This window comes from Rhinopithecus roxellana, chromosome 1 (genome assembly GCF_007565055.1).
Source record: "Rhinopithecus roxellana isolate Shanxi Qingling chromosome 1, ASM756505v1, whole genome shotgun sequence".
In the NCBI taxonomy this organism is placed as follows: Eukaryota; Metazoa; Chordata; class Mammalia; order Primates; family Cercopithecidae; genus Rhinopithecus; species Rhinopithecus roxellana.
This window is the reverse complement of record NC_044549.1, coordinates 100,862,717-100,984,612: the sequence shown is the minus strand read 5'-3', so window position 1 is coordinate 100,984,612 and position 121,896 is coordinate 100,862,717. Positions and strand designations below refer to the sequence as shown.

The 121,896-nt window shown below is 40.1% G+C and overlaps 1 protein-coding gene across 1 annotated transcript; it reads left to right on the top strand.

The window, feature by feature from the left end:
* The first annotated feature begins 2,355 nt into the window (after nucleotides 1–2,355).
* Nucleotides 2,356–79,080, top strand: GMPS (guanine monophosphate synthase). The gene is made up of 16 exons (XM_010365895.2): nucleotides 2,356–2,718; nucleotides 29,068–29,249; nucleotides 33,768–33,882; nucleotides 39,706–39,803; nucleotides 42,293–42,396; nucleotides 46,824–47,017; nucleotides 47,247–47,412; nucleotides 50,876–51,027; nucleotides 52,442–52,615; nucleotides 56,306–56,411; nucleotides 59,541–59,656; nucleotides 62,486–62,611; nucleotides 67,024–67,139; nucleotides 70,845–70,975; nucleotides 72,289–72,461; nucleotides 73,551–79,080. Exons 1-16 carry the CDS (start codon nucleotides 2,692–2,694, stop codon nucleotides 73,650–73,652), a joined length of 2,082 nt encoding a protein of 693 aa, XP_010364197.1. The 5' UTR covers nucleotides 2,356–2,691; the 3' UTR covers nucleotides 73,653–79,080.
* Nucleotides 79,081–121,896: the final 42,816 nt, after the last annotated feature.

The following is a 121,896-nucleotide window of genomic DNA, read 5'->3' as shown; positions in this document are numbered from 1 at the left end:
TACAGGCACGCACCACCACGCCTGACTAATTTTTGTATTTTTAGTAGAGAAGGGGTTTCATGATGTTGGCCAGGCTGGTCTGGAACTCTGACCTCAGGTAATCCACCCGCCTCGGCCTCCCATAAAGTGCTGGGATTACAGGTGTGAGCCACCATGCCCAGCCTAGAATATATTTAAACTAAGCATTGTTTAAAATAGATGGGATTCGGCCGGGCGCGGTGGCTCAAGCCTGTAATCCCAGCACTTTGGGAGGCCGAGACGGGCGGATCACGAGGTCAGGAGATCGAGACCATCCTGGCTAACACGGTGAAACCCCGTCTCTACTAAAAATACAAAAAACTAGCCGGGCGAGGTGGCGGCTCCTGTAGTCCCAGCTCCTCGGGAGGCTGAGGCAGGAGAATGGCGTGAACCCAGGAGGCGGAGCCTGCAGTGAGCTGAGATCTGGCCACTGCACTCCAGCCTGGGTGACAGAGCGAGACTCCATCTCAAAAAAAAAAAAAAAAAAAAAAAAAAAAAAAAAAAAAATAGATGGGATTTAGCCAATCCTTAATGCCAGTATATCACATCACATTCCATTCCATTGGAGGTGGATGTTTATGTAAGTTGAGGCTCTCCTATTGGTTACTACACTCTTCTTTAGATTGTGCATGCAGACCTACCCAGAGAAGCCAGTATCCATAGCTTTGGAGAGTTCAAATATTCAATTTTCCGTTCATAAAAAGGTAAGCGAAATACTTGAGTCTCAGTTCCACTAGGACCTTGGACCTTTCGTTTTTGTAAATATTTCACTAATAAACTTGTCTACTCTTTCCCAGATTAGTGAGCCCTTACATTCTATCCTGAGAGGCACATTTTCTCACTACCCCTCAATTTCCTCATTTGTTAAAAGGATAAGAACATCAATCCTACCTTACTACTTTCACAGGACTGGTTAAAGTTAGTTTTCAAAGTGTTTTCTCACTCTGGCTCCTTAATACCCGAACTAGAGTCTGACACAAGAATGACTGCAGCAGAATGTTGGCTGTATTATAATAACAATATTTGTGGAAAGGCTTTGTTAGCTGGAAGCTATCTCAAGTATTATTCTATTTTTTTTTTTTTTTTTTTAGACGGAGTCTCGCTCTTTCCCCCAGGCTGGAGTGCAGTGGCCGGATCTCAGCTCACTGCAAACTCCGCCTCCCAGGTTCACGCCCTTCTCCTGCCTCAGCCTCCCGAGTAGCTGGGACTACAGGCGCCCGCCACCTCGCCCGGCTAGTTTTTTGTATTTTATTTTATTTTTTTTTTGAGACGCCATTGCCTCAGCCTCCCGAGTAGCTGGGACTACAGGCGCCCGCCACCTCGCCTGGCTAGTTTTTTGTATTTTTTTTTTTTTTTTTTTTTGAGACGGAGTCTTCCCTCTGTCGTCCGGGCTGGAGTGCAGTGGCCGGATCTCAACTCACTGCAAGCTCCGCCTCCCGGGTTTACGCCATTCTCCTGCCTCAGCCTCCCGAGTAGCTGGGACTACAGGCGCCCGCCACCTCGCCCGGCTAGCTTTTTGTATTTTTTAGTAGAGACGGGGTTTCACCGTGTTAGCCAGGATGGTCTCGATCTCCTGACCTCGTGATCCGCCCGTCTGGGCCTCCCAAAGTGCTGGGATTACAAGCTTGAGCCACCGCGCCCGGCCAAGTATTATTCTTTATACCCCAATCTCGATTTAGGCCTCTAGGTAACCAAATTCAAGGTAACACCTCATCTTGATGGTCGCCAAGGGATAGGTGGAGGGACTGCAGCCCCTTCCCCACAAACAATTCCAATAAAAACATTGTTGTGCAAACAGAGCTTCATGACCAGTTCCCTGGGCCAGCTGCTCACCAGATTACCACTCCCAAACTCCCTTTTCTTCGGAAATACTGCGCCTGCTGTATAACTTTTTGTAGGGCGCTGTATAACTTTTGAAGTATCTAAGTGATCAGTTCCTACAATGACGTCCTTGGGATATGGTCACGGAACTTTCCAAAGCAGCCTTGGCCTCCATCATGTCCGACAACCTGAGATAAGGCCACGCTACCGGCTAAGAGTTCCGCCAGAGGCCCAGCTCTCAGGAGGCCTCCTTGGTGCCGCCAGTCTCCCGCAGTCGTCCAAGGTAGCAGGCAAATCGGGTAGAAGCAAACTGGCTCGGATTCCGCTTCGGTTTTTCTCCCGGCCGGCGCCACAGGCCCCTCCTCCCGGGGCGGGCTCCTCGGTGCGAGGGCGGGAGGGGCGGAGCCGGTGGGTGCTGCGGGCTCCTCTTCCCAAGGGCGGGCCGCCTAGACCCGGCCGGCTTTGCTGGCGGGGACGGGGCTGGGGGCGGAGCCGGACGCCGCGAGCCCCTCCTCTCGAGGGCCGGCCGGTTTGGCGGCGGCTGCGGAGGGTATCTGAGGCTCGGCTGCCAAGCCGAACGGGCTCTGGCTCCTCCCAGTGGCCGGCCGGGGCGGAAGCAGGAGGCGGGGGCAGCGTGCGCGCTGCTGGTCTCCTCTCCCGCGGCGCTGGGGCCCGCGCTCTGCTGCTGTTGCTCCATTCGGCGCTTCTCTGGCGGCTGGCTCGTCTCCGCTGCCGGCTGCTCCTCGACCAGGCCTCCTTCTCAGCCTTGGCCCGCGGCGCCGACCCTTCCGGCACCCTCCCGCCCCGTCTCGTACTGTCGCCGTCACCGCCGCGGCCCCGGCCCTGGCCCCGATGGCTCTGTGCAACGGAGACTCCAAGGTCAGCGTGGGGGTCCCTGCAGCACCGCATCCCGGCGGAGGCGAGACTCCCGGACCCGGGAGCCACCCCGCGGGGCCCTTCCCCACCCCTTCCCGCAGCCGGTCCGCGCAGCCCTGCGGCCCGGGCAGCCATGTGTCGGAGAGTCCCTGGTCGGGGCCTGTGGCATTTTTTTTCTTGGGAGCGGCGATGCTTTGCTTTGTTGATTCTGTCTGCGTGTCGAGGTCCGGGCGTCGGGGAGGGCATCAGCTCCCGCGGCCGCGCCGATGGCCCCCGCCTCCCCCGCGCCGCTGTGGGGCGCAGAGCCCGCGAGCGCGGCCCGAGGGTGGGGGTAGGGAGGTGAGCAGGCTTATGTGTCTGCGTGTCGTGATGGGGGCTTCCTTGGCTCTCACCCCATCCCTTTGGGAGGCTGGGGGCCTGTTGTGGCGATCCCGTGGCCCGCCGAAGGCAGGGCAGGGTCGAGGCCTCCTGTGCGGCGTTGGAGCTGGGCCGGCCTCTGGTCTTCCCGCCACCCGGTTTCCCGCCTGCCCTCGGCGAGGCCCGCTCCATTTCCCCCGCCGGCCTTGGACTCCGTAGCGGTTAGGTCGGTTCTGGACGAACCCCGCGGGGCTGCACCGTCTTCCCCCTTCCCCCCCCACCGGCCCGCGTGAGGGCTGGTGGCCCCGGGGTCGCGCACTCCGTTCCCCCTCCCCGCTTCCTTCTCAGAGAGGAAAGGGTGTGTGTCCAGGTCCCGCCCCCGTCCAGCTTACTCCCTGTCTAGCTTGCTGGTTTGCGGGGTAACCGGCTTTCCCGCCTTTGGGGTCGCTCCCCGGGATGCGAGTCGTGCCAGCTCGCCCGAGGGCTGGACAGTCGGGAGGTCCGGAGTGCTGGAAAAGTTGCCACCTTGACGTACCCGGCGGGGAGAGCACGTTTGACCGCTGCTGCGCATCTCCTCGCCTCCAACTCACTTTTTTCTTAGACCCTTTCTCGTACTTTCGCCCGCTTCTGAATTGGGCACCTTCGCTTTCACCTCTGTATTAACATTTTCATTGGCCTGGAGTTCTTTCCGACCTTCACTAAGTCAGTTTTGCCTGCGGGAAACCGCGCAGTTTTGAACTGCGATTTACTTGAGTAAGATATATATACCTCCTCCTGTACGCTGTTGAGGGCCTAGCTTTAGGAAAAAACTTAATTAAATTTCATTCGGGAGGTGGGATTATATACTTCGAGTGGGATTTGGTGCTCTACGTCAGATAGTAGTGCCTTATACAGGCAGAATTTTAACATTCTCTTTAAAAGGTGGTGCTCAAGGGTCACATCTTAGGAGGTACTCTTGAATGGTTGCTTAGCACCTGGTAGTAATTCAAAAAGTATTTGTTGAACAAATGAATAAAGATTATAAGGTAGCTGATTTTAACTCTTTTAACCAAGGCACCAGTGGTGCTTGGGTCCGGGGAGCTCTTTCTGAGGGTTGTAAAACTGATGAAGACACACAAAACCTTTAGTTTCTGACCGCAGGAGCAAATGTAAACCTCATTGTTCAGCTCTTTTCCTGCATACTAGTTGACTTGCAAAGCATTTTTCTGTCTAGTTTTGAGCCTGACAACTCATTGGAAAGATTCATCTTTATGCTGATAGATGAAATAACTGGTGTTAGAAGGACTGAAAATTTATGGGCTCTGAAAGATACATAGTGAGTTTTAGAGGAGTATTTTCACAAAACTAAGTGACAGGAAAGTGTTAAGATCTCTTTCCAGAGGATATAGGAGGATTTTTCTTTTTCCTAACTGGTATTTTTTGTTTTGCTCGACTTAGAATTACAAAGATAATCTTATCCGTTTGCTATATTTGAGCCTAAGGTGAATTAATTTTATTTCAAGGTTCTTTATGTTTTATAGCATAATTAAACGTTTTAAAAACTCTGTGAACGATTAGTTGTGGACTGAATTGGAAGCATTTTCAAGAGGAACATCTGGAGAATTAACATATTTCATCAAATCTATGATTATTGTATGTACCCCTGAGGATAAAAAAAGTCCTGACAAACCATAACATGCCATTGATCATAAACATTTTAAGTAAAGAGATATTAAATATGGGAAATACCTTGTATCACCTACTTTATTATGCATATTTCTGAGAGGCCCACCTGGAAATAAGTAGAAGTCTTATTTTGCATAGCCTACCATTGAACCACCTTTCCCTTGGGAGGAAGGGCTTGCTTTGTACATTGATTGGGCCTTTGTGTATCTTAGTTCATAAATTAAAAGTTGGGCAAGAGCTGGTTTTAATTCCTGTTTCTGGTACATTTCAGTTATCAGGATTTTCTGAAACGGCATTTTTGCATGATAGAAACTAGAGAGGGACCTAAAAGCTCTAAAAGCATTTGGGATATTTTAATTATTTTTTATACACAGTACTTTATTTAATTTTTAATTTATATTATTTTTTTGAGACAGGATCTTGCTCTGTCACCCAAGCTGGAGTGCAGTGGTGTGATCACAGCTCACTGCTGCCTTGACCTCCGTAGCCTCATGAGTAGCTGGGAGTACAGGCGTGGGTCACCCCACCCTGCTAATTGTTATTTTTTGTAGAGACAGGTCTCGCTATGTTGCTCAGGCTGGTCTGGAACTCCGGGGCTCAAGCGATCCTCCCACTTCAGCGTTGCGAAGTGCAGGGACTACAGTAGTGAGCCACTGTGCCTGGCCAGCATTTTATTTATTTAAATTTTTTATTTCCGTATGTTATTGGGGAACAGGTGTCATTTAGTTACATGAGTAAGTTCTTTTTTTTTTTTTTTTTTTTTTTTGAGATGGAGTCTCGCTTTGTCGCCCAGGCTGGAGTGCAGTGGCAAGATCTCGGCTCACTGCAAGCTCCACCTCCCAGGTTCACGCCATTCTCCTGCCTCAGCCTCCCAAGTAGCTGGGACTACAGTTGCCTGCCACCTGTAGCTAATTTTTTTGTATTTCTAGTAGAGACGGGGTTTCACTGTGTTAGCCAGGATGGTCTCGATCTCCTGACCTCGTGATCCGCCCGCCTCGGCCTCCCAAAGTGCTGGGATTTACAGGCGTGAGCCACTGTGCCCAGCCATGAGTAAGTTATTTTGTGGTAATTTGTGAGATTTTGGTGCACCCATCACCCGAGCAGCATACACAGCACCCAATTTGTAGTCTTTTATCCCTCACTTGCTTCCCACGCTTTCCTCCTCAGTCTCCAAAGTCCATTGTGTCATTCTTACACCTTTGCATCCTCCCAGCATAGGTGATCAGCTTTTCTTTAAAAACTTTTTATTATGGCAAGGGTGTATTTGACATGGTAACTTTCTTGAGTTTTATTAAGGCAGCAGCATTATCAGAGTAGTGCTTTGGGTGACTTGTCAAGTTTCCTTCTCCTTTCCCCCATCTAAGGGTGAGACTCTTGTTTGGAGTAAAGGTGGTACCTGTCCTATCACCTTCATTGAGAGGTTATGACTAGGTCGTATCATACTTGGATGAAAGATGTTTTATAAACACTCCCTTAGTGATTGCATGTGATACAGAATCTTTAATGGCATTTAATAATATTAATTTTGGCTGGGCGCGGTGGCTCACACTTGTAATCCCAGCACTTTGGGAGGCTGAGGCAGGTGGATCACCTGAGGTCGGGAGTTCAATACCAGCCTGACCAACATGGAGAAACCCCATCTCTACTAAAAATACAAAATTAGCCGGGGTGGTGGTGCATGCCTGTAATCCCAGCTACTCGGGAGACTGAGGCAGGAGAATTGCTTGAACCTGGGAGGCGGAGGTTGCGGTGAGCCGAGATTGCGCCATTGCACTCCAGCCTAGGTAAAAAGCGAAACTCTGTCTCAAAAAAAGTAAAATAAAATAATAATGTTAATTTTAAGTTTGGAATTTCCAAATTTAAGATTTTGAATGGAATGGGAATATAACCTGGGATTTTTATCCAGGATGCACTGAGAATTGAACAACTGTATCAACTTTTGTCACAACTTAGTAAATTGTTTTCTTAGATAAAAGTTAGATTTTTCAGATTTTATTCTGTTAGGATATTCATTTAGAATGGAAGAACTGCTGCAGACAAAAGGAATGGTTTTTAGTGTAGTATGTTCTTAGACTTGAAAGGTTTTGAAATTCCTCCAGGAATCTCAGATGACATTGCCTTTAGCATGGGCCAACTCGTCACTTAAGGAAAACAATTCAGTCTTTTAAGAATTTTTACGAAAAGTATAGACTTGTCCTATACTTGTACAAATGTATTTGATACTTTTTTAAGGTTAATGAATTACACTCCAAAGGATGTTGTTTGAAGTAACGAATAATTATTTGCTACCCAGAATAATCAGATTTTACTGTTGTGAGACATTCTTAAACTTTGTTTTCTTTTTCTTTTTTTTTTTTCTTTTGAGACGGAGTCTGGCTCTGTTGCCCAGGCTGGAGTACAGTGGCATGATCTTGGCTCCCTGCAACCTTCACCTCCCTGGTTCAAGTGATTCTTGTGTGATCCTTGTGCCTCAGCTACCCGAGTAGCTGGGATTACAGGCATGTGCCACCACGTCCGGCTAATTTTATATTTTTAGTAGAGACAGGGTTTCACCCTGTTGGCCAGGCTGGTCTCAGAACCCCTGATCTCAGGTGAGTCTCCCGCCTTAGCCTCCCAGAGTCCTGGGATTACAGGTGTGAGCCACTATGCCTAGCCTTAAACTTTGTGTTTTCTTTTGTTTTGTTTGTTTTTGAGACAAAGTCTTGCTTTGTCACCCAGGCTGGAGTATGGTGGCATGATCTCCCCTTATTGCAACCTCCGCCTCCCAGGCTCAAGCAATTCTCCCGACTCAGCCTCCCGAGTAGCTGGGACTAAATACGCATGCCGCCATGCCTGGCTAACTTTTGTACTTTTTTAGTAGAGATGGGGCTTCACCATGTTGCTCAGGCTGGTCTCGAACTCCTGGGCTCAGGTGATCCGCCTGCCTTGCCTCCCAAACTGCTAAGATTATAGGCATGAGCCACCATGTCCGGCCCTGGCCTTAAACTTTGTTTTTATGCCTCTTTCTAACCTAAAGCATGTTTAGATGCTGAAAATGAATGAAGGTGTCAGGGTTAATGCATAATTCTGAAGCACTTTGTGAATCAACAGAAAAGTAATTGTTTCATAGAATTTTAAATCTCTGTATGGCATATACAATTCTGGGTTGTGTAGAATATTATTCTTTTCATGCTTATTGTGGAATAGAGATGTTTCTGTATTTGCTCAAGAATGATGGTGGTTAAAAAATCGCTTTATTATAGTAAAAACATAACAGTCAATTGGTTTTCTTGTTGGTGGACCCTTGCTATGGCTTCAGGTTCATGGTTTTGAGGACCTAGGAGATTATATAGTTAAGTTTATACACTCATTAAGATTGTTATAGTGTGAAAGGGAGTAAGATCTCTAAACTGGGGCACATGAGCATAAAAAAGAAGGTGTGGAAAATTTAAATTTATAATAATTGCTGTAAAATAAAATAGTAGATTTGCACAATAAAATTGTAGATTTGCACAATACGATTAGTAAGTAAATGGCAAAACTCCTGTAGCAAGAGTGTTCAGATTACTGTCTTCTGTACATTATACACAGGGACGTATAACATCTCTTTCCTGCATGTGTTACACAAATACCCCATATTTCCCAGTGACCCAGCTTATAATGGCCTTGAGGCTCCTGTGCATCTTGCAAGGTGAGGAGTGGCTGTAACACAACTGGGAGGTACACTGAGTAGCTGGCAGGAACAGCAACTTCAGATATTTCTCCTATCATCACCCAAGACTAGATAGAGTTAGCTATCCTTAATTGCCTGTGTCCAGGTGTACTTGATTTTATCAGAAAAGAGTCAGGAAAGATGTGTTATCAGTATTTGGCATTCAGACTGAACGAGAAGTTAAAAGTGAGAACTCTGTTTACTATGCTTAAAACCCACACGACACTAGACAAAGCCATAGCTGAAGGTGGTATTAAATATAAGGTGAAAGTTTAACAAACCCGTCCTATTTTACTTTAATGCAGTTATTCATAGTATGTTGTTAAAAAGAAAAATCTGAGACAAATGTTAAGCTGGGTAGGATACCGGAATAACAGATGTACATCAGGAGAGTCCTGGGCAGACTGGACCATATGGTCACTCCAGTTATAGAGCACGTATTGTTCTGAGTTTGGCTCTGATTTCTCCCAGTGATGTGTATTTAAAATTTGGCTAAAATGTAAGTCTAATGTGTATACATTAGCATTATTTTTCTGAGTTAATTATATAATAAGAGTATTACCCTAAAATTCTTAAAAATTGAGTGTCACTAATTACTTGTTTTTTAAAAGTGGTGAGCCAGCAATACTGAACCTGACTGAGAGGTAAAATAATCTTCTCTAATCTGCCATAACACTTGCAAGGGATGTTTCCCAAACCTTTAAAGCTGCCTGGGCATGTGAAGTTTTCTGTTTAGTTACTCCTGTTTGTCACTGGAAAAACAGTAGCCTTTTACTCTCAAAACTCACAGCAGTCCATGTAAATTTAATTTACTTCTGCCTCATTTGCAATTTGGAGAACGAGTCCCAGTAATTCTCCTGCATCCTATTATGAATGTAAATTTAGGACTCCAGATTTCTAAAATTCTGCTTTGGACAAATTTTGGATCAACGATCTCTGATTAATTTGGGAAATTTTAGATGAACAAAAGTACTTGTAGATACATCATTATTTTGATGTTACTGGTAGTAGTAGAACTTTATTATGCTTTATTATTTCGCAAGCAAATTAAAATAAATTTTAGTCAACATCCACGTCCCCAATCTGGATTCTACCATTTACTTTTCTTTAAAAAGCATTTTTTTATAATGGCATTATTGAGATATAATTCACAGACCATGTACTTTGCTTATTTAAAGTGTCCAACCCCATAGTTCTTAGTGTATTCATAGATTTATATAACCATCACCCCCCATTTGTACAGTTAATTTTAAAACATTCTCATCTCCCCTCCCCCCAAAAATCCTCTGCCCTTTAGCAAGGGCCCCATTTTCCTGCAACCACTCCTCCCTCCCAATCCTAGTCAACCACAAATTCATTTACTGTCAGTAGATTTGCCAGTTGTCTTAGTCTATTGGGGCCGCTAAAACAAAATACCGGAAACTGAGTGGCTTATGAACAACAAAAATTTCTGACAATTCTGAATGCTGAGAAGTTCAAAATCAAGAGACCTGCAGATTCAGTGCCTGGTGAGGGCCCACTTCCTGGTTCATAGAAGTGCTTCCTGCACTTCTATGTGCAAGGTGAGGGGCCCCCCCTTTTTTTTTTTTGAGAGTCTCACTAGTACAGTGGTGCCACCATGCCCAGCTAATTTTTGTATTTTTAGTAGCGACGGGGTTTTGCCATGTTGACCAGGCTGATCATGAACTCCTGACCTCAGGCGGTCCACCCACCTTGGCCTCCCAAAGTGTTAGAATTACAGGCGTGAGCCACTGTGCCTGGCCCCTAGGGCCTCTTTTATAAGGGTACTAATCCTATCCGTGTGGGCTCTGCCCTCATGCTCTAACCACCTCCCAAAGACCTCACCTCCTAATATCACATTGGTGATTAGGTTTCAACATACAAATTTTAAGGGGACACAAACATTCAGACCATAGCACCTATTTTGGACATTTTGTGACTAGAATCTTAAAATATATGGTGTTTTGTGGCTTTCACTTAGCATAATGCTTTCGAGGTTCATCTTGTAGCATGTGTAAGTACTTTATTCCTTTTTATTACCTGCTAATATTCCATTATATGTATACCACCTTATATTTATCTACTCATCAGTTGGTGAACATTGGGTTGTTTTCACTCTGGATATTGTGAATAATGCTGTCATGGACATTTCTGCATAAGTTTTTATCTAGACAAAAGTTTTCATGCTCTTGAGTATATACCTAGGAGTGGAATTTCTGGGTCATATGGTGACTCCGTTTAACGTTTTAGTGAACTGTCAGACTGTTTTCCAAAGCAGCTGCAACATTTTATATTTCTGTCTACTGTGTAGCAGTATATGTTAGGATTCTCCAGAAAAACAGTAGGCTATAGACAGAGAAATAGATAATAGATATGTATATATAGAGAAATATGAGAGGAAATTTGTTAGGGGAATTGGCTGACACGATTATGGAGGCTGAGAAGTCCCACGATAGACTGTCTGCAGGCTGGAGAACCCACCAAGCTGGTAGCATTACTTCGTGTAAGTCCGAAGACCTGAGAACCAGGGGAGTCCATGGTGTAACTCTCAGTCTGAAGGCCTGAGAACCTTGGTGGAAGAGGGTTGGTGAGAGGACGATGGGAGAGTGGCTGCTGGTGCAAGTCCTGGAATCCGAAGCCTATTGGATAATGCCTGCCCACATTGGATGAGGGTCGATCTTCCTTTCTCAGTCTACTGATTCAAATGCCAGTCTCCCCTGGAAACACCCTCAGAGACATACCCAGAAATAATCCTTTACCAGCTGTCTGGGTATTATTAGTCTAGTCAAGTTTATACCTGAAATTAGCCAGCACTATTTCTCCACATCCTTTTTTTTTTTTTTTCCGAGACAGAGTCTCTCTCTCGCCCAGGCTGGAGTGCAGTGGTGCTCTCTCGGCTCACTGCAACCTCCACTTCCCCAGTTCAAACGATTCTCCCACCTCAGCCTCCCAAGTAGCTGGGATTACAGGCGTGCGCCACCACACTGGCTAATTTTTGTACTTTTATTAGAGTCGAGGTTTTCCCACGTTGGTCAGGCTGGCCTCGAGCTCCTGACCTCAGGTGATCCGCCTGCCTCGGCCTCCCAAAATCTGGGATTACAGGCATGAGCTACCACACCTGACCTACTTGACTTTTCGATTATAGCCATCAGAGTAGCTGTGAAGTGGGATCTCATTCTGGCTTTGATTTGCATTTCCCTAATGACTGATTATGTGCATTTTTTCCTGTGCTTGTTGGCCATTTATGTATTTTCTTTGGAGAAATGCCTGTTCAGGTCTTTTGCCCATTTGTTTTTTTTTGTTTTTTTTTTTTTTTTTTTTTGAGGCAGAGTCTCACGGTGTAACCCAGGCTGGAGTGCAGTGGCACAATCTTGGCTCACTGCAACCTCCACCTTCTGGGTTCAAGCAGTTCTCCTGCCTCAGCCTCCCAAGTAGCTGGGATTTCAGGGACCTGCCACCATGCCTGGCTAACTCTTTTGCCCATTTTTAAATTGGATTATTTTTCTTTTTTATTGAGTTTTAAGAGTTTTTTGTTTTGTTTTTTAAGTCTAGAGATGTTTTTTTTTTTTTTTTTTTTTTTTTTTGAGACGGAGTCTTGCTGTCTCCCAGGCGGGAGTGCAGTGGCCGGATCTCAGCTCACTGCAAGCTCCGCCTCCCGGGTTCACGCCATTCTCCTGCCTCAGCCTCCCGAGTAGCTGGGACTACAGACGCCCGCCAGGTCGCCCGGCTAGTTTTTTGTATTTTTTTTTTTTTTAGTAGAGACGGGGTTTCACCGTGTTAGCCAGGATGGTCTTGATCTGACCTCGTGATCCGCCCGTCTCGGCCTCCCAAAGTGCTGGGATTACAGGCTTGAGCCACCGCGCCCGGCCGAGATGTTTCTTATCAATATGATTTGTGATTATTTTCTGCCATTCTGTGAATTATCTTTTTACACTTTCTTTTTTTTTTTGAGACGGAGTCTCGCTCTGTCACCCAGGCTGGAGTGCAGTGGCACGATCTCGGCTCACCGCAAGCTCCACCTCCCGGGTTCACGCCATTCTCCTGCCTCAGCCTCCCGAGCAGCTGGGACTGCAGGCGCCCGCCACCGCACCCAGCTAATTTTTTTGTATTTTTAGTAGAGACGGGGTTTCACCGTGTTTGCTAGGATGGTCTCCATCTCCTGACCTCGTGATCCGCCCGCCTCGGCCTCCCAAAGTACTGGGATTACAGGCGTGAGCCACTGTGCCTGGCCTTTTTACACTTTCTTAATGGTGTTCTTTGAAGCACCAAAACCTTTAATTTTGAGGCTTAATTTATTTCTTTTGTCACTTTCGTTTTTGGTGTCATCTAAAAAACTGTTGTCTAATTCAATGCATATCACAAAGATTTGTGTAATTACCTATGTTTTCTTATAAAAGTTTTATAGTTTTTGCTCTTATTTATGTCTTTGTTTCATTTTGAGATCATTTGTGTATCTTTTCTAAGGTGGATTTAATCTGACTTACGGTTTTTTAACAGACTGGCTCTTAGATTTGGAGACTGTTGGCCTTGTTATTGACACGCTGGCAGAGCTTGACCGTCAGTGCCCCAGAAGGCTGAGGGTAACAGTTGCTCATTGTGGTAGCATCTTTTTATATCAGTTTTGTATCTTCAGTATAAGTTTGTAGAGAGAGGTGGTAGTTTAAAAAACTCACTAATAGGTGTTTTGTTTTGCTTGTTTTTATTGTGGTAAAATGTACATGCAGTGAAGTGTATAGATCTTTAAGTATGTAGTTTGAGTTTTTACATATATGTGTACTCAGGTAACCATCACCCCAATCGATAAAGAACATTTCTGTCACTCACAACATTCCCTTGAACAACAAATAGAATCAGAAGCACTCTGGATTTAACAAAGTGATGTTTTTAAAAAATGCAAACTTGGTATTGGTGCAGTATTTTTAAGTAAAAACTTTTTTCAGTTATTAAAATCTCTATCAGTTTGTCTGTTAGGCATATTACCTTGTCTAATGTGGTATATCTTGGGTTAACCAGGTCTGTATCTCTAGAGGTTAATAGTGCTTCTCAGTGGTTTTTTTTCTCTGATGTCTTTCCTTCATTAGTTACTCCCTTATTAAAAGAAAAAGATAAGTGTGCATTTGTATTTTAATGTCTAAAGCTAAAGAATCAGTGTAATGTTTATCATAAAGACAAAGTCACAGAGATGACCATAATTATAGACATTTTGTACAATTTTGACTTACACTCTTTGTATTTCTGTTGTATATAGCCAGCGAAGGCAGAATCAAAACATGTTATTAATATTTATTTGTTGTATATATTTATGGCGTACAATGTGATGTTTTGACAAAGTATGTTATTAATTCAGAGCCTGCTATGGATGCTTTGATATTAGTTTCTTGGGTTGTTTTTGAGATGGAGTTTTGCTCTTGTTGCCCAGGCTGGAGTGCAATGGCGTGATCTCGGCTCACCGCAACCTCTGCCTCCTGGGTTCAAGCGATCCTCCTGCCTCAGCCTCCCAAGTAGCTGGGATTACAGGCATGTGCCATCACACCTGGCTAATTTTGTATTTTTAGTAGAGAAGGGGTTTCTCCATGTTGGTCAGGCTGGTCTCAAACTCCCAACCTCCAGTGATCCACCTGCTTTGGCTTCCCAAAGTGCTGGGATTACAGGCGTGAGCCACTGTGCCCAGCTTGATATTAGTTTTTTAAATGTTACTTAAGCTGGTGGTAGAAACATCTTCACAAAGGCATGTGATGATACTAATTTTTAAAATTGTACTGTGGCATTTCAGTTAGCTATTGTCACAATAATGCTGATTAACAATCATAAAATGTAAATGGTGTACAAACATAAGCATTTATTTTTTGCTCATGAGTTTGTGGGTCAGCTGACATTGCTCAGCTCCACTTGATCTTGTCCTTTTCCTGAGACTGGTACACTCATGATGTTATGGTGGCAGAAGCCCAAGAGGCAAGTGGAAACACTAAGACTGCTTAAGGCAGCAGGGCCTGGTGGCTCACACCTGTAATCCCAGCAGTTTGGGAGGCTGAGGTGGGCCTTATCACTTGAGCTCAGGAGTTTCGACCAGCCTGGGCAACATGACAAAACCCTGTCTCTACTAAAAATACAGAACATTAGTCAGGCGTGGTGTGCACGCATGGGGGGTCCCAGCCACCTGGGAGACTGAGCTGGGAGGATTGCTTGAGCCTGGGAAGCGGAGGTTGCAGTGAGCTGAGGTCGTGCCACTGCACTCTAACCTGGGTGACAGAGTGAGACCCTGTCTCAAAAAAATAAAATAAAATAAATAAAGACTGCTTAAGGCTTGGCGTACTACGACTTTTGCCCTCGTTATATTGGCCAAAGCAAGTCTTGTGCTTGAGCCCAGTGACAAAGGTGAGGGAAGTATATTCTATCTATAATAGGACAAGCTGTAGACTCAAGTGATAAAATCATAGATACAGGAAATGGTGAAGAATTAGGGCCAATGATGCAGACTGTCATATATGGAAAATTGAAAACATTTGCATAAGTACAGTGAAGAGTATAATGATCCCTCATGTCCCTATCCAGTTCAGCAGTTATCAACATGTGACCAGTCTTTCATTTATATTTATGTAGTGCATCACAGTACATCTGTCTGGTTGTCTGTTTTTGTATGTTAAGCTGCATTGGTTGATTCAGATGTTAAAAACTTATCCATCATTATCAGGTTTCTCATTAACCTTTTACCTAATGGTTTTAATAGCCACTGTTTTTCAGTGCTTCTCAAACATCTGTAGTGAAGACCATTTTAAAAAAATTTCCAGTACTGAGGACTGCTACTTTTGTAAAATACAATATATTTCTAGACAAATGAAAATATAAAATCTAATATATTTTAAAAGCCCCCGATATTTATTATAGATGCAACAGAAATAAAATTACTTTGTCAACTTGTTATGCAAATTTATGGATGCTTATATAAAACTTATGTATTCTTTTTTTGTCATGAACTGGTAACAGTTTGCTTAAAAATGTTCCTTCGCTAACTATGTGGTTACTCTGGTAGAGTCAGAATACATGCTTGATTCATTCTCATTATCAGTATTATTTTACCAATTTTGTAAATAGTTTTTTCAGGTTTTATTCATTATTTCCAATGGTGCAATTAATGTATGCTGTATAATAGAAAGGGTCACATGTGGAAAAGAAACTGGGTTTATGAAGTACAAAATAGTAACATCTTGAAAAATGGACCACATACTACCTACATACTAAATACTTGTGAAATTGTGACACTCTATTACTTAAAGTTTATTTTTTTTCTTTTTGTTTTTGAGACAGAGTCTCACTTTGTCGCCTAGGCTGGAGTGCAGTGGCACTATCTCAGCTCATTGCAACTTCAGCCTCCTGGGTTCAAGCCATTCTCATGCCTCAGGCTCCCAAGTAGCTAAAACTGTAGGCGCAGGCCACCACGCCTAGCTAATTTTTGTATTTTTAGTAGAGATGGGGTTTCACCATGTTGCCCAGGCTGGTCTCAAACTCCTGAGCTCAAGTGATCCACTCGCCTCAGCTTTCCAAAGTGCTGGGATTACAGGCATGAGCCACTGCGCCTGGCCTAATTTATTTCTTAAGGAAAAAAATTTATAAATGTCTTAAAAATTTATAAATGTCTTAAAAATACTTTAGGAATAGTGATCATATGATAATCAAAATTAAAAGTGTTCACAAATTCAGTATATTTAAAAAAATATAGCCCTTTGATAATCTTTCATCTCTTCATAAAAACTGTCTTGTATTTTAAGGTCAACTTTAGTACACTGATAGTATGGGAAGATGAACTGAAGAGAACGAGTCAGAGTTTGGGTATACATCTGTACTGTTTTCATTTCTTCGCTTCTTTGCAAGATACCTTTGTTTCTTCATGCAAACAGGCTACACATGTGCACACACTCAAAATCACCTTCAAAAGTAATTTTTGTTAAAATAGTAGATCTCAGTCACCACAGGAATGCAGAGTGAGTCAGGACAACTAAAGGTGAATATAAGAAAAAACCCAAAGAGTTGAACAGAACAGAATTGATCAGACTGAACACAGTTCAGAACTTTTCGTTCTAATATTTTAATAGTTTGACAACGGTTTTTACTGAATGTTTACCCTTTTCAAAATTGTGTACATTGCCAACTTTAGGACACAAACAGATTGATTTGGGCTGATTGATACTGGTTTAAACCTACCCAAAGATAACCTTGTTCCTTAGTTGGCTAATGCTTGTTATTGAATAGAAAAACTAGCTATAATAAAGATTTTAGGGATTTAAATATCACGAGGCAGGCCGGGCATGGTGGTTAACACCTGTAATCCCAGGACTTTGGGAGGCTAAGGCGGGTGGATCACCTGAGATCAGGAGTTCAAGATCAGCCTGGCCAACATGGTGAAACCCCGTCTCTACTAAAAATACAAAAATTAACTGGGCATGGTGGTACACTCCTGTAATCCCAAGTACTCAGGAGGTTGAGACAGGAGAATCACTTGAACCTGGGAAGGGGAGGTTGCAGTGAGCTGAGATTCCACCACTGCACTTCAGTCTGGGCAAAAGAGTGAGACTCTGCCTCAAAAAAAAAAAAAAAAAAAAAAAAAATCACGGGGCAAAGAACAGTATACTTTCATTTAGTCAACAGTGCCAACTTTTCTTAGTTATCTGAGAACTGGTCACATACGTATATTGTGTCAACAAAATCATATTGCCTTAACTTTCTGGAAAGACAAGTCTTAGGATAATTGAAACTCGAGGGGAAAATAGGCATTGATTTCAAAGGTTAAAAAATCAGATTAGAAATTGTGGCCCTGAACCAACTTTAAATTTCCCCTCAAATTAGAAGAAAAAGATAATAGAGAATTGTTCTATTTTCTTTCTTCTAGTGTTCATAATGTACAGATTACATACAGTAGAACTGTATTCATTTTACCTGAGAAGATAGAATTCGTCAACCCAATTCCATGGTTTGGGTATGTGTATGGGGTTCTGGCTGTCTTTAGGTGGGTGCTAGAACTGGTATCTAAGTTAAAGCTAAATTGCTTTTTAGTTCATTGATTTAGATAGTATATTCAGCTGTTCATTATATTCTGGGATGGTGCCCACATGAACTTGAAAGGAGCTATTGGCCCCTTGTGATAGGGTAGAAGAGAGTCTGGATTACTTTGAAAAACCAAGAGATGTGTTTGGTTAGCAAAAGAAGATGAAACTGCAGTCAGAGGTACAAACTGGTTCAGTTAAGGAGGAAAAATAATTGAATTTGAAACAATATACATAACACGTAGAAACTAAGTAGTCTTTAATGAATACCTACTAGTTTCAAATCTCATTAGGGAAAAAAGAGTTTTCTCAGTGTATGAAGTTATTAACCAAGAGCGGTGAAAAGCTGAGATAACGTATGTCAGTAGAGACTTGTATTTCCCAAACCTATCAAACATTGAAAACTTAAACATAGTAATTTATTGAAGGCATTCCCATAGAATCCTATGTGTTGTGTACTCAGATTAAAGGAGGGAGTGAAAATGAACTCAGATGAATTAAGTGATTGAAATTTTTGTTTATATTGTTTAATATCTACACATTTGTTAGTATAAGACCAATGGAACAACAGTGGTCATAATTTAGGCAACATGAAACAGTTGGTAATTGGTAAGCATTATTTATATGACCAAATGTAGATCTAATACTGTGCATTATTGCATCAGGGTATGTCTTGTGACTTCCAGATTTTTTCTCAGGCATAAATACAGTTTTCTAAAGGCATTTTATACATTTGTTACCTAAAATGAACAACTGTGTAACTGTCATCTATACCTAGAATTTTTTATCAGAAGTATTTAAGATTTTGGATTTCAGAGTATTTGTATTATACTTACTGTTTGAGTGCCACTAATCCAAAAATCCAAAATGCACCAATGAACATTTCATTTGAGCATCATATCAGTGCTCAAAATTTTTCAGGGTTTTGGATTAAGGATGTTTAACCTGTACATAGAAAGAGACTTATTTAGACAAACTTGAAAGACTCATGGTCTACTTACACGTGGGTTTTCGTTTCGTTTTGTTTTTTGTTTTGAGACAGAGTCTCGCTCTGTTACAGGCCAGGCTGGAGTGCAGTGGCACGATCTTGGCTCACCGCAGCCTCCGCCTCATAGGTTCAAGTGATTCTAGTGCCTCAGCCTCCAGTGTAGCTCGGATTACAGACATGGCTGTTCTATGGGAAATTCCTTGAGACACACTGGGAATCCCTTTCCCTTAAGGAAAAGCTTTTCTGCAACTTTATGTAACTCAATATGAATAACAATTAACAATGGCAATAATAGTTGTGTCATTGGACTAGTGGAATTTTAAGATATATTGTAATTTCAGAGATGCCTGGCTGCTTTCACTTGGCGAGTTTGAAATGATTCTTTCCTGTTTTGGAGATTTTTCAGCCAGAAAAGACAGCATACCACTCTGGAGCTATAGAGAATTTTAAAAGAGCAGTTTTGGCTAAAGGGTAGGCCAGGTTCTTATAGGTCTTGGGAAATATGTTGAGCTTTATTGAACATTGTAAGAGGAAGTCACTGTAAGGTTTTGAGCAGAGGGAAGATTTGAATCTGATTTTTTTTTCTTTCTTTTAAGCACGCTGGCATGTTATCCAAACTCAGTATCACCAGTAATGGAACAAAATGACATTTGTCTTTGCCATTGTATCACATCAAGAGGAGGCATGATAACATTACCAATGTAAATTTCTTGTTAAATGTTGATCTAGAATCTGATCATGATACAACAAAGAGATCCAGTGTGGGACATTCTACAAAAAGCTGGTCTGATCTTTAAAAAAGGTCAGTGCCATAAAAGACCATACAAAGGTGAGGAGTGAATAGTTGAAGGAGACAGTGAATGAAAATGTTTGTGCTGTGTGTGTGGTCCTTGATAGATTTTTTAAAAAACCATGGATTTTTAAAAAAACCATAAACACCTTGTTTTCAACAATTGGGGAAACTTATATGTAGATAATTATCAGTTTTAACTTTCTTGGATGTGATAATGATATTGTAGTTACATAGGAGATTGTCCCTGTTTGTAGGAGATGCATACTGAAAAGGTTTTGGGGGAGTGAAAGGTATACAGTTTATTTTTAAGTCGTTCAGGTGGAAAAAGTATATGTAGATGGAAATAAAGCAAATATAGCAAAATGTTACTGATCATTGATATAGATGAAGAGTGGTGTTTATTATACCAAACTTTCAACTTTTCTTTAGGTTAAAATTTTTAAAAATAAAAAGGGATAGGGTAGAGTAAGTACATGGTAAGATAACAGAACTACAGAGTCTTAAACTTTTTGATTTAACACTTTAGTTTAGGTTCCAGCTTCATTCAGTGTTATATGTGAGATGACGGCCTCTTATGAAAAACCTCAGTAAAGTTGATCAACATTCCTTTTTTTTAATTATTAATTTTTTTTTAAGAGATAGGATCTTGCTGTATTGCCCAGACTAGTCTACAATTCCTGGGCTCAAGTAATCCCCCCACCTTAGCCTAAAAAATTATGTGTGCTTTTAATCTAAAATACCCAAAGGTTTTTTTTTTTTTTAAATCCAGCAATTTTGTTGGAGTATGTCTTAGGGTTGGTCGTTCTGAGTTCATAGACTAATGTTGATTCATGTTCTCTCTTGCCTTGTGTAATTTTTGAAGTATCTTTTAGCTTCTATAGAAATAGTACATTCTAGTTTTGATCTGAGGATGTCTTTCTGGCTTACTGTCATAGAGACATCATTCTGTTCTTTTTTTTTTTTTTTTTTTTTTTTTTTTTTTTTTTTTTTTTTTTTTTTTTTTTTTTTTTTTGAGACGGAGTCTCGCTGTGTCGCCCAGGTTGGAGTGCAGTGGCCGGATCTCAGCTCACTGCAAGCTCCGCCTCCCGGGTTCACGCCATTCTCCTGCCTCAGCCTCCCGAGTAGCTGGGACTACAGGCGCCGCCACCTCGCCCGGCTAGATTTTTGTGTTTTTTTTAGTAGAGATGGGGTTTCACTGTGTTAGCCAGGATGGTCTCGATCTCCTGACCTCGTGATCCGCCCGTCTCGGCCTCCCAAAGTGCTGGGATTACAGGCTTGAGCCACCGCGCCCGGCCATCATTCTGTTCTTTATTCCCTCTATTTTTTATTTTTATTTTTTCTGAGACAGGGTCTTGCTCTGTCACCCAGGCTGTAGTGCAGTGGCATGATTATGACTCACTGTGGCCTCAACCTCCTGGGCTCCTCTCACCTCTGCCTCCCGAGTAGCTAGGACCACAGGCATGTGCCACTACTCCCAGCTACTTTTTTTTTTTTTTTAAAGACAGAGTTTTGCTCTTGTTAAGGCGGGAGTGCAATGGCGTGATCTCAGCTCACTGCAACCTTCACCTCCAAGATTCGAGCGATTCTCCTGCCTCAGCCTCCCAAGTAGCTGGGATCACAGGCATGCGCCCCCACACCCAGATAATTTTGTATTTTTAGTAGAAATGGGATTTTACCATGTTGGCCAGGCTAGTCTTGAACTCCTGACCTCACCTGCCTTAGCCTCACAAAGTGCTGGGATTACAGTGTGAGCCACGGCACCTGGCCTAATTTTTGTAGAGACAAGATTTCTCTATGTTACCCAGGCTGGTCTTGAACTCATGGGGCTCAAGCGATCTGCCCACCTCCACCTCCACCTCCCAGAGTGCTGGTATTACAGGCTTTAGTCACAGGGACCTGGCCTCCCTTCTTCTTACTTTTAGTAATTTTGTATGGGATTTAACTTCTATACTTTGTTTCCTTTTTATGTGAATTTAGTTTTCCTCAACTTTTAGAAGGAAGCTAGTCAAGATAATGTTTCTAACTTTATATAACTCCCTCTTCTGTTAAAAAATTATGGCACTTGTTTTCTAAGGATTCCTGGCTCTGTCCCTGTGCCCCATGTTAGTCTGTTCCTTCTCCCTTTTTCCTGTCCTGTTAATTTTGATTCATCTCCCAGCAGTGGCTCTTCATAGCAGGCCCTCTCCTGGAAAGGATCTCTGACTAGTTAGTGTCAAAGGTTCATGGGGGTTAAACTCCTCTGGCCCCTTTATGCCTTACCTTGGGTTCCCTGTTACTTGTGTATTATTGGTGTGGACAAACCTCCTCCTAGTGCGCTGCAGTTCTCTAATTGGCTGCTGTGCCTTCTGGGTCATACCTCTTGGGTGTTGAGAACTCTCCTGTTTTCAGGTCCTTTAATAAGTCTGGATTACTTCCCATGTAGGTGCTATTGCACTAGGGTTTGTGACTGTGGTAGTCTGTCACCACCAACTTGTATTTTGGGGTTCTTGTAAAGGTCATTGCTATCTAGTTGTTCAGTAGTTATGTGGGATCCAGGAAAATCCCAAAACTTTTCCGTCTCTACTTTTCCAGAATCTGCTAGATCTTCTTGTCCTATTCTTAAAGAGTTTGCTGTATATGGTTTAGTTTTTTCCTTAATATTTTTTTCTTGATATCTTAAAATATATCTTTTTGAATATTGCCTACTTTATTGTGATGCACTCAGGGCAGTTGAGGGATAGTCACCTTAAGTCTTTAGGCATTTGTCTTTTTAATAACTTTATGTAAATAGATGTGGTAGATTTTTCTGTCTTGTGATGCTGAATTTTATTTGTCTCTGCACTGATGTGACTAAGTTTCTTTTTTCTCATTAGGGTGGTTTTTCTAATCTCTTGAAGTCCAATTATCAAACTTTTCAACTGTGTGTGAAGTGGGAGTAAATAAATTCCAGGTTTTGAGGGAGAGGAACTTTGCCTTTACTAGCGGAGCCTTTTTGCTTTCTCCTGAATTGTCAAAGCTGTGACAGTTGCTGCATAGGCAAGGTCATACCCAAGGTAGAAGGAAATAGGGCAAGAATTCAGTTTCTTCAGTAACCTCTTCTGGCACAGAATTGAATATTTATTGCTAAGAAAACAGGAATATTCTTTTAAAATACCTTTTTTGAGTAAAGATTAGTTTACTTAAATACAGGCAGTCCTTGCTATGCAGGATAAGTAAAATGACTAAAAATAATAATGCAAGCTGAAACCGTGCAAAGCAATTTTAATAGTCAGTGGGAAAATTACAGTTGTTTTGTGATCTTTAAAAATTTTTATTAAAACACTAAAATCTTTTGTCAATTACAAAAGTATAGGGGAACAAAAAATAGTAAAACTACTGTTTACTACAGTGTAACTTAAAATACTAAGAACATTGAGAATTAAAGTATTTTATTTCTTTGTAAAAAGCTTGTCAGTATTAGTTTCAATAGTAGTTTAAAGAGCACTTCTCTGTGTCTTTTCTGTGCCTTGGTTGCTTCCAACATTTTATCCTTTGCACTTTTAATGTCATAAAATGTCCTAGAGTTTCTTTAATGTGAACTATTTTCCTGGAGTCACTTCCTCTGGGACGTTGCCATTCTTTCCATCACAACCAGTTTCCTCACTGATGTTGATAAGTTCTCTGGCTGTATATCTAGAGGCCCTGAAACCTTGTCAGCCTTGCTATAGTCAGCATTTTCTTCTATAACTCCATATATTCAAATTTCACTCCAGTATTATCACTTTTCATTTCTTTGCTGCACTTTCATCTTTGTTGGCCAGCCCTGTTGGGATTATCTGTATTTTTGTTTTGTTTTGTTTTGTTTTGAGATGGTTTTTTGAGACGGAGTCTCGCTCTGTTGCCCAGGCTGGAGTGCAGTGGTGCGATCTTGGCTCACTGCAACCTCTGCCTCCCAGGTTCACACCGTTCTCCTGCCTCAGCCTCCCGAGTAGCTGGGACTACAGGCACCCGCCACTACACCTGGCTAATTTTTTGTATTTTTAGTAGAAACGGGGTTTCACTGTGCTAGCCAGGGTGGTCTTGATCTCCTGACCTCGTGATCCGCCCACATCGGCCTCCTCAAAGTGCTGGGATTACAGGCGTGAGCCACCGCACCCGACCAGATTATCTGTATTTATAAAAAGTCCTTTGGGGTTTATCACTGTGAGACAGGCAACACACTGCACTCTTGGCTGTTTGTTGTCCAGTGACCAATCACCAATAGAATGAAAGAAGGGAGGTGATTGGTCACTGATCCTGATGTTCATCTGTTATTTACATGGTGGTTTGTAGACTGAAGAGCTGGCAATGAAGTTTGTCCTTTATGTAATTACTTACAGTAATGTATGATAACTGAAATTTGAGCCATGTTGGGGACTGGTAATTAACTAAACATTGATATAAACCATAGTAATTGAAATTTCTGCATATTAGGATTATGCAAGTCAAGAACTCCACCTGTAATGTAAAAAAGCATACTTAGATTTGGTAAAAATGGTGAAGATAGTAATGGGACTGAGTCTGAGAAATTTATGCAATAATGTAGTGCTTAAAAATATTTTTTAAAAAGTTAAGATTATTTTGAGATACGTTCCATCGATACCGAATTTATTGAGAGTTTTTAGCATGAAGGACTGTTGAATTTTGTCAAAGGCCTTTTCTGCATCTGTTGAGATAATCATGTGGTTTTTGTCTTTGGTTCTGTTTATATGCTGGATTACGTTTATTGATTTGCATATGTTGAACCAGCCTTGCATCCCAGGGATGAAGCCCACTTGATCATGGTGGATAAGCTTTTTGATGTGCTGCTGGATTCCGTTTGCCAGTATTTTATTGAGGATTTTTGCATTGATGTTCATCAGGGATATTGGTCTAAAATTCTCTTTTTTTGTTGTGTCTCTGCCAGGCTTTGGTATCAGGATGATGTTGGCCTCATAAAATGAGTTAGGGAGGATTCCCTCTTTTTCTATTGATTGGAATAGTTTCAGAAGGAATGGTACCAGCTCCTCCTTGTACCTCTGGTAGAATTCAGCTGTGAATCCATCTGGTCCTGGACTTTTTTTGGTTGATAGGCTATTAATTATTGCCTCAATTTCAGAGCCTGTTATTGGTCTATTCAGGGATTCAACTTCTTCCTGGTTCAGTCTTGGGAGAGTGTAAGTGTCCAGGAAATTATGCATTTCTTGTAGGTTTTCTAGTTTGTTTGCGTAGAGGTGTTTATAGTATTCTCTGATGGTAGTTTGTATTTCTGTGGGGTTGGTGGTGATATCCCCTTTATCATTTTTTATTGTGTCTATTTGATTCTTCTCTCTTTTCTTCTTTATTAGTCTTGCTAGCGGTCTATCAATTTTGTTGATCTTTTCAAAAAATCAGCTCCTGGATTCATTGATTTTTTGGAGGTTTTTTTGTGTCTCTATCTCCTTCAGTTCTGCTCTGATCTTAGTTATTTCTTGCCTTCTGCTAGCTTTTGAATGTGTTTGCTCGAGCTATTATGACAAACCCACAGCCAATATCATACTGAATGGCAAAAACTGGAAAAATTCCCTTTGAAAACTGGCACAAGACAGGGATGCCCTCTCTCACCACTCCTATTCAACATAGTGTTGGAAGTTCTGGCTAGGGCAATCAGGCAAGAGAAAGAAATAAAGGGTATTCAGTAAGGAAAAGAAGAAGTCAAATTGTCCCTGTTTGCAGATGACATGATTATATATTTAGAAAACCCCATCATCTCAGCCCAAAATCTCCTTAAGCTGATAAGCAACTTCAGCAAAGTCTCAGGATACAAAATTAATGTGCAAAAATCACAAGCATTCTTATACACCAGTAACAGACAAACAGAGAGCCAAATCATGAATGAACTTCCATTCACAATTGCTTCAAAGATAATAAAATACCTAGGAATCCAACTTACAAGGGATGTAAAAGGACCTCTTCAAGGAGAACTACAAACCACTGCTCAGTGAAATAAAAGAGGACACAAATGGAAGAACATTCCATGCTCATGGATAGGAAGAATCAATATCGTGAAAATGGCCATACTGCCCAAGGTAATCTATAGATTCAATGCCGTTCCCATTAAGCTACCAATGAGTTTCTTCACAGAATTGGAAAAAACTGCTTTAAAGTTCATATGGAGCCAAAAAAAGAGCCCGCATTGCCGAGACAATCCTAAGTCAAAAGAACAAAGCTGGAGGCATCACGCTACCTGACTTCAAACTATACTACAAGGCTACAGTAACCAAAACAGCATGGTACTGATACTAAAACAGAGATATAGACCAACGGAACAGAACAGAGCCCTCAGAAATAATACCACACATCTACAACCATTTGATCTTTGACAAACCTGACAAAAACAAGAAATGGGGAAAGGATTCCCTATTTAATAAGTGGTGCTGGGAAAACTAGCTAGCCATATGTAGAAAGCTGAAACTGGATCCCTTCCTTACACCTTATATGAAAACTAATTCAAGATGGATTAAAGACTTAAATGTTAGACCTAAAACCATAAAAGCCCTAGAAGAAAACCTAGGCAATACCATTCAGGACTTAGGCATGGGCAAGGACTTCATGTCTAAAACACCAAAAGCAATGGCAACAAAGGCCAAAATTGACAAATGGGATCTAATTAAACTAAAGAGCTTCTGCACAGCAAAAGAAACTACCATCAGAGTGAACAGGCAACCTACAGAATGGGAGAAAATTTTTGCAATCTACTCATCTGACAAAGGGCTAATAATATCCAGAACCTACAAAGAACTCACACAAATTTACGAGAAAAAAACAACCCCATCAAAAAGTGGGCAAAGGATATGAATAGACATTTCTCAAAAGAAGACATGCATACAGCCAACAGGCACATGAAAAAATGCTCATCATCACTGGCCATCAGAGAAATGCAAATCAAAACCACAATGAGATACCATCTCACAGCAGTTAGAATGGCAATCATTCAAAAGTCAGGAAACAACAGGTGCTGGAGAGGATGTGGAGAAATAGGAACACTTTTACATTGTTGGTGGGATTGTAAACTGGTTCAACCATTGTGGAAAACAGTATGACGATTCCTCAAGGATCTAGAACTAGAAATACCATATGACGCAGCCATCCCATTACTGGGTATATACCCAAAGGATTATAAATCATGCTGCTATAAAACACATGCACACATATGTTTATTGTGGCACTATTCACAATAGCAAAGACTTGGAATCAACCCAAATGTCCATCTGTGACAGACTGGATTAAGAAAATGTGGCACATATACACCATGGAATACTATGCAACCATAAAAAAGGATGAGTTCGTGTCCTTTGTAGGGACATGGATGCAGCTGGAAAACATCATTCTCAGCAAACTATTGCAAGAACAGAAAACCAAACACCGCATGTTCTTACTCGTAGGTGGGAATTGAACAATGAGATCACTTGGACTGCGAAAGGGGAACATCACACACCAGGGCTTATTATGGGGAGGTGGGAGAGGGGAGGGATGGCATTGGGAGTTATACTTGATGTAAATGACGAATTGATGGGTGCTGACGAGTTGATGGGTGCAGCACACCAACATGGCACAAGTATACATATGTAACAAACCTGCACGTTGTGCACATGCACCCTAGAACTTAAAGTATAATTAAAAAAAAAAAGAAGTTAAGATTAAGGAATTATAGAGAAGATCCACGAGGGGGTGTGTGTGTGTGTGTATACAGTAACACTAAGGGTAAAGGTCTGAAAGGACAAAGTTGTAGTTTGTTCTATGATCATACTTTTCTACATTATTGGATATTCATATGACCAAAACCTTCATTTCTATGACCTGAGTAATTTCTTCTGGCACCGGATTGGGTCCCTCTCACAAATCCTCCTCTGTAGATGACTGACTTGCTTGTTCCTTTTTTTTTTTTTTTTTTTGAGACGGAGTTTCACTTTTGTTGCCCAGGCTGAAGTGCAATGGTGTGATCTTGGCTTATGGCAACTTCCACGTCCTGGGTTCAAGTGATTCTCCTGCCTCAGCCTCCCGAGTAGCTGGGATTATAGGCGCCCACCACAATGCCTGGCTAATTTTGTATTTTAAGTAGAGGCAGGGTTTCTCCGTATTGGTCACGCTGGTCTTGAACTCCTGACCTCAGGTGATCCGCTTGCCTCGGCTTCCCAAAGTGCTGGGATTACAGGTGTGAGCTACCATGCCTGAACACTTGTTCCTTTTTTGCAGCAGAAGGAATAATGGTGTTGTAGGTGAGGCCTGCATTTATTTTTTGCAGACAAATGGAGAAGGGATGAAGGGTGGAAAAGATTACACAAGTGGCTAACAGATTGACTTAAGGTTTTTATGTGCAAATTTTACAACTAGAGGGAGAAGACCTCCCTTAATATGTTTATTGTAAACATTTAGGACATATTGAAGAGTGTAAGGAAATAAAAATATAAAATCACGTATAGTTCCATTACTTAGATGAACTACTTCATCACTCTGTTAATATTTTGGTGTATGTCCAGCCATATTCTTCCTTTTTTATGCATGGATACAGACTTTTACACTTTCATACAAGCCATATTTAAGTGGCATTATACTGTATATGCTTCCTGTAAGTGGATTTCCAGGGTACACAGAAACTTTTAAAGAGTTTCTTTATGTAAAATTTAAAATATACCAAAAAAAAAAAAAAAAAAAAGAAAAACAGGCAAACAAACAAAAAACCCAGGATAGAGACCAGATTAGTACAATGAACTTAATGTACCTATCCCCCAACTTCAGTGATTTTAGTACCTGAGCAATCTTGTTTCATCCATAGCCACCTACTTTTGCATTATTTTGAAACATCTTCCAGGTAAGTATTTCAGTATATTTCAGTTAACAACTTGACATTTTGCCAAATTAACCTTCCAGAAAAGTGTTATCCATGTATACCTGACAGCGATTAGAATTAAAAAGTCTTTTTATTTTTATTTATTTTTGATACAGAATTTCGCTTGTTGCCCAGGCTGGAGTGCAGTGGCATGATCTCAGCTCGCTGCAACCTCCGCCTCCTGGGTTCAAGCGATTCTCCTGCCTCAGCCTCCCCAGTAGCTGGGATTACAGTGCCCACCACCACGCCCAACTAATTTTTTATATTTTTAGTAGAGACAGAGTTTCACCATGTTGGCCAGGCTGGTCTTGAACTCCTCACCTCAGGTAATCCACCTGCCTTGGCCTCCCAAATTGCTGGGATTACAGGCGTGAGCCACTGCACCCGGCCTAAAAGGCCTTTTACAAATCTTAGTGTTATGAGTTAAATGCATATATCATTTTCCTCAGATAATACAAAAAAATCCTAACAGTGAATTTGGCCATGCTTATACTCTGGCATCAAACTTTTAGTTTCCCTATCAGTATATATCCCTCATAAAAATGTTGTGACTATTGATAGGGCGACCAAATAACTTATTGTCCAAACTGGGACACTTTGAGATCGAAAGGATGTACTGTTAATAATAATGTCCATATAAGGAACATAAACCAGGACTATATTTTGGCACAGCTGGATTGTATGCTCATCCTACCATTAGGTCATATATATAAGGTATATGTACACACGATCACTATATTACATAGTCAATAAATGGTAGCATTTATTAAGTTTAAGTGTTTAACATATGCCCATGCATGGATATATATTAAAATCTTCCCTTTAAAAGGGGTCTTTTGAATTGGTAACTCAGAAAGTCCTAAGTTTTCATTCCTGTGTTTTTTTGGAGCTGACAGTGATCATTAATTTTTTTTTTTAAGTACTGTAACTTTAATTTTCATAATTAAGACTTTGTATTTGTATTGATATTGGCAGCTGGAGAATGCTGGAGGAGACCTTAAGGATGGCCACCACCACTATGAAGGAGCTGTTGTCATTCTGGATGCTGGTGCTCAGTACGGGAAAGTCATAGACCGAAGAGTGAGGGAACTGTTCGTGCAGTCTGAAATTTTCCCCTTGGAAACACCAGCATTTGCTATAAAAGAACAAGGATTCCGGTAGGCTTTTCACTAATCTTTTTATGAGGAGACTGAACTTAGATTGTGGAATATTTTATTATTAATTTGCTTGAGCACTGAATTTTTCTACGAAAATAAGATATGGAATGGTTTTATGAGAAATTTCCCATGGCTCTGATTTGGGGAGAAAAAGGAAAAATTTAAGCTTCCAGTTTAAAAGGATTAATTTTAATTGCACAGTTGAAAGAACTTATTATCTTTTGAGTATTTTATGTTTTATAGGATTTGTGGGTCAGAGTTAGATGTAGCTGTTGTGGTCATTCATTCATTTACCCAAAAGCATTTTATCAAAGGAAAGTAGGAGGTTGGCTAGAATACTCCAAAGAGAAGAAATCTGTGTACAATAAGTGTTTTTGCTTCCTGTCCCAATAGACTAGTTTCTAAAGTATGGAGAAGATTTCTTAAATCTAATATACAGGCTAATTTTGACAGCTTGTACCCTTAGAACTAGTCAAAATAACAGCCAGCTTATATCGTTTCTTCCTTTAGCAGCTATTTTGGTTAATGTCATGCTTTCTTTTTCTTGAGACGGAGTCTCACTTTGTTACCCAGGCTGAAGTGCAGTGGCACGATTTTGGCTCACTGCAACCTCCACCTGCTGGGTTCAGGCGATGCTCCTGCCTCAGCCTCTGGAGTAGCTGGAACTACAGGCACATGCCACCACACCTGGCTAATTTTTGTATTTTTAGTACAGAATGGGTTTCAGCATGTTGTCCAGGCTAGTCTCGAACCCCTGACTTCAGGTGATCCGCCTGCTTAGTCTCCCAAAGTGCTGGGATTGCCAGCGTGAGCTACCGTGCCCGGCCAATGTCATGCTTTTTAATTTTTTTTTAATTGTTGTTTTTTCTTAAATTAAGACTGTTACGTAGAAGCAAGCAACTGTAGTTTATGTCCTTAATTGGCTTTTAAACTTTAATATTAGATGTACTATGCTTCTCCCAAAATTTAAAATTTTATTTTTCTTAAAAGAATTATCTTTCTAGTGTGAAAGTGGTTAAAAGAACTTTTAAAGACTTCACAGACATGTGTGCATTATCCTGTGATTTTTTGGCTCTGAAGTAGAGTGAATTAGAAATTAGAAAAGGTGTGTTTATATTTAATTCTGCTCTAGTGTTAGGATACAGATAAAAAATGACTCTCTCTTTTAAACTATAGAATTTTAGAGTAATAAGGGACCCTTGAGTTTATCTAATTCAGCTGACTATTTACCAGTAAGAACTAGTTTTTTAGAGGGATCAAAAAACTTTGTGATAAATCTGAATGGCTCTCTGTCAGATCAGAGCTCCGTCATTCCCTTTACCCAAAACAAATGAAAAATCCCCAGCAAAGTAACAGACTAAATAGATACTAGAATAGGATAGCTGAATACTTGGCGAGAGAAATCTAATGAGTTTCATGTCACTTGGTCATAAACAGTGTCTAGGTTCAGCTTGTACCTCAAATTTCCCTTATGTAGCAGGAGAATAGGAACTATATCACTGTGGCTTTTATTACTATAATCCTTTCTGCAGAAATAACTATCTGACCACCCCTTTTCTAGAACATCTTGTGACATGAGAGACATCTCAATCTACTTATTTTTGTTATTATTATTACTTTTTTGAGATGGAGTCTCATACTCTGTTGCTCAGGCTGGAATGCAGTGGTGTAATCTCGGCTCACTGCAGCCTCTGCCTCCCAGGTTCAACCTGGCAGATTCTACTGCCTCAGCCTCCCGAGTAGCTGGGATTACAGGCAGGTGCTGCCACGCCTGGTTAATTTTTTCATTTTGTTTTTTTTTTTTTTTTTTTGTTTTTTTGAGACGGAGTCTCGCTCTGTCGCCCAGGCTGGAGTGCAGTGGCCGGATCTCAGCTCACTGCAAGCTCTGCCTCCCGGGTTTATGCCATTCTCCTGCCTCAGCCTCCCGAGTAGCTGGGACTACAGGCGCCCGCCACCTCGCCTGGCTAGTTTTTTGTATTTTTTAGTAGAGACGGGGTTTCACCGTGTTAGCCAGGATGGTCTCGAACTCCTGACCTCGTGATCCGCCCGTCTTGGCCTCCCAAAGTGCTGGGATTACAGGCTTGAGCCACCGCGCCCGGCCTAATTTTTTCATTTTTAAGTGAGATGGAGTTTTGCCATGTTGGCCAGGCTGGTCTCGAACTCCTGACCTAAGGTAATCTGCCTGCCTCAAGCCTCCCAAACTGCTGGGATTATAGGCGTGAGCCACCCCACGTGGCCCATCTATTTTTAGAAGCTTGATCTGCCTGATACATAAAATTGGTATTTGGAATGAATTATGGCTTATTGGGCCTTGTAATTGCAAGTTAGTTTCAAAATAGCAGGGTAGAAATGGAAGGCTCAAAGAGTGATTAGCTTTTAAAGATTTGTTGAAATAAGACGTTCATAATTGGTTTAAGTACTGCTTGAGTTTTATCCTTAACTAAGTCCATGACTTTTTTGTTTTTTTAATAGCACTAAGAATCTCATATCCTTGAGTTATTTAGCAGATTAAGGAGTACTAGGCAGTCCCATGGTGGTTATCCTTTGTGAAACTAAGTATAATATAATAGAATCTAGAGGTCTTGGTTATTATGTTTTATAGAATTTCAGCTTCTGTTTTTGTTTTTTTTTTTTGAGACGGAGTCTCACTCTGTTGCCCAGGCTGGATGGAGTGCAGTGGCACGATCTCAGCTCACTGCAAGGCTCCGCCTGCTGGGTTCACCCCAATCTGCTGTCTCAGCCTCCCAAGTAGCTGGGACTACAGGCGCCCGCCACCACGCCCGGCTAATTTTTTGTATTTTTAGTAAGAGACAGGGTTTCACCATGTTTGCCAGGATGGTCTCGATCTTCTGACCTCGTGATCCGCCCGCCTCGACTTCCCAAAGTGCTGGGATTACAGGTGTGAGCCACTGCACCTGACCTTAGCTTCTGTATTTTTAAGGAGTTAGGTTATAGATCTACCCTTAGGGGTAACCCCATCTCCATTTAGAATTGTTATCTTAAAGATCTCATATTTATCATCTGAGTAGGTTGTCATCCATCTCTCTTTTGCAGTACACATGCTGGCAAATGTTTACCACGTCTCAGGTTGCCCATACAAAGTTCAAAAGGTGCTTTTGAGCTCATTGAAATTGCTGTTTTTTAAAAAAATGACCTAGCTTGCTGAATATTTTTTTTTTCTCTCACTGTTTTGTTTTTTATTTTTTAAAATTTTTTGTAGACATGGAGTTTTGCCATATTGCCCAGGCTGGTCTTGAACTCCTGGGCTCAAGCAGTCTGCTCATCTTTGTCTCCCAAAGTGCTATGATTACAGGTGTGAGCCTCCATGCCCAGCCTTACTGAGATTTTTTTAAAAAATAAATTTGACTTACGTCATATTATTCTTCTGGATGTATTATAAATCTAGCAATATACTTTGTATATTTTTATATTACAGGGAACCACTAATTAAAAAGTGTGTTGCAATCCAAATTTGTAAGTAAATTTTGATTAGATTTTACAATGCCTTTTTCTTTGAAATACAGATGAAACCGATTTATCTGCAAACTCGAAATGAGTTAGAGAGTACCTTAAATTGAATAAAAGGACTAAGTATACCTTTATTGTGTGAGTGGGCATGTGTGGCAAACTGGAGAGCATATACAGCTTGAAGGTGCAAGCCTCTTTATGATTCCAGTTGATTGTAGTTATACCGGAGTGAAGGCCCAGTGTTTCCAGATTCTTTTTTCCCTAAAGAAAGATCCAGAAATGTGAATTTTTGTGAAATTCCTGATATTAAAATGTTTAAATTTTTTGAGTGAATACTGATGGCCAGTGTAGATGTATTAATGGCCAGGAGAGGAACATAGGCCTCAGTTTGGAGTTTTCCCTTAGTGTAGTAGTTTGACTCCCAAGTTAACCCATGCTCTGCAAATTGTAAGGTAGCTAAATTATACTACTGGCCTGATTTCTGAGAGCAGGGCATGTGGGGTGGAATTGTTATTAGCTCCCTTTCCTGGGCTCAGGGAAAATTGCTGGGGATGGTGGATGCTGTAAACAGGCAAAGTTAGGTAATTTATACTTTCTATTCTGCCGTCTTTTGTTGTAGAGTATTTTGCTCTGAGCCACCCAGGGCTTTCATAATACCTTCAGTTGTTCTGTGACCTGCTAGGCTCTGAGAAGACCCGTGTTTTCACCATCTCCAGAATTCTTATGTACTTCTTCCACTGATAAGGAAAGAAGTAAAACAAATCCATGCTAAGTATCACAGATAGAAACATTGGTATTATCTATTTGGAAGTTTGTGCTTATTAACAAGTAAATGCTTGATAGACTTCTAAACATTGCAGTAAAGTACAGTAAAAATAATTAAACCATGTAGGATGGTAATTCGCTGTGATATAATTAGAATTTGCTACATTCTACCAAAAACAACAAAATTTCTGAATCTTGTTTCCCTCAGTGGCCCAAGGGAGAGAGGGCATAGACCTTGTGTAAAAATTAACAGAGATTCTTCACTGATTGTTCCTTAAATCACAGTGCTATTATCATCTCTGGAGGACCTAATTCTGTGTATGCCGAAGATGCTCCTTGGTTTGATCCAGCAATATTCACTATTGGCAAGCCTGTTCTTGGAATTTGCTATGGCATGCAGGTATGTCAGCAAATTTGTTTTGAAAGCTTACTTATATTTTATTCTGCTTGTGACTCATACTGTGTTAGTATTTTCTCTCTTTAGGATATTTAAGATTAGTTGGATGAGATCACTTGCGCAAATATTACAAATATGTGAATTGCCAGACTAGTATGGCAGAACTGGCCTGATAGGGAATCTATTTCCAGAATAGTAAGTATACTATTTCATGTAACAAAACACTATCCATTTAAAAAAAACCTTGGACATGCAAATTTACATAAAATTTTCAGAAATAGTACACAGAGCTCCTGTATACCTTTACCTAATACTCCAGTTGCTGACATTTTTGAACCGTTTGAAAGTTGCACACGTGATGCCCTGTTACTTATATTTCCTAAATATTAGGACACTCTCACTGCCTAACCACAGTACAACTATCCAGGTCAGAAAAGTTAACATTGACTTATTGTTAGAATCTAATCCACAGACTCCTTCACATTTCACAGTTTGTCTCATTAATATCCCTTATAGGGCCACAGATCAGTCAGGACTATGTGTTGTTTTTAGTTGTTGTTTCTTTAGACTCTTTCAGTCTGAAACTTCTTCAGTGTTTCCTTCTCTTTCATGACCATGAAAGTATTTTTAAAAAGTATGTGTTAGTTATTTTGTAGAACATTTCCCGACTTTGGTTTCTGTGATGATTCCTCATTGTTAGATTCAGGTTATGAACTTTTGGCAGGAATATCACAGAATTGGTGTTGTGCTTCTCAGAGCATCTTATCAGGAGGCACACGGTGTGGATTTGTGGCATGATGGGTGATGTTAACTTGGATTATTTGATCAAGATGGTATCTGTCAGGTGTCTCCACTGTAACATTAATTAATAAGTATATGTACATTGGTTTTATATCAAAAGTAAGAATAGGCCAGGCGTGGTGGCTCACGCCTGTAATCCTAGCACTTTGGGAGGCTGAGGCGGGCGGATCACCTGAAGTCAGGAGTTCGAGACCAGCCTGACCAACATGGGGAAACCCCATCTCTATTAAAAATAGAAAAATTTGGCCAGGCGCAGTGGCTCACGCCTGTAGTCCCAGCACTTTGGGAGGCCGTGGCAGGTGGATCACCTGGGGTCGGGAGATCGAGACCAGCCTGACCAACATGGAGAAACCCCCATCTCTACTAAAAATACAAAATTAGCTGGGTGTGGTGGCACATGCCTGTAATCCCAGCTCCTTGGGAGGCTGAGTCAGGAGAATCGCTTAAACCCGGGAGGTGGAGGTTGCGTTGAGCGGAGATCGTGCCATTGCACTCCAGCCTGAATGACAAGAGGGAAACTCCTCAAAAAAAAAAAAAAAGTAAGAATAAGTAGGGACTTACTGAGGTCTTGAGATAAGGTACTCTTCTTCTTTTCTTTCTTTTTTTTTTCAAATACTTTGTTTTTAGAGTGGTTTTACATTCACAGCAAAATTAAGAAGGTACAGAAATATCTTAAATACCTCCAACCTCTACACATGCATAGGTTCTCCCATTATCAATATCCCACACCAGTGTTACATTTGATATAACTGATGAACCTACATCAACACATCATTATTCCCAAAGTCCTTATTTATATTAGGGTTCATTCTTGATTTTTGTATATTCTATTGTTTTGGACAAATGTATAATGACATGTATCTACCATTGTAGTATTATGCATAGTATTTTGACTGCCCAATCCTTTACCTATTCATCCCCCAACTCCTGGCAACCACTCAAATTTTTTTATCATCTTTATAGTTTTGCCTTTTTCAGAATGTCATATAGTTGGAATCATACAGTATGTAGCCTTTTCAGATTGGCTTCTTTCACTTAGTAATGTCCATTTAAAGTTCTTCCATGTCTTTTCAGTCTGGGTAGCTAATTTCTTTTTAGCACTGAATAATACTCCTTTGTATGGATGTATCACAGTTCATTCACTCACTTACCTATTCAGGAAGCGACAGTTTACTTACTCATCTACTAACGTCTTGGTGACTTCCAAGTTTGGTAATTATGAATAAAGCTGCTGTGAACATCCATGTACAGGTTTTTGTGTGGACATAAATGTTCGGCTTTTTCAGTAAATTCTAAGGACAATGATTACTAACTCGTTTTTTAAGAGTATGTTTAGTTTTGTAAGAAATTGCCAAAACTATGTTCCAAAGTAGGTGTACAATTTTCCATTTTATAGTAAAAGCCTCTTTTTTCCTTTCAGTGTTCTTTGAAAAGTGATTATGAATTTGACTTGGCAAAAAGAAAGATTTTTCCATCTAGTAGTCTTAGAAGAGCCTGCACCCTGATTGAGTTGAATGTTGGATATTGGCTGACTTCTTTTTTTTTGTCCCAGGGTGTCGTATATTTATGTAATTTACTGATTTTCTTTGTCGAGTACTCATTGTTAATCATATAGCACAACTTAAAATTATATTAAATGGTTGTTAGTATATTGAGAGGCATTGTAACTTCTCCTAAGGAAGAATCTCACAAGATATATTTTTAGGGCCTACTTAGAGTGAAATATGTCTGAAAAATGCTCCTTTAATTTAAGAGATAATGGCTTAGTGTTTCCCCATTATGTCAGTTTCCTGATATAATTATAAGGCCAAATTGTTCTGTCATTCGATAGGATATCTTACAGCCAAAGCCAGACCTGCTGATGTTAAATGCATAACAATTTTTGCCTTTATTATCATCTGAACTTTTGTAGTAAGATAATGGGATATGCCGATCTTGGTTATTTGGGCAGAATTTGTCCTTCCATAAAATAAGGATATAGATGATGCCGTCTAGCTAATGTATGGTTTGTAAAGGGCTGCTACTTAGTAACTAGGTTGGGTAATTTTAGTACCTAAGTGTATACCTTTGCCCCCCATGACATTCTGAAATTTGAGCAATTTCAGTGTCTTATATACCATCTTTTCCCATTAACTGGACTCTCCTGACAGTCTTTCTAATTGCTTCCTCGTGATTCTTTGCTTTAGAAGAAAAATATCTATACTGCTCCCTTTTATATCTCTTACTGATTTACACCCCACAGCATAAAAAACAGAATATCGGTAGAGCTTTTGAAACTTTCTTTGTATGTCTCCATTCACATTCTTCTCTTCCTATCAGTGGCTACCAACTTTCCTGAATTTTATTATTCATTCCCTTTCTTTTTTTTTATAGTTTTATAGTATGTATGTTTATATTCCTAAATAATATATTCGTTTTGTTTATTGACCTATATATAAGTGAAGTCATACTACCTGTATTATTTTCAACTTTGGTTTTGAGATTCGTTCGTGTTAGTACATTTTACTGTAAATTATTCATTTTCACTATTGAATTTGTTTGAATATAGCATGTTACTTTTACATTCCAGTGTTCATACTGTTGGCTTTCTAGTTTTTTTCTATTATAGACAATATTGCCATGAATATTTTTGTATTTGTTTTCTAGTGTTATACATACACAAAATTTTCTCCAGGGTAACTGGCAGTAGGAATACTGGGTCATAATGTACATTTTCAGCTTCACTAGGTAAATGATAATTTTTTCCCTCAATAAATGTTCCCACAACAATATATAAAAACATCTTCTGCTCTATATCCCTGCCAACCCTTGACATGATTAGATTTCTTTTTGTATTTTCTTATCTGCAAAGGTATTAAATGGGGGTCACATTGTAGTCTCAAAGTTAATTTTCCTTGTTATTGTAAGATTCATGTTTATTTGCCATTTGTGTCTGCTTTACTATAGATACTTGTTCATTTTTATATTAAATTGTCTTTGTTATTGTGTTGTGGGAGCCTTTATATATTCTGGATACTAAACTTTTCCCAACTATATATTATTGCAGATACCTTCTGGATTGTGACTTGTCTCTTCACTCTTTATGGTTTTACTTGGCTTCTTTATATACTCCCACAAGATTTTGTCCAATTATTTTTATTGGGCAGAATTTCCTTCTCTTTCTGCCTTCCCATTCTAAAACTTAGAAAACTTTGATATATAAGAAAGATAAGAGGATCTGATCTGATTGGGTGGTGGACCTGGAGTACTATATGGGTTTCCTTGAGGCAGTTAGAACCTTGGGGTTTATCAGGAATCCATACTGGCCATATACTTTGCTATGGCCCTTGGGCTGTAAAGAGACCTGAAGACAGGGAGGAAAGAACATAGTCTATTTTGGTAATCACTCTAGTTTGAATGGACTGGAGTAGAAAATGGGGGGAAGGTGAAACCAAAAATTAGACAAGGGTCAGGTAAGGAAGTCTTGTGTTTAATATAAGGAACTTGGATTTTATCCTGTAGACCAGGCGTCAGTAAACTATGGCCTATAGACCAAATCTGGCCTGCCACCTGTTTTTGCATGACCTGCAAGCAAAGAATGATTTTTTTACATTGTTAAATGATTGGGAAATTGAAAAATAATTATATTTTGTAATGTGTGAAAATAAAATTCAAGTCTGTGTCCATAAATAAGGTTTTATTGGAACAGTCACACGCATTTCTTTATAAGTATTGTCTGTGGATGCTTTTGAGCTACAGTGGCAAGAACTGAATAGTTGGTACAGACACAGGGCCTGCAGAGGCTAATACTTTTCTCTGGCCCTTTACAGAAAGTTTACCAACCCTTGCTGTAGATGCTAGAGGGCTAATGAAGAATTTAATCATAGACTAACATAATCATCTTTATACTGTAGTAGCTAACATTGGTAGGTCTCTAGAACATTGCTGGAAGATGGGCAAGACTAGAGTCAAGGGAACTGATTAGACCATAGCAATGTTTCTTAAACTGCATGTTAGTTAATGTGCTACAGTAAAGAGTTTTGTTTCTGAGTCTTTAGTTTGACAAATACTGTGTTAAACAAGTGCTAGCAGGTGTCTTTACTGCTAGAGCGAATGCAAACCTTTATTGTGGGACAGTGTATTGTGAATACCTAAAAGGAGAATGTAGAGGGCACCATTTGGTAATGGTTTTGAAGAATATGCTACTCTGAGTTAAAAGAATGAACATTTATTTAAGTCGTCTGTCTTATTTTCTGTCAGGGGCTGGGTCAACCTGCATTACACATTATTAAGGCAGATATCTTCTGATACCTGTTGTGGAACAGATGCACTAAGATGAGTGGGAGTGTTTATATCACTGCAGATTTAATGTTTGCAAAAATCTTGTGTATATTTATCTGAGGTGGGAAGTTTGGGACATGTAAATGATAAATAAGAAAAGATTGATTAACAGAGGAGGTGCTGAATTGAAGAGACCATTTGAAATCAGTCTATAAGCTTATGGGACTTGAACAGATGAGCTTAACTGAAAGGCCAGATTTTCCTGCTTATCCCATCTCTACAGCACAGCCTTCGGCAGGCTTTCATACTGTTCCTTTGGAGCCAAAGATTTAAATAGCTTGGAGAAATTTATTGTCTAATTCTTGTTCTGGTATAACGTTCTTGTTGTTTGCTGTAGCTTTTTCCAAACTCAGAATACCTTTTAAAATGCTTTGAAATCAAACTCAAATGTAAGTAATTAAGATATCTATTTTTAAGCAGATGAATTCATTAAAGTACACTAAGTGGAAAATCTGCCAGTGTTTAACAAAACTTAACCACAGGTAAAATTTTGAATCCAATTTTGTTTTATAACAATGCCTGTTAATAACTGTATAGTTATATATAACAATACCAAATGATCTACATTTATTAAACTCCTTTTATTTTGGGGATACAGATACATCAGGTGTTCTGAAAAGAAATAATATAAATTATTAAATCAGTATAGCAAAATGGATATTTTTCTTTTGATTTCTATTAACATTAATTTTTTTCTTTGAACAGATGATGAATAAGGTATTTGGAGGTACTGTGCACAAAAAAAGTGTTAGAGAAGATGGAGTTTTCAACATTAGTGTGGATAATACATGTTCATTATTCAGGTATTACATTTTTAGATGAATAAGAACAGTAGTAATTAATTTAAAGTTGATACTGTTATTTTTCACAATTGGAGATTCTATAATTCATAAACAAAATTAAGGGTATAGTAGTGACCACAAGTGTAATTGTCATGTTTGCCTTCCAGTTGAGTGTCAAGACAACATGGGATGGTGGTGATGTTAATAGGGAGTAAGGAAGGTATTTAAGAAATTTGAAAACACCTGTGCAGTTGTGGAACCCTATTTGGAATCATATATAGTGATATCAACATTTGTATTTTCCCTTTTCACTCTTTGATCTGTTTTTAAAGATTAGTATTTTTCTTTTTCTTTTTTTTCTTTTTTTGTTTTGTTTTCAAGACGGAGTCTTGCTCTGCCACCCGGGCTGGAGTGCAGTGGCACCATCTCAGCTCACTGCAACCTGCGCCTCCTGGGTTCAAGCGATTCTTCTGCCTCAGCCTCCCGAGTAGCTGGGACTACAGGTGTGAGCCACCACACCCGGCTAATTTTTGTATTTTTAGTGGAGACAGGGTGTCATCATATTGGCCAGGCTGGTCTCAAACTCCTAGACCTTGTGATCCGTCCACCTCGGCCCCCCAAAGTGCTGGGATTACAGGCATGAGCCACCGTGCCCTGCCGGAGATTATTATTTTTCAAAGGAAGATTAATAAAAAAGCCAAGGTTGCTCAAAAGAATTTTTTAAACTGAAGTTACTCATTGCCAAAATGAGTTTGAAAGGCAGTGCTTGTTCAGCTTCATAATGGAGAGGTATTGACACATATACTCATCCCTATTTCATGTGACTAATTTTGAGAACCATTTCAGGAATTTTGTTTGTGATATACCAGAAGAAGCTTTAAGCATAAAGATTTGGTTAAGATTTGACATTTTTCTGTCTTTCTAGTTCTAAAATTCTGAGACTCTATCACAACCTATACTATTCCTAAACAATGATGACAACAACAAACCCCAAAATATCTTTTTGGCATTAATGTACTTTATCTTCTTGCTTTATTTTTAATTTACATTTTTATTCCTTAATATTATTTATTATTTATTTTGTAATTTAATTTAATTTATTTTTGAGATGGAGTCTCGCTCTGTTGCATGCCCAGGCTGGAGTGCAGTGGCACGATCTCAGCTCACTGAAACCTCCACCTCCCAGGTTCAAGTGATTCTCCCACCTCCGTCTCCCGAGTAGCTGGGATTACAGGCGATTTTTTTTTGTATTTTTAGTAGGGACTGAGTTTCACCATATTGGCCAGGCTGGTCTTGAACTCCTGACCTCAGGTGATCTGCCTCGGCCTCCCAAAGTGCTGGGATTACAGGCATGAGCCACCACACCTGGCCGTGCCTTAATATTATTTAATATTGAGTTCTTAGTCAGATTTTCCATAACGTAAACAGTATATTTTTATGGTTGATTTGTTTGAATCAGGGTCCAGAGAAAGTCTACACATTACATTTGATTAATGTTACTTAAATCTCTTAAGTAACACTTTCTTAACTAAGTATCATTAATTTGTTTGGCACTAGAGGTCCACATTGGTACAACAGAGTTGGGCAGTACCTAGTCTTTTAGAATTAGAAAACAGAGGCCGGGCACGGTGGCTCAAGCCTGTAATCCCAGCACTTTGGGAGGCCGAGATGGGCGGATCACGAGGTCAGGAGATCGAGACCATCCTGGCTAACATACGGTGAAACCCCGTCTCTACTAAAAAATACAAAAAAACTAGCCGGGCGAGGTGGCGGGCGCCTGTAGTCCCAGCTACTCGGGAGGCTGAGGCAGGAGAATGGCGTAAACCTGGGAGGCGGAGCTTGCAGTGAGCAGAGATCCGGCCACTGTACTCCAGCCTGGGTGACAGAGCAAGACTCCATCTCAAAAAAAAAAAGGAATTAGAAAACAGAATCATTAGTGTATACTTATTTCCAGTTAAAATGAAAGATTATAGGGTTTTTACCTAACTCTTTTGATTTTGTATCTCCTTACTCTTAAGCTGAAAATGTTGACTGCTAATTATATTATTTGTTTTAACCTACCATATGCCTGTATCTATACTGTACTTACAGTTACAGGATAATAGTTTTAGTACTGAGTCCTATTACCACTTACATAAGACTACCGAATGAAGTGTTAAGGTCTTTGAAATACGTCTGTTCTTAACATAAATCTCAACAGATATATAATGTTGAAATTATTGTTCTATACTCTCTTGAAATTATTCCTGTGTGTCTGGTTATACTACCAACTGCATATATTTATTTGTTCTAGTTTCCTTCCAGTTTTTATGGATTGCCTTTTTTAAGATTTATCGTTTTTTATTGGCTTTATTTGTAATGGACATAATATTTGAATGCTAGCAGTGTTCCATTGTCACTTTTTTTTTTCTGTTTTTCTAATCATGTATGGCAAGCTTGTATTTCTAAAACAAAAGAACCCAGGAATCATGTTTTTAATTAAGATATTTGTGTATTTTTTGTATGTTTAGGGGCCTTCAGAAGGAAGAAGTTGTTTTGCTTACACATGGAGATAGTGTAGACAAAGTAGCTGATGGATTCAAGGTTGTGGCACGTTCTGGAAACATAGTAGCAGGTGAAAATTCTAAAAGTTTTGCAGAGTTCATTTTAAAAACTTTATCTGAAGAGTAAGCATATGCTTCTGTATGAGGTACTCTGATTTTTCCTTTTTCTTCTGATTTTTCTTCTCTTTTTTAAAAGATAATGAATGTAGGATTAACTGTTACGAAGGGAATTTAATAATAAGAGGATTATCCAGAAGTCTCTCACTTACTGGTGTACTGGTTTGCTTTGAAATACTTTGAAAAATGTTCATCCTAATATAAGCTTCTCAAACATAAAACACTATACTTCTATGACTCAGGAAAAATTTGAGAACTTGCTGTCTTCCTACTATACTATATTCGGAGTTACTTGTCTTTATTCCTTTCTTAGGTATACATAGCCCATAGCACCCAAATAAGTACTCAAGAGATTTCCCTGAATTCACCAGGGTTGGCAAACTGTGACTTGTGGGTCAAATCTCGTCTTTTGCCTTTTTTTAATGTCCAGGAGCTAAGAATGATTTTTACATTATTAAAGGGTTATAATAAAATACAGGGACTGTATATGTTGCACAGAGCCTAAACTATTTACTCTCTAGTCCTTTGCAGAAAGTTTGCTGACCCATGCTCTTAAACCGTTTTGTTTTCTACTTTTTTGAGGAAGGGAAATTGACTTTCTGGCTGTTTGGGGTTTTGACTTGCTTACCTGAATAATGTAAATGGTCACTAATAGTCCTGGAAGTCAGTGAAAGAAAAAGGTGGGTTTATCAATAAAGTTCTCTTTGAGATGCCACAGCTAAATAATAAGTTGAAAAAAAGATTTGTCATGGATATGCTGAATTTAGTAATCTGCCTGCAGTTACTTAACCGACATTAGCATAGGAATGCTCAAGAATGGTTTTTATACTAAAAGTTTTTCATAAAAAAAGATCAACCATGGTAGATAGGCTTGTGTATTTTTATTCATCCAACAAACATTTGAGTACTTATTATGTGTCATGCACAGTTCTAGGTGTCAAGGATTTAGCAATGAATAAAACAGGCCAGGTGTGGTGACTCTCACTTGAGGGTCTGTGACTCAGCACTTTGAGAGACTGTGGAAGGTGGAGCTTGAGGCCAGGAGTTCGAAACCAGCCTGGGCACCATAGTGAGACTCCATCTCTACATAAAAATAATAAAAAAAAATTAACCAGGTATAGTGATGGACATTTGCAGTCCTAGCTACTCAGGAGGCTGAGGGAGAAGAATCATTTGATCCTAAGAGATCACGGCTGTGTTGAGCTGTGGTTGCCCCCCTACACTCCATCCTGGGCAACAGAGTAAGACCCTCTCTCTTAAAAAGAAAACAAAACCTAAAACCAATATAGCAAAAATTCTTGTTTAACACTGGAAAAAAGGGAAAGTAAACAATAAAGAAATACGGAATATGTCAGAGTCAGATAGTGTTTACATTGAAAAACTAAGGGGGAAGAGGGTATTCTGGAATATGTATGATTAGGGTTGTTGCAATTTTATAGGCTATTAGGGAAGGCATTCCTATAAGATGACATTGGACACGAAGAAAATAAATGCTAACCTTTTTGGATATTTGGGGAAAGAGGAAACAGCAGTAGAGATCCTGGGTGGGTACCGTATTTGAGGAGCAGCAAGGAATCCATGTGGTTGGAGCAGCGTAAGCATGACGGGGAGAGTGAAAGAAGGTATAGAGAGGTAGTTGGATGCCAGAACACAGGACCTTTTGGCCACTCCTATACTTTGGCTTTACTCATGGTGAGGTGGGGTTTTAAATGAAGGAGAGATGTGATCTAATTTCAGGATTAAGCTGTGATGAGGAGAAAATACACAGGGTGAAAGAGAAGCAAGAAGACGAGCTAGGAATTTATTGTAGTGACCAGGAGAGAGACAGTGTTGTCAGGATCAAGATAGTAGTGTTAGTAGTGATAGATGCAGGAAGAAGATAAAAGGGGAGGGTACCTGGAGAATCTCCCACCAGCCTGCCTACTGGGAGAACAGGGTGGAGCCACAGGAAGTTCTCACCCTTTGCAGGAGGGAGGAACCTGGCCTTTCCGTTCCTGTGTGGTGACCTGGGATTCAATCTGTGAGATGGGGGCCTGTTAACAGGAAGCCTTCTCACTTTGCTGAGAGATTTTTCCTTTTTTCTCAATAAATTCCATTACTCCTTACCTTTCAAAGTGTCTGCATGCCTAACTTTTCCTGGTTATGTGAAAACAACCCAGTTTTTTTTATAACAGTAGAAGAGGAAGTTGTTAGGACCAGGTTGGCAGAGGTGGAAGTTGTCAGGACTAGGGTAATAGAGGTAGACATTGTTAGGAGTGATTGGATTCCACTGTTTTGAAGGGAGAGACACAAGATTTGCTGTTAGATTGAATATGGAGTGAGGAAGAAAAAGTAGAATCAAGTTTTAACTCCCAAGTTTTTTGGCCTGAGGAACCAAAAGGAAAATGTTTCTAATTACCTGATTGGAAAGACCTCAGGAGTTTGAGTTTGCAATATTAAATTCAAGGTGCTGTATTAAACATCAAAACAAAGGTGCTGAATAGGCAATTGTATATGTGAGCCTGGACTTCAGAAGAGAAAACTGGACTGGAGGTATAAATTTGGGGGTTTACCAGCATACAGACAGAATTTTAAGGTGATGAGAGTATGAGATCTCTCAGAATGTTTAGAAAAGAGATTTAAGGGCTGAGGACTGAGTAACTTCCATATATAGAGATGGGCAAGATGGAGAGGAACCAGCAAAGGAGATTGAGAAGGAATAGACAGTAAAATAAGTAAACCAAGAGAGTGGTATCCTGAGAGCCAAATAAGGTGTGAAGTACTGTGGTATAGTAGAATGAGTATGAGTTAGGGAGCCTGTCAGGCCTGATTTAGTTACTTAATTACCTGAGAGTTCATGCAAGTTTCTCGATATCTCAGAGCTATGAAATAGGGGTAACACATGCACATGTAAAATACCTAGCCTAACATCTATTGCCCCGTAGGTAATATTTGCTGGAAACACATTAGTCAAATAGGTGAATATATATTTGTGGTTAATAGTAGTCAAGAAAGAAACAGTATATTCTGACAAGTCTGATATGTGAGATTCTTTTAATATGAGAACTTGGTAGCTGTACAATGCATTTGAAAGCCATGTGCAACATGAGAACCAAAATTGAATTATCAATGCACTAGATAGACAAGGCAACTGAAGTAACTTGGGTGGAGAGGTGAGAATACTGTTAAATAATCTCTGTGTGGGACTTAATGTACTGTCCTATAGCTCATTAATTGCTGTGTCAAGAAAGACCTTTATAAAGAAAGGTTATAGCAATGTAGTTTTTGTCTTTGTTATGTATTTATTTTTCCTGTAGCTAAAATCCAGTGAGATAGATCAGTTTAAAAATTTATAGAGGAAGAAGGCTGTGTGCAGTGGCCCACACCCATAATCCCAGCACTTTGGGAGGCCAAGGCAGGAGGATTACTTGAGCCCAGGAGTTCAGCAGGCAACAGGATAAAACCCCGTCTCTTCAAAATATTTAGAAATTAGCTGAGTGTGGTGGCACGCACCTGTATTCCAGCTAACTTAGGAGGCTGAGGTGAAAGGATCACTTGAGCCCAGGAGATCGAGACTGTAGTGAGCTATGATTACGCCACTGCACTCCAGTCTGGGTGACAGAGCAGTAAATACCCTGTCTAAAAAATAAAATAGGCCAGGCTCGGTGGCTCACGCCTATAATCCCAGCCCTTTGGGAGGCCGAGACGGATCACAAGGTCAGGAGATCAAGACCAGCCTGGCCAATATGGTGAAACTCCGTTTCTACTAAAAATATTTAAAAAATTAGCTGAGCGTGGTGGCAGGCACCTGTAGTCCCAGCTACTCGGGAGACTGAGGCAGAAGAATCGCTTGGACATGGGAGGCAGAGGTGGCAGTGAGCCGAGATCGCACCACTGCACTCCAGCCTGGGCGACAGAGTGAGACTCCGTCTCAAAACAAAACAAAACACGTGAAAAAAACAAATAAAATAAAATAAATAAAATAAAATTGGCTGGGAGCAGTGGCTCATGCCTGTAATCCTAGCACTTTGGGAGGCTGAGGCAGGTGGATCACTTGAGGCCAGGAGTTTGAGGCCACCTGGCCAACATATTGAAACCCCATCTGTACTAGAAATACAAAAAATTAGCTGGGCGTGGTGGCACACATCTGTAATCCAGCTGCTTGGGAGCCTGCGGCATGAGAATTGTTTGAACCCAGGAGGCGGAGGTTGCAGTGAGCCGAGATCATGCCATTGCACTCCAGCCTGGGTGACACAGAGACTCTGTCTCAAAAAAAAAAAAAAAAAAAAAAAAAAGAAAATTTAAACCATAGAGGCAGAGATTGTGAGAAATTAATTGTGGTTATTGCTTGAGTCTTTTCAGCATGAAAAAATTTTAATTTGTGACTATTTTCTCTATAAAGGCATAGCAAATGAATCTAAAAAATTATATGGAGCACAGTTCCACCCTGAAGTTGGCCTTACAGAAAATGGAAAAGTAATACTGAAGAATTTCCTTTATGATATAGCTGGGTGCAGTGGAACCTTCACGGTGCAGAACAGAGAACTTGAGTGCATTCGAGAGATCAAAGAGAGAGTAGGCACGTCAAAAGTTTTGGTAAGCAATTTATTATCTAGAAGTCTACAAATTTATATCAATAATGTTGGAATCCAGGAGCTAGAGTCCTCAACACAGCCCTTAAATGTTCTATAATTTTAGAGTGTTTTTCCAGTTACCATACATATCTTTGATATAAATAGCACTTTTAGGTAACTATTTAAGCTGATAGTGTTTATTTTCTTTTTTACTTGTTTTGCTTAGTTTGATTTTTCATTTTACCCCGTAGGTTTTACTCAGTGGTGGAGTAGACTCAACAGTTTGTACAGCTTTGCTAAATCGTGCTTTGAACCAAGATCAAGTCATTGCTGTACACATTGATAATGGCTTTATGAGAAAACGAGAAAGCCAGTCTGTTGAAGAGGCCCTCAAAAAGCTTGGAATTCAGGTCAAAGGTATTGAAGAACCCCGGAAAAGTTAACTTACATGTTAGGACTTGTGTAATCAAATCTAGTCTTATGGCTTAAGTGAGCACAATTACAGTTTTCTCAGTATGCTCAAGGTTGAAAATGCTTTTCATTTTTACAATTACCTCTGGTGTAAGGGAGGTCTCAGTATAAATTTTTAAACTATTGATTCTGCTAATTTTATACATAGATTGATAAGTTAACATTTTCCAGCTACTGTTCAGTTCTCTTCTAGTCATTCGCTGTTAAAATTACCTTTTCCTGGCCAGGCGCGGTGGCTCACGCCTGTAATCCCAGCACTTAGGGAGATTGATCTGAGGTCAGGAGTTTGAGACCAGCCTGGCCAACATGATGAAACCCCATCTCTACTAAAAATATAAGGAATTAGCCAGGCTTGGTGGTGGGCGCCTGTGATCCCAGCTACTCGAGAGACTGAGGCAGGAGAATCCCTTGAACATGGGAGGTGGAGGATGCAGTGAGCAGAGATCATGCTGCTGCACTCCAGCCTGGGCAACAAGAGCGAAATTCCATCTCAAAAAAAAGAAAAAGAAATTATCTTTTCCCACTCTATTTCACGATATTTATATAGCATGAGGCTACCCAAACCCTCCTCAGGTATGGATATACAGATTATTTTGCAAACAGAAAAGCTTATTGTCGGAGAGGTGAAGATTCTATAGTTACTTGTTTTTTAAAGGGCCACTAATAAATTTCTTAGTCCTTAATAACATTTACTTTTGTAGATACCTTTTATACTTTTTAAAAACAAGGTGCAGGCTGGGCACGGTGGCTCAAGCCTGTAATCCCAGCACTTTGGGAGGCTGAGACGGGCGGATCACAAGGTCAGGAGATCGAGACCATCCTGGCTAACATGGTGAAACCCCATCTCTACTAAAAAATACAAAAAACTAGCCGGGCGAGGTGGCGGGCGCCTATAGTCCCATCTACTCGGGAGGCTGAGGCAGGAGAATGGCGTGAAACCAGGAGGCGGAGCTTGCAGTGAGCTGAGATCCGGCCACTGCACTCCAGCCCGGGCGACAGAGCGAGACTCTCTCAAAAAAAAAAAAAAAAAAAAAAAGGTGCAATTGATAGATTAATAGTTATAATGAAATGAGGTCAGTGGTTTAATGATACAAGTTATTGTACATATTATTGAATTAATTGGAATTGATACCAAAAGGCTGAATAAAATGAAGACTTGTAGGTAAGCATGATGTGAACATGAGTCTATTTCTTTGAAACTTCTCTAAAATAACAGTAAAAGCATAAAACAGTGTAATACCATAAGGATGAGGGATAGAGGAGATGATAGCAGACAGATGCTTTCAATAAAATATTGGGAAGTGGAAAGCAGATGGGTAGAGGTGGATTTTCTCTGTTTAAGCTAGGGAGGTCTCTCTCAACATCCTGGGAGGGTCCCCAGTGGTATCTTCACATGGTCATATGTTTTTGTGAAATTTGCAAGTAAGATATTTTGATAATTTGTAGTTGTTTATTTTCTTTCAACTCTAACTTGTTCTCTGTTAGGTGGTGCTGGAATGGCCGTGGGCATTTTGAGATCAGGCTAAGACAAAGATGAGCTGGGGATGTGCTTAGTATGGGTTTAGAGGTATATATGTGATTTGCAATTATTTGTGTGTATAGTTAAGTACTTGGTAGCCATCCTAGTATAACTTAAGATTTTTAATATCTTATTTGTTCTGTTTCTTGAAGGAGGCCTTCAAAACTTGGATGTGTCCCTGGTAACTGACATAGCAGAATGGAGGAATTCACAACCTTGGGGTGGGGTGGGAAGGAAGCCAACAAAAAGCAAGCTGATTTGTGCTGTAGACTTCTGAGGAGGCTCAGGAATTTGAAGCATTGGGTTCTTTTTGGGGCATTGGTCTCTGGGTTAGCCTAAAATGGATTAAATATCTGAGAAGCAGATCCTTTTCCTTAGCACAGGAGCAAACTGCACTCTCCTTCCCCATCAGAACACTGTGGATATATTCTCTAGAGGGGCTAAACAAGAGAGGTTCTGGACTTGAGCCTACTAATACCAGGCATAGTTAAGCAAGGTGGAGGTAAGACTCTACATTAAGAACAGGATTAAGTAAAAGTCTCTATGCTGAATGGCAACTCCCTCTTGCTACCACTTCTTCTGTTCAACTGCCAGAATGCCAATAGACAGGAGAGTAGATGTCTTCTCTGGGTAGTTGACCAGGTTCAGGAAAGACCTACAAATTCACTGGCTTTTCCACAGTGAAATAGCTGCCTTGTTGTCTTACAGTGAAGGCCTCCAGTAGCTAAGTTTTATTAGCAAATAGAGATCTTAGTCAGTTTTTAGTTTCCTGTCGTTAAATAAAAAGCCAAGGATTGCTAAACGTGTGTTCATAAATATCAGTTTTACAAGACACTAGTGTGTGATTCCAAACGACTTTGTTTAGGAATCAGTGCTTTTGACTCCTTTGGGGCTATGCTTCTTGCTGTGGCTTTTGGTTGTTGCTCTGATGAAGCACTGAACAGAGGGAAAACAATCAGCATAATTTTATTTTATTTTTTTTGCGGAGTCTTGTTCTGTTGCCCAGGCCAGAATGCAGTGGCGCGACTTCGGCTCACTGCAACCTCTGCCTCCCAGGTTTAAGCAATTCTCTTGCCTCAGCCTCTGAGTAGTTGGGATTATAGACATGTGCGACTATGCCCAGCTAGTTTTTGTGTTTTTAATAGAGATGTGGTTTTGCCATTTTGGCCAGGCTGGTCTCACATTCCTGACCTCAAGTGATCCACCCAACTTGGCCTCCCAAAGTGCTGGTATTACAGGCGTGAGCCACCGTGCCAGTCCTAATCAGCATAATTTGTGATGTCATGGCCCTAGATCTAAATGCCAGGAGATTCTCACAGAAACAACATTTAATGAGTGCCTGTATCTGAATTCTTTTACTCAGGATGTATTGATAGTTCTTTTTTATTTATTTATTTGTTTTTATTATTTATTTATTTATTTTTTTGAGATGGAGTCTTGCTCTGTCGCCCAGGCTGGATTACGGTGGCACGATCTCGGCTCACTGCAAGCTCCGCCTCCTGGGTTCACGCCATTCTCCTGCCTCAGCCTCCTCAGTAGCTGGGACTACAGGTGCCCACCACCACACCCGGTTAATTTTTTTGTATTTTTAGTAGAGATGGGATTTCACCATGTTAGCCAGGATGGTCTCGATCTCCTGAGCTCATGATCTGCCTGCCTCGGCCTCCCAAAGTGCTAGGATTACAGGTGTGAGCCATTGGGCCTGGCCAGTAATTCTTGAATATTGATAGTTCATTGAAATTCGTAGGCAGATTTAGGGGAGATCAAAGGAACCATGGACTCTTCTTCAGCCTGGAAAATAAGTAACTTTTCTTTCTGTAGTTTGACTTGTTATTTTTGATTAAAAAAACATGTTATACCAATTTAAACTGCTTCTCCCCTTTCCTCTAGTGATAAATGCTGCTCATTCTTTCTACAATGGAACAACAACCCTACCGATATCAGATGAAGATAGAACCCCACGGAAAAGAATTAGCAAAACGTTAAATATGACCACAAGTCCTGAAGAGAAAAGAAAAATCATTGGGGATACTTTTGTTAAGGTACCTTTGTTTTTAATGTCCTCAACATGTACTGTTTTTGATGTGAATCTTTGTATTTGTTTTTCCTTGTCACTATATCAAATAACGAAATTTGCTAATTTTTTCCTTTTTCTTATGTGGCTGAGAGTTTTACTGTATATTGTCATTATATTGATCAGTAGAAACTGTTTTTTGTTTGTTTGTTTGTTAGTTTTATGAGACAGAGTCTCACCAAACACGGAGTGTCACCAGGCTGGGCTGGAGTGCAGTGGCACGATCTTGGCTCACTGCACCCTCTTCCTCCTGGGTTCAAGTGATTCTCCTGCCTCAGCCTCCTGAGTAGCTGGGACTACAGGTGTGCACCATCATGCCCAGCTAATTTTTGTACTTTTAGTAGAGACGGGGTTTCACCATGGTGACCAGGATGGTCTTGATCTCCTGACCTCATGATCCGCCTGCCTCAGCCTCCCAAACTTCTGGGATTACAGGTGTGAGCCACCACGCCCAGCTAACTGTTTTATGTTTTAATAAACACGTTTGCTTACATTGCCAGACTGTTATTTTAACTTTTTAAGAATAGATGTCTTCAGCTGATCATAGACTTTAATTCATTGGTTATCTCAATGGCTAATTTCAAGCTCTTGAATGGAATGTTCACATACCTTTGTTTTGTTTTTTGGAGGCGGAGTTTTGCTCTTGTCACCTAGGCTGGAGTACAATGGTTCACTGCAACCTCTGCCTCCTGGGTTCAGCCGATTCTCCTGCCTCAGCCTCCCGAGTAGCTGGGATTACAGGCATGCACCACTATGTCCAGCTATTTTTTTTTTTTTTTTTTGAGATGGAATCTCGCTCTGCCTCCCAGGCTGGAGTGCAGTGGCACAATCTCGGTTCACTGCAAATTTCGCCTCCAGGGTTCAAGTGATTCTCCTACCTCAACCTCCTGAGTAGCTGAGATTATAGGCATGTGCCACCATGCCTGGCTAATTTTTGTATTTTTAGTAGAGACGGGGTTTCACCATGTTGGTCAGGCTGATCTCAAACTCCTGACCTCATGGTCTGCCTGCCTTGTCCTCCCAAAGTGCTGGGATTACAGGTGTGAGCCACCATGCCTGGCTGCTAATTTTGTGTATTTAGTAGAGATGGGGTTTCATCATGTTGGCCAGGCTGGTCTCGAACTCCTGGCCTCAAGTGATGCACTCCACTCAGCCTCCCAAAGTGCTGGGATTACAGGCATGAGCCACTGTGCTTGGCCTCACGTACCTTTTTGAATCATGTTAAAGGACACGTTCATAAAGGACTTTATTTTGGGGGTTGGTGGATTTTATTTTCTGGTCAATATTTCTAAAGGACTCTAGGAGATTTAGCTGAAAGTATAAACTTTTGCTTTTAAAAAATTTTTTCTCTTACAAGGCTGTTTTACTCCTGTTGATTATAGATTGCCAATGAAGTAATTGGAGAAATGAACTTGAAACCAGAGGAGGTTTTCCTTGCCCAAGGTACTTTACGGCCTGATCTAATTGAAAGTGCATCCCTTGTTGCAAGTGGCAAAGCTGAACTCATCAAAACCCATCACAATGACACAGAGCTCATCAGAAAGTTGAGAGAGGAGGTAAAAGTTTATGAGAACTTTTTCATACAGTAGATACATGGAAGGTCTCCCTTTCTTCCCTCCTCTTCCCTCCTAATATTTACAGAGTTGCACAGCCATCACCACATCTAATTTTAGAACATTTTCATTACCCTAGAAAGGAACCTTATACCCATTAGCAGTCACTCCTCGTTCTGCCTGTTGTCATTGTCATCCTGCCCCCACTCCCCAGCTCTTCCTTTCCTCCTTTCTTGCCAGCCCTAGGCAATTACCAACTAATAATTTATTTTCTGTCTCTATAGATTTGCTTATTTTGGACATTTTATATAAATGGAATTGTACAATATGTGGTCTTTTGTTTTTTTTTTTTGAGACGGAGTCTCACCCTGTTACCCAGGCTGGAGTGCAGTGGCGCGATTTGGGCTCACTGCAAGCTCTGCCTCCTGGTTTCACGCCATTCTCCTGCCTCAGCCTTCCGAGTAGCTGGGACTACAGGCACCCGCTGCCACGCCCGACTAATTTTTTTGTATTTTTAATACAGGCGGGGTTTCACTGTGTTAGTCATGATGGTCTCGATCTCCTGACCTCATGATCTGCCCGCCTCGGCCTCCCAAAGTGCTGGAATTACAGGCGTGACCCACCGCGCCCAGCCAATATGTGGTCTTTTATGACTGGCTTCTTTTACTTACCGTAATGTTTTCAAGGTTCATCCATGTTGCTGAATGTATCAGAACTTTATTCCTATTTATTGCCAGATAATATTCCATCTTATGGGTATAATGCATTGTATTTATCCATTGATCAGTTGGTAGGCTTTTGGGTTATTTCCACTTTTTGGCTGTTGTAAGTAATGCTGCTATGAATATTGGTCATAAGTTTTTGTGGATATGTGTTTTTATTTCTTTTGGTATATGCCTGGGAGTAGAATTGTTAGGTCTTAAGGTTTAACATTTTGATTAATTGCCAAACTTATTTGAAATGACGATACAGTTTTACATGCCCACTAGCAGTGTATGAGATTCCAGTTTTTCCACATCCTCACCAAGACTTGTTGTTATCTCTTTTCTTATTGTAAAAAACACAAAATCACATAACATAAAGTTTACCATCTTAACCCTGTTTTTTTTTTTTTTTTTTTTTTTTAAGACAGAGTCTCACTCTATTGCCCAGGCTGGAGAGCAGTCATGTGACTGGCTCACAGCAACCTCTGCCTCCTGGTTCAAGCAATTCTCCTGCCTCATCCTCCCAAGTAGCTGGGATTACAGGCATGTGCCACCAGGCCTGGCTAATTTTGTATTTTTAGTAGAGATGGGGTTTCACTATGTTGGCCAGGCTGGTCTTGAACTCCTGGCCTCAGGTGATCCACCCACCTCTGCCTCCCAAAGTACTGGGATTACAGGTGCGAGCCACTGCGTCCAGCCTCATCTTAACTATTTTAAAGTATAAAGTTCAGTAGTGTTAGGTGTATTCACATTGTTGTAAAACAGATCTTCAGAACTTTTCATCTTGCAAAACAAACTCTATACCGTTAAAAAACAACTCTCCCTTTTTTCTGGCCCCCACCCTCTGGTAACCACCATTCTGCTTTCTGTTTCTATGTTTCACTACTTTAAATACCTTATATAGGTGGAATCATACAGTATTGCATTTTTGTGACTTGCTTATTTCACTTAGCATAATGTCCTTAAGGTTCATTCATGTTGTAGCATGTGACAGAATTTCCTTCTTTTTTAAGACTGAATAATGGGCCATGCGCAGTGGCTCATGCCTAGTGCTTTGGGAGGCTGAGGCGGGAGGATCAGCTGAGGTCAGGAGTTTGAGACCAGCTGGTCAACACGGTGAAACCCTGTCTTTACTAAGAATGCAAAAATTAGCCAGGCGTGGTGGTGGGCATCTGTAATGCCAGCTACTTGGGAGGCTGAGGCAGGAGAATCGCTTGAACCCTGGAGGCGGAGGTTGCAATGAGCCAAGATTGCCATTGCACTCTAGCCTGGGCATTAAGAGTGAAACTCCATCTCGAAAACAAAAAACAGACTGAGTAATATACTACTATAGCTATAGACCATGTTTTGCTTATCCATTTTTGTTTATCTTTTGGATATATGCCCAGAATTGGGATTGCTGGATCATATGGTAGTTCTGTTTTTAATTTTTTTGAGGAACCTGTTGTCCATAGCAATTGCACCATTTTACAATCCAACCAAAAGTACATAAGGACTCCAGTTTTTCCAAATGCTTACAATTTGTTATTTTCTATTTTTTTATGGATGTGTTATCTGACTTTAAAAAATTTTAGTCATCTGGCCCAGCACAGTGGCTCACATCTGTGATCCCAGCACTTTGGGAGGCCAAGGCAGATGGATCACTTGAAGCCAGGAATTCAAGACCAGTCTGGCCAACATGGTGAAACCCTGTCTCTACTAAAAATACAAAAAAATTAGCCAGGTTTGGTGGTGCATGCCTCTGTAGTTCCAGCTACTCTGGAGGCTGAGGCAGGAGAATTGCTTGAACCTGGGAGGCAGAGGTTGCAGTGAGCCGAGATTGTGCCACTGCACTCCCACCTGAGCAACGGAGTGAGACTCCGTCTTAAAAAAAAGTAAATAAAAATGTTAGTCATCCTAGTGTATATGAAGTGGTGTTTTGATTTGCATTTCCCTGATAGCTAATGATGTTGAACATTTTTTCATGTTCTTGCTTATTGGTCATTTGTGTATCTTGGAGAAATGTCTATTCATATCCTTTGCTCCCTTTTCTAAAAAAAAAATTTAAGTTCAAGGGTATAAGTATAGTTACATAGGTAACTGTAACTTGTTATTTAGGTAAACTTGTATCATAGGGGTTTGTTATACAGATTATTTCATCACCCAGGTATTAAGCCTAGTACCCATTAGCTTTGCTTATTTTTTAATTGACTTATTTATCTTTTTATTATTGAGTTGTAAATGTTCTTTATATATTCTGGTTACAAATCTTTTATCAGATATATGATTTGCAAATGTTTTCTCTAGTTCTGTGAGTTATCTTTTCATTTTCTCAGTGATAACATTTGGAGAATTTTAATTTTGGAACACTAGTATATTTTCTTTTTCTTTTCTTTTCTTTTTTTTTTTTGAGACGGAGTCTCGCTCTGTCGCCCAGGCTTGAGTGCAGTGGCCGGATCTCAGCTCACTGCAAGCTCCGCCTCCCAGGTTTACGCCATTCTCCTGCCTCAGCCTCCCAAGTAGCTGGGACCACAGGCGCCCACCACCTCGCCCGGCGAGTTTTTTGTATTTTTTAGTAGAGACGGGGTTTCACTGTGTTAGCCAGGATGGTCTCGATCTCCCGACCTCGTGATTCGCCCGTCTCGGCCTCCCAAAGTGCTGGGATTACAGGCTTGAGCCACCGCGCCCGGCCGGAACACTAGTATATTTTCTAATTGCTTTGTGTTCTAATGAGAACTAGATCAGAGATGATGGATTGGTTTACCCTGATTTACTTGTATTTAAAAAGTTTATGTTTAAAATGTGCTTCGAAGAGAAATATTAGCACTAAAATATTCATCTAATTCCTTATAGGCATTTAGGAGTAAATACTTTAAAAGATGCATTTTTAATAATAATCTGTTAGTGTTAAGAGAAATGGTAACAGGAAAAGCCAATAATTTATTACCCTTTGTTTGTCATGTCATCTTGGTTACTAATTTGTATTGGTTGGCTTCTTTCCTCCCTGTAGGGAAAAGTAATAGAACCTCTGAAAGATTTTCATAAAGATGAAGTGAGAATTTTGGGCAGAGAACTTGGACTTCCAGAAGAGTTAGTTTCCAGGCATCCATTTCCAGGTAAAAATTAGAATTGAATTTTGTTTGATTCATCTTTTTTTTTTTTTTGAGATGGAGTCTCACTCTGTCGCCCAGGATGGAGTGCAGTGGCGCGATCTCGGCTCACTGCAAGCTCTGCCTCCCGGGTTCACGCCATTCTCCTGCCTCAGCCTCCCAAGTAGCTGGAACTACAGGTGCCCACCACCACGCCTGGCTAATTTTTTTTTTGTATTTTAGTAGAGACGGGGTTTCACCGTGTTAGCCAGGATGGTCTCGATCTCCTGACTTCGTGATCAGCCCACCTCGGCCTCCCAAAGTGCTGGGATTACAGGCGTGAGCCACTGTGCCCGGCCTGATTCATCTTTAGACCTTCACGTTGAAGAAAAATCAATTCAGACAATTCTGAAATAATCTGTCATCTCAGGGAATATGTAACATGAGAGAAAGGAAAGGATGGTTAGGGAATAATTGAAATCTTTTGAGTATCTACTGTATTTACTTCATTTTATTAAATACTCATTTTCCATTGTCTTTGCATTTCAGTGTTACATTATCCTTGGGAGTCTGGCATCTGATGTTGCCATCGGATGAGAAAACCAAGACATAAAGATATTTTAATAACATTGCCACACAGTCCTAGTAGTAGAGCTAGGATTTGTTATATTCTTTGTACCATACCATAGTCCTTTCCATGGAAGATGTGAGGGTTTAAACTTAGCTCTTTAAAATCCTTGTCCTATGTCTGACTTGTTTGAATGGATGAACCACTTCTTCTTGGCACAATGTAACTAATTCCTGAACAAATAATACTCCATTTGCTGTCATATAGAAAAAAATTAGAGGTGATACTTGTTTAAAGTTAGGACTGCAAGTCTTAACCTGTTTTTGTTACTATTTCTTGAGAGGTTGGGAAAGTCTGTACCTCAGGTTCTAGCTCACTGTAATAGTGATTAGGGGATGATTTGGGAGAATGACCTCATTGAATTGAAAAACAGAATACAGAATAATAGCCAACATTTCTTGGGTACTCTGTATGTGCTAGGCACTCTGCTAAATACTTTTTATTGTCTTATTTAATCTTCACAATGGAAACTAGTATTATCCTGTTTTACAGATGAAGAAACTTAGAGAAAGCAACTGATTTGCCAAAAGTTATGCAGATTGAAAGGAGTGGAGCCAGAATTATATCCCCAATAATTTTTAGCTCTGAGTTTATACTCTTAATGATCATATTGGCTCCATAAACAGCTTTACAAATGTGTAACCTATGTGGTGATTAGCACTTGTTCTCAAATCTAGTAATCAGATTGAGATCTTTAGTCCCTAACCTGCATGCTGGCAAAGAATGGTCTGTGGACTGGTGTGTGGCTCATGCCTGTACCCCTGAGTCTACTAAAAATACAAAAGTTAGCCAGGTGTGGTGGCAGGCACCTGTAATTCCAGCTACTCGGGAGACTAAGGCAGGAGAATCGCTTGAACCCAGGAGGCGGAGGTTGCTGTGAGCCGAGATTATACCATGGCACTCCAACCTGGGCAACAGAGCATGACTCCATCTTGGAAAAAGAAAAAGAATGGTCTGTGAATGTAATGGAGGGAAGCCAAGTGTTCTGTGTCCTTGGTCATTATTTCATCTAGACTCACTTGATGTTTTAAAAATCTATTTTGTATGTTGAGTTTTCTGTTATGTAAGATTTCATTGGCAAAAATTGTTTTGCTGCTTTAAAACCTATCTTAAATATGCTGTTTATTCTAAAGGTAAAGAATGGACTAGGAAATTAATGGACATAGCTGAGGTTTTGCCTACAACTAGGCATCTCAAGTGATGTCTCTTCTGTTATAGTAAAGCAGCAGAATCCAGTTTTTCATACATCAACGCACACCTTGTGTTTTTACGAACTTTTGAGTATTTGGTAAAATGGAGGTCGGGTGCAGTGACTCATGCCTGTAATTCCAGCACTTCAGGAAGCCTAGGTGGGCGGATCACTTGAGGTCAGGAGTTCCAGACCAGCCTGGCCAACGCAGTGAAACCCAGTCTCTACTAAAAATACAAGAAATTAGCTGGGCATGGTGGTGCATGCCTGTACTAGGTACTACTGGTGGCTGCTAGGGGAGGGTAAGGCAGGAGAATCTCTTGAACCTGGGAGGTGGAAGTTGCAGTGAGCTGAGATCGTGCCACTGCCCTTCAGCCTGGGTGATAGAATGAGAGTCTGTCAAAATAAAATAAAATAGAAATACCAGTTCACATTTTTTGGTATTAAAAACTCACATTATTTATTTGATTATGTATATATTTTAACAGTATAATACCATTCCTAAAATCATATTGATAGTTGAAGCTGGATGATGAGTAAGGTGGTTAATTATACTGTCCTCTTTATGTATATGTTGGAAAATTCCCTTATTAAAAACTTTGAATAGATTGGCACATATGTTATAAACTAAAAATATTAACTGGATAATTTTGTGATACTTAATACATGGACTGTAAAAATAGGATAGGCCAAGTGCAGTCAGTGGCTCACGCCTATAATTCCAGCATTTCCAGAAGCTGAGCTTCTGGAGTTCAAGACCAGTCTGAACAGCATAGTGAAACCCCTGTCTTTACTGAAAAAATTAGCCAGGCATGGCTGTGTGTGCTTGTAATCCCAGCTATTTAGGAGGCTGAGGTGGGAGGACTGCTTGAGCTCAGGAATTTGACGCTGCAGTGAGCAATAATTGCACCACTGCACTCCAGCCTTGGTGACAGAGCAAGACTCTATCTCTTAAAAAGAGAGGAATGATAGGGAGAGAATTAAACGTGTTGTCTTATTTGAGCCTCACAATGGAAACTATGATAGTATTATCCTGTGTTATAGATGAAGAAACTTAGGGACAGAGACTAACATGCTGAAAAGTTAAGCAGACTAAAAAGTGTACATAACTTAAATGTTGCAGCATTCTAAATGTTACAACATTTTTAGAATGTTGAAGTATTCTAAAAAATGCTGAGTTGAATGGGAAACTAATAGCTACATTTGGATACTTATGATGGCAGATAGATTTTAATTTTGGAAAGGTTTTATATTTTGAAAATAGTTGCATTTTTATATTAGATTTTTATATTGGAAATATAACATTAATGTTAAATACTATTGTTACTCTTACCTTTAGGTCCTGGCCTGGCAATCAGAGTTATATGTGCTGAAGAACCTTATATTTGTAAGGACTTTCCTGAAACCAACAATATTTTGAAAATAGTAGCTGATTTTTCTGCAAGTGTTAAAAAGGTGATATTTGATACAGCTAATCATTATAAGAAATTGAATGGATTCTTATTATATACCAGCATTTATAATGAATTTTTTAGGGTTTTATTATTTGAATATTTGGAGTAATGTAACCTTTGAAATGACTGTGGAGAAAGTATTCCATGGATATTCTTATATACACATTTTTCCTTCCAGCGAAACAAGACTGGATATCCTGAGTCTCTAAAAATGTCAGATAAAGTATTTTAAAGCACTCTTTTATGTGTATTGCAAGAAAGTAAGGGAAATCCTTTAAGTCAGGAATTTATTGGGAGCATCATTGCAAGAAACTAAAGCTGTCTGCTCCTCTGAGGACAGCTTCTAATCCTGTGTGGTCTAGGATTTGGGTTTTAACAATTTCATTCGTGTACAGGTGTCTGAGTATGAGACTGGGTCCAAGAAGGGCCAGAGATTGGATCAGATATCTTCACACTATGCAACATTTTAGCTCCAAATTGAAGATTAATGGAAAAGTTCCCCAGTCTACTTTATTCTACAGATGTGGGGTTTTAATTTATGTAATGTGCGTGGTCTGAAAATTGCAATGTAAGAATTTTAAAGTGGATCTCAATTGATAGTGCTTATGGGAGTTAGGCAAGGAGCAATGCAGATTCTCTTTAGAATAGCTTCACCTAAGTCCCAAAGGATTCTCATAGATAGAATTCCAACAAATATGAGGTTATAATAAAAAATATAAATCACCTATAGAAGTATGGCACCATGAATGAGAAGGGAAAAAACTGTCAGAACAAGACCCTCAGGACTTTACTGGAATTAACAAGCAATATATAAAGTAAATAGAAATAAGCTATTGATAATAAGAATAATGTATAAGAGACTACTAAAAATAACTGGGCAGATTTGAAAATAAGTCCTGGGAATGAAAATAATAACTGAAAAACAGCTTAAAGACAGAATTAATGAGCTAAAAGAAAGTTGTTTAGAGATTATCCAGAAATTAGTACAAATCATCATAAAGAAAATTTAGGTACAGAAGGTTAAGATAGAAGGATAAGGCAAGTGCTAACATATGTCCAGAAGGAAATAATAGACAAAAATGTATTAATTCCTCCACACTGGTAAAAGACATGATGGCTCAGATTCAGGAAACATAACACATCTCAAGCAGAATAAAGGGAAATAATTTGACACCTAGTAAGCATATCTTAGAGAAATTAAAGACTGCCAAAGACAGAGCAGCTGCAGAGAACAGATCAATTACCTACCCAGGAAATTATACTGAAACAGTAAAGGTAAGACTTCAAAATGCTAAGAGAAAATAATTAACTGTAGTGAACAGCTGAACTGTCTTTTAAAAACAAGGGCAAAATAAAGTTATTTTGAGATTAAATAGAATTTACTACTAATAGTCCCTCGCTTTTGAAGTATACTATTCTTGATATATAGCCCTAGAATTTAATTGGTCTGAGATGGGACCTGAGCATCCCAAGTAATTTGTGCAGTTAGGGTTGAGAACCTTTTTTTTTTTTTTGAGATGGAGTTTTGCTCTTGTTGCCCAGACTGGGGTGCAATAGCACGATCTCGGCTCGCTGCAACCTCCATCTCCCAGGTTCAAGCCATTCTCCTGCCTCAGCCTCCCGAGTAGCTGGGGTTAGAGTCATGTGCCATCACGCCCGGCTACTTTTGTATTTTCAGTAGAGGTGGGGTTTCTCCATGTTGGTCAGGCTGGTCTCGAACTCCCGACCTCAGGTGATCCACCCACCTCGGCCTCCCAAAGTGCTGGGATTACAGGCGTGAGCCACTGCGCCCGGCTGAGAACCATTGTTTTAAAGAACTGACTTGAGGAGAAGCAGCAGGATACCAGGAGAAAGTCGTGAGTACAAGAAGGAATGCTAAGCAAAGAAAATGGTAAATGAGTAAAACTGAAACAAACATGGACTGTATAAAATGATAAAAATAATTATAAAATTGAGAGTAGAGGTAAAAATGATACCTACTTATTCTTGTTCATTAGAAAATATGTAACAATGTTTAGCGGAAGTAGCATGTAAGCCACAAAGGGACTGATTTGAGCTAAGGAATTCAAAGATGCCTGTATTATTTGCCAGAAGGACAGAAGATTGATTATCTTTTAAATATCCTTGTTAACACTTAAGGGCAACTACTGCAAGAATAGAAATAGAGGATTTAACTTCAAAATCGGTAAAGAGGAAATAAATGAGTTGGGAGAAATCACCAGTTCAAAAGACAACAAAAAGGAGTAAGAGTAAAAAGTGGGATAAATAGATAATTACAGAATAAGATTGTAGAATGAAATTCAACTATATTGATAACTCATTAAAAGGACTAATATCCCTAGTTAAGACATAGACTGTTAAACTAGATTGAAAACTAAAATCTGTTTAGTATAGAATAGTAGGTATGAAAAGTATAGTCTGTTCACAACAGGCATTACTAATACCTAGGGATAGGAGGAGTGAAAATTAAAGAATGGAAAAACATATACCAGGTAAATAAAGAAATGGCTAGAGCTATATTAATTTCAAACAAAACTGACTTTATGGTGAAAAGCATTAGAGATAATATTTGACTCAGATAAGGTGCATCACTTACTGGTGACAGGGTACTAAAGCCTGCATAATCTGCATTTCTTATCCTAAGACTTCTTTGTAGTTCTAGCCCTCAGCTGTGAATTTCTGGCTTAGTGCATAGCACACACAACTCAAGGAGATACCAAATACAATCCACTGCTAAAAACCAGTAAAATACATAAGATAGTAGTAGATAATAAAAGAGTGAATACCTTATTTCTTAAAACTGAAAAAATGCCTCTTTGGTTTTTCTCAGCCACATACCCTATTACAGAGAGTCAAAGCCTGCACAACAGAAGAGGATCAGGAGAAGCTGATGCAAATTACCAGTCTGCATTCACTGAATGCCTTCTTGCTGCCAATTAAAACTGTAGGTGTGCAGGTGAGTTGTGTGAATTCATTCGCCAGTGATACACTTTTTTTTTTTTTTTTCTGGAGACGGAGTCTCACTCTGTTGCCCAGGCTGGAGTGCAGTGGCATGATCTCAGCTCATTGCAACCTCCGCCTCCTGGGTTCAAGCACTCTTTCTACTAATATTAAAATAAGGATTACTTAGAAAAATGAAATACGTAAGTATATATACCAAGTTTAGAGAAATAAGAAGGTAATTTTTTATAGAATGTGTAGGGAGTGAATAGTTACAGGAACTAAATAGTCAGGTTGAGATTTTGTAGTTTTGGAACATCTGTGAACTCTAACCAAAGGCAACCCTTTCCTACAGGGTTGGCATGCTTATTTCTGCCATGTAGGGCAGGGATCAAGAGGTCATTTATCCTTCTAGATGTGAAATACACTGTGGTTTTAGAAGTCTTTAACTGCAGGAAGGCCTCCAGATGAATTAAGTTACACCATTTAGGTGTTGTTCTCAGCTTGTGTATTCCCTATACTAGGGAACATGTTCTGCTGATGTTTTTTGTGTTTATTCTGCCTTTCTAGTTGTAAAAGAACATGAGAATAATATAGTTCTCAATTATAAAATCCTACTTGCAAAATGACTAATAACGTAATTTCAGACAAAACTTACTTTATGGCAAAAAGCATTAGAGATAATATTTGACTCAGATAAGGTGCATCACTTGCTGGTGACAGGGTACTAAAGCCTGAATGTATGTAAATATAATCTGCATTTCTTATCCTAAGACTTCTTCATAGTCCTAGCCCTCAGCTGTGAATTTCTGGCATAGTGCATAGCACACACAACTCAAGGAAATACCAAATACAATCCCCTGCTAAAAACCAGTAAAATACATAAGATAGTATGTTACTTTCTCCTCTTTTTCTGGAGACAGGGTCTTGCCCTGTCACCCAGGCTGGAGTGCAGTGATGTGATCATGGTGTACTATAGCCCTGAATTCCTGGGCTCAAGCGACCCTCCTATCTCAGCTTCCCAAGTAGCTGGGACTACAGGCATGCACCATCATGCCTGGCTAATTTTTAAATTTTTTTGTGGAGATAGGGTCTCACTGCATTGCTCAGGCTGGCTTTGAAATTCTGGCCTCAAGTGATCCTTCACTTTGGCCTCCCAAAGTGTTAGGATTGGAAGCGTGAGCCACTGTGCCCGGCCTTCTTTATATGATCCTTAAATGAGTTTTTGGGGAACAAAAGTGTGGGAGGGTAGAGAAGAGGAAGGTTATTTTATTTCGAGTGTGTGGTTAAATGGAAACTAGAAGAGGTATCAGTAGTTCAACTCAAAAATGGTATAAGTGCCAGTTATTGGGTTAATGTGTTTATAATGTCCTCTTACAGTAAAATTATGTGTAGAAAGAAGTTCTACTGTTTTAGAGATTATTCATCTAAAACCTAAAAAGCATTTTTTCTAAATATATGAATCTGTCAGTTAAATTCCTTTTTGCTCTGAATACATGCAGTTCTGCTTGTAAATAAAACAAGATAAAAATTGGTTGTTGCCGGGTACAGTGGCTCATGCCTGTAATCCCAGCACTTTGGGAGACCGAGGTGAGCGGATCACCGGAGGTCGGGAGTTTGAGACCAGCCTGACCAACATGGAGACACCCCATCTCTACTAAAAATACAAAATAAGCCGGGTGTGGTGGCGCATGCCTGTAATCCCAGCTGCTCGGGAGGCTGAGGCAGGAGAATTGCTTGAACCCAGGAGGCAGAAGTTGCAGTGGGCCAAGATCGCGCCATTGCACTCCAGCCTGGGCAACAACAGCAAAACTGTGTCTTAAAAAAGAAAAAATTGATTGTTATTTTTAAAGTAAACTAAAATATTTTATTTCATGAAAGTGATAGAGCCAGCTATTTGGGTTAAGGAACTCTTGCCTTCCTTTTAAAGGCAAAATGTTGTAAGCTGCTTATGTTGTTTTAAAATCACTATTGAAATAACCTTACTTGGAGTTATTGATGTTTTCTTTCAGTGGTTTATGGATTATCTCATTCACATACAAATTTATTTTGAAATTTGCAATGACACTTACAGGCAGTATTACCCTAATATATAAAAATAGAATTGTGGACAGGTTATTTAATTCTTAAAAGTTTCTCAGTTTTAAGTAGATTTGTTACAGAGAACTTCCACGTCTGTATGCTAACTCACGCTACACAGGGAGTTGAGTTGAAATGGTTCCCTACTCTTCTTTTTAGAGAAATGTTACAAAAAATAGATATTTGAGGTAATTTGGTGAATAGGTGATTTCTTTTTTGAAAATGAAACTTATTCAGGCTCTACTACTTTTCCCACCAAAATAAAATTTTCTTTTGTTATTGGATAACTGACTTTAGTCTCTTAGCCTTTGAAGCTTAGACCCTTGCAAGCCCAGATAAAAATGATGGTTCATGGTTAGTATAAGAACGCATTTTATTTTCTAAATACCAAAGTAAACCATATTTGTAAAAAATCAAAAATACATTAAAAAAATTCTTTGTATTTCTACTTTCCAGTTAAGTTTTGTATGTGTCTTTCTAGAAACACTTTAAAAAGAAAATAGGGGATTTGGGGTACACATTGTCAACTTTTTTCTTTTAACTGAGCATCATGAACTTACCTTTCTGTGCCTTTCCAAGTAGATTGTTCTTAATTGTTCCCTCATATTCTATGCATACCATCATTTATTTAACTATTCTTCTAACCAGTGGGCATTTAAACTGTTCTCAGTTTTTTATTATATAGGCATCCCATCAGTTATCCATGTATTTATGTAGGATCATTTTCTGTGTTAAATGTGCATTTTACACTTTTTTTTTTTTGAGATGGAGTCTTGCTCTGTTGCCCAGGCTGGAGCCCAGTGGCATGATCTCAGCTCACTGCAACCTCCGCCTCCCAGGTTCAAGCGATTCTCCTGTCTAAGCCTCCTGAGTAGCTGGGGTTACAGGCACACACTGCCATGCCTGGATAATTTTTTGTATTTTAGTAGAGACGGGGTTTCACCATGTTGCCTAGGCTGGTCTCGAACTCCTGAGCTCAGGCAATCCACCCGCTTTGGCCTCCCAAAGTGCTAGGATTACAGGCATGAGCCACCGCACCCGGCCCATTTTACACTTTTATAGATGCTATCACATTAGCGTTCACATACGTTGAATTTTCACGTTCTTGGTACCTGCCACTCTGGTACTTCTCTAATCTGTTACTTTTTAAAATGCTTTTCATAAAAAAAGCAAATTACTTGGATTAAACAGGACACAGGAAAAGAGAATAAATTATAATCAGTTTTATTTTTATTTATTTTAAAATTAGCTTTTAAGCTGATACTTAAACACATTGATAAGTAAATGTTTATGAATTGTTTTTGTTTCCCACTTAAGAATTCTTTATCTACTCAGAACACATGGGCAGATGTTGTTTGCCAAATGACAATTTTTCATAATTTTATTTATTTGTTTTTGAAATGGGGTCTTACTCTGTTGCCCAGGCTAGAGTACAGTGGTATGATCACTGCTCACTATAGCCTCGACCTCCCTGGGCTCAGGTGATCCTCCCACTTCAGCTTCCTGAGTAGCGGGAACTACAGGTACATGCCACCACACTGCCCAGCTAATTTTTGTGTATTTTGTAGAGACAGGGTGTTGCCATGTTGTCTAGGCTGATCTCAAACTTCTGGGCTCCACTGACCCACCCACCTCGCCCTCCCAAAGTGCGAGAATTATAGGTGTGAGCTTCTGTACCTGGCCTTGTCTGCCAAGTTATCCACAGTTAGCAGGTAATGGGAATGTTGAATAAATTCCTTTTTTTTTTTTTTTTTTTTTTTTGAGACAGAGTTTCGCTCTGTCACCCAGGCTGAAGTGCAGTGACATGATCTCTCAACTCACTGCAACCTCCGCCTCCCAGAATCAAGCGATTATCCTGCCTCAGCCTCCCAAGTAGCTGGGACTATAGGTTCATGCCACCATGCCCAGCTAATTTTTATATTTTTAGTAGAGACGGGGTTTCATCATGTTGGCCAGGCTGGTCTTGAGCTCCTGATCTCAGGTGATCTGCCCACCTCGGCCTCCCAAAATGCTGGGATTACAGGCATGAGCCATTGTGCTCAGCCTAAATTCTTGATATTACCATGATATCTTATGTATGTCTTAACTGATTCAGGTAGGATTTAATATGGGATTTTAATTTGGAATTTATTCATACCATTAAAGAACCATCTAGTATAGACTTTCATTCAGATTTCAAAAAAACTATTAATAGTATCACCATGCATAAGATATTTTTCAATGCATCTTTTCTTTTTTTAAAAAAAACAGTGTTGTCAAGTTAAACCGAGTTTAAGTTTAAAGTCAGGTTGACTTGACTTTAAAAATTATTTGACTGTTAAAAATTATTGATTATCTTTTTATTTTCAGGGTGACTGTCGTTCCTACAGTTACGTGTGTGGAATCTCCAGTAAAGATGAACCTGACTGGGAATCACTTATTTTTCTGGCTAGGCTTATACCTCGCATGTGTCACAACGTTAACAGGTGTGTTTCACAGGAGCTAGGGTGGGGGCATGTGTAATGGAAGGATGTGCTTCTTAAGGGCTTTCCATTAATGAAAGACCAAAAGGCTCAAATGTAGATATAGGTAGGTCATGTAGATAAGAGTAAATGGCTGTGTTTGCAATTCAAATATGCACATAGGTCGCAGTTCAGTAGATATGTAATATTATCTTGTGTTTTGACTCTATCACAGTGTAATCATCTGTTAAAATTATTTAAAGGAGAAAGATTTTTTATTTTAGTGTAAAATATTAAAGGCAGCTGTAAAACATATCTTCTAAATTAGTGGCTTATATTAGCTATTGGTTTTATGGTGACATGTTTTATTCCAGAAGGATTGAAAAAAAGTATGTCCAGGTTACAGAATTACAAATAAAGGAACACACACACACACCCACCCAACCCCTACAAAACAACCAACCACCCGCCCCGCAAACAAAAATGGAGACTTGGTTAATTTAGTAGTAACCCCAAGGAAAAAAATTGAAGAAATGGGCATGTGCCAGATAGCATTAAAATAGTTACATTTAAATATATAATTTACATTTTAGATTAATTTTCCTTTAATTTGCATAGTAATTTCTTACAGTGGATATATCAACAGCTGATTTATGATCTATTTCTAATACTCAATTTCATCATATCACATAGAGTTTAAAAATTCACTTATTTTGTACTAGATTGCTAATTAAATATTCTTATTTCACAGTTATTCTCTCTCTTCAGTTTTCTTCATGGGTGTTAGGCAGTTGACAACCAAAAAGAATTACTTGAGATTTCGTTTTGCTCAAATTGCTGCAGAAATCAGAAGCTTACCTTTTAATGTTAACCTAGCAGAGTCTGTATAGTTAGAGATAAGGAGTTACAGGGAAGCCGTATTTTTACTGATGGGTACATGCTCATTCAAAAGCTTACTCAAATGAACTGAAGACCCCCAAATACAGAAGCATCTTTCATATGCTGAAAAATAGAATTATTAATATCTTCAATAATGGGGGCCAGGCATAGTGGATCACTTGAGCTTAGGAGTTTGAAAACAGCCTGGACAACATGGTGAAACTCCATCTCTACAAAAAATACAAAAATTAGCCAGGCATGGTGGTGTGTGCCTGTAGTCCCAGCTACTTGGGAGTCTGAGGTGGGAGGATCGTGTGAGCCTGGGAGGTTGCCTTGAGCCAAAATCGTGCCACTGCAGTCCAGCCTGGGCAACAGAGTGAAACCCTTTCTCAAAAACAAAACGAAACAAACAAAAAAACTTCAATAATGATAAATTTTTAATTGCCTATTTTGAGTGGACATAATTGTCTTGGTTAGAACAGTGGCTCATAATTTGCCTTCTGTAGAATGCTATATAAACTTTATATATCACAGAGAGAATTTCCCTAAATTGAACTGCACGCTTTTACTGTATAATTAGTGTATTTCTTTATTCACAGCATTCTTACAGTTTTATCTCCTTTTCTTTTTCTTTTGCCGAAGGGCACACATCCTTGTTTAAACTTTATGTTTATATTCTAGTTTCTCTCTCTTTTCCCTATTTGTCTCTTCTTCCTTCCTCCCTTCTCAAAAAAGAAAAAAATAAAAAGCCTAACAATCAGCAAACAAAAAACTTGATTTTCCCAGCAAGCTCTTAAAAGAATCTTGGTGAACTTGGCCGGGCACGGTGGCTCACGCATGCCTGTGATCTCAGCACTTTGGGAGACTGAGGCGGGAGGATCACGAGGTCAGGAATCGAGACCATCCTGGCTAACACAGTGAAACCCCGTCTCTACTAAAAATAAAAAAAAATTAGCTGGGCATGGTGGCGGGCACCTGTAGTCCCAGCTACTTGGGAGTCTGAGGCAGGAGAATGGCGTGAACTCAGGAGGCAGAGCTTGCAGTGAGCCGAGATCGCGCTACTGCACTCCAGCCTGGGTGACAGAGCGAGACTCTGTCTCAAACAAAAAGAGAATCTTGGTGAACTGGAGATTTCTTTGCCGGGGTCTTTTTGGGGAATTGGAGTTTTAAAATATTCTTCCATGTTTGCCAGTTTTTTTCCTAATTTGAATGAGGGAATCTTTGTACAGGGAGGGACTGTTCCAGTTTTACTGTCATATGTAGTGTGGGTAAATACCTGTCCCAGTACACTCTAGTGATTTTGTATGTAAGAAATGAGAAGGTGAAAAAAGCAGATTCACGGCATTCTCTTAACTTTCTCCTCTAAAGATCTTTTATGAGCTTTAGGAACTATATTGTTTAGAAAAAGTGTAACTTACTGTCTATGCTTGGGATAAAAACCTTGCTTCTGTTGTAGTATGTTTGGAAGGAGACAATAAAGTAGTTGGTGGTGTCAGTGGTTTTGTGCTAATATGGTTTTCTTTTGTGTATTTTACCTAAGTACATATTAAGAAAAAAAGAAAAAACATTAAACTTTACCATGATAGTTGCCAGGGAGATTTATTTTCTTTGCTAAAAACATGACTGATGAAAAGTGACAATTGTCTACTGGCTGGAGTAGGGAGAACTAGCTAAGTGGCACTCATATCTCTACCGTGATTCCCTCTTGTTTTCTGGGTGAAGATTGTGAAACAGATCCCTTCAAACCAATGGCCAGCTACACTTCAAGTTGTTATAATTGTCTGATTCTGATTTCCTCAAGTTATGTTCCAAACTGTACTCTCATTGACTCTCATTAACATGAAGATATTTGTGGTGTATCTTCATGTCTTTCAAACAGACATTTATATAAAACAGTAATGAATTGGTTTTTTTGGAAGGAAGTAGTAGGATACTAAGTCCTATTTCAATGGCCCTTTTAATGAAGTGCAAATGAGAATCTCTCTAGGATCATTGTTTATCAAGTAGAGAAAAAAAGATGATTTTACTAATTTTGGGAAATTCACTGTAGTTTCCTCTTGGAGATTTCCATTGCATGTTAGCATAGTTTCTGAAGTCTTATCATAAAGACACCTATTTTTAAATTTTAACTATGTGTATTTGTTTCCTAGGACTACCCATAACAAATTACCACAAACTGGGAGGCTTAAAACAGCAGACATTTATTCTCTCACAGTTTAGGAGGCCAGAAGTCTGAATTCAGTGTTGGCAAGGTCATATTCTCTCTGAAGACTCTAGTGGAGGATCCTTCCTCGCTTCTTCCTACTATCGGATGGTTGCTGACAATGCTTGGCTTGTGGCAGCATAATCCAGTCAGTCTTTGTGTTCACATGACCCTCATTCCCCTATGTGTGTCTGTGTATCCAAATCTTCCGGTACTTGAAAGGATACCAGTCATTGTATTAGAGCCTATCCTAATCCAGTATTAACTTCATTTTAACTTGATTACATTTGCAGAGACCCTTTTTCTCCCCAGAGATTCTGGGTGGACATGAAGTTTTGGGGATACTCTTTGACCCAGTACGTTAAGTGAAAAGAGAGTTGTAATAATCACTTATATCTGTGCACATTCTGAGATACAGAATGTTCCAGAGAACACACTTTGAGGAAAGCACATAGAACACAGACCTTCCTATAATCTTACATGTTGTCCTATCCATTTGGGGAGTTGAAGTGGGCAGGAGAAGGGCCTAAAACTAAGTGGGAAATGGAAAGAATGTTACTGTTCTAAGTGCCTTGCTTCTCATACTGAAATGTAATTTCTACATTTAAAATGTAATTGCTCTATTATTTTTACGTCTTTGTTTCCAGAGTTGTTTATATATTTGGCCCACCAGTTAAAGAACCTCCTACAGATGTTACTCCCACTTTCTTGACAACAGGGGTGCTCAGTACTTTACGCCAAGCAGATTTTGAGGCCCATAACATTCTCAGGGAGTCTGGTAAGTTGCTCCTGTTTTTGATCACTACCCTCTGAAACTAGTTTTTGGAAGCTTGACATTAAGAGTAGGAGGATGTAGCTTTTGCTTTTTAGATGCTTTTGTTTTTATTATTTATTATTTAAATATTTGAATGTTCTATGATGTTGGTTCTTTTTTTTTTTTTTTTTTTTTTTTTGAGACAGAGTCTGTCTTGCTCTGTCACCTAGGCTGAAGTGCAGTGGCACAATCTTGGTTCACTTCAGCCTCTGCCTCCTGTTACAAGTGATTCTCTTGCCTCAGTCTCCTGAGTAGCTGGGATTACAGGCACCCGCTACCACACCTGGCTATTTTTTTGTAGTTTTAGTAGAGATGGGGGTTTTGCCATTTTGGCCAGGCTGATCTCAAACTCCTGACCTCAGGTGATCAGGTCAGGAGTCAGGTCAGGCCAGCCTTGGCCTCCCAGAGTGTTGGGATTACAGGTGTGAGCCACCGCACCTAGCCTATAATGTTGCTTCTAAATAAAATATATTCACCTTTGTGGCAATTTGTGGGTATGCACAGAGCAGCAGAAAATTTGAATTTCCAGACTTAGATGTTCCCAGCTGAGTTTGAACAAGGTGACACTATGCCTTCTTGTTTCAGCTCTCATAATGTGAACAAGTCGTTTTCATGGTCTCCTGATGAAATATCTTTTGCATTTTTATGCTTTTTGTTGGTGATTTTGCTGTTTAAAATGGATCTCAAGTATAGTGTTGAAGTGCTGTCTGGGTTCCTAAGCACAGGAATGCTGTGATGTACCTTACAGAGAAAATCTGTGTGTTAGATAAACTTCATTCAGGCATGAGTTAAAGAGCTGTTGATTTTGAGTTCAGTGTTAATGAATCTATAATAAATATTAAATACAGTGTCTTAAATCAGAAACACACATAAAACAAGGTTATATATTAATCAGTTGATGAAAATATTGCAACCAGAGGCTTGCAGGGACCTAACCCTCCGTATCCCCTGGGAGAAATGGTTCAGTATTCACTAATTCATTGTTTGCAGTGTAGAATATAACTATACTGCTAATTATAATAGAGAATAATGAGAATGGACTCTTTCTCTCTATAGCACATCAGTGAAACATCACTGATGTGATCAAATTCTGTTTTTTGCATTTATGGTTGAGTCCAGTTAAAATGCTTTGCGAGTAGCTGGAATCAATGCATGATGACAGTCTTAACTATGCTGTGTGTGTATATGTGATTTCAGATATTGTCTGGGAGGATTTAATTGAACTGAGAGTGCTTTTCTATGGTGCGGTGATTGGTTCTACATGTACCTTTCTCTAGGGTATGCTGGGAAAATCAGCCAGATGCCAGTGATTTTGACACCATTACATTTTGATCGGGACCCACTTCAAAAGCAGCCTTCATGCCAGAGATCTGTGGTTATTCGAACCTTTATTACTAGTGACTTCATGACTGGTATACCTGCAACACCTGGCAATGAGATCCCTGTAGAGGTAATTTATATATTTTTTTCTAATGCATGTTCTCAGTACCTCTTACATTTTATAATACAGTGAATGGAATAGGCTATGCCAGTGCTGTATTTCTGATGTTGGTTTTCTGTTCATAAGATAGGCCTTTTTTTTTTTTTTTTTTTTTTTTTAATTTTCACATATTTGATTAATACACTGGGGCAGAAAAAGGCCTTAAGTTATAAATGCTCTCCAAATGTCTGATTACTATATAAACAATAATCAATTATAATAATTTTATCTAATCCTGCCAGTTTCTACTTTACAAATAGTATTCCCCAAATAAAGAAGAAAACTCTAGGAGTGAAGAAGAGTTTGTTAGAAATAAGGATGCAATTTGATAGCTTTAGGGCCAGACACCCAAGAATTGCCTAAATGTTCTCCCTACTACCAATTCCAACTCAATTTTTGATCCTTCTTTGTTTTCACCAGAACATTCCAAAGGAGCTACTTGCATAATAGCAAATGAAAATCAAAGTGAGACTCTATCAGTTGGGCCACTGCCTCCAGTGCACTAACACGAGGCTGTGGTTGTAGCTAGGTAGATGGGTTGGGGAATGTGGCTTTGTTAGTTTTCTCTTAGACTCAAATTTGCCAAATTTGACAAGTGAGCAGGCTATCCTCTCCTCCTGTATACTTGATAATGATTATTACAGTGTACTCTGTGCCACCTTAGAGTTGTATGTTTAAGCTGCAGATAATTTGCAGAGCATTGGCTGAAACACATAAAGTCACATGCCTGGATGCCACAGCAATGTCAAATCACTGTATGTTCTTAAGCATTTGTTGTGGCTCAGTCACAAACACAAATTGCAGACTAGCACCTGTTTGTGGATCACACTTTGAGTAGTACTGAGTTTAAGTCACTAATATTTTAAACCTTAGTAACTTAAACCTATCCCTGCAGAGGGGAGTAGGTTCATTCTATAAGATTAATCGGAAACCATCCCATATATGTGGAGGACAATAGTGAAAATAGTCAACTTTTAATTTTAAATTAGAAATGTAAGCCCTGTAGGACTGCTGGACATGCAGTGGATGCTGACTTTTCTCTGTAATTTTTTTTAATAGGTGGTATTAAAGATGGTCACTGAGATTAAGAAGATTCCTGGTATTTCTCGAATTATGTATGACTTAACATCAAAGCCCCCAGGAACTACTGAGTGGGAGTAATAAACTTCTTGTTCTATTAAAGTACCGTGTGCAGTTTAAATTGATTAGAAATCATTCCCATTATTGACATGCAGTACTGTGAAAAGAGTTACTGGAGCAGCTACATCACATCTGAGTTCTCCACAGCAAAAATCTACGGCTTAAAAGCTGAGTTGGGGATAACCAAAAGGGACTGAAGAGTTTGTACGGGTAAATAATCAAGGCACCATTGCCTACACTCAGACAGATTGATACTGCTTTTGCCTTTGCCTCACTTATTCTTTATGTATAAATTCACTGTTGCTATTGATGTCTCTGTGAAGATGTATGAAGGTGGGTGAGTTTGGGGGTAGTTATGGGCTTCTTTCTCTTTGCCAGTTTCTAAGAACTGTTAGAAACACCCATTATTTACCAGTGTTACGTACTATGTATATATACTTTTTGGAGAATCAGTTTTCTTATAAGTAATCTTATTTCTCCAAAGGGTGAAAAAGAGATGAACATATCAGATAAAGGTATAGGTGGGCTATTCCAGCCACTTTTGAAGGACACTGAGGGTATAAAATGTAAGCTACCATAAAATGGAAAAGCACCAGGAATTTGTTGATGTACTTTTGAATTTTATTTCACAGCCTTGGGAGGAAGAAACTGTGAGTGGTCTCACATGTCTATGAATGATCTTAAAATGTTTTCAAACCATGTTTCACATAGATGCCATGTTATTCAATGTCAGCTTGTTCATTAGTAAGGAGCGTTATCCTCCTAGCCTTATATTACCAGCCCCCCACAGCCTTGCATAGAATGTTTCTGTTACCTCCCTAGAAGAAACTGGCTCAGTGACATTTCTGGTGTAGTGCAAATAGAGGTCAAGAGGACATTTTCATCTCTTCTTTTGCTGGTCCGAGAAACAGCTCTGAGATCCCAGAAGCCATGATGCATACTTACAGCTTACAAATGGGAGAGCAAAAATGTTTATATCTTCTAGTAAACAGTTGTAAAATGAGCTCTTAGATCTAATCTATAGACATATTGTTCGTTGCTCAGACATCTGTGAACAGTCTTGATCCATGCAAGATGTTTGCCAAACTTTGTAATCCTTTCTACTAGCTATAAGAGAGAATTTAAGAACTGGTGCAGGACTTGTTGCCATCGCCACCAGTTTCTAACAGATCTTTTATAACATTCACATAAGTACTGTAGACAGTAGTAGACTTAAACTCTCCGTTTCTCTCAGTATTTTAGCTAAGAATGTTACCATATTTTTCTCTTACCAATTCCATCTCAGGTTGCTGCTGCTTTTCTAGTTTAAAAGGTCAGATCTATTAATCAGGTATGAAATTTTATTTGGGATTCAGTGTTAGATAAACAACAAAATGATGCGTGGCAAGAAGTCGTCTTTTTATTCTGGCTGGTCCAGAGAACAAGAAAACCGCTGCTGGACCAGCAAGGGAAGAGTTTCTGTCTGTCTTAACAGAAATCTGTCCCCAAGACAAAGGGGTACTTGACTCCTACAAAACTTAAAGGGTACATTCTCTATCCTGATGAGGAGGTACTCATTATGGCCTTCTGGAAAGAGGCTATGTTAGTGATCTGGCTTAGATTTAGAGTCATGTTATTTGAGAGCTAGAATAGACAGCCTATAAAATGCTTACCAACATGTGTCAGTACACTTTATGTTTATATGAAAAAAAAAAATTCTAGCCACAGTGTCTTACTATTTTGTGTTGAAGCAAACAATAGGAATTTTGGGAAAATAGTAAGAATGTGTGTTCCCTAAGTATGTTATATGGAACACTGCTCCACTGAGAAGGTCCATGTAAAAAGGATTAGGTGGTCATATAAGTTTGGGGAGAATAAGCTCAGTTGTCCTTTCTTGGAGATTCATGGTATACAATATTCAAAGCTCTGAGAAATTCTGAAGTTAAAAACAATTGCTAAATTCTGCTTAATTTAGTGTTTTCCTGATACTTGTTTTTTGAAGACCTTTTATATAATCCCTCCTAATATATACTTAGTATATACTTAATCGATATTGGAAAAATTGTTTCTCCAAAACACATCTTGGCATGACATAGTTTCTTAAAAATCTAAATTTTCTGGAACTCAGGAATTTCCTAATATTTAGCACACTGTCTTCTTTTGCACAGCACTTTTTGCTTTGTGCCATATAGCATTACTCTGTACCTTCACAGTATTTCATCGGAGCCACTGAGGAAAGTTAAAGGTTGCACTTCCATTTTACAGTTAAGAAAATAAACTCATCTTAGGCATGGTTCCCTAATGAATCTCAGAATTAAATTTCAGGTTTCCTTAGTCTAGATTGTCCTTTCCTTACGTGTATTCTGACACCTAAAATTAAGTAAACTTATGAGATGCTTATTTTTGACTAAGACTAGAATGGTGGCTACCTGGCTAATAACATTCATCATTGGTTATGCTGGGCATATCATGACTTTATTCCCATTGCTTACCATCTACCTGGGACACATCTCTCTTTAATTAAATATATTCTTTTTCTTTGTACCTTTTAGGTAGACAGAAGAATGCAGATCATTGAAAGCATTATTTATTCCTAAGACAGGCAGGCACAGAATCATTTTTAAGAACCAAATACCCAGTCCTGCCTTAAAGGCCCCATCTATGATCATTAGCTCTGTTAGAAATAACAGCCTGGCATAATTCCTAAATACAGGTCTGTAGATGTATCCAGGAGATAGGGTTACACTGTTTTCCAACCTTTTTTTAATCCCTTAATCTTGAGGTAAACTGCATGCATTTAGTCAAACAAGCATCATAAAAGTTTGTGTCCTCACTGTTTGGGCTTAACCTCCTGATAGCCTATTTTACTGAATAACTTGACCCTAACCTGTAGAGATAAGAGCATTCAAATTAGGAAGGCAGGACTATCCGTCTTTAGTGCTTTGCTCTGCCATTAAACAACACTGTGAACTTGGTCAAGTCATTTTTGTTGTTTATCTGTGACATGAGGTAACTATATTAAATTTTCAACATCAAATCCAGCCGTAAATTTGTATTTTATAAACAAGAAAAAGCAAAGCAGGAGACAGAATGGAGAAGCTGGATAGTGTTTTTTTTGTTTTGTTTTTTTGTTTTTAAGTTCTTTTATTGTCAGATATGACACAAAGGGAAACATCAAAATGCACTGTAAAGTTAAATCCTAGTTACCTTTTTGTTTGAAGCTGTTGGCAAGGTTTGACCACTTGAGGAATCTTCTGCTGTGAGATGACACTTGAAAAACACCCATCAAAGTTTCCTGGTAGGAATCTCTCTTTACTGCGTGTTTTTTTTGAAAAGCTGACAGAGAATATGCTTTGACTTTGACACTAATGAAGTCACCTATCATCAATTATATACAGCTAATTGTTGGGAGCTAGAGCTAGAATCCAAGCTTTCTGATTCTCTGCATGGAAGAGGTAATGCTCTAGGGCCCTTCAGGGCAAATCTTAAAAAGGAAGTTCTTAGTGTGTAATTGACCATCAGGGATAAATGGGCTTCGAAAGTGTTAATTGTCTCTTTACTTACAGTGAGTTTCTAGAGATAGGCCTGTCTTTCAGAAATTCTCTGACATCCTCTTGCCCAATGTTAAAACCACTTTTCCACACTACTCCCCTCCAGAAATCTCACTCATATGTGGCGAGGGCACGCCTTAGCTATCACCCCAATGGATGCTGCTTTCATTGACCCAAATCCAGAATGTAATGGGGAACTGAATACAAGTTGGATGTCTCCACCCTTGGAAAGCACATCTTTTGTTCTTACTGAAGTAATTTAACACCACCAGATGATGGAGGGATCACGATATCTTTTTAATCACTGAAGGACTTTGACCAGCAGTAATGGTGGCATTGTTGACTCTTAAATTTCTGAACGTTTCACTTAATGGCAAGTGAAGAGATGTGGAATCCCCCAAAGAGTGTCAACATGCTAACTTCCAACCCTATTTTTATGTACTGAAGAGGCCTCAGTGTCTCACTGAACTCTTAACCTTTTTGTCAGTGTTCCTCAATACTTCATGCCTATTACATAACCTGTAGTTAAAAAATACAATATGTCCAATTAAATAATTGGACAGTTACTTAATCAGACACCATGGTCTGATGTCCAATTAAATAAAATTAGAATCTGGAGGTAGAACTCAAGCATTTACAGTTTTAAATCTCCCAGCCAAAATAAATTCTTACTGAGGGCCATACCTAGCCTATCTTCATCAGACTTACAGGTGAATCTTTGTCAAACCTATAGGAGAGAAATGCAGGACGTAGAGACGGTCTTGCTGAAGGTCTTAGAGCTAAATTAGTTCATATCCAGGAACCAGATTCTGGAACTGATTATACCTTTATTATGTTGTATGTCAGACACTCCCAGGACCTGTTTGGTAATAATTAGGACAGCTGACATACTTGTTGCTAATTTCGAGATCTGGGCAACAACTGTGTAGGCTGTTCTTTCAACCTCGTTCTTCCTACTTCTTTACTTTTCCTTCAGAGAGGAGAAAGCCACCCCTGTGCTGTAGCCACTGCTCCAGTTCTGACTCTAGCTAGGTCATGAAACAGACTGAGCTATTATTGCACCAACACATAAATCCTCCTGCCATTTGGGTATTATTCTTTAGAGAACTGGAGATTACCTACCTGCAACCTAAGTTTCCTGAATTAGAATCATTTGAGCAGCACCATCTTAATTAACTCATTAACATATTTGTAGCCAGGCATGGTGGCGCATGTCTGTAATCCCAGCACTTTGGGAGGCCGAGGCGGGCGGATCTCTTGAGGTCAGGAGTTTGAGACCAGTGTGGCCAACATGGTGAAACCCCATCTCTACTAAAAATGTAAAAATTAGCAGGGCCTGGTGGCACGCGCATGTAATCCCAGCTATTCAGAAGGCTGAGGTGTGAGAATCACTTAAACCCGGGAGATGGAGGTTGCAGTGAGCAGAGATTGCATCACTGCACTCCAACCTGGGTGACGAGTGAAACGCTGTCTCAAAACAAAAGCAACATATTTGTTTACTTTTGAACCGTGTGGTGTCTTTTAACTTTGTTAAGGGCCCTTGGTTAGCAAAATTTTGAGTTTAGGAAATTTGGCTATTTCTTGGGTATATTAAGTACAACTCCAAAATCCTCTGAGTTGTCTGGGAAGCCTAAACCTTGAGCAGTATCCAAGTGGAGTACATATCTTCAAGAATACAGATTTTTAAGGTAAGTAGTTTTCTGTCTTTGCATCTCCTAAGACCATTGTTACAACCTTGATATTAAAGAAGTGAATGTAAACCTCCTTTTGAACATATTTTTTATAAAGAAATATTTTGTTAATTGGAGTAAGTAGTATTCATTGTTTATGAAATCACTATGTAATTGTTAATTGTAAACTGCAATGTCTATTTTGTGTTGTAACAATGTTGCCATAAAATAGCTTTGCTAAATGTGAAATGACTTTAATCCCTTTTGTCTTCAGTATACTTCATAAAGGAGGAAATGATGATTTCACACTTTGTCATGAAGCTTCCATGTTTATGAGAAAGTCCAAGAAGTGAGAGCCAAGAGGACAGACATTATCAGAATATGGGACATAAGGAATTGCATATAGTGTCAGGGGTTTCTGTGTAACAACTTACTTTATTTCTTTTACATACATAGGAGGCGTTAGCATTTTGCTCGGTGTTAACGGGGAACATAATGGATACAAAACATTGGATAGCTTTTTATTTAAATGATAAGCTAAAGGTGTGCGTATACACATGCACTTATAAAATTAAAGTCATATATATGTATATACACAGACTTATGTGACTTATTGCATATTCATTTACATTTGACCAAATCTTTTGTCAGTTTCTCAAGAACAATTTAACCTTTGTTTAATACATAAGGTCCTTTTAATTGTTTGAAACTATGTTATCAGAGTTGATTAAACCCATCAAAGTAAATGTACTAGTGAGTTATCAATATGAAGATTAGAATAATAATGTTGAGAAATTGAATTCCATAGTTACTTTCAGGCAGTCATATTACCATGGTCTGTTTCCCTTCAAGTCAGTGCCCTTGCCTGGCCTTCTGCTATCTGAGAAGACTGTATTTGAGACAACTATTTTTTGAAAATTTTTTTTACTGTTTTAGCATAACTCATAACAAAAGTATTAGGTGTTTAATCTTGAACTCCTGTATTTCAAAACTGACATTCTGCCTCTTAATACTCCTTTTATCAAAAGCTGTATAAACACCACACAGCTGTTTTTGTTTCTGCTTTTTGTTTTTTCAGTAGATTATTAGTGAGTTATTCTAATTAATTTATATAGATTCTAAGAAAAGCAGCTAGGAATCTTATGTTAACTTCACTGTTTTCAAGTAGTGTGTCAAATTCTAATCATTAAATGCTTTTTTTATATTTCAGAATGCCATTCCTTGTGTATATATTACTGTTCCTTTAGACAATATGAAACCTGCCAAAACATTCTTTTTTAAAAAATAACATTATTAGAGAAAACTTTTTAAAATTTCCACTTAATATGGCTACATAAACGGTGTGGAAAACATGAACCTTTTGTCAAGATGTCTTTATCTAATTGCATTAGGATGATTGATACTCTGAATAAGAAGAAAGTTTCAGTGGACTAAAAATCTATCTAGCTAAGTAAGACAATCTCATCTTTTGATTCTTTTGGAAAACAACTTCTATTTTATTGTGAGTAGTAGTGAGCATATAATAGATTGAACTGCTTATTGTGCTTATTTTGTTTATGAGAGAGTACCAAGAATTCTGTATATCATGACTATTAGGTGTTCAACGACCTTCTTAAAATTATTGTGAAAATACTCAAGCATACACAAAAGTAGAATAATGCAATTAGCACACTCCAATATTCCTATTACTCAGACTCAAGAATTAGAATAACATGATTCGTTAGTGACTGAATTAGCCATATAGCACACGGTTGAGATTTCCAAAAAGTTGGCAATAAGTACCCAGGGATTTTTTGTTTTTTTCAGACGGAGTCTTGCTCTGTTGCCCAGGCTGGAGTGCAGTGGTGTGATCTCGGCTCACTGCAGCCTCCGCCTCCCAGGTTCAAGCGATTCTCCTTCCTCAGTCTCCCAAGTAGCTGGACCTACAGGTGCCCGCCACCACTCCTGGCTGATTTTTGTGTTTTTGGTAGAGATGGGGTTTTGCCATGTTGGCCAAGCTGGTCTCGAACTCCTGGTCTCAAGTGATCTACCTGTCTCAGCCTCCCAAAGTGCTGGGATTACAGGCAGGAGCCACTGTGCCTGGCCAGTACCCAGAGATTTTTTAAAGAAATTAGATGGTTTGGAGAATTCATTTACTTAATTTAATGGTTATGCTGCTGTCCTGACCTATTTTCTGTTAGATTTTTGCTTAAAGAGAAACTTAAAGATTCATCATTAAATAAAAGACATTTTGAATGGCATTGTTGTACTTGTTTTGTCTTTTTCTGGTCAGGCTGCTGGAGTACCTGATGTGAATTTAGTATAGAGGTTCCCAAACTTTCTTCTTTGACAGTTCCCTTAGTAATTTTAGTAGTGTCCCTAGGCCAAAATAAGTAACAGTTCCATTTATTAATAGTTACAAAACAACTTAAAAAGTTATGTCCTATCAACATAGCCATTTGAAAAAATATGTGTAAATGAAAAAAATTCATTCTTTCCATCCTTAAAGTTAACTATGAATGGGATGTGTGCATCTGTTGAGCACTGTAAAGCTTATCAGATCACTGCCATCCTCATTTTCTGTTTTCACGCTGATTTTTGCAACATACATGTTTTTAATCACAGCCACTGAAAACCCAGCCAGCTGTGCAAACATGACATCATTAAATGGAATGTAGCATGATGCTGTGTTGAAAATTGACCACAAGCTAATAGTTCACTTTGTGTCTCTGTGAGTTTGTTGCAGTGGCTTGGAGTGCCTTGGTGCACAGTTTGAGAACCATGGTGTCTGATTATTGTGATTTTTTTTTCTTTTCTCAATTTTTCTTAACTTTGAAGGATATGTCTTAAAATATATATGTGTCCTTGGCTGGGTGCAGTGGCTCATGCCTGTAGTCTCACTCAGCACTTTGGGAGGCTGAGGCAGGTAGATAGTTTGAGCACAGGAATTCAAGACCAACCTGGGCAACATGGCAAAACCCCGTCTCTACAAAAAAATACAAATGTTAGCCAGGTGTGCACCTCTAGTCCCAGCTACTTGGGAGACTGAGGCGGGAGAATCACTTGAGCCCAGGATGTCAAGGCTGCAGTGAGCTGTGATCACGTCACTGCACTCCAGCCCCGGTGAGAGAATGAGACCTTGTCTCAAAAAATAAAATAAAATAAAAAACATATATATATAGCTCCTTAATATTGAAAGTGTTGTCTTTCCTGTTTTGACATTTAAGAGTTGGAATATTTTACAAAAATATAGATACTTAAGAATCTTATTGCATCTTCCTGGGGTAGAGGTACAGACATCCCATATATTTCTTAAAGTAGACCTGTATAGAATGTCCCTAGATCCACATTTAAAGCATACTTAAATTCACTTTGGAGCTAGCTTTTTCAGGTAACTGGTATTACTACAGAGATTTAAAACTATCTCATACCTTTTAGACCATTATGATAGAAGTGAATATTCTAATATACTGGATTTAGAAAAGGCCAGATGTGCTATTTACAGTGTTGTTACTATGTTGGTTTCCCTTTGTAAAGTAAGGGGAAATAGTCACCACATATATTTTTAAATTTTTCCCATTAAGTAAACAATAATGGTCATCGTTTGGATATGTTTGAGTTTAGAGATGTCGTTCAGTAAGGCAGAGAGGGAATCAGCATTGCTCACATTAGTTTGGAAATAAGTTGAATTTAAAAAGCTTACTAAAGAAGCATAACTATCTTTATATTTTCATCTTTGTGTGATTTCTTTACCCTGAATCTCAGAAGAGGACCATTATAGAAAATGTAAAAATTTTATCTTTGAGAAATGGGAATGAGGCATTTTCAGAGTATGAGTGACATAAGAATAAGATTCCTAGTTGAGTTAGGTGTAATCTTGGGAATCTATTTCATCTAATATTTGTTCCAGTATGTTAGAATATTCACTTGTAACATATAGGTCTAAATCTGTTGGTAAAACATTGGCCTAAAATCCGGTATCTTATTTCTGACTGACTCCATGTAGCCGTGTAACCCTGGGTAAGGCAACAATCTCCTTGGCACCGAATCACTCATGTAATGGAGGAATAATACTGCCTCTGTGGGTCAAGTGAAAGAATGTATAAGGAATTGATTTACCAGTACATTAAGTATGAAAATATGAGAAGGTGCTTTATGTATAACATAAGCATAATCTCTTATTTAAAACATAGCAGTGCAGATGAAATGAGTGCTGTAGGATTAATAGTCTCATTGTGCTCAATTAGCTGGGACAAATCAGATAAATTTAGACTATGACAGAGTCCCAGATTTTGAAGATGGTGTGGGGTCACTTGCTTTGAACTATATGGGGTTTGTACTTGCCCCATTATATAACAATTTCATTGTTCATTATGAAATTTATGCCACATGATATTAACCCTAACAGAACAGAACACACTGACTCCTGTCTGCTAATCTCCAACCTTGCATGCTATTCTCCATGCTATCATATTTTAATTTACAATTCAAACAGAATCTGCCAAGGAACAGACTGTCTAGAGTTCTGGAAACAAACAAAATAGCATTGCACTTAGGGCTGTAACAGGAAAGGCTGAAGCTATACATAGGGGAAAAATATAAGTGGGTTTCCTATTTGGTGATGTGAAGTGTGGAAGCCGAGGGTGCAGGCTAAATCCTGCCCATGTTCAGCTTCACTTGGGTGTCTAATACTTGGAATTCTACTGTTAGACATTTATTCCTTTGATATAAGCCTTGCTCTCTTCTTGCAGGTCTGTTTTAAAAAAGCAGAAACTGCCAGGTGCGGTGGCTCATGCTTGTAATCCTAGCACTTTGGGAGGCTGAAGCGGGTGGATTGCCTGAGTTCAGGAGATGGAGACCAGCTGAGCAACATGGTGAAACTCCATCTCTACTAAAAATACAAAAAAATTAGCCGGGCGTGGTGGTGTGCGCCTGTAATCCCAGCTGCTTGGGAAGCTGAGGCACTAGAATTGCTTGAACCTGGGAGGCGGAGGTTGCAATGAGCTGAGATTGTGCTACAGCACTCCAACCTGGGTGACTGTCTCAAAAAAATAGAAAATAGAAAATAAAAAGCAGAAACTCCTTAAAGAGATCATAGATTTGATCACTAATACCTCACTGTAAATAAGCTTGTTCATTTATTCAATTTTTACGTTTCATGAACCAGGCTCTGAGAGTTCAAATACAAGTAAATCACTGATCTTGACTTGAAAAATGTTGTTTAGTTTAGTTTGGGCTTGGCATAGTGGCTGACATCTGTAATCCCAGCGCTTGTAAGGTCGAGACAGAAGGATTGCTTGGGGCCAGGAATTCAAGACCAGCCTGGGCAACATAGTGAGTTCTTTTGTGTCTACAAAAATTAAAATATCCAGGCATGGTTATGTGCACCTGTGGATCCAGCTACTCGGGAGGCTGAGATGGGAGGATCACTTAAGCCTGGGAGGTTGAGGCTACAGTAAGCCTGTTCACACCACTGTACTCCAGCCTGGGCAACAGCAAGACCCTGTCTTAAACAATAAACTAGGGTATTCTGAAACACTTGAGTTATATAGGAGCATGAGAACTAAAAAATTCAGAGTGAGTCTTGAGAGGCCATGTTGGCACTGTGCAAGGTGAGGTTATGAGTAAGCAGGATAAGGTGGTCAAGTGAGAGCAGAAGAGATACACAAAGGGGCAGGGATGCTGGGAGGAAGGGGATGGTGGTGGGAGAAAGATTTCTTGCCACCAGAAGACATCGTGATAATGTGGGCTTTGTTGTTCCTACCTCTTCTAGGACTGTGACAGTCTTAACTAGTGTGTGCTTGTCCAGATGGAATTACTGCGAAATTGCAGTGCAGTTCCTGGATCCACTTGCCCCAGGACTCAGTCCTGTCAGCATTGGAGAGGAGTTGCAAGAGTAGTATTTGTTCTTTCTAGGAGGCTCACGTGTAATCACTTGGGGCAGCAGAGTACAGGGTGCTGGGCTGGTGGATTCCAATCACGATTCCTGTGATGGGTAGGAACTTGGCATGATTATCCAAAAGAACTAAGCCAGAGAGCAAAGGATCCACAGATACGTTAAATGAGGCTGCAAATGTTGAAAATGTGGGTGATAGCACTCCAGCCTGGGCGACAGGGCAAGACTCCGTCTCAAAAAAAAAAAAAAAAAAAAAAAAAAAAATGCGTGTGACAGAAAGAAAAACCTTAGTTCAGTTTTGCAGTTTAGGTTAATCAAACCCATCATCCTGGTTTAGTAGTTCAGAAATAATGTTAAAGTTTACCTGAGTCCTCTTAGCACAAGAGTTAAACACCTCCCAAATCTTCAGCGCCTCCTGTGCACGCCTCCCCCACACCCTCCACCAGCACCTCACTCTAGTGAGGCACAAAACCTTACCTGCTTTATTTCTGATTCCACCTGGAAAGGAGTTTCTATTTTAATTGGTTCCTTTTCTTCATCTTTTAGTGAAAAGCCAGCCTGCCTCCATTTAAAATATTTGCTGCACCAATATCTGGGGGAAAATAAGTGAAGTCAGGTTTTGTGTTTTTCTTTCTTTCTTTCTTTCTTTCTTTTTTGTATTATTATTCTAGATCCTTGTGGTTTCCTAGGAAAAACAAAAATAGGGTATATGAATTGGTGAGGGCAAGCTGTTGAAGCTAACAGTATGACTTGGTCCAATTATAAGTTGAAAGTGTGTTTTGGTATCTATCCATCTGAAAGCTATTCTAGCCTAATTATGCCCCGTGCCCTCTGTCTTACTGCCTGACGAGCTATTGAACTGCTCCTTTGTCACTGAGAAGGAAGGGCATGAAAACACAAGCTACAGTTGATTCTTGAACAACATGGGCATGAACTGCATGGGCTCACATATACCTGGATTTTTTTCAACCAAATGTGGATGGAGAAATAGCATTCTCAGGATATGAAACCTGTGGAGGGAGGATTGGCTTTTCATATACCCAAGTTCTGCAGGGCTTACTGGAGGACCTGAGTATGCGTGGATTTTGGAATACGCGGGAGTCCTGGAACCTTACATACACAAGGGTTGACTATAGTTTTATTTCTTGATAACTTCAGCCCAGACAGTTTTAGTAGGGGAGGAAATATACTATTGGCCTCAAGGTTATTTGACGCTTAGCTCTAGTTCTTTCAGATTTCTGAAAGATGAGAATTGGTAAGGACCCAGGAAAAGCATTTAGTTTTATCCCGTAGGGCAACTTAAGTTTCCAGCAGTGGAAAGATTGCACTCTGGTTAAAGCTGGGGCTGCATAGAAAACTCCCATCTTGGGCCGGGCGCGGTGGCTCAAGCCTGTAATCCCAGCACTTTGGGAGGCCGAGACGGGCGGATCACGAGGTCAGGAGATCGAGACCATCCTGGCTAACACAGTGAAACCCCGTCTCTACTAAAAAATGCAAAAAACTAGCTGGGTGAGGTGGCGGGCGCCTGTAGTCCCAGCTACTGGGGAGGCTGAGGCAGGAGAATGGCGTGAACCCGGGAGGTGGAGCTTGCAGTGAGCTGAGATCCCGTCACTGCACTCCAGCCTGGGTGACACAGCGAGACTCCGTCTCAAAAAAAAAAAAAAAAAAAAAAAAAAAAAGAAAACTCCCATCTTGGGACTCCTGCCTGGGAGCACTTCCCACTATTTTAGACTGCCTGCCCGCCTGCCTTGAGGATCCTAACGGTCAGGGTGGACTTCCCCCAGCCCCCTACAAGCACATTTGAGAGCAAATACCTCTTCCCATTGGTCAGTCTTGCCTGTCTTCGGTCATTGCTATATTTATATGCCTTTGCTTCTCCTTCCCCTCCATCAAGTTCACTTTAAAAATAAACTCATTCTGCTTCTTTCTTAGACCAGTGTCCTTTTAGCAAACAAACATCACCTGAAAAAGCTTTTCTTCCCCCTTCAAGCTAATCTGTATCAGATCATAGGGACTGATTTTTCAATCTCAGAGGTCTTTTGGAAAGTAGAGTTCTAAAAAGACTTTTAGAACTTTTTAAATGTTCTTATTCTAACTTCTTAAGTGTTTGAAGAAAAGAGCAATTTAATGCCTTCAGAAGCTAATTCATTTACTTATTTAACCAACATTTGAATGCCCACTCCGTGCTTCAATCACCTCATTATGACTCAGAAGAGAGTCATAACGTGGTTCTCATATACTTTGATTCTGTTTTATATTTTAATCTGTCTTTAGACAGAGCTATGGAGGAAGTGATGTTTCTTTTATTAACTGGTGCAGCTTTTTGATGAGGCCTCCTGGGATCTCAGTAGCAGGCCTGGATGAGACAGAGATAAGCCTCCAACATGAGGGCAGGGTCAGCTTCCATAATTAGGGTTACAGAGAGGCAGTGTGGTTTGGTGGCTAAAAAAAACAAACTGTAGAATGAGACAGGCCTGGATGCATTCCTGTGCGTTACGTTTATAACAGTTAAGGAACTCATATTGGTGAATTAGTAACCAGGCACATTTTATTACTAGTTCACTAGATTTTTCCTAATGTCCTTTTTCTGTTCTAGGATCCCATCCAGGACACTACATTATATTTAGTTTTCATGTCTCTTCAGTCTCCCCTTGTCTGTAACAATTTCTAAGACTTGTTTATAATGACCTTGACAGTTTTGTATAGTACTGAAGTGGTGTGGGTGTCATTTGGGGAAATACCTGAGGTTCGTTGTCTCATGCCAAGGAAATTGAAGACTTAGACACACAAGGAGTGGGTTTAGGAGCAGAGGTTTAATAGGCAAAAGAAAGAGAAAGGAGCACAGCTCTCTCTCCTGCAGAGAGAGGGGTGCCTGAATGGGACTTCTGGTCTGCAGCAGAGTGCACAAGATTTTATAGACTGGCTTGAGGAGGCAGTGTCTGATTTACATAGGACCCAAAGGTTGGTTGGACCAGGTGTGACGTTTACATAGCCCACGAAGAAGCTGGCCACCCCACCCTAATCTTATTATTACGCAAATGTGTTTTCTACCTGGCTGGCACCATGTTGTCTGCTCCTTACTGTACACATGGTTGGCAAAGAAGAGGGAAGATGGAGCTGCCATGTTGAACATGCCTAGCCCCCACATAGCCTTTTCCTATTGGTACAGCTGCCAGCATTCATCCATGCAAGCTTCCAGCTTATCTGTGTCTGCAGCTTGATTTTTACAGGCTGTTCTTTGTTAGAAAAGAAATGATTTGGGGGCTGCTTTTCATTGAAAGGAAAACCTTATTGAGGACTTCCTTACCCTCACTATCTACCTAAGTGATTTCTTTTTACTTCCTGTATCAGTACTGGTCAGGTACTTTGTTGAATGCGCCTTGTTTTGTTTTCTTTTTAACAATTTTATTGCGATAGAATTTACATAACAATTCACCCATTTAAGCTGTACAATTCAGTGGTTTTAAGTTTATTCACAGAGCTGTGTAACATTGCCGCCATCAATAGTAGAACATTTCTTTTTTAAAAGATGTATCACAATTTGTTTATTCACCAGCTGATCAACATCTGGGTTGTTTCTAGTTAGGGGCTGTGATGAAAAGAGTTGCTATTGTAACTGCCCATTGGGTTTACCTTGCCTGCTGCCTACATGGAGCCAATTGATCAAGACAGGGGAACTGCAATAGAGAAAGACTAATTTACACAGAGCCAGCTGTGCAGGAGACCAGAGTTTTATTATTACTCAAATCAGTCTCCCGGAGCATTTGGGGGTCAGAGTTTTTAAGGATAATTTTGTGGGTAGGGGGCCAGTGAATTGGGAGTACTAATTGGTTGGTTTGGAGATGAAATCATAGGGAGTTGAAGCTGTCTTCTTGGGCTGAGTCAGTTCTTATGTGGGGGCTACAAGATCAGATGAGCCAGTTGGTGGTGCCAGCTGATCCGCCGGTGCCAGCTGATCCGTCAAGTGCAGGGTGTGCAAAATATCTCTTAGGAGCAGTTTAGAGAGGGTCAGAATCCTGTAGCCTCCAGCTGCATGATGCCTAAACCATAATTTCTAATCTTTTGGCTAGTTTGTTAGTCCTACAAAGGCAATCTAGTCTCCAGGCAAGAAGGAGGTCTCCTTTGGGAAAGGGTTGTTATCGTCTTTATTTTAAACTCTAAACTAAGTTCCTCCCAAAGTTAATTTGCCCTATGCCCAGGAATGAACAAGGACAGCTTGGAAGTTAGAAGCAAGATGGAGTTGGTTAGGTCAGATCTCTTTCACTGTCTCAGTTATAATTTTGCAATGGTAGTTTCACTATGACGTTGTATAAGCTTGCATGGATATATGCATTCATTTTTCTTGGGCACATTCTTAGGAGTGAAATTGCTGTGATACATGTTTAACTTTTTAAATGTTATCCAGTATAATTCTTATTTTATTTACTTTTTCTTTCCAACTTTTATTTTAGGTTTGGGGGTACATGTGCAGGTTTGTCATGCTGTGGGGGTTTGGTGTACAGATTATTTTGTCACCCAGGTAAAAAGCATGGTACTCGATACTACCCTCAAGTAGGCCCTGGTGTCTGTTGTTTCCTTCTTAGTGTCCATGTGTACTCAGTGTTTAGCTCCCACTTATAAGTGAGAACATGCCGGGCGCGGTGGCTCAAGCCTGTAATCCCAGCACTTTGGGAGGCCGAGGTGGGCAGATCACGAGGTCAGGAGATCGAGACCATCCTGGCTAACATGGTGAAACCCCGTCTCTACTAAAAAATACAAAAAACTAGCCGGGCGAGGTGGCGGGCGCCTGTAGTCCGAGCTACTCGGGAGGCTGAGGCAGGAGAATGGTGTGAACCCGGGAGGCGGAGCTTGCAGTGAGCTGAGATCCGGCCACTGCACTCCAACCCCGGGCCACAGAGCGAGACTCCGTCTCAAAAAAAAAAAAAATAAATAAATAAATAAGTGAGAACCTGCAGTATTTGATTTTCTGTTCCTGTATTAATTGACTTAGGATAATGGCCTCCAGCTCCATTCATGTTACTTCTTGGGACATGATTTCATTCTTATTTATGGCTGTCTAGTATTCCATGGTGTACATGTACCACATTTTCATTATCCAGCCCACTGTTGATGGGCATTTAGGTTGATTCCATGTCTTTGCTACTGTGAATAGTGCTGTGATGAACATAGGCATGCATGTGTCTTTATGGTAGAACAATTTATATTTCTTTGGGTAGATACCCAGTAATGGGACTGCTGGATCAAATTGTAGTTCTGTTTTAAGTTCTTTGAGAAATCTCCAAAATGCTTTCCACAGATGCTGAACTAATTTACACTCCCACCAGCATAAGTGTTCTCTTTACTCTGTAACCTTGCTACCATCTATTATTTTTTGGACATTTTAATAATAGCCATTCTGATGGTGTGCGATGGTATCTCATTGTGTTTTTTTGTTTTGTTTTGTTCTTTGAGATGGAGTCTCGCTCTGTCGCCCAGGCTGGAGTGCAGTGGCGAGATCTCGGCTTCCTGCAACCTCCACCTCCTGGGTTCACACCATTCTCCTGCCTCAGCCTCCCGAGTAGCTGGGACTACAGGCACCCGCCACCATGCCCGGCTCATTTTTTTGTTTTTTTAGTAAAGATGGCATTTCAATGTGTTAGCCAGTATGGTCTCTATTTCCTGACCTCGTGTCTGCCCATCTCAGGCTCCCCAAAGTGCTGGGATTACAGGTGTGAGCCACTGTGCCCAGCCTCATTGTGGTTTTGATATGCATTTTACTAATGATTGGTAAGCTGTTGAGCATTTTTTCATGTGCTGCTTGGCCATGTGTATATCTTCTTTTGAAGTGTCTGTTCCTGTCTTTGCCCATTTTTTAATGGAGTTATTTGTTTTTTGCTTGTTAACTTAAGTTCCTTATAGATTTTGGATATTAGACCTTTGTCGGATGTATAGTTTGCAAATATTTTCTCCCATTCTGTAGGTTGTCTTTTTACTCTGTTGATAATTTCTTTTTCTATGCAGGGGCTCTTTAGTTTAATTAGGTCCCATTTGTCAATTTTTGTTTTTGTTGCAATTGCTTTTGGTGTCTTCATCACGAAATTTTTCCCAGGGCCTATGTCCAGAAAGGCATTTCCTAGGTTTTCTTTTAGGGGTTTTTTTTGTTGTTGTTTGTTTGTTTGTTTGAGACAGGGTCTCACTCTGTCTCCCAGGATGGAGTGCAGTGGTGCAATCTCGTCCACTGCAACCTCTGGGTTCAAGCAATTCTCATGCCTCAGCCTCCCAAGTACCTCCTGGATTCGAGCAATTCTCATGCCTCAGCCTCCCAAGTAGCTGGGATTACAGGCATGCGCCACTATGCCTGGCTATTTTTTGCATTTTTAGTAGAGACAGGGTTTTGCTATGTTGGTCAGGCTGGTTTCGAACTCCTGGCCTTAAATGATTCGTCAGCCTCAGCCTCCCAAAGTGCTAGGATTACAGGTGTGAGCCACTGTGCCCAGCCTAATTTTTTATATGATGAAAAAAAGGGATCCACTTTCAATCTTCTGCATATGGCTAGCCAGTTATCCAGCACTGTTTATTGAATAGGGAGTCCATTTTCCATTGCTTGTTTTGTCAACTTTGTCAAAGATCAAATGGTGGTACTTGTATGACTTTATCTCTACGTTCTTTATTCTGTTCCATTGGTCTGTGTGTCTGTTTTTGGACCAATACCATGCTGTTTTGTTTATTGTAGTCTTGTAATATAGTTTGAAGTTGGGTATATGATGCCTGCCTTTATTCTTTTTGCTTAGGATTACTTTGGCTATTCAGGCTCTTTATTGGTTCTATATGGATTTTAGAATAGTTTTTTTCTAATTCTGTGAAAAATGTCATTGGTAATTTCATAGAAATAGCACTCAATCCATAAATTGCTTTGCACACTATGGCCATTTTAACAATATTGATTTTTCCTATCCAGGAGTGTGGAATATTTTTCCGTTTGATTGTGTCATCTCTGATTTCTTTTGGCAATATTTTGTAATTCTCATTATAGAGATAATTGTAGAACAGTTTATCACCTCTAAAAAAAAAACTTCAGTAATAAGACTGACCACTTGAAAAAAATAAAAGTAAATAAATAAAAAGAAACTCCCTACCCATTAGTGGTTATTCCCAGTTTCCCCTCAAACTTCCCTGCCCTAGGAAACCACTAATCTACTTTCTGTCTCTATGGATTTTAGGGCTGGGGCAGAAGATTGTCAATTCTGGACATTTCATACACATGCAGTGAGATGTTATGTAGTCTTTTGTGACTGCTTTCACTGAGCATGATTTCAATGTTCATCCACATTATAGATTGTACCAGTATTCCATTTACTTTTATTGCCAAATAATATTTCCTCAGTTTTGGTTTGCATGATATTTCTTTCAGAACGAAGTTATGGATTTTGTGAGGAAGACCACAAAGGTGAAATGCCTTCATGATGTCATTTCAGGAGGAACATGCTATCTCTATGTCTTGGCACTCATGATGTTAACCTTGACTACCAGGCCAAGGTAGTGTTGGCCAGATTCCTTCACTGTAAAGTTACTTATTCTTTCCTTTCTACACCCTACTGTTTGGAAGCAATTGGGGGAGGAGAGTGGAAGGTGGGAGTATCTACATAAATTAGAGTTCTGTACAGGAGATTTACTCTTTTCTCCCATTCAGTCATTTGTTTAGACCAGTATGTACTCATGGATATTTATTTTATTATATTATGGGACTATGTTGTTTATTTTGTTGTTGAAAGTGCTCCAGTTTGGGCCATTGGGAGCTCTTTTAGGTTGGCACCTTTGTCGCTTTGAGATGTCTGATCTTTTTTTTCCTTTTTGTAAAGCCTTTCTTTCTGTCATATTCCAGGTTCATCTTATATATTCCCTGCCCCAGCCCTAAAATCAGCCACTTCTTCAAAGAGCTCTGGTTTCTTTTGGAGAATGGTATAGAAACCAAGATCTAGGAGCTTGTTGCTACTGGGGTGTGTGTTACTGCCTCCAGACCCTAGTGGACAAGCTAGGAAATATGAGTGTATATTAGCACATGTGTATACACAATGTTATAATTGTTTTGGCATCTATCTAACTGTGTCTATCTTAAGGTAAACATGGCTTTGAAGTAACATCACTTTTAAATAAATACATTGTGAGATGGGCAGACACCTCAAGAGAGGTTTAGTGTTTAAACGCTGTGGCCTCTTAACACAGGATAGGACTGTTCATTCCATAAATGAAAACACAGTTCCGAAGAATCCTCCACCTGATATAACCTATGCATTTCACACTCTGCTGTAAAGGCACTGTGATTCTCCTCATTGAGAGAGAACTCCCATCACACCATGGCCTCCTGTTCTCAGGGTCTCCAGTGGGGTGTCTCTTCTAGGTGCAAGTTCTCAGAGTCTGATAACCTGAGACAGCAGTATATTGGTTACATGAATTAAAGTACATCCATGTAATAGATATTAAAATTGATGTGATAGAAAATTGTAATCACAAGAAGATACTTTTGGTATATGAAGCATGTACTAATTAAACTTATTTCTGCAAAAATATCCTTATGAAAACAATTGTAAGGGTGTTCATTAAAATGTTATTGGTGAGTTATCACAGGGTAATGAAATTAGAGGGTATTCTAAAGTTCCCCCCTTTTTGGTTTGAATTTTCTAAATTCCCCACAACACATGCTACTTTCATAGGAGAAAAAATAAATTCCCCAAATGATACTCCTCTGAGGATCATTTTTATTTTATTTTATTTTTTGAGATGGATCCTTGCTCTGTCGCCCAGGCTGGAATGCAGTGGCGCGATCTCAGCTCACTGCAACCTCTACCTCCTGGTTCAAGCAATCCTCCCACCTCTGCCTCCCTGGTAGCTGGGATTACAGGCACATGCCACCACACCTGGCTAATTTTTTATATTTTTAGTAGAGACAGGCTTTCACCATGTTGGCCAGGCTAGTCTCAAACTCCTGACTTCAAGTCATTCACCTGCCTCAGCCTCCCAACGTGCTGGGATAACAGGCGTGAGCCACCTTGCTCTGCCAACTAACAGCACTTTAAACCCTAATTTTGTTTAACCAGTACCTGAAGAAACCAGGAATACGACTTTTAGATAAAATTAATGGTTTAAAAGTGGTTTGCAGAGCCTTAGGGACATGTGAAACAAAAGTCTTGATAAAAGCAAAAGTTTTTGGTACTTGGCAAGGGAGCATAAGTTCTTTGAAAGCCCAAGAAAAAGTGAAAATACTACAGAAAAGCAGTTGCCTACCAGGAAACCCCATTCTTGTGGTTTGACTTAATTATTTTGTTGGACCAGGTGTTTTGAACTAAATAGGCCTTGGGAAGCTGGGCACCTTGTAAGGTGCAATGAGCTCCATGGTACTGAACTTGTATAATGTAAACCCACAACTAGAAGTCACACCACTAGGGGCCTGCATTAGAGAGGGGAAAACCATAAATTATCTGCCCGCAGGAGAGACAGATCAGGCCTCCAGGAGACTTGAACATGCATTCTGTAGCAGGTCAACAGTGACTCTTGAAAGGTGCACATAACTGGAAATGGATGTGTTTGTGAGGGGGTGGGGGGCGATGGTGTACACCTAACGATATACTACAACATTCATTGTTTTATCTTTGGTTAGTTTGTTTCTTGACTTTTAATATTGGGTCACTGTCACTAATTAACATGTGATTAATAGTTACCCTAACCAGAGAAATTTATTTAGAAAAACACAAACTGGTTTACATTGATCTAAATCCATTGTAAGCTTCATCAAACTCTCTTTCTTTCCCAGATATCAAATTTTGTTGTCGCATGAGAGTTAAAGGGAAAAAGCTTTCATAATTTCTCAAAACTATTTTAAAAATTCCAGTTTTTCTTCTGGCTCTCCTAACTCTTTTAGGTTTTGTATTCATGATAATATTTTAATTCAAGATTTGAATATTATTAGCCGGGTGTGGTGGCAGGCATCTGTAGTCCCAGCTACTCAGGAGGCTGAGGCGGGAGAAGCACTTGAACCTGGGAGGTGGAGTTTGCAGTGAGCCAAGATCGTACCACTGCACTCTATCCTGAGTGACAAGAGTGAAACTGTCTCAAAAAAAAAAAAAAAAAAAGATTTAAATATTAAATTTCTTAAATCATAAATTTCAACTGAGCACTCAAGAACAAGTGCTAGAAAACTTGGAGACTAGTAAAGATGGGATTGGATAGAACTTCTAGGTCCCATCTAATCTCCATCACAGTGAACTGGGGGACTGAATGAACTCGTGGTTAAGGGAAATGGAAAAGGTTGAACCCAGAGAAGATGAAGCATGGCTAAGTGACTCTACCACGCAGTAGATACGGCCTCAGACAAACTTAACCTCATAGAACCTCACAGCTCTGTGAAGTAGGTGTTATTATTTTCATTCCCAGTTGGCAGATGAGAAACAGGCAATGAGAGCAAAGCCTTTAGAATACAGCTTGGGCTATAGAAAGTTCTACGTAAGTGTTGTTTAAATAAATGCACATGAAAAGGTAATTGGCAGAAAAATGTAATGAGCCAATTGAGACCATACTGTGTCTGTCACCTTGCCTGTGCCTCAAAACTCTGCCTCTGAATCTTACAGCCTCTAAGGAGCAAAGATGGTTGACGTCGAGTTATTTTCCAGACTGATAAATTTAGATCCTCAGCTGCTTCTTGATGACTGAATACTGCACATTTTTATAAATGCAGCCTTAAGGGAATTCCAAGTTTGGCAACTAGTGCTGCAGGAGATGGGAAGAGAGAATAAACTATCCCTCATATGTGATATCTACCTTGGCTTCATATAAACTGGCTCATGTATATAGACAAAAATATAATGTACTTTCCAAAGTATTTTGTAACAACATTTGCCTGGGTGTGGTGGCTCACTCCTGTAATCCCAGCACTTTGGGAGGCCGAGGCAGGTGGATTGCTTGAAGTCAGAAGTTTGAAACCAGCCTGGCCAAGATGGTGAAACCCCATATGTACCAAAAATACAAAATTTAGCTGGGTGTGGTGGTGCATGCCTGTGATCCCAGCTACTCTGGAGGCTGAGGCAGGAGAATCGCTTGAACCCGGGAGGCAGAGGTTGCAGTGAGCAGAGATCGCGCCACTGCACTCCAGCCTAGGCGACAGAGGGGGACTTCATCACAAACAAACACACAAAAAGTATTTTGTAACAATATTCTAGAAGCTAGGGGATTGGAGGACAAGGGTATTGTTCTATGAAATTTAACTCCTGGTTTGTAAAATCGAAAAAGTCATTTTCTCTAGTCCACAGTGTGTGTATATATATTTAACTGAAAATTTGGAAAATAGGGAATTTTAGGAAAGTTTCTGCTGCTATAGTTTAAGTAATAATTTTTAAAATTATACTTTAAGTTCTGGGATACATGTGCAGAACGTGCAGGTTACATAGATATACATGTCCCATAGTGGTTTGATGCCCCCATCAACCTGTCATCTACATTAGGTATTTCTCCTAATGCTATCCCTCCCCTAGCCCCCCACATCCTGACAGGCCCTGGTGTGTGATGTTCCCCTCCCTGTGTCCGTGTGTTCTCATTGTTCAGCTCCTACTTATGAGTGAGGACATGCAGTGTTTGGTTTTCTGTTCTTGTGTTAGTTTGCTGAGAATGATGGTTTCCAGCTTCATCCATGTTCCTGCAAAGGACATGAATTCATCCTTTTTTATGGCTGCATAGTATTCCATGGTGTGTATGTGCCACATTTTCTTTATCAGTCTATCATTGATGGGCATTTGGGTTGGTTCCAAGTCTTTGCTATTGTGAATAGTGCCACAATAAACATATGTGTGCATGTGTCTTTATAGTAGAATGATTTATAATCCTTTGGGTATATACTCAGTAATAGGATTGCTGGGTCAAGTGGTATTTCCAGTTCTAGATCCTTGAGGAATTGCCACACTGTCTTCCACAGTGGTTGAACTAATTTCTCTACCGCCAACAGTATAAAAGCATTCCTATTTCTCCACATCCTCTCCAGCATCTGTTGTTTCCTGACTTTTTAATGATCACCATTCTAACTGGTGTGAGATGGTATCTCATTGTGATTTTGATTTGCATTTCTCTAATGACCAGTGATGATGAGCTTTGTTTTTCATATGTTTGTTGGTCACATAAATGTAAACTTGGCAAATTTACGAATATTTTTGGACTTTTGAAAGCTGAGATGCTTTATTTCAGAAAATGTATTTCAAAGTAAATTATTAATACTATGTCCATTGAGCTTCTGAAAGTGTAAACAGTTTATGTCTCTTCCTTTATCCCTCACTATTTCTCCCTATTTCTCACTCTTTTGTCTTCCCTATGCATTCCAGAGCAATGATGTCTGTTTTGACAATTACTTTAATATATTTATTGAAAAGTGTGTTTCTTGGTCTTTATTGGTATATTTCACAATTCTCTTTATAAAGGAAAACTGTTAAGTTGACCTTAATTCTACATTTCCATAAGTTTCCGTAATGATTCATAGACATGCAGATCCTTGATTTAGATAGTGATGATTATGAAATAATGCTCTTAAATAAAACAGGGTAGGAAAAAAAAAATCTCATTGTCCACAGGAAAATGGTCAAATAAAGTAGGGTTCATTTATAATCGAGTATACATGTAGCTCTTTAAAAGAATACAAACTCCATGGGCTGTTGTAAAAATGTATAGCAATCATATTTATATTTGAAAAAATATGTAAATGCCTAGAAAAAAACCGTAAACTTTATAAAGTAGTTATCTTTGGGGTAGATGAGTAGAAGAGATAAGGGAATTGGGGCTTTAACATTTTACTTGGTATTCTATATGATACAACCTTTAAGAGAATAAATTAATATGTTATTTCTATTTGTGTATTACTTTTTTTTTTGAGACGGAGTCTCGCTCTGTCGCCTGGGCTAGAGCGCAGTGGCCGGATCTCAGCTCACTGCAAGCTGCGCCTCCCAGGTTTACGCCATTCTCCTGCCTCAGCCTCCCGCGTAGCGGGGACTACAGGCGCCCGCCACCTTGCCCGGCTAGTTTTTGTATTTTTTGTAATAGAGACGGGGTTTCACGGTGTTAGCCAGGATGGTCTCGATCCCCTGACCTCGTGATCTGCCCGTCTCGGCCTCCCAAAGTGCTGGGATTACAGGCTTGAGCCACCGCGCCCGGCCTTGTGTATTACTTTTAAAGTCCACAGTAGCAATACAATGTTTCTTGCTTTTTGTGTAGAATATGGCACAACGGAAGGAAAGTTTGTCTTCCACTTGAAATTCTTTTTCCCACCCCTTTTTCTGAGCACATGTATCACTTTTCTCCACTGTCCTGTAGCTTCTGCAGATCTTCTATTGTGATGTGAATACTTCAGATTTATTGCTGCATTTTCTCCCATCAAAATTTTACCGGCCCATGACTCTTTCTACTGAAGCTTTCCTCCCATTAAATGAAAATGGGGGCCGGGCGCGGTGGCTCACGCCTGTAATCCCAGCACTCTGGGAGGCCGAGGCAGGCGGTCACGAGGTCAGGAGATCGAGACCATCCTGGCTAACACAGTGAAATCCCGTCTCTACTAAAAATACAAAAAATTAGCCAGGCATAGTGGCGGGCGCCTGTAATCCCAGCTACTCGGGAGGCTGAGGCAGGAGAATGGCGTGAACCCGGGAGGCGGAGCTTGCAGTGAGTCGAGATCACGCCACTGCACTCCAGCCTGGGCAACAGAGCAAGACTCCGTCTCAAAAAAAGAAAAAAGAAAATGGGAACCTAGCATCAACAAAGAGCTACCTCAAAAGCCTTTTGGAAACAGAGTGCGAATCAATAATATATTAAATAATATCTTTATGTGTTTCCTGGTAATGCTAAAAATTATGAACTTTCCTTAACCCATTTAAAAATTCCATGTAACATGAATGCCTGCTTTAGGCTGCACCAGGTTGGCATTTTGTGATTCTCCAGCTGGCTCAGCTAAACCCACAACTGAAGTACAGATAGGGAATCTCCTCTCTGACCCCACACCCTGCAGTGTTTTAAAAATGGAGATATGGGAAGAGAAAATAAAAATATAATGATTAGTGGTACTGAAAATGGAATGCGGCAAGAAGCCAAGAGAAAAACACTGTGTCAGACATGGAAGAGAGCCAAAGAAACAAAAATAAATGTCCGGGTCCTTACCCAGTGTGCGCACTAACACACGGATTCTCTTGAACTTCCCCGTGTGTAAAGGCTTCCTGGTGTAACCACGCCACCACTAGATGTGGGATGGTGTGAATCATTTGCACCTATAATGCCTGGGAGCTGGGTGGCCAGGTCTCTGAGCACAGGCAATTCAACATTCTTACTCCAAGAATGGCAACATCTGGTAAGTCGACCTCGAAATGTGGGGTGGGAATTAAATCTGTGGTCCTTCAGAGACTCTAGGCTGTAGGAAGTGGCTCTCACAGCTGCCCTCCCACCCTGCTCTCCTTGGCCTTTCTCCATAGCAGACTCACTTTCCCAACTTCAGGGATGAGATCCCTGGTAGTTAAATCTTTGGTCATCTGATCCTCACTCTGCCACTCCTTCTTAATTCCTCTTAAAAGCTTGATGACCATCTTACTAGCGGTTTACTATTGTACTCTCCCAAGTGTTAGTCCCAAGCAATGACCCACAGAGCAGAGAGTGAGTCTTACTTATATTTTATAGAACATTTTTTTTTTTTTTGAGACAGAGTCTCGCTCTGTCTCCCAGGCTGGAGTGCAGTGGCGCGATCTCAGCTCACTGCAAGCTCCGCCTCCCGGGTTCACGCCATTCTCCTGCCTCAGCCTCCCGAGTAGCTGGGACTATAGGCTCCCACCACCATGGCCGGCTAATTTTTTTTTTTTTTTTTTTTTTTTTTTTGTATTTTTAGTAGAGACGGGGTTTCACCGTGTTAGCCAGGATGGTCTTGATCTCCTGACCTCGTGATCCGCCCGTCTCGGCCTCCCAAAGTGCTGGGATTACAGGCGTGAGCCACAGCGCCCGGCCTATAGAACATGGTGTAGAACGTTTTCTACTTAGCTTGACACATAGTGGCCACTCCATGATTGTTAAAGGAAGGAAAAAAAAAACCAAAAAAAAGGAAGTCAGGAGTGAGGGAGAGAGAGAAATTTATTTTTGTTTCTTTGGCTCTGTGGCTGTCTTCCATGTCTGACTGACACAGTGTTTTTCTCTTGCCTCCTTGCCCTTTCTCATTCCATTTTTGATACCACTAATAGTTACCATATTTTTCTTTTCTCTCTATCTCCATTTTTCTTTTTATTCTCAATGTGTACTTCAACTCCATTTGTTTGAAGCTGCTTCTTTCTGTGCAATAAACCCTTGCTATGTCTCACCCTATTACCTCAAAACAAATTGTTTTTAAACGATAAGAATCAGAACACATGGAAAATATCATTTGACCAAACACAGGGGCAGGGCCCTCAGCGACTCAATAGGTTGAATAAACTAGTTCTTTCCTAACCTTTTTCTTTTGAATCTAATTGGCCATCTAGTTTTTGTCCTAATCCAATTTCTCTTTAGGCTTCTCTCTGGCCACTCTAAAGCTTTTCCAACTGCCATCAACAAAGAAACTAACATTTTAGGGTACCAGATTCTTACCCAGTGTGGGCACTAACTAGCTGGTCCCTATAAATAATTGGTCATCCAAGTTTGGCCTACTATTTGAGTCCAGTCTCATTAGTTGTCCTAAAGCTCTTCCAATTACCATCAACAGAGGGACCAACATTTTCTGGTACCTTGTTCCTCATTCAATGTGGACACAACCAGGCTTATCCCCATGGATAAAAATTTATCAAGTTTTGTCTTATCAAATATTTTGTAAGACATTACAATGAAAAGAGTGCCAATTTCCCCAATTCACCAATAACCTTAAAACATTTCCAGTTATCATCCACAAAGGAACTAACATTTTCTGGCTCATCCTTATTAGCTAAGAATAGTTACTGAAGTTTTGTACTGCCACAATTTCATTCCACATCCCTCAGTAGTCTCTTTTACACTCCTGCAATTAACAGTAATAGGTGAGCCAACATTTTCTAGGGTCCAGTCCTCACTAATGTGGGCCCCACCTGGCTGTCTGGATTCAAGTATACCATTTTAAATAGGCAACCCCAGGCACAGTTCTTAGCCCAGTTAAGATCCTGGTTCTCTATAATGACTTCCTGCCCAACACCATGGCTTCATTATATTCCTTATATTCCTATCCATGCTCAGAAATCAACCCACCAATGTTGACACTTGTCAGTCCAGCGTTTCTGGATCTAGTTTGGATGATTCCAATCTTCTGGGTATCCTCCCAATGGTCCCAGAGGTGATAGTCAATAAGGGGTAAATCTAGGACCCTTGTTAGGTACCCATGATCTGGCAGCTTCTCTTTCTCTTTGTGCTTTCTTATCTCATTGTTTTTGACACTCTTGTAACTTTCCCTCCCTTGCCTTCACAGGTTTCAGAAGTGACACCAGAGAACCTCTCCCATCACAGTAAAAAGAATGCCAGTTTCTCCAATTCAACAGAACGGTCCCTGATGTTCTGATCCCAGACTTAAAAGGAAGTAGCCATCTCTCCAAAAGTTACTCTGGGACTACTTCATGCTTTAGCTGTTTCTTATGGTTCTCTAACAGCCATGTGTCTTATTCTATCCCCCTCTGCCGTCCCCTTTGTCTTCTCTTATCATGAGCAAAGGCAAAATTCAGACACTTCATCTCCCTTTCCTGGCCCAGCCTACTGCTGCTGAGTCCATAATTATCCTATGGCCCTTCCTTTCCACAAAGCTATCTCAGATGCCTGGGAAGCTCTGCCTTCTTAAGGGGGAGGGGGGCACCCTAAGATTCTGGAACACCAGCCCCCATGTCCTAAGGCTGGCAACACTTTTCCTCGTGGGGAGAGGGGAGCTCCTTAACCACATTATGTGTGCTGTCTCTCTCTCTCTTTCTTTCTCTTTTTTAAATGTCTCAATACCCAGCTCAGGCCTCAGAATTTTTCTTCCCTATTCAGAGAAAAGGCACCTAGTGCTATGGTTTGCATGTGTGTCTCCACCCAAATCTCAGATGAAGTGTAATCCCTAATGTTAGAAGTGAGGCCTGGTGGGAGGTGACTGGATCATGGGAGTGGATCCCTCTTGAATGGGTGAGCACCATCCCTTTGGTGCTGTTCTCATGATAGAGTTCTCATGAGATCTGGTTGTTTTAAAAATATGTGGCACCTTTCCCCCTCTCTATCTCTCTTCCTCCTGCTCTGGCCATGTGAGATGTGCCAGCTTCCCCTTCGCCTTCCGCCTTGATTGTAAGTTTCCTGAGGCCTCCTCCGTAGCAGAAGTTGGTATGCTTCCTGTACAGCCTTCAGAACCATGAGCCAATTAAACCTCTTTTCTTTATGAATTACCCAGTCTTGGGTATTTCTTTGTAGCAATGCAAAAATGGACAAGTACACCTAGGAATCTCAGCTCTCACAGGTAACATTCTTCTACATCAGTCAGAGCTAAAGCAGCTTGGGTATGGAACTGACCATTAACATACATACACCCAGATGGTGACGTGAATTGAGATTAGAGTATTTTGCAATGAATTCAGTATTTTCCATGAATCTCCTTCCTCTGGAACAGTTTTAATTGCAGTCTGTCAGTCTTGGCCAGCCACACTCCATCTAGTTCCAACCACCTTCATCAGCCCAAACCTCATAACGTTTCTTAGTTGGATATGCTGCTCCCTCATAAAATGTGTTGATTAAAAAGAAATCAATCTCTGCCCCTTCTGTTCAATAGGAAAGATGGGTAGGACACTCACTAGAGGTATTGAGACCTGAGATGCTTCCATTCCAAAACCTGTAGTGTCAGGTGCAGTCCCGGAAGATGATTACAGGATATGCTTACAGTACCCTCTGAGATGACTCTTTCCTGGAGAAGTTGGTTTTCCACACATGGGCTGGTTTTCAGTTTCTAGGGTGAAGCACTTTTCTGGCTGTGAGGTTCCAGCAGAACCCATAGCTCTGTATCCACCTCCACACTTGCATGACTGGGGCAATTCCTGACAGGTTCCCCAGCAGTGGTCCTGGTCTAAGCTCCCTCAGAGAGTGTGTTCAGGCTCTTCCTGATTGGTGTCAGGGGACCAGTCATCTTTTAAATTTTCCTTTAAGCTCTCCTTTTGCTGTTCTCTGAACCAGTAAATTTAAAAATTTAAAAGATGACTGGTCTCCAGATTATCCTTGCCTCTATGGAGCTCTCCTATCCCCAAAGATATACTCCAGATTCCATAGGATAGAGCTCAAGAAAACAATTATGGAACACTAGAGTCTACAGTGACCTCCAAGGTGTGAGAATTTGGAGGCCATTCAGCCAATCACTAACTCTACTCAGTTGTACCCTTTCAGTCTATTTACTTTTCCATCTCTCTTTTTTTTCATCTTGGGTGTAGAATCCCACTGACAACCACCTAAAATGACTGGATCCTTTGAAAGGATACATTTTTTATTCAAAGTTATTCTTCATTATGCTGTGTAATTTTGTAATCGTTTGAAAAGGAGGTTCTTATATAGTATTAAATGAAAAAAACCCAATATTATATTCACCCTATCATCATGTCCGTATAAAAATGTGAATGCTGTTGGAGCAGATCTAGAAAGAAATGCAAAACTGAACCAGGTGGTATGTGAGGAAAGTGGGTTTGTGAGTAATTGTATAATAGTACAAACTGATTATGCTTTTCTTTTGTGATTACAATTTATTCTTTCTTTTCTTTTCTTTTCCTTTTTCCTTTTCTTTTCTTTTCCTTTTTCCTTTTCTTTTTGAGACAGAGCCTTGCTTTGTTGTCCAGGTTAGAATGCAGTGTCATGATTATAGCTCACTGCAGCCTTGAACTCCTGGGCTTAAGTGATTCTCCCACCTCAGCCTCCTGAGTAGCTAGGACTAGAAGCATGCACCACCTGGCTAATTCTTTAATTTTTTGTAGAGACAGTGTCTTGCTTTGTTGCCCAGGCTGGTATTGAAATCCTGAATTCAAGTGATCCTCCCACCTCCGTCTCCCAAAGTGCTGGGATTAAAGACGTGAGCCACCAATCCTGGCCGGATACAAAATCATATACAACATATTCAGAAAATAAAATGGAAATAAGGGGAGAAGAAATTGGAACAAAAGGAGAAGGAGGTTGGAACTGTTGGCTAAGGTCTTGTAATTACTACAGCTCTACAGATCCAGTGAATTGTGGCAGAGCCATGAAGTAGAAGGAGCATAGGACCTGGCATCAGAAGATAGGAATCTGAGCCCCAGCTAAGTGAGAAATAAGAAGGCAGCCCCTGACAACTCTCAACTGGGAGCTGGCCTGGCATGGGGTACTCTTGTTGAATGTAAACAATTTCACAAAACACCAATATCTGACAAGGTCATTGTGTATCCACAACAATGGGAGACGAAGGACCACACTTATAATCGTATCTGGGTGCTGACAAAAATAGAACATTGTACAAAATACAAAAACACTAAACATCCCCTCACCTGGCTCACACGAGTGACCACTGCTTCTCTACCCATCGCAGTACTAGCTCTGGCCTGCTAAATAAGAATTATCCAGATACCCAATTATAGAATTGTTCCCATTATGTGAGAGCACCCAGTCCAGAAAAAAAGAAAACACAATGTGCTTCCTCAATACAAGCCCAAATCACAAAATAAGCACTTGCTAAGAAACTTTTATAAAAGGTCCCATGGCTTTCCATTCTTACAAGAATATCATTAAACCCAGTTTTGTTCAATTACAGGTGTGTTCTTGGCCATCTTTGGCTGCATTTTACTTGCTGTGGATTCTTTTTTCCTTTTCTTTTTATTTTTTATTTTTTTTATTTTTTATTTTTCCCTCCCCCCTCCCCCCTCCCCATAATAGGCCCCAGTGTGTGATGTTCCCCTTCCCGAGTCCAAGTGATCTCATTGTTCAGTTCCCACCTATGAGTGAGAACATGCGGTGTTTGGTTTTCTCTTCTTGTGATAGTTTGCTAAGAATGATGGTTTCCAGCTGCATCCATGTCCCTACAAAGGACGCAAACTCATCCTTTTTTATGGCTGCATAGTATTCCATGGTGTATATGTGCCACATTTTCTTAATCCAGTCTGTCACAGATGGACATTTGGGTTGATTCCAAGTCTTTGCTATTGTGAATAGTGCTGCAATAAACATACGTGTGCATGTGTCTTTGTAGTAGAATAATTTATAATCCTTTGGGTATATACCCAGTAGTGGGATGGCTGGGTCATATGGTACATCTAGTTCTAGATCCTTGAGGAATCGCCATACTGTTTTCCATAATGGTTGAACTAGTTTACAATCCCACCAACAGTGTAAAAGTGTTCCTATTTCTCCACATCCTCTCCAACACCTGTTGTTTCCTGACTTTTTAATGATTGCCATTCTAACTGGTGTGAGATGGTATCTCACTGTAGTTTTGATTTGCATTTCTCTAATGGCGAGTGATGATGAGCATTTTTTCATGTGTCTGTTGGCTATATGAATGTCTTCTTTTGAGAAATGTCTGTTCATATCCTTTCCCCACTTTTTGATGGGGTTGTTTGTTTTTTTCTTGTATATTTGTTTGAGTTCTTTGTAGATTCTGGATATTAGCCCTTTGTCAGATGAGTAGATTGCAAAAATGTTCTCCCATTCTGTAGGTTGCCTGTTCACTCTGATGGTAGTTTCTTTCACTGTGCAGAAGCTCTTTAGTTTAATTAGATCCCATTTGTCAATTTTGGCTTTTGCTGCCATTGCTTTTGGTGTTTTAGACATGAAGTCCTTGCCCATGCCTATGTCCTGAATGGTACTACCTAGATTTTCTTCTAGGGTTTTTATGGTATTAGGTCTAACATTTAAGTCTCTAATCCATCTTGAATTAATCTTCGTATAAGGGGTAAGGAAAGGATCCAGTTTCAGCTTTCTACTTATGGCTAGCCAATTTTCCCAGCACCATTTATTAAATAGGGAATCCTTTCCCCATTTCTTATTTCTCTCAGGTTTGTCAAAGATCAGATGGCTGTAGATGTGTGGTATTATTTCTGAGGCCTCTGTTCTGTTCCATTGGTCTATATCTCTGTTTTGGTACCAGTACCATGCTGTTTTGGTTACTGTAGCCTTGTAGTATAGTTTGAAGTCAGGTAGCGTGACGCCTCCAGCTTTGTTCTTTTGACTTAGGATTGTCTTGGCAATGTGGGCTCTTTTTTGGTTCCGTATGAACTTTAAAGCCGTTTTTTACAATTCTGTGAAGAAAGTCATTGGTAGCTTGATGGGGATGACATTGAATCTATAAATAACCTTGGGTAGTATGGCCATTTTCACGATATTGATTCTTCCTATCCATGAGGATGGTATGTTCTTCCATTTGTTTGTGTCCTCTTTGATTTCACTGAGCAGTGGTTTGTAGTTCTCCTTGAAGAGGTCCTTTTACATCCCTTGTAAGTTGGATTCCTAGGTATTTTATTCTCTTTGAAGCAATTGTGAATGGAAGTTCATTCCTGATTTGGCTCTCTGTTTGTCTGTTACTGGTGTATAAGAATGCTTGTGATTTTTGCACATTAATTGTGTATCCTGAGACTTTGCTGAAGTTGCTTATCAGCTTAAGGAGATTTTGGGCTGAGACGATGGGGTTTTCTAAATATGCAATCATGTCATCTGCAAACAGGAACAATTTGACTTCTTCTTTTCCTAACTGAATACCCTTGATTTCTTTCTCTTGCCTGATTGCCCTGGCCAGAACTTCCAACACTATGTTGAATAGGAGTGGTGAGAGAGGGCATCCCTGTCTTGTGCCAGTTTTCAAAGGGAATTTTTCCAGTTTTTGCCCATTCAGTATGATATTAGCTGTGGGCTTGTCATAAATAGCTCTTATTATTTTGAGGTACGTTCCATCAATACCGAATTTATTGAGCGTTTTTAGCATGAAGGGCTGTTGAAAATTGTCAAAAGCCTTTTCTGCATCTATTGAGATAATAATGTGGTTCTTGACTTTGGTTCTGTTTATATGCTGGATTATGTTTATTGATTTGTGAATGTTGAACCAGCCTTGCATCCCAGGGATGAAGCCCACTTGATCATGGTGGATAAGCTTTTTGATGTGCTGCTGAAACCGGTTTGCCACTATTTTATTGAGGATTTTTGCATCGATGTTCATCAGGGATATTGGTCTAAAATTCTCTTTTTTTGTTGTGTCTCTGCCAGGCTTTGGTATCAGGATGATGTTGGCCTCATAAAATGAGTTAGGGAGGATTCCCTCTTTTTCTATTGATTGGAATAGTTTCAGAAGGAATGGTACCAGCTCCTCCTTGTACCTCTGGTAGAATTCAGCTGTGAATCCATCTGGTCCTGGACTTTTTTTGGTGGGTAGGCTATTCATTGTTGCCTCAATTTCAGAGCCTGCTATTGGTCTATTCAGGGATTCAACTTCTTCCTGGTTTAGTCTTGGGAGAGTGTAAGTGTCCAGGAAATTATCCATTTCTTCTAGATTTTCTAGTTGATTTGCGTAGAGGTGTTTATAGTATTCTCTGATGGTAGTTTGTATTTCTGTGGGGTCCGTGGTGATATCCCCTTTATCATTTTTTATTGCATCTATTTGATTCCTCTCTCTTTTCTTCTTTATTAGTCTTGCTAGCGGTCTGTCAATTTTGTTGATCTTTTCAAAAAACCAACTCCTGGATTCATTGATTTTTTGGAGGGTTTTTTGTGTCTCAATCTCCTTCAGTTCTGCTCTGATCTTAGTTATTTCTTGCCTTCTGCTAGCTTTTGAATGTGTTTGCTCTTGCCTCTCTAGTTCTTTTAAATGTGATGTTAGAGTGTCAATTTTAGATCTTTCCTGCTTTCTCTTGTGGGCATTTAGTGCTATAAATTTCCCTCTACACACTGCTTTAAATGTGTCCCAGAGATTCTGGTATGTTGTATCTTTGTTCTCATTGGTTTCAAAGAACATCTTTATTTCTGCCTTCATTCGTTATGTACCCAGTAGTCATTCAGGAGCAGGTTGTTCAGTTTCCATGTAGTTGAGCGGTTTTGATTGAGTTTCTTAGTCCTGAGTTCTAGTTTGATTGCCCTGTTGTCTGAGAGACAGTTTGTTATAATTTCTGTTCTTTTACATTTGCTGAGGAGTGCTTTACTTCCAATTATGTGGTCAATTTTGGAATAAGTGCGATGTGGTGCTGAGAAGAATGTACATTCTGTTGATTTGGGGTGGAGAATTCTATAGATGTCTATTAGGTCCACTTGGTGCAGAGATGAGTTCAATTCTTGGATATCCTTGTTAACTTTCTGACTCGTTGATCTGTCTAATGTTGACAGTGGGGTGTTGAAGTCTCCCATTATTATTGTATGGGAGTCTAAGTCTCTTTGTAAGTCTCTAAGGACTTGCTTTATGAATCTGGGTGCTCCTGTATTGGGTGCATATATATTTAGGATAGTTAGCTCTTCCTGTTGAATTGATCCCTTTACCATTATGTACTGGCCTTCTTTGTCTCTTTTGATCTTTGATGGTTTAAAGTCTGTTTTATCAGAGACTAGGATTGCAACCCCTGCTTTTTTTTGTTCTCCATTTGCTTGGTAGATCTTCCTCCATCCCTTTATTTTGAGCCTATGTATGTCTCTGCATGTGAGATGGGTCTCCTGAATACAGCAGACTGATGGGTCTTGACTCTTTATCCAGTTTGCCAGTCTGTGTCTTTTAATTGGAGCATTTAGTCCATTAACATTTAAGGTTAATATTGTTATGTGTGAACTTGATCCTGCCATTATGATATTAACTGGTGATTTTGCTCGTTAGTTGATGCAGTTTCTTCCTAGCCTCGATGGTCTTTACATTTTGGCATGTTTTTGCAATGGCTGGTACCGGTTGTTCCTTTCCATGTTTAGGGCTTCCTTCAGGGTCTCTTGTAAGGCAGGCCTGGTGGTGACAAAATCTCTAAGCATTTGCTTATCTGTAAAGGATTTTATTTCTCCTTCACTTGTGAAAGTTAGTTTGGCTGGATATGAAATTCTGGGTTTAAAATTCTCTTCTTTAAGAACGTTGAATATTGGCCCCCACTCTCTTCTGGCTTGTAGAGTTTCTGCCGAGAGATCTGCTGTTAGTCTGATGGGCTTCCCTTTGTGGGTAACCCGACCTTTCTCTCTGGCTGCCCTTAAGATTTTTTCCTTCATTTCAACTTTGGTGAATCTGGCAATTATGTGTCTTGGAGTTGCTCTTCTTGAGGAGTATCTTTGTGGCGTTCTTTGTATTTCCTGAATTTGAATGTTGGCCTGCCCTACTAGGTTGGGGAAGTTCTCCTGGATGATATCCTGAAGAGTGTTTTCCAACTTGGTTCCATTTTCTCCCTCACTTTCAGGCACCCCAATCAGACGTAGATTTGGTCTTTTTACATAATCCCATACTTCTTGCAGGCTTTGTTCATTTCTTTTTCTTCTTTTTTCTTTTGGTTTCTCTTCTCGCTTCATTTCATTCATTTGATCCTCAATCGCTGATACTCTTTCTTCCAGTTGATCAAGTCAGTTACTGAAGCTTGTGGATTTGTCACGTATTTCTCGTGTCATGGTTTTCATCTCTGTCATTTCATTTATGACCTTCTCTGCATTAATTACTCTAGCTGTCAATTCTTCCACTCCTTTTTCAAGATTTTTAGTTTCTTTGCGCTGGGTACGTAATTCCTCCTTTAGCTCTGAGAAGTTTGATGGACTGAAGCCTTCTTCTCTCATGTCGTCAAAGTCTTTCTCTGACCAGCTTCGATCCGTTGCTTGCGATGGGCTGTGCTGCTTTGCAGGGGGAGATGCGCTCTTATTTTTTGAATTTCCAGCTTTTCTGCCCTGCTTTTTTCCCATCTTTGTGGTTTTATCTGTCTCTGGTCTTTGATGATGGTGACGTACTGATGGGGTTTTGGTATAGGTGTCCTTCCTTGATAGTTTTCCTTCTGACAGTCAGGACCCTCAGCTATAGGTCTGTTGGAGATTGCTTGAGGTCCACTCCAGACCCTGTTTGCCTGGGTATCAGCAGCAGAGGTTGCGGAAGATAGAAAATTGCTGAACAGCGAGTGTACCTGTCTGATTCTTCCTTTGGAAGCTTCCTCTCAGGGGTGTACTCCACCCTGTGAGGTGTGGGGTGTCAGACTGCCCCTAGTGGGGGATGTCTCCCAGTTAGGCTATTCAGGGGTCAGGGACCCACTTGAGCAGTCTGTCCATTCTCAGATCTCAACCTCCGTGTTGGGAGATCCACTGCTCTCTTCAAAGCTGTCAGACAGAGTCATTCGCGTCTGCTCAGGCCTCTGCTGCTTCCCCTGTTGTTTTTTTAGCTGTGCCCTGTCCCCAGAGGTGGAGTCTATAGAGACAGGCAGGTTTCCTTGAGCTGCTGTGAGCTCCACCCAGTTCGAGCTTCCCAGCGGCTTTGTTTACCTACTTAAGCCTCAGCAATGGCGGGCGCCCCTCCCCCAGCCTCACTGCTGCCTTGGAGTTAGATCCCCGCAGACTGCTGTGTTAGCAATGAGGGAGGCTCCGTGGGCGTGGGACCCTCCCGGCCAAGTGAGGGTTATATTCTTCTGGTGTGCCTGTTTGCTTAAAGCGCGGTATTGGGGTGGGAGTTACCTGATTTTCCAGGTGTTGTGTGTCTCAGTTCCCCTGGCTAGGAAAAGGGATACCCTTCCCCCTTGCGCTTCCCAGGTGAGGCGATGCCTTGCCCTGCTTCAGCTCTCGCTGGTCAGGCTGCAGCAGCTGACCAGCACCGATTGTCTGGCACTCCCTAGTGAGATGACCCCAGTACCTCAGTTGAAAATGCAGAAATCACCGGTCTTCTGTGTCGCTCGCGCTGGGAGTTGGAGAATGGAGCTGTTCCTATTTGGCCATCTTGCTCCGCCCTCCTCCTTTTCTTTTTTTTAAGGCGGAGTCTCACTTTTTTGCCTAGGCTGGAATGCAATGGCATGATCATGGCTCACTGCAGCCTTGACCTCCTGGGCTCAAGCAGTCATCCTCAGCCCCCTGAGTAGCTGGGACTATAGGCATGTGCCACCACACCCAGCTAATTTTAAAATTTTTTGCAGAAGTGGTGTCTCACTTTGTTGCCAAGGCTGGTCTTGAAATTCTTGCTTCAAGCTCTCCTCCTTCCATGGCCTCTCAAAGTGGTGGGATTACAGAAGTGAGCCACTGCACCTGGCCTGTGCTGGGTTCTGGAACAAAGCACTCAAACTTGTCATTCTTTGCTTTGATCTGGTCAGTGGAAAATAAGATAATCTCTGGAAGATAAAATAAGAAATTGCATGTGTAGTACACTGTATACCCCTCAATGTTACCTACCCTTTACTTCCAGTTCTCTAAAAGCATAATGTTCTCTCACTTGCCTGGCTCTGCACGTGCTGCCACTGCTTCCTCTGGCTGGAAAAACATTCCCCCAGCTGCTTTTAAAACTGCTACTCATACTTTGGCTCTATGTGCTGGGAACATTAGTGTATTAATTTCCTATTGCTATTGTAACAAGTTGCTACAAATTTAGTGGCTTAAAGTAACACAAATTTACTATCTTACAATTGTGGAGGTCAGAAATCTGAAATGAGTTTCAGTGGACTAAAAGGAAGGTGTTAACAGGACTGTATGCCTTCTGGAGGCTCTAGGGGAGAGTCCATTCCCTTCCCTATTCTAGCTTCTGGAGGTTGCCTGCATTCCTTGGCTTGTGGCCTCTTTATTTTCCAAGCCAGCAGCAGCCAGTTGAATCTTTCTCACATGTTGCTGAGGATGCTATTTTTTTTTTATTAAGTGGCCATGTAAGTCCTCTCTGATTGGGTGGTATGTGAACCAGGACCTGAGTGAAGTGAGGAAAGACAGCTGCATGCATATTTTGGGAGGAAAGGTTTCTGGCATGGAGGATGGGGAAAGCTGCAGGAGCCAGGTCAGGCAAGTAGCTGAGTAGGCCACATACAAGCACACTGCTTATTTCTGAGTGCTTACCAGCAAGCTGATTGGAGGTTAGTTTCTCAGGATCAGTTTCCTTGGTGCACTCTCCTAGCAAAGCAAAGCTTCACATTTCCCTGGAATCTATTCCTCTAACCCCCAGCCAGGCTGTAAACCCCAGAAGTGGTACTGTTTTGTTTACTGTTGCATTTTGAAAGGTCAGCATGGAGCCTAGGCTCTCCATAAATGTCTGTTATACAAATGGGAGACTATACTGATTCAATTTAGGGTAACCAGTCTTGAGGTAGAAATGGAACTGTTCTGGATGGGTTTGGATTTGAAATAGGCATGTGCCTCCTGATGTTCGTGAGACAGACAGGTGGCAAGGGCTCCCTGGCAAAACTCCAGTTGCCTGCGCACAGGGAGGAGTGCACACTGGGGTGGAACACAGAAGTTCATGCCCTTTGCAGCAAGAGGAGGAGCCTGGCCCCTCCTCTTCCTGCGTGGAACCTGGAATTCAAACTGTGAGGCCAGAAGTGCACCAGTAGGGAATCTGGATTTGCAGAGGGTCCTTGTTTACCGTTTTTTCCCTTTTCAGCCAGTAAAACCCTGCTTTACTCACCCTTCAGATTGTCTGCGAATCTAAATTTTCATGGCCATGTGACAAGGACCCTGACTTTAGCTGAACTAAGGAAAAGTCCCGCAACATTTGGAGGACCAACTTTGCTCTGTCTGGATGAGGAGAAGGGCCCTAGGACTTAGGTAGAAGACAGTGGGTGGGCCTGAGGGGTGCTGTGGCCAGAAGCAGTGCTAAGGAACTACCAGTCCCACTGGTGCCTGAGGTGGTAGCACAATAGCAGCTACATTGGTTAAGAGAGGAGCAGGAACGGCTGGAGCTACAAAAATGGCAGCCACCTCGTGGTGGGGAGGCAGCCCTGTCAGCTGATGGTCTAAGGAGAGAGGACTAAGGTGACAAGTGATGAGAGTCCCCCATTATGGAACAGAAGAGCCAATGGGTAGACTTCTGCATTCATGCTGGTGGGGGTCAGCAAAAAGCTCTAGATTTTGTCATCTTGTCTTAATTGCACCTTGAGATTACTGGTGGTAAGAAACAACTCATTACATGAATAAGATATGTCACAACCAGACTCAACAATGGGATCCTCCCTGTGACAGCCTACAAATTCCCCAGGCATCACTGCTGGGAGAGGTCACATGGTGAAAGCATATCTTATTATTCTAGTCTCTGCCCCCCACAACTCCTTCCCTCCCTCCTGTCCTTCCTTCTTTCCTTCCTTTTTTTCTTTCCCTCTTTCACTCAACCCACTGGCATGCTGGAGCTGGCTGACAGCTGGCAAGAACCAACTGTGCACATCTTTCTCCAACCGTATGTTCAGTGATGTCATACTGCTAGCTTGAAATTGGCTACCAATTGGTAGAGTTGTAAGGGGGAAAATGCAGTATTAGTATGGACCCAGAACCAGGTTACCTCCATTTGAATCCTGGTTTTGCCACTGCTAGCTTTGGTATGTCAGTGAAGTTGCTTAATCCTGTGCCTCAACTTCTTCAGCAGTTTAATAGGGATAATAATAATATCTGTTTTGGGGCAAGTTTTGGTGAGTAAATGAGTTAATATGTGTAAAGTGCTTGGAATAGGGTATAGCACGTAGAAAGCACTGATACTGTTCTACGTGCTGTGAGAGCTAGTATTTGCTAGTGGTCATTTCATATTTTCACCTTATAATGAATACATTTCAGAATCTCAGCTGCTGAAAGCCTGCTCCCAACAATGGCTGGAGATGATGGGCTCTTCTTGCATATGTCAATTCCTGGTCCCTGTACACAACATATGTGTCTCTAGTCCCTTCTTGACACATTTCTTTCCCCAACATTGAAGAGAGTGCATGGCATGGGCATTTTTGAGCCCTGCCACTGGTCTGTACATCCTGTAATTGCCCTGGCACCCTGAGGCACTCCTTGGCCTTCAGAGCTCTTAGAATGGGGCAGATGGCTGCCAACATCTGTACGACTATCTGCCGAACATATGCTTCCTGCTTTCCACACAACAGGCTAAGATATACTTAGAATGACTTTCTTTTAAAAGGAGGGATCCTGTACTCTGTTTAGAAGAGTAAGTCCAATATCCAGGTCTGCCTTGTTTTCTTGTGAGACCCAAATTATTTTATTCTGAAATTATAGGGGGTAAAATGGTATATAGGAAAAAGCACTGTACTAAAAGTCAGCTTAATCTTGAAAGTTTAATTCTTGAGTCCTGGTTCTGTCATTCCTTGTGCATTTGACCAAAATTTGACCAGAATGTAAGTATTTGGTGGTTGAATTAACCCAGATTATCTTAAAGGGCTTTTTCCCTTAGGACATGTTTTTAGGAAAATCACATAAGTGGAATATTCTCATTCCTTCAGTAAGGCTCATTTAAATTCAGGATGCAGAACAATTTACAACAAAAATAAGTAAGAAATATTTCTTGTAAGGAAGCCTTAGATGGTAGCCCATTATTTATGCAGCCAGTAAGTTATGAAGATTTGGAGCTATCATGGAGTGATAAAGGTTAGTCTCTGAGTCCCTGAGTCTGGAGGGAAGGGAGATACTTGCTGGGAATATGGGGTTTGATCGTTTTGGGCAAAGTCTGGTGACAGTGGTTAGAAGATCATTTGAGAAAAGAAGAATTGAGCTGAAATGTCTCTCCCTTGAAGAAATTCTGGTACAGAATAGGTGCAAAAACCTGATCTTTAAACATTCAAATCATACAGTCAGTGGGCCCCAATTGGGGGACAGTTCTTACAGAGACACTGATTGCGACCCATGGTCAGGAGCCCTTGGAAGCTTAAAAGAGGCAGTGTGCTCTTTTATTCTGTGTGCTTTCTCTTTCATTAATGCAAACGATTTTCTTCTCAGCTTTTTCTTCTTTCACCTCTGGAGTCCAAGTTTTTCTGTATTAAGAATTCAAGTCCAATGATTTCTGTATTGTTTCTCCTTTCCCTCCACTTTTTCCTTCCCTCTCCTCTCTATCCCCTCTCTGCCTGCAGTTACTCATTATTGTTAACATGGTGCTAGTTTCTTTGAGTTATTTGGTGACCTGAGTTAGTAACAGTTGGCCTTTATATAATTAGTATCTTTATTAGTTTGCTAGAGCTGCTGTACCAAAATGCCTCAGGCTGGGTGGCTTAAACAGCAGAAATCTATTGCCTTACAGCTCTGGAGGCCAGAAGTCCAGGGTCAAGTTTCAGCAGGGTCGGTTCCCTTTGAGGGCTGTGAGGAAGAATCTGTTCCATGCTGCTCCTCTAGTTTCTGGTGCTTTGCTGGTACTTTTCAGCATTCCTGGTCTTGTGGATGCATCACCTCAATCTCTGCCTTCATCTGCACATGGCATTCTCTCTGTGTGCATGTTTATCTCTGGGTTCAAATTTCCCCTTTTTTTGAGGACACAGTGATATTGGATAAGGGCCCACCTCAATGATCTAATTTTAACTTAATTACCTCTGTAAAGATCACATTTTTAAATAAAGTCACATTTTGTGGTACTGGGGAGGGATGAAGATTTCAACATGTTTTTCTGCGGGGAGACACAATTCAACCCATAACAGCATCTAAGGGAATATCTGTGCAGCAAATAGATGTCTAAATTGTTCAATAAAGTAATTACAAATGTTACTGAGCGTTTCCTATGGGCTGTGTAAATGTATGAGATCCATATGTTATCTCATTTACTTGTTAAAAAAATGAGATAGATACTGCTGTGAACTTCGTTTTACAGATAAAGGCTGTGAGGCCTTGAATAAGTGATTTGCCCAAGGCCACACATATGTTACCTACCAATACCATGTTTCAAGCTTAGAACTGTCTAATGCCAGCATCTGAACTTGTAGGCACATGCATAGTGCTTCCAGAATAGACCACTGAGTCTGTGAGAGAAAAATGTCCCAGGCTCCTTATTTAATTTTTAAAAAGTAAAATCTATTTTTCCCTTTCTCCATTTCTGCTAGTAAAGTTGAGACCTGCTTCCCTCCTCTATTATTTTGTTTATTAAGGTGTTTTTTTTTTGAAACACAGTCTTACTCTTGTCGCCCAGGCTGGAGTGTGCAGTGGAGTGATCTTGGCTCACTGCAACCTCCACCTCCCGGGTTCAAGTGATTCTCATGCCACAGCCTTCTGAGTAGCTGGGATTACAGGCATGCAGCACCACCCCTGGCTAATTTTGTATTTTTAGTAGACGGGTTTTTGCCCTGTTGGCCAGGCTGGTCTTGAACTCCTGACCTCAGGTGATCCCCTCCTAGGTGCTGGGATTATAGGTGTGAGCCACTGTGCCCATCCTAAGGTATTCTTTTTATGGATTTTGGTAACTGTACAAAATCATGTAGCTACCACCATAACCTAGATACAGAAGAGGTTCCTTATCCTAAAAATTTCCTCCTGGCCCTTTACAATTGAAGCTTGCCCACCACCCCCAGACCAAGACCACCAATCAGTGTTTTGTCTTTATAGTTTCCTACAAGCTGGGTTTTGCTTTATAATGATAAAGTCCTAAAAAGAGTAAGTCTTTGTTAGTAACCAGAAGAGTCTGAGACAGAGATGAAGAGGAAGTCTTCTCTTACAGTTACAATGGGAGGAATAACATTCGTGCATTAAAACTTGTTAAAATAATCGGATACGATAAGAGTTAATTTGCTTACATTCATGATATTATTAATTTTTCTTTTCTAATGTAAAATGGAGACTTGTAAGAACAGTCGTTATTGCTCATTTTCCTAACCTTAGTGCTTAAACACAATGTCAGCACAGGACAGACACTCAATAATTATTAATTCCATTAATGAATGAATGGGTATTATTTTGAATTAATTATTTTGAATTAATGTTGAAGATCTTCCTATCTTTAAAGGAGCCAGATAGGAATCACTAGATTCTCTAAGGCTTTCTTTTTCTCTTTTTTCCCCGTGAAGAACTGGGAGTTTATAAGGAGTAAGAAAGTTCAGTTTATCATGCAAGCCATTTGCCTGGAAATTGAAAATACATACTTTGTTTTACATCAGAGCCTCTTAAACTTTTTTGGTCTCAGGGCCAATTTATACTCTTTTTTTTAAAGAAAATTTTATTTTAAGTTCTAGGATACATGTGCAGGACATGCAGGTTTATTACGTAGGTAAATATGTGTCATGGTGGTTTGCCACACCTATCAACCCATCACCTAGGTGTTAAGCCCACATGCATTAGTTATTTATCCTGATGCCCTCCATCCCCTTACCCTTCCAACAGGCCCCAGTGTGTGTTGTTACTCTCCCTGTGTCCATGTGTTCTCATTGTTCAGCTCCCATTTATAAGTGAGAACATGCGGTGTTTGGTTTTCTGTTCCTTTGTTAGCTTGCTGAGGATAACAGCTTCCAGCTTCATCCAAGTCCCTGTGAAGGACATGATCTCATTTCTTTTTATGGGTGCATAGTATTCCATGGTGTACATGTACCACATTTTCTTTATCCAGTCTATCATTGATGGGCATTTGGGTTGATTCCATGTCTTTACTATTGTGAATAATGTTGCAATGAACATACACGTACATTTATCTTTACACTCGTAAAAGTAATTGAGAGCTCCAAAGGCATTTTGTTTATGTGGGTTACATCCAGCAATATTTACTCTTTTAGAAATTAAATGAGGAGTTATAAAACTGTTTAGCTATTAATTCACTTTAAAAAACAATAAACCCATTACATATTAACATAAATAACATTTTTTCATTAAAAATAATGATACTCCCAAAACAAAAATAAAATTGCCAACAAGGGTGGTACTGTTTCACATTTTTACAAATCATGGGGTATTAGAACACAGATTCTTACCTCTTCTGAATTCAGTTTGTTGTGATGTGTTGTTTTGGTTCAAATATATGAAGAAAATGCAACCTAACAGAAATACGGAGGTGGAGGAGGCTGAGGCAGGAGAGTCCCAGAAGGGAGGAGAACCCGGGAGGTAGAGGCTGCAGCGAGCTGAGATCACACCACTGCACTCTAGCCTGGGCAACAGAGCAAGACTTAGTCTCAAAAAAAGAAAAGAAATATGGAGGTGGAAATATGAGGGTTATTTTAGTGGCCTTTTCAGTTAATTGTGGGTTTCTTTTTGGATACTATATCAAAGCTTGGCAAAGCTTGGTAGTTTCTTAAATGTTGGCTGTGATGTAGAATTTGAAATCATATCATTGGCCTTTTCCTACTCTGTTAACTTTAAAATTAATTGGTCTGTTTTGCAGTTTGAATCGACGTTTTAACATCATGCATTGGTCATTTGGAAAATATTGGTTTGCTGAGTTATACAGATCATCCAAATGTGGTACAGTTCATTTTACAACATAAGAAAATTATATTTGTTAGGCCGACTGCGGTGGCTCACACCTGTAATCCCAGCACTTTGGGAGGCCAAGGCAGGTGGATCACGAGGTCAGGAGATCGAGAACATCCTGGCTGACCTGGTGCAACCTCGTCTCTGCTAAAAATACAACAACAACAAAAAATTAGCCAGGCGTGGTGGTGGGCGCATGTAGTCCCAGCTACTCTGGAGGCTGAGGCAGGAGAATGGCATGAACCAGGGAGGCGGAGCTTGCAGTAGCCAAGATCGCACCACTGCACTCCAGCCTGGGAGACAGAGCAAGACTCTGTCTAAAAATAAAAAAGATAATTATATTTGTTAATATCAGCACTGATCTCATCAGAGAAGCCTTTGAGTATTGGGGAACTTTTCAAGTTCCTGGTAGCAGTTACAGTTCTAAAAATTCTAATTTCAACTTTACATTTTGAATTGTATTATTAAGAACAAACACTGTCAGTTGTTTTCCTTGAAGTGGAGGGCTCACTTAGTTCGTTTTTCAGAGAACGTCTACCAAATACCCAAATCTGGATGGCCTAGTTTATCTGTCAGCTATTCTTTCAAGTAAAAATAGTATTCCATGGAAAAAGCGGTTCAGCTTGCAAAGCAAACAATCGCACAAGTACTTTTCCTCGAGATAACTATCAAACTTGGATATGAAGCCGAAGGCCTTGATATGTAGTTCTTATTTCATCCCACAGAATATTAAAAAGACATGTACTAAACGGGTGAGATACAATAAAATGTGATAGTTTTTACTGCTTCATCAAGGACATTTGTAAGTGAAACTGGCTCCTAGGCCTCCTGCCTCACTCCCTGCTAGTGCATGCTGGTGAAGGGTGTAGCAACTACTGGCATAGTTTGCTCCTACACTGATTTATGCCAGGCCACCGATAGTTTCACCCACCATTGCTGTTATACCACCAGTGCAAATGTCAACACAATTAAAAATGCAAATAATGTTTTAGTGTTATTAGGGACATAGTTTTGACCTCACAAAATTTCTGAAAGGGTCTTGGGGCCTCCCAGGAATCTGAAAACCACATTTTAAAAACTACTCATCCAATGGAAAAAGCAAAAACCAGAGTGAGCCCCTAATCAAATAATATGTTCTCAGGCCAGTAACACACGTGATATATGCACATGCCTACTTGTACAAGATAATGTCATAGGTGATGGGCTATAGCACTATATAAAGAAGACATATTAAAATTCTCAGAAAACAGAGAAGAGTCACCTTATAACCACAAAAAATGTGATCAATTGAAGAAGAATTTTCAAAGGAAAAACAAGAACTTCTTACTTTACCAGTGGACCTTAAAACCCTCAGCAATCAAAATTCAGGTTACAAGTAACAATGATATGTTTAAAGAGTCAGGCCGGGGGTGGTGGCTCATGCCTGTAATTCCAGCACTTTGGGAGGCTGAGGCAGGTGGATCACCTGAGGTCAGGAGTTCATGACCAGTCTGGCCAACATGGTGAAACTCCATCTCTACTAAAAGTACAAATTAGCCAGGCATGGTGGTGGGTGCCTGTAATCCCAGCTACTCAAGAGGCTGAGGCAGGAGAATTGCTTGAACTTGGGAGGCGGAGGTTGCAGTGAGTTGAGATTGTGCCACTTCACTCCAGCCTGGGCAGCAAGAGTGAAACTCCATCTCAAAAATAAATGAATGAATGAATGAATGAATGAATAAATAAATAAATAAACAAAAAATAAAGTCTTATATAGTGAAAGATTAAGGAGCTACCATTCTTTATGAGGATCTTTCAGAACTCAACTTCAGCCTGAATTTTCCCAGGTCCGGCTATTGTCAATCAGAAGTCAATCTGATATTTGATTATACACAAACATAGAGAGCATAGATATAAGTTACATGACATAATAACAAAATAAACGTTGATAAACCCACAATCTAGTTTAGAGCTAAAGCTTTGCCAATGCCCCTTAACCCATCCATGTTCTTCTATCCCATTCTGTCCCTCTGCCTCCCCCACCAGGGGGAGACATTATCCTAAATTTTGGATTATTATCCTCTTGCTTTTTTAAAAAAAGTTATATCATGTATATATTTGTCATTAAATCATATTTCATTGGCTTTTGTGCTTTATAAAATAGTTTACAAAACTATTTTAGTAGTTTTGTAAAGCATGGTTTTTTTCAATTTACTGTATGTTTCTATGATTTATCCATGTTGTTGCATATGGCTGTGATCCACTCATTTGCATTGCTGTAAAGCATTTCACTGTATGAATATACCACAATGTACTTATCTGTTCTTCTGTCAGTGGTCATTTGAGTGTTCCCAGTTCCTTGCTATCATAAACAATGGTGATGTAAAACTAATTGTGCATGTCTCTTGGTACATATGTATAAGAGTTTCTCTTGGGTATATAGAAGGGGTAGAATTGTTGGATTGTAAGACACACGCATACTTACCTGTACAAGATAATCTCAAATTATCTTCTAAAGTTTTTGTACTAATTTTAGTTCCACGTAGGAATGTATAGGAGTACAGAAGTTCCCAGTGGTCTACTTCCTTCCGGATACTTGCTACTGTCATTTAATCTAGTTGGTGTAGAATGATGTCTTGACGTGATTTCACTTTTTATTTTCTTGGGAAGGTTAAACATCTTTCTATATGTATATTCACCGTTCTTGCTTCCTCTTCCTTGAAATACCTATTCATATCTTTTGCACATTTTCCTGTTTAATATTTTTCTTATTGATTTGTAGTTCTTTGTGCATTCTTGGTGTTATTTGTCCGATATAGTCATATGTTGCTTAACAATGAGGATATGTTCTGAGAGATGCATTGTTAGGCATGTTGTATTTATATGATGATCATAGAGTGTATTTACACAAACCTAGAAGGCATAGCCTGACTATACTTATACCCAGGCTATATGGTAAACTTTCTTCTTGGCTACAAAGCTATACAGCATTTTACTGTACTGAATACTGTAGGCAATTGTAACATAATGGTAAGTATTTGTGTATCTAAGCATATCTAAATATAGAAAAAATACCATAAAAATAAAGATAAAAGATAACAAATGGTACACCTGTGTAAGGCACTTGGCATGTATGGAGCTTGCAGGACTAGAAGTTGCTGTGGGTGACTGAGTAAGTGACTGGCGAATGAATGAGAAGGTCTAGAACATTACTGTATACTACTGTAGACTTTAGCAACACTGTACACTTAAACATTTTTGTTAAAAACTAAGACACAAAAACACACATTAGCCTAGGTCTACATAGGGTCAGGATCATTCATATCATTGTTTTCCACCTCTATATCTTGTCTCACTGGAAGGTCTTCGGGGGCAACAACATGCATGGAGCTGTCGTCTCTTATGATAACAATGCCTTCTTCTGTAATACCTCCCGAAGGCCCTGCTGGAGGCTCTTCTTGAGGAAGTGTTACTTTTTTCCAACATATGTCTATGATGGTTTACTTGGTTTGTTTCTTTTAGTCATCATAGATTTGCTTGTAAGCAGATAATGCACCGTGAACATTCCTCTGTGTTAATGAAAACCTTTTCGTTTTATGTCCATGTTTTCAGACTTTTTAAGGAGCTTATTGAGGTCTGCAAAAGCTCCTGCTAAGCCCTATACTGTGAGTTTTCTTTTTTTTTCTTTCTTTCTTTTTTTTTCTTCTCCTACAATTCCCTTTTCTCTTGGCTCTTCTTCAGCTATGTATTCCTAGGTGAGAAGAATTTTTCAGCTCCATTATAATCATATGGCATCACTGTCATATATGCCGTTCATCGTTGACGGGAAAGCCATTATGTGGTGCATGACTGTATATGTGTTGCTAGTATATTTTCCCAGTTTGTGACTTGTTTGTTGACTTTTAAAGTTATCAATGTTTGGTTTTATGGACAGGACTATTCTTTGTTATTGCTGATAATCTTTATCCTGAGGTCATAAAGTG

Excerpts from the sequence above, each read along its gene's own strand:
- GMPS (XM_010365895.2), top strand. The coding sequence starts at position 2,692 with ATGGCTCTGTGCAACGGAGACTCCAAG. Across the intron at positions 42,397-46,823 it reads TTCTGGAAACATAGTAGCAG|GCATAGCAAATGAATCTAAA; the intron begins GTGAAAATTCTA and ends TTCTCTATAAAG. Across the intron at positions 47,018-47,246 it reads TAGGCACGTCAAAAGTTTTG|GTTTTACTCAGTGGTGGAGT; the intron begins GTAAGCAATTTA and ends TTTACCCCGTAG.